General features: G+C 44.7%; 1 protein-coding gene and 2 long non-coding RNA genes across 4 annotated transcripts; 2 read left to right on the forward strand and 1 right to left on the reverse strand.

Moving 5' to 3' along the window:
* Positions 1 to 3,298: 3,298 nt before the first annotated feature.
* Positions 3,299 to 8,511, reverse strand: LOC115941738 (uncharacterized). Of its 2 annotated transcripts, XR_004076466.2 has the most exons (4): positions 7,741 to 8,511; positions 7,390 to 7,657; positions 4,135 to 4,293; positions 3,299 to 3,741 (listed from the first exon to the last, which is right to left on the reverse strand). It is a non-coding gene; the product is annotated as an uncharacterized LOC115941738 (long non-coding RNA). The 2 variants fall into 2 exon arrangements; XR_004076465.2 differs by having other exon boundaries at positions 7,390 to 8,510.
* A 431-nt stretch (positions 8,512 to 8,942) lies between these two features.
* Positions 8,943 to 90,732, forward strand: PPP1R14C (protein phosphatase 1 regulatory inhibitor subunit 14C). The gene is made up of 4 exons (XM_081829150.1): positions 8,943 to 9,438; positions 63,756 to 63,839; positions 65,394 to 65,426; positions 89,138 to 90,732. The coding sequence occupies exons 1-4, from the start codon at positions 9,127 to 9,129 to the stop codon at positions 89,210 to 89,212; spliced, it is 504 nt and encodes a 167-aa protein (XP_081685276.1). The 5' UTR covers positions 8,943 to 9,126; the 3' UTR covers positions 89,213 to 90,732.
* On the forward strand, positions 84,063 to 86,539 carry LOC145722875 (uncharacterized). Its single transcript, XR_014147452.1, has 2 exons — positions 84,063 to 86,221; positions 86,435 to 86,539. It is a non-coding gene; the product is annotated as an uncharacterized LOC145722875 (long non-coding RNA).
* Positions 90,733 to 144,179: the final 53,447 nt, after the last annotated feature.

Raw genomic sequence — 144,179 nt, forward strand, 5'->3', positions numbered from 1 at the left:
ATTTTTAATTTTTTGAGGCATCTCCATACTGTTTTCCACAGTGGCTGCACCAGTTTGCATTCACACCAACAGTGCATGAGGGTTCCTATTTCTCCACATCCTCATCAACACTTACTATTTCTTGTCTTTCTGATATTGTCATTTTAACAGGTGGGAGGTGATATGTCATGGTTTTGATTTGCATTTCCCTGGATTAATGATGTTGAGCATCTTTTTAAATACCAGTTGGCTATCTGGAGTGTCTTCTTTGGAAAAATGTTCAGATTCTCTGCCCATTTTTTAAATTGGATTTTTTTTCTTTTGCCCTTGAGTTGTATGAGCTCTTTATATATTTGGGATATTAGCCCCTTGTCAGTTACATGATTTATGTATATTTTCTCTCACTCAGCAGGTCGCTTTTTCATTTTGTTGATGATTTCCTTTGTTGTGCAGAATCTTTGTAGTTTGATACGGTCCCACTTATTTACTTTTGCTTTTGCTGTCAGATTAAAAACAACAACAACAACAACAACAAATCACCAAGACTGATGATATCAAGAAGTTTACTGCCTATATTTTCTTCTAGGAGTTTTATAGTGTCACGTCTTACATTCAAGTCTTTAATTCATTTTGAGTTAATTTTTATGTATATAAGATACTGGTCTAGTTTCATCCTTTTGCATGTGGCTGTCCAGTTTTCCCAGCACCATTTATTGACGAGAGCATGCTTTCCTCCTTGCGTATTCTTGGCTATTTTGTCATAAATGAATTGGCCACATATAGTGGCTTTATTTCTGGGCTCTCTATTCTGTTCCATGGATCTATGTGTCTGTTTTTATGCCAGTACCATACTGTTTTAATTGCTTATAGCTTTGGACTCAGCTCGGTTTTTTTTTTTTTAAAGATATTTTTTTAATTTATTCATTTATTTGAGAGAGTGAGAGAGAGAGCACATGAGAGGGGGGAGGGTCAGAGGGAGAAGCAGACTCCCTGCCGAGCAGGGAACCCGATGCGGGACTCGATCCCGGGACTCCAGGATCATGACCTGAGCCGAAGGCAGTCGCTTAACCAACTGAGCCACCCAGGCGCCCCTCAGCTCGGTTTTTATCAAAGTTTTCCGAGGAGGAAATAAAAACTAGTGTCTCATTCTAACTAGAGGACAGTGCCCAATTATTATTGCTATTATTATAGCTATTAAAGTTTATAAGCTGTTTGTAATTACAAAATGGCTCAGGGCTTTGCGGGGCGTGGTTCCCGACCTGGTGCCAGAGGGCGAACGGTTTGTTTCTGGTCCATGCTGAGGTAAGTGCAAAACTCAAGAATTGGTGTCTCAAAAGTTTTAGAGACATTTGACATTGTCATAGGACCAGTGGGATAGCCTGGGGTCAGAGGGCAGGGATCAGACTCGCTTGGTGTGTTGAAGGCGGCTCAAGCTACAGATCAGCTGGTGCCTCAGGATCACACCTCTTCCCACAATGCCCTGGGAAAAAACAAAATTGGTGCTGCCCCACAGATGGCCTAAGCTGGTGGTGGCCTTCTGACCAATCCTAATTTTATAGCTTGAAAACAACAGCTGGGGGAGACTGTGATCAGCTGATGGTGGAGTCTTGATAGGAGTAGAGTTGCAATGACAATTTGATTTTACACCTGATGCCTCAGCCATATCTCATAACAGCCTCCAACCAACCAGGTGCTCAAAAGCCGAGACTAAATGCTGGAGGAAGAGGTGACTCAAGATCCAGCTCAAGTGTAGGGTCTTGGGAGGTCTGGGTGACAACCGTTTCCTTTGCTTACTATGGAAACCTAGTAAGAATCCTCAGAGTGTCTCTGTAGAGGGGAGAAGTGTGACTTCCTATGATTTATAGAACAGCCAGCATCAGACAGGGCCTATACTGAGGAGTGATGAGATCTGCATTTTTGTGTATTTATATTGGATGATCAAGAAAAAAATGTGTTGAGCCAGAAGTGGAGATGGTTTCACTCATGTATTGCTTTGGGGCACCCACCATGTTGTAAGCACTGTTGTTGGTCCTGAGAATACAGACTCCACTCGGTCACATACTTGTCTTCAGGGAGGGTAACTATTATCTGGTGGGAGGGACAGATGACCCAAAAGACTCCTTCCATCATCATATAATATATACTGCTATGTAAAACATACATAATATATAAAATATAATATCTTATATAATTATATATATAATTTTTCAAGTGGTCATAAGAGCGAGGAAGAGAAAGAAAGAGAGCAAAGGGACAGAGGTTCAGAGAGAAGGCCTGTCTGAGGAGGTGACATTTGAGCAGAGACTTGATCACAGAAAGACTTGATGGGCGATGTGATAGATAGATGGTGGCCAAGGGGCAGACATGAGAGTGAGACCTTGCTAGGAAATTGGCAAGAGCTTAGTTAGGGAGGTGACTAACCCCAGCTGGGAGTGTGAAGGGTTAGGCTGGCGCCATGGGGAACTGGGAGGTGAGGTTGTAGGCACAGACAAAAGTAGACAGGAGTGTTCCATATTTGGGAATCCCAGGCTATGTAAGGTGATGGGCAGAGTGAGGTGTGTGAGCCTGGGGGTGCAGTGGGGAGTATTTGAACACATGCTGGAAAAGAAAGCAAGAGAAGCCTTAGGGGCAATGTGAAGTTGTTTGGACTGTAGCGTGAAGAGAACGGGGAATATGGAGGGAATTTTAAGTATATGATATGATATGATCACATTTGCTTTTAGAAAGCTCTCTGTGGGAGCAATAGAAAGAATGGGTGGAAGGCAGGGTGTGGAGGCAAGCGAGGAGACCACAGAAGAAACCCAGATGAGAGTGTGTGGACAGAGAGGAGAGGAGAGGGCAGATAAGACCCAGACAAGCATGGGATCATTAGGGTTTGCTTATTGATGGATTAGACACAGTGGATAAGACCAAGAATTTCTAAGTGTAACAAGAAGTGAATGGTGTTACACAGTCCTGCCAGAAGGCAAACTGGAAGTGAAGCAGGTTCAGCTTGGAAGATGGTGCTTTGGTTTGAATTTGTTAATTTGGGGATGACTACAAGACATCCAGGTGCAGGTCCCAACTGAGTAAGCAGTTGGAGATACATGCTTACCTTCCTTTATTTGGCTTTGCCAATGGGGACAATAACTGAATCACGCTCTAGGGTTGGTGGCAACAGGATGCCTATGGAGATGATTTCCCACTGCTTGCTTCACATCCCTGAAGTGAAGATGTGCCTGTGGCCATAATTTCCTGGGGACATTGTTGGAACAACAGTGAGTCAGTCCCCTCCGCCATGTTTATGGCATGTTATGTTCACACACAACAGCGGGCACTATTTTACTGTTTTAGGTGCTTTATTTCCAGTGACTCATTTTCCCTCAGAACAACCTGTTAGACAAGCACTGCTGATTGTTCTCTAGATGGAGACATGAGAAGGCACAGAGAGGTGAAGACACTTGCCAAGGTCACACAGCGCCTATGTCGCAGAGGCCAGATTCAACCCAGGCAGCTGGGCTGCAGGGCTTAGGCTGGTAACCACCACAACATACTTGTCGGCAAACTGGACACTCTACCAATCCCTGGTGTCCTCTCTGATCTTTACCCTCGAGGCCCTTCACCATTCCCTGAGGGAGGAGCATGGAGGTCCAGCAAAAGGTATATCTTTATGTCCAGAATATTTTTCCTCTTTAGTTCTTTCGTGGCATCTTCAAGAGGATCACACACATGCCCGAGGTCCGCCATTTTGGGCCAAAGTTGTTTACCAGAACACTTGATAACCTAATAATGACAGAAAGAGAGTGCCAGGGGAATAAATAACCAGCCCCGAGTGTGCCATGAAGGCTAAGGAGAGCCAGGATCTATTCTCGTAGGGACAGCTTTGGCTGACAGCAGTGCTTTCCCAGCTCTGGGCTGCAACCCTTCAGTGGGTTGGGAAATCTGTTTCGTCACTTGTAACCAGCATTCCTTCCAAATAATGCAACGGAAGAGAATAGGACGTGTAGGGGGTGTATTACATGTAATATGCGCAAGTTATGTGTGTGGATATATGTTTGGGTCATGACATAAATGTACTTCTTATTGAATGTTTGGAAAATGCTGAGCTAGAGCACTTTTTACTGTGCGGTCCACGGCCAAAACCATACTCACTGTACGACTATAGCCCCCCCTTACCTGTGGTTTCAGTTACCCATGGTCAACTGTGCTCCAGAAGTGGACGAGCCTCCTTCTGACATGTCAGAAGGTCAAGAGCCGCCGAATGAATGCTACGTCATTCCCCTCGTGTCATCTCATCACGCAGGCATTTTATCATCTTGAATCATCACAAGAAGGCTGCGTGCAGGACAAATAAGGTATTTTGAGACAGAGATGCCACATTCACACAACTTTTTTTATAGTACATTGTTATGATTGTCCTATTTCATTATTAGTTATTGTTGCTAATCTCTTACTATGCCCAATTTATAAATTAAACTTAATCATAAGTATGTGTGTATAGAAAAAAACATAGTAAATATAGGTGTTGGTATGATCTACGGTTTCAGGTGAGAATGTATCCCCTGTGGAGAAGGGGGGACTGCTGTATCTTCTTCTCTAATGAACTGATACAGGCGTTCGTCTGTGTACTTTAACTCTACACATATGTGCATAGTGCATTGGCACTAAATGTGGTATTCCTGCAGACCTGAAGCTTGGCCCAGAAACCTGCTCTAGCTCATGATTTGGGGAGTTGGTGGCAGGTAGATGGCAAGTTGTCAAAATGGAAGCTTTAGCAGGAGACAAAATCCCCTGGAAAGAGTGTGAATGAGCAAAGAGAAGAGGGTAGAATCTGGGGAACCATTTACCTTTAAGGCAAGGATACTGGAAAAGGAGCTCAGAAGACCTGGACAAAGAGGTGGGAGGGAAACCAGGAGGGTGTTGGCATGGGAGCCAAGAGAGGAGAGAGTCCGAAAAGCAAGGAGAGGTTCAAGATTGTCAAATGTGGCAAGAGGTCAAGTGAGGTAAGACCTGGAAGGCTCACATTGAATTGAGCAACATGGAGTTCCCTGGTGACATTGGTTGGTGCCTTCAGTCCAGTGGTGGCCGCTCTACTGTGGGGGGAACTGAATGGTGACCAGGGAAGACAGACATGGGGCGGGGGGTGGGGATGGGCAGCCCTTCCAAAATGTTTGGCAATGAAATGGGGAGGGCAAGAAGCTGCTGGCCAGACGGGGGATAACGGGTTCCTCCAGAGACAAATTTGGCCCTAGTGTTACAGAAAGACAAAATCTTCACAAGCTAGGCTTATAGGAAGGTGCGGGACATTTAGCCTCTGTTAGAAGGGATGAAGTGAAACTATGGATTCCCACCGCCTACCCCCATCCTCTCTGAACAGACGAGTAAGAATTTCTGGCAATTGTGAAGACAAAATTTTAGAACGGTGACAATGACCGCTGATGTTCTGGTTATTTATATGAGTAATGGCTAAGTTTATTTTGGGATTATGATTCCAAATTGTAATGCACAATGCAATCAAAATCCCAGTTAGGAGGAGGAAAAGAAAAAGAGGATGAAATGGTAGCCAAAAGAAAAATGACATTGATAGGTTATCAACATTAGTGCTATCACTGCATAAGGAATAATGAACTAATGGACTGTATTCTGAAAACAGAAAATGCCGTGGGTAACTGATAGAATCCAATGGGACAGATCAAATTTCTTCTACTTTCATGATGAAAACCAGACTTGAAATTACTTTTGATTTGTCTCTTGGCTTTACCACATGTTTGAGGGAATTTGGATGTAGGCACCTTATCACTGACATTTACTAGTCAAGATAAGAATTTTCTGTTCAGGTTTGTGGGCCATGGGGACTGCCATTATCACAGCCTCCAGGTGGATTACCAGGTGTTGCATAATTATTGTGACATCTAGTCTGTAAGGAGTAAGGAAATTTGCATCTGAGTATAAATATTTGTATTTAATCTTTGTTTCCCTGGGGGGGTGGTGAAGAAAGCTGGGACCCCTGATAAAGGCACCTTATTTAACAAACGGTGGGCATAGAGATAGTTTTCAGAGATGAAGGAACTATATATAATTCCTAAAATAAACTTTCTCCAAACCAGAGAGCAATTTAAGAAAATGCAAAGCTATGAAGAAAGGATATTGGCGAATCTTCCTTAGGTTGCTTTCACAGCAGTGAGTAATTGCCTTAAGGTAAAAGCTCATCTCTTGTGTTCTAGAAAATTCTCAGACCATTCAAGTCACTAAAAACCATTCATTGTTTTTGATTAACCAGCATGTGAAGAATCTTGTCTAAATGGGTTAGAAATGAAAGTGTTTGCCTTGAACAAAAACGTATAGTCTCGAAGATGAGAAATATTGCTGGTTTTGCTCAATTTAGTCATCTATGTAAAGGGTCTCTGGCGTGAGAATAAACCCCTCATTCCCAAATATTTTGAAACATGGAATTAAGTGTGTGTGTGTGTGTGTGTGTATGTATATGTGTCTGGCCTGAGAATAATCCCCTTATTCCCAAATATTTTGAAACATGGAATTAAAGTGTGTGTGTGTCTGTGTGTGTCTGTGTGGTGGGGAGTTCCCTTCAAGTGTACATCATGTCCTGGGTGGAGCAAATGGATTTACAGGAAGAGGAACTTTCATGTTAGTTCAACTCCTAATTGTAAGTCAAGGTGACTCATTTGGGCAACGAAGGTCAAGGTATGTGAGGAAAGAGATGGACTCCTCACTGGCTATTTTTTCATAAGTGAAGATGCTTAAAACCCTAAGTTTCTTCTTGAATGTCTCTTATTACCTGTCATTTTTGAAGTTGTAAGTGAAAGCTGAGTTTTAAGCACAAAGGAAAAAAGGATCCTACACAGTGAAAAAAAAAATTGACACAAGAATTTCTCAGAAAGAACTTAGTGAATTTTTATAAACTCTTTGAAGTTGTTCTTGAATGACTGAATTCATTGTCCAAAGACTCAAAGGAGTTGGAATTGGTTGGAATTTTCCACTCTTTGCCATACTCCTGGATCAGAGGCACAATTTTTCAAAATATTGGTAGAGCCAGGTCCTAGTGCCAGAATGAGGGAGACATTTTATGTAGTTTCTCCTTCATTAACTATAATTTTAGCTGTTTTTGTTTTGACTGAAATTCTCCTGGTTGGTTCTGTTGGTTAAAGTTGGGGCTAGCTAACTTGGACCAGTGCCAGATATCTGGAGACAGGCAAGCTTATTCTGGCATTGATCACCACCTCCTTCCATCCTCTTCCTCCTGGCCAACAGAGGTACTCACCCTCTTGGCTACGTGTTCAGGGTTTAGAACAACCTCTGATGCCCCAGGCAGTTTGAGGGTGGCGGTGATGTGGAAAACAGTCATCAATCTCTAGGGGCCAATCATGGTAGTTCTATGTCCTTTGTCTGTGAAAAGTTGGGTGGGGAACCTACCTTGAGGACAGTTGGCCTCTTCCATGGGGTAGAGAGGTTTCAGCCTTGACCCCCCTCTAATTGTGATGACTCCAGCCATCCCATTTCACACAATCCCCCACTAGATCCTTTACTTTCACTCTTCAGGGCTTGCCCTGATGATGAGCTTCAGGTATGGAACTCCTTGGGAAAATCCCTTCTCAGGCTCTTGGTGAAAACCTCAAAGGGACGGAACAAAGCTGATCATAAATCTGGGTAGAGCAGACCTGCACACTGGTTGATTGCAGAGCTGGAAAAGCCAGGGAGAAAGTTGTTGGTTACTTCTTTTATTTCCCTTTACAGCTGTTGGTCTAAAACCCCACACAGGGATACCTTAGAAAATGTTCAGAAGAAATCAACTTTATCTACTTTCCTTCTGAGAAACTTTTTTGAGTAGCTGCTGGTAAACCTCACCAGCTTTTTCAAGAAGTTCACAAAAGCCACTTAATGTGTTGAAGCATCTTTGTGGTTTCTTTCGGTTGCCTGAACAGAAATGTAATGTTAGGTACAAGAGACGTATAGTAGCGTCTCCCTATAATTTTACACACATCCACATGCAGTTCTCTGTTTATAATTTCCCTCCCCATCTCTTTGCCCTAAACCTTTATAATAAGCTCATTCATTTGTAACTCTACTTGGCTGCCTGATGTTTGTAGAGTAGAATTAGTGCAATTGCTTTCCCCAGTAAAAAGAGGTAGCTTGGCAGTGGTATTGAGAGAGAGGAAAGCTGACTAGCCAGGGAATGCAATACTAGAAATGTAAGCCCAGTAAACAGCACTGACTCCTTTAGAGAAATGTTTGCTGTCTGGGTGTCCCCAGCCTCTTAGCCAAGCGATGGATCAAGCCTGCAGCCCTTTAGATACAAAGATATATGAATGCTCTGCCTGCGAATAAACAGACACTTTGTAAGGAGAGAAAAACTGGTCTGAAGAGAATTTCTCAGGCGCTTTGATTGTCTGATTGCACAAACATCGCCTCGTCAATTTTTCTCACAATCTAAGAGAGGAAGTGGCATGAATAGGAATGTGTTTGGAGCTGGAGGGTGGGGACAGGAGGGAGAGAGACGCTTCCCCGCCATCCGAAGAGGCGGGAGGGCAAAGAAAACCTTCAAGAGGAACCTGCGACGCGGTCCCTCCCGGCGTCCCTCTCCGGGCGGTCCCCTGCCCCCCGGGGCAGCGCCGGGGAGCGGAGGGGGGGCGCCCAGGCCGCTGGAGGCTGCGGGTTTCGTGCGCTTCGGCACTGCTGGGGGCGAAAGGCGCAATCCCGCGGCTCCGGGAGGAGAGGCCACGGTCACCCGCGCGGAGGACCATCTCTGGCACCAGACCCAAGCCGGTCCTCTCCGGTGTCTACGCACAGCGGCCGCGCGTACCCACGCGCACACATTCCCGCCTCCGCGCGCAACTCCCACGCCCCGGGCCCTGTGCCCGCGAGGCGCCAGACCCGCCTCCCCCGGCAGGACCTAGAGGGTCCTCGGCGGCGTCTTTAAGGCCGCCGTCCCCGCCCCTCCCTCTTCCCGCCCTCCCCCGCCCGTCCTCCTCCGTGTCGCCGAGGCTCCTCCCGACCTCCCCACGAGCCGGGCTGCCGGGCGTGCGCGGCGCGCGGAGCAGGTGCGGCCGAGCCCCTCGCATGCCGCTGCCGGGCCGGAGGTGCTAGCGGCGCCCGGCGCGCTCCGCCCGCCCCTCCTCCGGGCCGCACTTGGGCTCTGGCGCGCGCGGGGACATGTCGGTGGCGACGGGCAGCAGCGAGGCGGCCGGTGGGGCCGGCGGCGGCGGCGCGCGGGTTTTCTTCCAGAGTCCCCGGGGCGGCGCCGGCGGCAGCCCGGGCTCGAGCAGTGGCTCAGGCTCCTCCCGGGAGGACTCGGCGCCCGTGGCCACGGCGGCCGCGGCGGGGCAGGTTCAGCAGCAGCAGCAGCAGCAGCGGCGCCACCAGCAGGGAAAAGTGACAGTGAAATACGATCGCAAGGAGCTTCGGAAGCGGCTGGTGCTGGAGGAGTGGATCGTGGAGCAGCTGGGTCAGCTGTACGGCTGCGAGGTACCTGAGTGCGGGGCCGGGAGGGTCGGGGGCCTCCCTCGCCCCACTGTGCCCACACCGGAATTCTCCAGGGCTCCAGCTCTCGGGTGCGCACCGCCCTGTCTCCTGGGGACCCAGCGCTGGGAGCGAGGCGCAGGGCGTTCTCTCTCCGGGGTGCCCTCTGGCGCCGGGGCGCCACAGTTGGGACGCCCCTGCCTGGGTCCAGATGCCGGGTGCCCGCAGAGCTGCGGGCCCCCTTGTTGGCAGTGGGGAGCGTTGGGTTTTGCTAAGCACCTTGCTTTTCTCGGAGCCCGGGGCGCCTCTAGGCTCCAGCTGCAGCTACCCTCAGAAGGGCTCACCCCAGCTGCGCCTAACCCAACAAGAACAGTACTCACTGCTGAGATCCTGGCAATCCCGATTTCTGTGGAGGGGGAGCAGGGAAGGGACCTGAAAGCTGCTTAACGGAGAGGAGAGGTTCTGGGGATCCCAGAGGACCCCTCGGTTCCTGAAATTCTACATCAAAATCAGGAGATGAACGCTTTCCCTTTTGCAGCGAGCCCCGACGCGCGTCCCCATAATTCATCCTTGCATTTACCCAAGCTTTACACGTTGGGCTTTGTTGAAGCAGCTTTTTTCCCCTCGCCCTGGTCGAGCTCGGTTACTCCCGTTGATGGGCGCAGGGTGAGAGCCTTTGGCAACCTGGAAGGGTGCCTGGGTGGAAGGACGGTAGCTCTGCGGGTGGTGTGCGGGATGCCCGGAATCCGCCAGCTTCCCCTCCGCGGCGACCCCTGTGACTTCCCACGGTTCAGGGGCCAAGGTTCATACACAAGTCCGACGGACGCGTAGATGCTTGATGTTAGGAGAAATATTTGGAATAAACTGTAACAAACGTCTGCTAGAAAAATGACTGAAGCCAAAATGATTCCCCATGAGAGTCTTTAATAACAGCGATTCTGAATGAAGTATTGTACTTCTCTTAAGGGCGTGGAGTTTGGGAAGGGTGGGAGAATGGAGGGGATTAATAATTAAGGATTCGGCTTCTAAGTTAAAGCAGGTTTGTGTCCATACAGCTGTTAGCGCTGTTCAGCAAAAATGAAAGCCAGATGAACTCATTGGCTTTTCTCCTGGTTTGGGGTATTCTGTTTTTCACACATTTTATGGCCTATTGTGAACACATCCTTTCCTTAACATTCTCATGGTAGGAGGCAACAGCATCCTCATTAGGGACTACTGATGAATGATTAGAATATAATGAAGCTTGACTATATGACTAATAGGCTTGTAAAAATATATTGTTTCCCCAGCCTGGCTCTTACGAAAAGCCATTTTAATTGCATAAATAAAAACCGGCCAACATAGGAAGTGTTTCTGGGATTTCTTTCTTTCTTTCTTTCTTTTTTTTTTTTTTTTTGTAGGAAGTTGGCAAAACTCTTTCAAGAAACACTGTATTTGATTTAGATGGGATTACTGTTGGGTGGATGGATGTGCTCAGTCTTGCCTCTGTAGCATCCAATTAATTTTCATTTATTTCATACTGACCTTTATACTCCATTTTGGATTTGGAGAAGATTTAATAGAAAAACTACTGTTGAAATTAAGAGTGCTTTAGCAGTGCTCCTTTTATGGGAGGCTAAGTAGGTGTAGTTGGGGAAACTAGAGAGTTCTGGCCCCTCAGCAGGTTGGCAAATCAAAAAATTTAAACATTCTTCAGAATGATTGGGGAAAAATGGTGGATTGGATGTTCACTGTATTGAACATGTAGGTTAGATACATATTTTAAAGGGTAAACATCACCTTGAATCTTTTCCTGGTACATCTCTTCTCCTATTTTAGACCTTCTGGCATACAGCAAACTGGAGATTTGAGAGAGGGCTTTATGCTGCCAGCATGTCATTACAATGTGGCAAGTGTTTCTCTTTAAGTTGTTTGCTCTGTCATTTTAGGTTTAAGGAATATTGGTCATTGAGAAGGTTGTTGGCAGTTTGTAATTACCAAGCTGATGACCATCTTCCTTTAATGACAAAAAGCATGTGGACTCATAAATAGGCATATAAAGAATTGTTGCCTTCCATCTATTTCTCCACCGGTGGGGCTCTATTTTTAGCTTAGCTTCTCTGGTCTGTAGCCTTTCCTTGCTGATGTCTTCAAGTATGTCAGCCCCTGCTTTCTTAACCGAGAAGGACTAATTGCTCTGAATCTCATGAATATAGAGGGTGGGGAATGTTCCTTTTACACTTAAAATTGGTAATGTTGTCAAATTTTTACTGCATGCAATTGACACAGAAAGCGAATTTGCCAGACTTCAAACTGGCCGGGGGGCTGAGCTTTCTGCCAAATTGGGGGAGATGATGAACACATATTTAATTTCAGAAGAACTTATATCAGGCCAGTCAGCAGTTGGATGACTTGTCCTTTTCGGAATAGAAAATAGTGATCTTTTGGAGAGGCATAGAGCATGATATTTAAAATTAGGAGTGGGAAAGAAGAAATACACAGAATAACTTCCTGGCTGTGGTCTTGTCTTGAAGTTTGCAGTGGCCAGTCAATTTTGTATGGAGAATAACCTGAAGACAGCATCTGTGGAGTGCTTATTAGGTGCTGTTCTCGGCACTTTATATGGACTAATTGATTTAGTCTTTACAACAGCCCTATGAAGAGGGTGCTGTTGTCTGTTTTACAGATGAAGAAACTGAGACCCAGAGTAAGAGGCTTTCCCAAGCTCGAAGAGCTGGTGAAGGGCAGGGCATGGGGATGGGAGTATGAACCGCGGCCGTGTGGCTCTGAGCCCACATGCTAATCACCGGGCCCTGCCTCTTAAGTTTGCAGGGGCCCATGCAAGAGAACAGATGGAGGCCCTCAGAGCATAGATCTGAATATTTAAAAATAATGCATTTGTAATGAGCATGATATAAAATTTATTCTGTCTACCTCCCTTGACAATGATATCTCCATAGTGGCGTGGAAGGCTAGGTTTGAATTTTGAATTCTCAGACTTCCCAGAGCTCACAGCTGGAATGCAGCTGGAGAATCCCCTGGCCTCGCGCCTGCTTTCTTTTCTTCCCACCCACAGTACAGTCTCACCTGGTGAAGAGCTTTGTGTCTGCTCGCATACCCAATCTCTGTCTACTCTGTCTACCCTTCATCATACCTTTGGCTCAGACCAGTGGCAAAGGCCCCCTTGGGAGGACAGATCCGGGAGGAGCCTGTTCATGCACTGGAAATGGCTTGGTATTGGATCAGGAAACTCTGGGGATCTGCAGCAGAGCCTAAAACCAGACAGAGGGACAGCGGTTCCAGGTAGGTGGGTCCAGTTGGTCCTAGGAGCTCTGCAGGAAGATGGGTGTGGGAGGATTAGGGCCCAGGACCATGGCCCTTCTTACCCAGTCTAAGGGCAGTATTGCTGCACGCCACATCAAACAGCCTTTTGGATATAGAGATAAGTGTTTTTTATAAATTCTAAAATGCTTAGTTATAGTTATTTTCCATTTCATCTTCTTGTACAGATAGTTAAATTTTCAGCTAAGGATTTGGTTATAATGGAACTGTTAGGATGGATCTGTATCCTCATTTAAGAATTTCTGTTTTGAGACATTTTCATATCTCATCCAGACCCAGACAGTTTTTAAGAGCGTTTGAAATCTGGCATCGAGTCTCCTTTGACAAGTATTGCAAGATGGCTTACTGGATAAGTCATATCATTTTTTCTCATCTTGCCTAGTATCAAGATAACATCTGTACTTCCAGTTTTGCAGTTTGATTTGTTTTGATGGTGACACTAGGGAGAAATACCCTTTAGATTGCTGCCTGACACACGGACACATGGATGTATGAAAGACACATGGATTCACAAAGCACCACTTAATATTACCATGTATGCTAGAGAAAAAAATGACAAGGGTAGTGTAAAATATGACTTTATTAATGTTTAAATACAATGTTCTATTTCCTTTTCCAGAATTGCTGGTTGTGACCCTCTAAATTGATTTCAGGGGGCCCTGGGTGGCTCAGTCAGTTAAGTGTCCGACTCTTGATTTTGGCTCAGGTCATGATCTCAGGGTTGTGAGAGTGAGCCCCACATCTGGCCCAGTGCAGACAGGGCGTGGAGCCTGCTTAAGATTCTCTCTCTTTGTTTAATTAATTAATTAATTAAAAAATATATAGATTCCATAACATTTTTGGACAGTGGCATGCAGTTTTAAAAATACTCCTCCAGCAGCACCTCAGTGGCTCAGTCAGTTAAGCATTTGACTCTTGATTTCAGTTCAGGTCATGATCTCAGGGTTGCGAGATCAAGCCCCGAGTTGGGCTCCATGCTCAGCGGGGAGTCTGTTTGAGATTCTCTCTCTCCCTCTGCCCTTCCCCCCTCTCTGTCTCTCTAGAATAAATAAATAAATCTTAAAAAATTCTCCTCCAGAAAGGGAAAAGCCTAAACATATGTGATAGAATTACCTGGTGTTTATTAAATGATCTCTGTGCATCAGGTATGATTCGTATAGTCCTAGTAACAATTTCTGATATTCTCAATTTGTCAGTATAGAAAGTGAGTCATGGAGATGCCAGAAAGTTGCCCCAGGGCCCACAGCTGAAATGTGGCAGCGCAGGGCCATGTCCAGGAATTGTGATGCAGCCCCTTGCACCGACTGCTTCTCGAGGCAGGACAGCTCCAGGCACCTTCCGTGAACTTGTGTGTGTTGTGTACTCCCCAGAAGTGGCTGTTGGAGCCTCTGAGTTGGCTGATCATGCCTGTAGGGGGAAATACCACCACCGGGAAGCTGTTCTTATACCTGGATCAAGCTTCTAGCTTTAAGTTCAGGTCCTTGTTTTGTATATAGATTCCCACTCTAACAACATCACATTTCCCTGTTTTGCTGCTTTCTTAGTACCTGAGCCAGAAGGTAGAAGCTATTGCTTAGAACTTGGTTTGTGGATCATTTGGTGAATCTCCATGTGTTTGGGTATTGGAGAATGAATAGGCTTTTTAAAAGAACTGCTTTTTTTTTTTTTTAAACCTCCATAAACTCAATCTGTAAAATATTAAGGAATAAATTAAACGTGTTAGAAGTCTACGAATAAAAGAATTCTCAATTGCCAAGGGAAGAAAAGTGCTTCACACGTTTCCCTTTGGAACAGTAGTTAGGGAAATTTGGGGTGGAGGCGGTGGTTAAGAGAGTAAGTGTTCCGTGGCTAGAAGAACCTGAAGTCACCTCGTGGCCCCAGCATTCAGTAGTCGTGAGAGTGTAGGCAATTTCCGTAACCTCTCTGAGCCTCACCTTCCGCTATATTTAAGGGGATCACCCTGGCCTCTTTGCAGGGTTGTCGTGAGAACCGGATGGGAAAGACGTGGAACGTAGCATCTGGAACCCAGTAGGTACAGTCACTGTTGTACCTTGAACCACAACCAGCCACTAACTACTGCTGATTCTCTGTGATGTGGGCAGAGGACAGGAAGGAAGAGAAAACAAGGCATTTGCATCTATTCGGTGGTAGAATTTGGAGGAGATGAGTGGATACTTTGAGGTCAGGGATATCGGTATGTGTTTGAACTTGAACGTGGGCAAATCGTCTCTATATCATTCCCCTTTCTTCTAGAATCTTCCTTATTCTGGAAGTTCCTGTGGATTTTCATGTATGTATGGAGAAATTAGACTTCAATCTGCGTGAATTTTCTTTGTGTATGTCCTACTGTGGGAGAGCACAGTTCTTCAACCATTAGGCATTTATTTGAATGAATGAAAAAGAGTCAGTCATCAGAAGCCATATTTTAGCACTGAGTGAGTTGGTGGCGTTTCTTTATTAGAGTCACAGCTAGGGAAAAAAAAAAAACAGATTTATGGTTTTGTTACAGTAATCCATATCCCACTTTTGCATTATTACTGTTTTATTTCAGCGTTGTTGAAAAGTACACTTACCTTCATTGGCTTATCTGCTCCAAACAGGTGTTTACAAATCGTGGTTGCAGTGCATTGATTTTTCAGCTTAGATCGAGAGAATTCTTTTGAGAATCTGATGTTCCCGGTGTCTCCCGCCCACCCTCTTTTCCTCTGCTTCTGCTGTGCCCCTGACATACTAGTTCTGCCTGCATTCTCGCCTCGGACTCATGCTTTTGCTTCCAGGGTCTTGTGCTTTTCTCCCAGCTCTGAAACGACCTGGCTGCACCTGGCTGCACCTGGCTGCACCTTGCCTCATTGACAACCCTCTTCGGAGGAGTCTCTCTTTCCAGATGAGGGAAGAGCAAGGTCTGCATTGTTTTTTCCCATGTGGTGCGTGCACCTTGCGCACTATCTCATTTTGCGGTTTACTCCCTAGTCTTCCCAGGCCGTACTTGGCTATTTCATGGCTTGAATTTCAAACCGTCCTCCGTCTTTTCAAGGCAAATCTTCCATGCTCTTTCCTTCCCTGCAGCCCAGTTCCTCGGCCTCCTCCTGCGCCAGCCAGTGCGGCCGCCCGTCCGGGGGCCTCTTCCCTTCATCGTCCTCCTGCCTTGGATGGGTTGGCAGCCGGGCTCCCTGCTAGAAACAGCAACCATCACCGGCCACGAAAAATGCTTCCCTTCCCCAGTCCTGGATCCCCTCTGGTTGCCACTCTTACTATCTACTTTTCTTGATCTTTCTCCAGACACTGTTTATCCACCACAGCTGCCCCGAGGACCTTGCTGTTTCTCAATCCAGGGGGACTGTGTGAGGCTTTATTTGCCTTGGCCCTCCTGCCGCGTTAGACGCCCTTGGCCACTCCCCCGGGGAAGCCTTTGGCTTCTGAGGCAGCCCCTCCAGGTCTCCCACGCTTCTCTAGCTACTCTTCCAGCCCCCCTTCTGGGTTTTCTTTCTCTGCCCATCTCTTTGATCTGATGTTGCACAGGGTCTGTCTTTGGGCCCCTGCTCTGCCTTCTGTGTTGTTGTTTTTTTTTTTTCCCCGCTCTCGCACGCTCCTTCTGGGTGATACGAATATTCCCGTGGCTTCAGTTGCTGGCCATATGCTGACAACTCTTCAATCTGTATTTTTAGCCCAGATCTGTTTTCTGAGGACCAGACATATTCAGAGAGTTTTGAAATGGATAACTCCACTTAGACGCTCCATGGGAGCCTCGTGGGTAACTGGCCTGCAAATGGAGTTTACCTTCCTCTGCAGACCTCCTCCTCTTCCTCCCTTCCCTCGTGAGTGAATGGCAGCTGCTGCGATCCACGGATGTCCCAGCCACAGATACTGCAGGCATCCTCTCTCTTGCCTCTGACCTCCACATCACACCCGGCAGCCTCAGAGTCTTGTCGACACTCGCTCCTTACAGCTCTGCAACCCGGTGCCTTGACTTCTCGCTGCCACCGCATTCATGCGACACCTTTAACATTTCTCACCGACGGATGCTTCCATCTCAGTTCTCTGCAGTTACTACTGCCCCGAGCCCTGGTATGGCCGCCAGCAGCAGCCCCCTGCTTGTCCGCTAATACAGCTCCCCGCAGAGGGCCAGGGGACTTGTACGTTTTGTCTCCCACAGTCAAACTTTACGATAACTTTAGGAGGGGGGGGGTGGTGATGTTCTCTTCATTTCTTCATTTTGTAGCGGAAGAAACCGCGACCAGAGAAGCCGTGACCTGTCCCCGTCTCAGGTCATGCTGACCCCAGAGGCACATAGCTGCAGTGCTGCCCCACAGCTCGATTTACTGAGTTCCTACTGCATACCCCAACCTTGCAGTGACTCTGCAAGAAACTGAGGTGCGGGGAGCCTGAGCAACAGGCCCCGGTCAGAGGCCACGTCCCTCTCAATGGCAGAGTCAGGAGCAGACACCTGTCTCAGGTTCCTGGGCTGGGACCTCCCCCTCTGAGCCCTCCCCTCCAACTGCCCCTCACTGTGGTGATTCAAAGTGTTTTCTGAAATCCAGGCTGGATCCTGTTATTTCCCACGGCCTTCCTGACAAAGCATGAGACCTTAGGCTGCAGCCAGGGCTCAGGGGCTTACCCTGCCCGCCTCTGTAGCCTCATCTCTTGCCCCTGTCCCCCACCCCTGAATGCAGGGCAGACAGGACCCCTTCAAGCTTGCTTCTCTCTCTGCCAGACCATCTCTCCTTACCTCTCCTACCTTACTTGTCCACCTGTTTCCTGTTCTTCAGGCTCACCCTTGGGGTATCTCCTCTAGGAAGCTTCTCTGACACGTCCTCCCTGGCGGGCTGGCTGACAGGCCTCCGCTGGCTTGTGCTTACTCACCCCTTTCTTGGAACACTTCGTGTAATCCTGTCTTGCAGCTTCGTGAGGGCAGGGTCTTGTGGCCCCTGCAGCCCCAGTGTCTCTCACACACCTGGGTGCCCTGAGGTGTCCAGCACCTGGCCGCCAAGTGAGTGTGACCGAAACTGGCCCTCCAGACCATCTTCTGGAACTGTGCATTTCAGAAAGACAAACCCCAAATTAACTGCACTAATGTAATTCGGCTCTGCCTGGGTTATAAGTCTACTTTTTCATTGTTGACTCAAAGTTTCGGTTCTCTCCCCTGCTTGTGAATTATATCTGTGCTGTCCTTTGAACCTGTGAATGGAAAGGAAGTGGCAAAGGAATAAAACACAGAGGTAGGGGGATGAGAGTCTTCCAAGGAAGTAATCACAGGTTACTGCCATTCTTCTCTCTAATTTTAATTTTTCAGTATGTACAAGAATCCTATTTTATTTGCACAGTCATTGTTCATTTCTCTGAGAGTAGCTGTGCTTGCTGGGCGAAGAAGGGGTGAGTGCTTTTCCATCAGCAGATAAGATTCAGAGCAACGGGCTCACACAAGTCTTAATAGAACAGGGAATGTGAGCCAAGATTCCTGCCTCTCCTTCAAAGTTTGGGTCAGTAAAGTCTAACCAGGTTTTTCTGAGTCAGGACTGGTGCTCGGGAAATCTGTTTCACGGTGTAAAACCTTAGAAAAAAGAAGAGACCAGAGTGCAGATTCGTCTCTAACACATGACTTTATGGTTGAGGAAAAAATGATCAAAGAAGGGCTTTTCCTTTTTTGAAGAATCCTTAGGGCAGGAAGTAACTTGGGAGTATTGACTCATTCATTCGTTCCAACAGATATTTGCAAAGATGCGGAAAGGGGAATAGGAAGCCTTCATCCTTGAAAATTGGGTAAGAGGAAAAGAACAAGAAAGGAACCCTTTCTGTTACAAGAGAATGGAGGTGTCCATATGACTGAAAGCCCTTTGCGGGCAGAGACTATGTCCTGTTCCCAGCTGTCTTAGTGTATCCAGTACGTTTATTTACTGCATAGTGGCTCTGTGCTTCTCCCTTTACTCAAAGCCTGTTTTCAGGGAAGGATATGATAAATTCGTTCACTTTATAGTGTAAATGACTAAACACACTTTAATTATCTTTCATTTTAGTAGGAAGTAAGGTTTTAAGTAAGAGAAAGTAATCTCTTACTAGCCAGCCGAACTTCAGGAATCAATGAACCAGGACAGGATATCTTATTTGTGGGCTCCGGGTCCTTGTTGGCATCTGTGAAATCTATGGAATCAAAGCATGTCCATTGTTCCCAGGATGTTATGCGAAGGACCTTGGGCTGCTGCTTAATAAGCTTGATGACCTTGGCAAGTCATATTCATGATAGACTTCTGTTTTCAGGTTTTCTTTCCTTACCTGAAAAAATGGGGCTGGTCTAGGGTTTTTAAGCTCTACCTTTTAGAGCTTCTATGATAAAGGTGCCCTACACTGCAGAAAATGGGATTTATTAAAGAGAGGGTGATACTTAAAGCGGTTATTGAAGTGTCTTTCTCTCTTAAGGCAAACCTGAGACAAGCATTAGGCTAGTTCACCAAAGGATCATCTAATTGCAGAGCTAATTCCAGTAGCTAAAGTGAGAGTGTATCCATCCTTCCCTTGGCATGATCTCTTGTGTGACGTGGCTTGGATAGGAAGAATCAGATTGAGAAGCCTTTTAAAAACACCCTCTTTCCCTCCTCCAGCACTTCCTACTATTGACTTCTAAGTTAAATTTGAAATCTTGACGCTGCAGACATCATAGGTACCCTACCTGCCTTTTAAAGAAAAATTTAATTGGGTTAACCTTTAAGAAGAGCTGGTGTATTTGACTTAAAAATTTTTAATGTGTAACTTATAATATTGTCTGTTGGGGGGCTTTTCCTGTTCCTATTATTTGTCCTTTACCTTGGCAACTCATAATTGACTAATAGTGGTATTTATTTTTAACTTGTGTTGAGATAAAAAATGAGCATCTGAGAGGGAGAATAGTAGCAGCTTTAGGAAATAAAATTTTTAAAAGGTGAAGGGTACAAAGTAGCCTAAATAAGAGGCTGAATAAATCTGTATAAACAAATTCATTTTCACTGGGGAATTTCTTCCTAGAATGTCATTTTATAGTTCGTTTTAGAATGAGCATGACATGATAGAAAAAATAAATTAAGATTTTTCATGGACACTTCTGGTCGGAAGTGGAAAGCAGTATTTTTTGCTCTTAATAATATTTGTTTATTTTGTATGATGATAGAATCCATAAAGCACCAACAGATAATCCCATTCAATTCACACAAAGACTCTGTGATAGAAGTAGTTACCTCATTTTCAAAAAAGATTTATTTATTTGAAAGAGAGAGAGAGAGAGAGAGAGCATGCATACGGAGGGGAGGGGCAGAGGGAGAGAACCTCAAGCAAACTCCCCTCCGAGTGCAGACTCAATTCTACAATCCTGAGATTATGACCTGAGCCAAAATCAAGAGTCAGACGCCTAACTGACTGAGCCACCCACGTGCCCCAGTAGCTACCTCATTTTTAAAACAACAGAACTGAGGCTTAAGGGCACCTGGGTGGGCTCAGGTCATGATCTCAAGGTCCTGGGATCGAGCCCCGCCTCCACCCTCGTGCTCGGAGGGGAGTCTGTTTGTCCCTCTGCCCCTCCTCCCCCTTGTGCTCTCTCTCTCTCTCTCTTTCAAATAAATAAATTAAATCTTAAAAAAAAAAGTTAAAACAACGGAACTGAGGCTGAGAGAGGCTTAGTTCCATCCCTGAGTTTAAATTGCCAACAGGAAAAAGAGGAAGACTCACACTTGGAAACAGTGACCATGTGGGTCACCTCCCTCACCCTGGTCATTTCCAACTATTCTAGAATGTTTGCCCCATACACCGGGCAAAGCTCCTCTGCTTAGTTATTTGATAGATTTTCAAATATGCTTCATCTTAGTTGAACAGTTTACAGGTTTCCATTCTATGTTTGCCATTTATTAGATGAACCATCAACAGGATTCAATGATTTCTTTAGAAAAATTCAAATCCATCAGTACTCAAGTATATATCCTAGGAAGTGTACTACTTATTTCTTGGATTGTCAAGTCTGCATGACCAGTTAATATTGGAGCCCTTACACTCTCTAGCTGTCCACACAGATGGAGTTTTGAGGTGAAAAGTTAGAAACTCACTTTAAATAAAACATTGGTTGCAGAGTGGGTATTTTATCCTACCTGTTTGAAAGCATCAGCTGTTCCTGTCACATGATAGAAGTAAAGAAATGATGCTTCTAAATAAAACGTACAAATGCCTTAACAACTTCTTTTGCTTCTGCTAAAGGATATTTTTGTCCTGAGCTGCTTGCTGAATCATCTGTTAATATCTTTTATATTTTATATGTCAGTAGTATAACAGATGTAGATGCTCCGTTCATTTCTGCAAATGTTAAAAGAATCAAACCTGTTTCAAGCCCAATAGGCAAGGTGTTGAGCTTTCAGATTGGTAAAGATGATTTTTCTGTTTAGCTCTTATGAGCCAGTACTCAACATAACAGTGCTAAGTGGTCAACTGGTTTTTCTTCTGTTGGTGTGGCAGCTCTCTGACAAGTCAAGAGAAAATGAGTCATTGATTTGGTGCTAAAACATGACTATGCTTGCCATAATGAAAAGAGCCTACAAATATTACAACTGAAAAAAAATAACATGTACTATCTCTGGTAGACAAGTGCCTTTTGTTAAGCTAGAATATTCCATTTCTTCATCAAACCCCAGATGGCTCAGCCTTCAGTAATCTTCTGCCAGAAGCAGTTTATATGGATGGATGTTTAAATGAAAAACGTGTGTGTTCAGGTAAATAGGACATCATCTAAACTAGCCTGAGACTTTAGAAGTGTTTAGCTGCCAGTCGTTTCTCAAACCTCTAGGATATTCGCATGTTAAACTTCAGAGAGGGAGAGTGGGCTGCGTTTTATATGTGAAATACCCCAAGTTTGAGTTAACTCATTGCTCTAAAGAAGAAGAAAATGAGGAACTGGTCTGTTCATCATTGACACCTTACTGTAAATTGCCTCGCATAAAGCAGTTTAAGACAGTGAAGGAGGGCGAAGAATGAGATACAGAGAATGTATAAAACATTTAGTGAAGTGTAGATTCTCAAGTCAGCCATTATGATGAAGCCACTGGCCCACCCCACCTCTGCAGGTGTGAGGCGGGGGCTCTGAGCAGGTCTGGTGGGCGTGGCGTGGACCAGCCTTCTCAAGGAATTCAGGCTGTCTTTTTCCCTCTGGCCCCACTTTACAAAATCACAACAAATGGAAAAGTTCCTAGATATGGCTTCCTGCTGGTGGTAGGAAGTAAGTTGTCTCATTTCAGAGATTCCTTATTGGTTTAGACCTTGGGTTCCTTTTAAATGCTTAATGCCTGGCCTGGGTGGTTCAGTCGGTTACGCGTCTGCCTTAGGCTCGGGTCATGATCCCAGAGTCCTGGGATCGAGCCCCGCATCGGTCTCCCTGCTCAGCAAGGAGCCTGCTTCTCCCTTTCCCACTCCGCCTGCTTGTATTCCCTCTCTCGCTGTCTCTCTCTCTCTGTCAAATAAATAAATAAAATCCTAAAAAAAAAATAAACAGATGCTTAATGCCTGGCCTGGTGCGGGGCGTCGCATTATAAGGAGTAGGCTTGGTCTGCCCAGAAGGATGAGGCAGGATCCCTGCACCTGCCTTTACTCACAGCGTGGTTATAAGTCGTCATCCTTGGCTTCCTTTAATTTCCCCTTTTAAATGATATAGCCCTCTCAGGGATCTTTTGAGGATTAATAATGTTAAAAAATCATCCCAGGAAAAGCCCATGATATTTATTCAAGTACCACTAGCAACGTCTATGCTTTTTTTGCCATGATCGATTCATCCTTGTTGCTACAAATATTCAAGGTAAAGGTACATTCTTTGGCCAAAAAGAGAACACAGGCTTTTGGAGCTTTTATTTAGAATTTTTTTTTTTTTGAGGGTTTGAAAATTTTGGTCACACACCTGGTTTTATGAATATGGAATAACCTTGGCAGTGTCTCAGAATGAAAAATTTTGTTGGGCTGCTTCAAGAGAATTACCTTTTCGGTTCAAGAGAATTATTGCATGTGAGTTAAGTGATAATATATCTATTATCATATAACATTCATTCTGGATAAAAATATTTTTCCTAGGGTATCTTTCATATGTGCCTAGGAAAAGGGCTGCAAAGATGTGTAATAAATATTAATAGTGTTTTTAGTGTCATTATGGGTGATTTTTATTTTGCTTACATTTTGTCCAATGAATGCATTCCCTTACGTGAGAAATCTAAGGTTATTTTAAAAAAGAGGTGGGCGTGGATATGCCTATTGTCACTGCTAAGGAAAGGGCTCCCTGCCTTCAAGGACACCAGCTCTCCTATCACAGGGCTTTACAATGTTAAGAGCAGCTTTCCTGGGGCTTTGCCTTCTCCTCGTTTGAGGCAGCCAGGAGGTTTTTGTTTTTAATTGCAGATAATTAAGGAAAAATTAAGCTAGCAATTTTGTTCATATTTTCGATTCTTTACCTTTGCCGACTAAGTGCTGATAACACTTTGGGAAATCAGGGTGTCCTTATCTTTTTGGGTACAGAAACAGCATGATCAAGGAGAGTGCAGGTCCACGTGCATTTTCTGTTGCACTTGGTCTTATAGACTCCACTCATTTCCAGTTACTTCCCCGCCTTCAGTGAGGTTGCTTCCTACATTTGTAATGTAGTTAGATTGCTTTGTCACATTCTACATCCCTTCTGGGATCCCCCAATCTCCTAAATGATTTTTTTTTTTTAATGTGCATACAAAAGGCTTACTCTCTGTGCTGTAAAGTTCTGTGGGTTTTGACAAATGCAGAGGGTCATGTGTACTTTCACAATATCACATAGAATAATATCATCACCTTAAAAACATCTCCTGTGAGTCATCCATTCAGCTCTTTCTGTTTCTTTCCAGGCCCCTGAGAACCACTAATCTTTTTAGCATTGCCATAGTTTTGCCTTTTCTGGAACGGCATAGAATTGGAACCAGATTGTATGTAGCCTTTTCAGACTGGCTTCTTTTGCTTAGCCATAGGCATTTAATATTCATCTATGTCTTTTTGTGACTTGGTAGCTCAGCTCTTTTTATAACTCAATAATATCCCATTGTATGAGTGTACCACAGTTTATTTGTCCATCCGGCTGTTGGAGGACATCTTGGTTGCTTCAGGTTTGGGGCAATTATAAATAAACCTGATATAAACGTTTGCAGGCAGGCTCTTATGTGGATATAAGCTTCAAATCAGTTGAGTAAATATGCCAGACGTAGTAGTTTTAGATGCTGAGGGTCCAGGTGCCAGGGATCCTGCAGTGAGCCAAAGAGGCCAAGTCCCTGTGCTCTAAACCCAAGTACAATGAGCAAGCCAAAGTGGGTTCAGCTCGGGAGAGGTGCTGTGAAAGAAATAGAACAGGCCACTGGGATAAAGGGTGAATGACTGTGGCCTGTTTGGTGGGACCACGGAAGGGCCTCTCCGGGCAAGTTGTCACACGTGAACCTGGACCTACATAATGAAAGATGACGTCAGCAGTGCAAAGGCCCTGGAAGACACGTGCCACTCAGGTTTGCTCATTTGAGTTGCCATCCAATATTCCACGTGTGAGTACATCCCACTTCTTTTTCATCTGTTCTAGAAGCCTTTGATGGGCAGTTGAGAGGTTTCCAGTTTGGGACTATTCTGAATCGAGGTGCTGTGAACATTATTGCACATGTCTTTTGGTGAACATATGTCTGCGTTTCTGCCGGGTTATATGCAATGTGGTGAGATTCCTGGCTTAGTGGGTGTGCATATGTTCGGCTTTGCTGCATATTTCCAGATGATTGTATATGGCAGCCAAGAGTAATTATACTGACTTACATTCCCACCGCAGTATAGGAGAAAGCCAGTTGTTTCACATCCTTGTCAACACTTGGTGCTTTCTCTTTTTCATTTTCACTCTTAGGTATACCATCACCTTGTGGTTTTAGTTTGCATTTACCCGAGGACTTAGAAAGTTCAGCCCCTTTTCATATGCTTATCGATACTTTGGGGATCCTCTTTGTGAAGTGCCTGTTCAAATCTTTTGCCACTAAAAAGTAAAACGTTGAGTCAGGTGGTCTGTCTTACTGATTTTTATGTATCCTGGCTACTAATCTTTATACATCCTAGATATCAGTCCTTGGTCAGAAATACGTGTTGTTTGAGTATTTTCTCCCACCTTGTGAGCTGCCTTTTTCACTCTTGTAATGTTAAGTGTCTTTTTGATGAATAGAAGTTCTTAATATTAATATTGTTCAATTTACCAGTTTTTTGCTTTATAGTCAGGGCACTTTGTATCCTGTTTGAGAAATCTTTGCTCCAAGGTCATGAAGATGTTATTTTTTGGACGCTTCACTGTTTTACTTTTTATATTTAGATCTGTAATCTATCTGAAATTGATTTTTATGGTGTAAGGTAGGGATCAAGATTCATTTTTTCCTCCTCCAGTTGACCCTGTACCATTCATTGGAGATCATTCTCTCCCCAATGCACTATAGTCACAAGTCAGGGGACCTCGTCTGTGTGGGTCTATTATAGATTCTGGTGAGTGTGTTTTCATGTTGGGTTGGGCCTTCCCGTCTTGCTCACAATACTCCCATTTTCATTTCCTGGCACAATGGCCCATGCACTCAGTTGGTAAATGGTTAGTAAATATCAACTGTTCAAGGGGCAGGTCTGAACTTGCCTTTAGACAAGAGTGTTTAAAATCCCTAGTCTCAGGCTCTAAGAAAAGATACTCAGATTTCATTTTAGAAAAGACTTTACTTGACTAGTTAATTATATTTCTTCAACATGCCCCAATATGGTTTTGGATGCATCCTGCTGATGAAAGGCCTAGGGAAGGTCGGTTAACTTCAGACTATCCAGTCTGTAGTACTGTATCTATTCAACCATCCAGCCAGCCACCCAATAAATATTTGTTATGGGCCTACTATGTGCCAGGCATAAAGGAAAGCTATTAAATAATGGGATTCTTTCCAGAGTTTCTGTTTTTACTTTTAGGATATTTGTTGTTTCTTTCTTTACAAGTTGAATACTCAGTACAAGAAGGGCAATTTTTGGAATTTTCTTCTATTTCTAGGATAGCTTATTCTATTATAGTTATTTAAAAATTTTTTGTGTGTGACAGTCTGGGTAAAGAGGTGATGGGCCTATGTAGTAGACTTTTTATGTTGCTCTCAGAATATTTTAAAACAAATAGAACCTACAAAAGGAAAGAGATTAGTTTTTTAAAAAGTGCATTATTTATTTTTAAAAAGCACCTTATTAGTGAATTCAGTGAGCAGTTAAATACTTTTCTTATTTTCAGAATTTAGTGCCAGCCCAAAGACCACATCCCGTGAAATGGAGACATGCGTTTGCAGGAGGATGGCATTGTGCCCAGAAGGGGCCAGTCAGTGTCCTTACATCAGATTGCACTACGAATGGGTGGCATGCTGAGGGCTGTTTTCGCTCTGCTACCTGTCCATCAGGGGACCTGTCAGTTGATGGCTTCTCCGCAGCCGCCATCTTGCTCAGTTATGGTAGCGCCCTGGTTCATGTCATAGGACCTCTCGGCTCCTAGCCTCCCCCCAGGGATGTGCATGAGGAGTGGTAGGGTGGGCAGATGGTCGAAGCTGGGCCCAGCCCTTGGCATTAGCTGCTGGCAGGTGGGGATGTCTGTGCCAGCTTGTTCGCCCACCGTTGCCTGTATCTGATGGTTTCCAGTTCTACCCGATCAGAGCCCTTTGGGGATGCTGGAAGAGACAGCCGGGGAGCCAGGCCATGGCTGGCTCGGCCCTCTGCCTCAGGCAAAGCAAAGAGACTGGCAAGAGAACAGGGTGTCTGGGCCATCGACTGTCACTTACGTGACGGAACTTTTGTTCGCTTTCGGATTAGTTAACGTCAGCTCTGTTTAGTTTTTCGTTTGTCTCCTTGAGTGTCTTATATATTTAGTGAAACCTCAGCTATCCAGAGGTCACTAATTCTGTAACCTCAACCATTTGGAACGCAGCGAAGAACCTGGGAGAAAGCCGATGGGGGACTTCGAGAACCTGAGGAGCTGCCCCGGAGTTTATGTTCTTTATTTATTAGAGAGAGCGTCTTGGGCTGGGGAGAGCACATTGACTCTTACTTGAGCCACAGTTCTAACAAGCTTGGCCTCCTGACTTCTTAGTTCACAGTGATGTAGAAGCAGCACACCAGGCTGCTTGCTCTAAGAACTGGGAGAAAGTCTACAAGTGACAGCTGACAGCCTGACAGTAAGGGGGTTGACAGAGAATCTATAAAAAGCTCAGAAGATTGGAGCCATCTCACAGAAGACAGAAAGAGCTCTGTGCATGCCAGTGGCCTGGAGGGTCGTGTAGCACCATAGAACGTCTGCTCAACAGGGCTGACCTGAGTCATTAAGAAAATGTTAATTCTGTTGCTAACATTAGAGAGGTTTTCAGAAGAAGAGTCCCAGTGTTGGTTATCTGAAATAATTTGCTTATAGAGAACCATTGTTTCCCTCAGGGTAGTAAATATTTTTTTCTTTCTCCCTCTGTCTTCCTTCTCTCTTCCTCTCTCTCCCCCTTCCTTTCTCCCTCTTCTTGCTTTCTTTCCTGCCGTTCTCTCCCCATCCTCTCCCCACTCTCCCTTACCCACCCCCAATCCCCCCACCCCTTCCTCCCCCCCTCCCCCGCAACTGCTTTCCCTCCCCTCCCCCACCCCTGCCCAACACAGTGCAGTTTCCCATTTGTCTCTGAAGGACACAGATATCCAGTGGGTTGCTGGTAAATGTTCAACAACTGGTTCTCAGGAAACAAACCAACCAACCCTGATTTATATAGCATTTGTACTCCTCCATGGTTGATCTCAGGCTACCATTGTGAAGTCACTGAGTGTGGAGCAGGAACGAGTATTTCCTCCACCCAGATCCAGTAGATGTGAGTACCCTCCAGAGTGTAGACAGGAGTGAAATGTAATGACATCATTAAAAAGTGATAAATTTTGAGCATTTATTAACTTTATTTTACTTGTAACTAACTTACTGGTATGTTTATATAATTTAATTTTTAATGACTGTGCTTAAGAGCTGGCTCATAAAATTCCTGCAAGGTTAACAGTTGTCTCTTATGAGCTGTGAGCCTCTCCAGCACGTACCCAGCCCCTCCTAGTTGAGGGAGACTATGCGGGCTTACACGAGCATAACAATGATCTAACTGCCTCTCGAAGAGAATCCCAGAAGCTTGTAGTTAAGAGAGACCCCTCACCTATTCTGACCTCGCCACCTGCCACTTTAATTCTATCTGCAGCCTGATGAAAGGAAAGTCCCAGGCTCCTGCTGCTCGTATTTCTCATGTCCCAGGACAGAATCCACCGCTGACCTGCACGTTTGAAGGTGGAGGGACACGGGTTCCTCCGGCCCCAAACCAGGACTGGAATTTGGTCTCTTTCTCCTGTTGCTCTCCAACTTCCTTCTCATGAAAACAACCCGAGTCCTGATTTCATAATTTAGCACAAGACATGTTTTATTTGTGGGGATTAACTTAATGACCACCATGTCATTGAGTAAAATCAGCAAATGTTTATTTGCGCTTGTTATGTGGTAGTTGTTCAGTAGCCCCGATTTTTTGATGAAGAATTTATTTTACTGATCCATCATGCATCTATAAAGGATATTTATTATACAGAGTTTATTATATATTTATTCATAGGTGTGTGTATATATATATAAAACCTATATGCGTATATATATATATATATATGTATACACACACACACATACTCATTATATGGTATTTCTGACATTCAGAACTAATAATTCAAATTACTACAGATAGGAAGTGTTTGATTATCTTGGGCCAGTGAGACCAGACAGCTTTCTAGAAGATCTTTCTAACCCTGGGACATTGGTGCCTTTATGACACGGTGGAGCTCTTTTGTAAAGCTGGATTTTAGTGTGTGTTTGTTAATGCGGCAGACCACACTAGGCTTACTGTAGGAGGTCCTGTGGTGTGGTGGGAAGGACACGGCCTGCCGAGCAAGGCAGACCTGAATCTAAAGCCCAGCTCTGCTGCTTACCAGCTGGTGATTCTTCTTCCTTTGGACTATTGAGAGTTGGTGTTATGGATATTTCTTCTTTCCTTAAGAAGCCTTGGTTTATTATGGGCCTCAAAATAGAAGCTCCTTAGTCTGAAGATAAAGTTCTTTGGAAATCGTATCTGACATCTCTCCTGGTGGGCACAGCTCTGTAACAGGAAGCAGTGGGTGTGTGGGTGCTGCGTGTAATGGGGGGGAGATGGGCTCCTGGCAAGGAATGTGAGCGTGGTAATTTGAGAGGACAGTCAGGCCACTCCATGTCCCTAAGAGGCCAGATTCATCCAGATTCATCACATGGCCAGACGTGGGCACAAGGTTATGTTCTCACATCCCACGCTTGGGTATCTCTTTGTTCTAGCGTCAGCCATATTGCTCTCTGTGTCACTCAATCAAATCATCTCAAGGCCAAACTGGCACTTGCTATGGCTTCCTTCTTTTTATTGATAGTGTGGTGAATAACCCCAAAAGACCTGGGTTTTGTTTGTTTTTGAAGTAATTTTAGATTTACAGAAGAGTTGCAGAGGTACTGATGAGTTTTCCCATTTCCCTGTCACCTGTCTACTTCTAATGTTAACATCTTATCATGTACATTTATCAAAACCAAGAAGTCAACACTGGTATAATACTATTAGCTAAACTATAGTCTTTATTCAGATCGCCCTGTTTTTTGTTTTGTTTTTTTTTTCGCTAATGTCCTTTTTCTCTAGCAGGACCTAATGAAGGATATCACATCTCATCTAGTGGAGTTTGTCTTTGGCTCCCCTCATGTCCCACCCACTCTGAGCCACCTAATCCAATCTCTTATACCCACATTTTGTTCTATTCTTGTGGAAGTGCCTGGACTTAGCCCCAGCCCTTTACTACTCACATGTGGACCCTGGCCTATTACTTTTGGATTCCTATCCCCAGATTCTCTACCTTCTTGGGAGCTGTCCAGAACTGCCAGGGGAACCATCAGAAAATGGACTCCTATGAGGTAGCTCAGATCTCTCCCTGACTGAAAGCTGAGCTTCCACAGCCTCTTTTCTAACCCTTCCAACATGATTTTGTACCACCTTCCAGATTCAGCTTCAGCCCTCTTATGCAGATGGGGAGGTTTCTTGGCAGCCTCCCAAACATTGCTCCCTATCTCACAATTGCCAAGGCTCGAGTCCTGCTGTGTGAAGGAACTGTGCTCTCCTTTCATGCTTTATCTTACTCAGTCTTTAGGACAGTACCTATGAGGGAGACCAATTAGAAACTGAGGCACGGGAAGAGTAACTGGCCATGGTCACACAGCCAGTATGTAGTTGAACAAGGATTTGGACTGAGACAGTCTGACTATAGACCTTAGGTTCTTAAGCAGTCCAGTCCCTCATCTCAAATTCAAGATGGCCCCATGAGTTTTGCTCATGCCATTCCACATTCCTTCACCAAACCCTTCCGTATTTTCAGTGAGGATCCTACTCATCCTCCAAAGCCAATTGAAATCTCATTTCCATGATTTATTTTTTTCATTTTAGGCTGAAATCAATCTGCTTACCCAGCACTTCTTAATATTTATAAATCAATTAGAATAAATGCTTTATCTCTCAGCTGACACTTTCCATATGCTTCCTGTGGGTGTGATTTCTTATGGGTGGGCATCTAATCTTCCCAATTTCACTGTAAGCTCCTAGAGGGTAGGAACTTTGGTTTATTCATTTTTATTTTATTATTACTATTTTTTTAACCTTTATTTTTTTTAAATTAACATATGTACTGTTGGTTTCAGAGGTACAGGTCTGTGATTCATCAGTCTTACATAATACCTAGTGCTCATTACATCACATGTCTTCCTTAATGCCCATCACCTGGTTACCCCATCCCCCCACCCCCACCCCTCCAGCACCCTGTTTGTTTCCTATGATTAAGAGTCTTGCTCTCTGATTTCATCTTGTTTTTTCTTTCCCTCCCTTCCCCTATGATCCTCTGTTTTGTTTCTTAAATTCTACATATCAGTGAGATCATATGATAATTGTCTTTCTCTGACTGACTTATTTCGCTTAGAATAATACCCTCTAGTTCCATCCATGTCATTGCAAATGGCAAGATTTCATTTTTTGATGGCTGAGTAGTATTCCATTGTATATATATACCACATCTTCTTTATCCGTTCATCTGTTGATGGACATCTGGGCTCTTTCCATAGTTTGGCTATTGTGGACATTGCTGCTATAAACATTGGGGTGCAGGTGCCCCTTCGGATCACTACATGTGTATCTTTGGGGTAAATACCCCCTAGTGCAATTGCTAGGTCGTAGGGTAGCTCTATTTTCAACTTTTTGAGGAAGCTCCCTACTGTTTTCCAAGGAACTTTGGTTTATAATATATTGTGTCCTCCAAAGAGTCCAGCATATAGTCTCTGTTGAATAAATGTGTTTTAAGTAAGTGTGATTTCCTGGAATATCATTTGATAATAAATAGTGAAGAGAGTCTCATTCTATTTGAAACATATTATTAATGGCTTGAACTTTGCTTATGGAGCTGCTATGGCACTGAATCACTCTCGACCAAATAAAACCCAAACCAACAATAATAATGGGCGCGAAGTGTTTATTAGGTTCTGGGCTCAATTCTAAAGGCTTTCCCACATTAACTCTTCATCGTCTTAACAAACATCTGAGATGGGTATTTTCACCAGTCCCGTTTTAAAAGGGTAGAGACCAGGCAAGGAGAGATCCAGTAACTCACTGAGAGGCACAGAGGAGCTGGTGGGGCAGGAAGGATTGTCCCCAGTGGGCTGGGTGCCCTGGATCTACTTCAGTGGGGTCACAGTGCATACAGAACTCACCTCTTGTTTTTGTGAGGTCAGAGGCTCATTTACTAAGACTACAGAACTTTGATATGCTGAGTGTCTTTTTTGAAAAAAGTGAGTTCATTACCAGTGTGAACCTTTATAAATCTTTAACTCCTTGATCTTTACGACTGCTTAGTAATTTCCTTTGTAAAATATTACTTTACCAATTAAAAGCCCCAGTAAAGGCAAGCTCCCAAGTGTGGAGCGTTTCTAAATGCAAGAAAGTTGTTCTGACATTTTCTGGGTGCTGATTTGGTCCCCCCAGGACAGGGGGGTAGGGCATTATCAGAACTCCTACTTTGTGTGCTTTCTCCGTTCTAATGCTTAATCATTTTCCAGCATCTAACTGTGTGTTATTGGGTAACCATAACACATGGCTTTTCACTCTGCTAAGTTTAAAGCTGGTGTTTTTCTTAGAATCAGTTAAAATAAAACCTGGATGTCGTACCCCTGGCTTGTTTTGGGAAATGCAGTTTAACCACAAGCCAACCTATGGTATTTTTAACTGATGTTCGGTTTGCTGGTCGTAATTGCTCCAGTGGGTCCCAAACATTCCAAGGTTCTCTCGCTGGCAACAGGATCCCCAAACCTGCCACACCGAAGTCATAAGTTACTCTACTAAAGAAGAACTCAAAACTCTACTGTGGGTATTTAGAATGCTGGCCTGACATGGCCTGTGCTTTTTTTGTTGTTGTTGTTTTTCGTTTCTTGTAGGTTTATCCTTTGACTGATTACCTGGTTTTGGGGGGAAAGGACTTCTCGTGCTAGCAGTGAACAGGAGGGACCCTGCCAGGCTCTGGTAGGTGAGGGGGTGGGGGAGGGTTGGGGATGGAGCCCATGCAATGGTTGCAGCCGCCCTATTGTCTAATCTGGGCAGGACAGACTGGAGCGATGCCAGCTTGGCAGAGCAGAGTTACCAAGCCAGGGATTGCTCCTAAAAACTAAGCTTGAGGCAGGATACCCTTGGTACAATTTGTGTCTGGCTCCTTCCTCTTGTCTTGTTTCCTGCTTCCTGGCTTATCATTCAGTTTAAATTGACCTTTCCCCTTGATTGTAGGTCTTGGTGCCAAAGGGATGACAGAAAAGCAACATCCTATTTCTATCTGTGCAGTCTTTTTTTTTTTTTTTTAAGATTTTATTTATTTATCCGAGAGAGAGAGAGAGAGAGAGAGCATAACAGGGAGGGGGTAGAGGGAGAGGGAGAAACAGACTCCCCACTGAGGAGGGAACCCGATGCGGGGCTCGATCCCAGGACCCTGGGATCATGACCTGAGCCGAAGGCAGACGTTTAACTGACTGAGCCACCCAGGCACCCCTATCTGTGCAATCTTATTTAAAATACCAAATAAGTAATTGGGCTCAGTAATTGTGGCAACTTCCTTAGTTTGTTTGAAAGACTTGTTCTTGGTCTAATTCATAATCTGTTTCTTTCTATGATATTTTGGTGGATCAGTGGATTCATGTCTTGGAGCCAGCAGAGTTTTATGATCATCTTCAACTAGTTCCCATTCAGACACACTCTTTTATTTCATAGAAATGAGATTTTCTCTTAAGCTGTTATTGGGAGTGAAGCCCATGGAAGGGCAGGCCCCTGTCATTGCCACAGAGGTCTGTCTAGCAGAGGACTGGAAGGAGGGGCTGAATCAGGAGAATCTTGTGCTGTGGAAGACCCTGTGGGCCAGGAGGTGGGCTTCATACTGACGGATGAGGCCACCCAGGGAAGTGGGAAGCCAGAGCGCTAGGAACAGCCAGTTATTTAAGGCAGTCCCACCAGGCAAGTAACCCACCTTTGTCTTCTGTGTCCGCTAGCCTTTGCCTTCTGGCTTCCTGTGATCCTGACTCCATGTCCTGTTTGCTGCCTTCTCTGTACTCAAAATTCTAATGTCCGTGTTACCCAGCCTGCAAACTTGGACCTACTTCTCAACAGATCTCTCGCTGGGTGGTTTTGTGCTAGAAGTTTCCGACACCGCATTGCCCTCCAGACACCAGTAAGCCAGTCTTAACACTCAGCGGAAAGAATGCAGGCCTTTCCCCGATGCTGTGTGCCGACCAGAATGGGAATGAGCTTCTGCTTCAAGAGACGCATCTTGACAGTTCTGGAAAAACTAAGTTACACCGCTTCTCTCTCTACCTGTTGTTGTTGTTTCTGTGAAGCAATCTGGGGCGAAGAGATGGAAAATGAAATGCTAAATTGGGCCTATATATGGGTCTTACTTAATGGCACCTTTAGGCCAGGTTTATATTGGGAAGGGAACTATCTTGGTAGATAAGAAGCGAGAATTCTTGCCAGTGTGACCGAGGACTGGCCTCTGTCTGTTGACGGCAAAGAGTGTAAACACAGGGTCATGTGTGGAGTGTCCCAGGGCGATGGAGCTTTTGTGAAGATGGAATCGTTTCATACCTAGGCTTGCTTTCTCTTCTCCTTTTTGTGGGCTCCTGTCCCTCTCTTCCCGGGAGGGGGAGCTAGAGAGTGGGTGGGGGGAGCTACCTTAATGGGGCTGATCGGACCTGCATCAGAACTCCAGGGGCCCGCCTGTCCAGTGACTCTCCCAGTGAGGAGATGGGGACAGACCTCACCACCAAGGCCCCATCTCCAGCCATGAAGATGGGCTTCTCTTTGCGGTCTATGTTTTCCCTCTTTTCTGTGTAGTTGTCCAGTTGCTCATCGGTTTAATGTTTTACCTTGCTCGTGAACATGCTTTCCCCCACAACTGAGTGCTGTGATCATCATCTCCTGGAGGGCTTTGTGTGTGTGTCTTCTGGCCCCTGGGATGGCCCCTCACCACAACAGCAGGACTATGGGGCTTTTGTGCAGAGGCTTTGTGCCCTCCTTGTCTATCTGCATCCTGTGATCAGGGGCAGATGCCACATTGGAAAGGCTTACAGCGACCCATCTCGGGCCCACCTGGGAGCCTTGTGGGGAAACCAGGATGGTCTGCCTGATAACCCAGCTCATGTAGGAGGCTGGAGGAAATGCCACGTGTGGGCAGGGGATTGTGTTGGGGTCACAGGGTCAACGGGAGCCCTATATGGGATGATGGAGAGGGGCAGGACCAGCTCAAGGATCTCTGGAGACTCTGGGCTATTACTGGAGGAGAAAGGAGTTACAGCAGGTGGAGATTTGTTACTCTCCTAATATGCATGAGCAACCCTTTTAGTTCACTCCTTCAACTTAAGTCAGTATGATTGATTTATAGGCCTGCTGGAAGCATCTCAGCCAAAGAGATGACTGTATGTCTAACCTAAGCATAGTAATAGAGGCATCACCTTGATTGCTTTGTTTCCTCTTTTGTTTTTTTGGAATCATTAAAGACAGAATTATACCTGGCTTTCAAAATTATCATGGTGATACAAAATACTGTGTCCAGAAATACTGCAGAGGATCTTTATGCCATTGGTTATCGTGGGATTACATGGAAGTGACGTAGCTACTAGTGGTTTGTCTCAAACCCTGACCCATACTCTCTGATATGTGGATTTTCAAATCTCACAGGTGACTCATTTATTCATTCATGGAGAAGGAGAAAAATGAGATCCTCTTAGAGGTACCTCTTGGATGACTGGCTCCAAATGTGGATGCTGCAGGCAAAGCGAGCTCTCCAGGGAAAGTCAGCCAGCTGTACTTGTTAGCTTTCTAGAGTCTTCCTGTTACTATGAGTGCAGTCCTTTTCAAAGCTCTGTTCTGTTTCCTAAAATACCCTCCCAATCCACTTCCTCTTGAGAGGAAGAGAGGCCTGTGGTGTCTGCCTGTCCTGAGAGTAGAGCCAGTGAGGGGAGGCATGAGGAGAGACCCAGGGAGGAGGGACTGCCTGCCCGGAGGCCTTCATCCTCACAGTGAGGAGGATGGACTGCCCAGGTGCGGAGAGTCCCAGTAAGTGTCTAGACCTGGCGGCCTGGCCACAGGGGTCTGTCTTTTTAAATGGAAACTAACTCTGCAGATTTACCCTTTGTTAGACTCTGAATCTGAAATATTTGTCTCATGTTAAATCTTGTTGCTTTTCAGAGTGATACAAATAATTGGCACTATCCATGATGGCTCTTATATCCGTGAGATGAAACGACCTTATTATTATTTTTAGAACAGGCGTGATGAAACCTAAGAATAAGGCCAGGCATAGTGTGTGAGGAAGACGAGGGTTTGAGTCACATACTGATTGTGTGATCTTGGGGAAATTACTTGGCCTCTCTGTTCTTTGGTTTCTCCGTCTGTCGAATTGGGGGTAACGAGATGTTGTGAGAATGAACCGAGGTGTTCTATGTAATAAAGCATTTATCACAGTGTCTCGTAGATAGTAAGCACTCAGGAAATGTTAGCTGTTATTAGAGTTGAGGCAAAGGAGTACAGACTGAAGCAGACCTGGGCTGCCCCTCTAGCCGCATTACTGTGGGCTTATAGTGGAACCTGCCCAAGTCTCAGTTTCTTCATCTGTAAAATGGGCATTTTAGTTCTGCCTCCATGAAAGGGTGGTCACGAGAGCTACACCTGGTTGTGTCTGGGGAAAGCGCTTTAACGAAACGCAAGCCCTTTGGGGTGTAAGGCGTAGTGTAGTTTTATATCTTATCCAGTGCTGCATACGGTACTCTACACTTGCAGATAAATCTCGCGAGCTCCTGAGTTTGCCTTTGGTTGTTTTCTCTGCTCTAAATGTTGTCCCAGCCACACAAGCCCTTCTTGGAATAGTTGTTTTGAGTGTGTGTCTTGAGGACCTCCCTGGGGTCCCTTCGGTGGGTGACATAGGCAGAGCAGTCTGTGTAAGCTCCTCGAGATGAGTGACACCAGGACGATTTTGCGGAGGTTTAGGACCGTCACCACCAGTGTGGCTGGGCTGGGGGTGCGCGGAGTGGGCAAACCACAGGTCTGAATTTGAAGGAAGCCTGGGCGCAGAGCCGTTTGGAGCGATGCGTTTCTACTGCTGAACAGTGATCCTGGACCACATCCGCAGGTGTAAGAGGGGCTCTTTGTGAAACAGGAGGGGACAGGGCCAGTCTGCATCGTCACTAGGAAAATTCATCAGTGTCCACATTCTTGTCACCGTGCATCTGAAATAAGGACAGAATGTCAAAGTTGAGGTTGATCTGGGTGAAAGGGAGGTAGAAAAACTATAGCTTCTCCCTTAGGAGCTAATGGTCAGATTTAAATTTAGTAGTAAGTGATATATATACGTGTGTGTGTGTGTGTGTGTGTGTGCGCGTATTAGGTGAAATCAAGTGGCTGTGTCTTCAGAATTGCAATTTTTTTAATTAAATTTTTTTTTTAGAGAGACAGAGAGTGTATGCGGGGTGGGGAGGGGCAGAGGGAGAGAGAGAATCTGAAGCAGGCTCCATGACCAGGGCGGCCCCGATGTGGGACTCGATCTCACGACCCCAAGATCATGACCTGAGCTGAAATCAAGAGTTAGATGCTTAACCGACTGAGCCACCCAGGCGCCCCCAGAATTGCAATCTTTATTCCCTCTATCTTCATCTGTTTGCCAGGAAGTGGCTGGCTGCTTCCGGCAAGGCTGGCATTTTAGGAGAGATTCTGGATGTGCATTGCCCAGCCTGCCATGCACCCGAGCTCCTCCTTGGTAGCAACTATTCGGGGCTTTTTCAGGGAGGGGGGGTTGCTGGGGGACCTTTTTCTTCCTTTCTGCTCTGAGATTCAGGTTGTCCTGAGAGGAGACCCTTTACTAGTATGGGAGAACATTTTACAAATCTCGTCGTGAATATTTAACTGTGAATGAACATTGTTCTTTTCTGTCGCCCTAGCTCTTTCCTTCTCCTCCGTTTCCTGTTTCCCCAGGTAGCCCACTTCCCAAGTTACAGAATGGTTTCTTGCACATAATGGTTTTCTTGCTTATCCCTTAATTAGGAAAAATGTCACATATGAGCCTAGTTGTCTTGTTTCTAGATATAATAAGATGCTTTGTCCTTCGCCTTAATGGTAGCATGCCGGGGAGCTGAGCCACTGAGGTTTGCTTGGAGTCTGTGTGAACCATCTTTCTGACAAACAGAGCACGCTTTGAGTGTATCTTTGTTAAGATCTTTCATTAATGTGACTTGATTTATTTTTGATTTGGAGCTATGACAGGTTTTCTTTTTCATTGCTTCTCTAATTTGAGACTTGAAATAAAATTACTTTATGCAGTAAATGGTTGGCAATATGTTTATCCCTCTCTTCTTCTTCTCCCATAGCAGTTGCTAGATAAAGTGGGAAATAGGATGCCGGGGTAGAATATGAATTAGTTTTTTGGAAGTGCTAAGTCTGATATGGGTTGTACAGCTAACTAGCCCAGGTGCAAATGATACTAAAGAACAAGAAAACTTAGTGTTGTTATTTGACTGATTTCAGCCACTGTCACCAAATTGGTTGGCGTGTTTTGGTCTTTAGGTTATGGTTGGCAACGGAAAAATCTTAATATAATGGCCAAGAGTGCACACTCTCTGTCCAGACCTGCTGGGTTTGAATCTGGCTCTATCAATTCCAAGCTGTGTACCTTGCTCCAACTATAAAGTGGAAATAACACGCCTACCTTATAGGGTCATGGTGATGAGTAAATGAGATGATACGGTATGTGTAAATACCTGTCACCAAGTAAGCACAATATAATTGTAGAAATCCATAAATACCCACTTAAAGCATAAATATTCTGCTGGTTTGTGGATTATAGCTTTCATGATTACTGTGGTAACAGACTTTTCACTTTTGAAAGGGAGTGATTTTTTTTTTTTTTTTTTAATATGAGTTGTCTTGAACTATTAGCAAGCTACTGTGGCTAATGTTAGTTATAAATTTCAGTTGAGTTTTCTACAGTACAGTTAGCCCTAAAATTATAAAAAGGAAAATGAGTTGGTGAAAATGGGTTTATAAATTCAGCTTTACCTTTCTACCTTGACGGAAAAGAAATAGAATGGAAAATAAAATTTTGTATTTTGTCTTAGGAATTCAGGCAAGTTCAATGTTCAGAAAAGTGCTTTCCAATGTCATGGTATAGGGTCATTACAAACCTGCTGGCTAACATTTGAGTGTGGGCTTATACCTGAGTCGTCAAACTGGGGAATTTCTTGAAATGAGTAAGTAAAACACAGAAAAGTTTCATTGGTTTATGCAAAATTCATATTGATGCAAACATTTATAAGCCTTTTAATTTAACTTTATTTATTTATTTTTTTAAAGATTTTATTTATTTGAGAGAGAGAATGAGAGAGAGAGAGAGAGCACATGAGAGGGGGGAGGGTCAGAGGGAGAAGCAGACTCCCTGTTGAGCAGGGAGCCCGATGCGGGACTCGATCCCAGGATTCCAGGATCATGACCTGAGCCGAAGGCAGTTGCTTAACCAACTGAGCCACCCAGGCGCCCTTAACTTTATTTTTTAAGCCTATTTATCTTAAACATCTTAGAAAAGGTGAAGAGAGATGTGCTATGGTGTAATGCACACTTTTTGACTCTTTACATATTTCTCTTGTTTTGAGTGGTCCCTTTTGATGTCAGGTGAGAGATTCTTCAGGCCTTTGAAGAAGATTAGTTGTCAAAATTTGATGAGCTAAATCGGGCAGGTTAAATATAATGTTCTTCTCTGATCTAGATGGACTCAGAAGTTAATATCTGGGCTCTCCAGGAACTAATTTGCAGGTGTGGTCACACGTCGGAGTGTAGTAAATGCTGAACCTGGTGAACACGTGTCCCATTAGCATGTGGCATGCGATGCTCAGTGTTTGGCCTGTTGTGCTGTTGAGCTGAGGTGGCTCTTCCACGGAGCTGACTCCCTCACTGACGCCGCCTCTTGCTCACGGGCAAGTCTGACTTCTGTCCCATGAGCACCTTCTGTCACCTTCTGCTGAATATGGACGCCTGGCCCTTTGTCCCCTGCCCGCGCCTCGTTCCCTTTGCGACCACAGGGTGTGATTCCTAGCTTGCGTTTGGGCGACATCACCTTTACCCCTGTGTTGAGCTTCTTTCTGCCGAAGACGTGGATAAGAGACCCCGTTCTGTGTGGGAGCCCTCGTTCGCAGGGCAGGTCTATTTTCTCCAGGAGAAAGAAGGGCCTCTGAGGAGCAGCTGTGGCCCTGGTTTCCTCACTGTTGTGTCTCGGGGCACACACAGTGACTGGCACGGGGCAGGCACCCAGAGGGTTTGTGGGTGAGTTAATGGACGGGTGAATTTGTGTCTTTGAGCAGACCAAAGCTGGGCACACGTGGCCCAGCAGAGAGACGCCTGAGCAGGAAGTCACGCTCCTGACTCCCCCACCAGGGGTGGGCATGGCCGGTGCCCCTTTCATACGCTGGATTCCTTGGCTGGGCTCTCCACTACCATGCCGCCTGCGGTTGGGTCTCGGCTGTCACCCTGTGCTGCAGGCCTTTCCCCCTTTCCATTCCAGCTTATTATCACCCCCTCCTAATTGCTAATGTATGTGTTCTTAACTCCCCTGCCTCTCGGTTTAGCTGGGGTGTTAACTTAACTTCTGTCTTTTTTTTTTAAGATTTTATTTATTTATTTGACAGAGAGAGACACAGTGAGAGAGGGAACACAGCAGGGGGAGTGGGAGAGGGAGAAGCAGGCTTCCCGCCAAGCAGGGAGCCCGATGCAGGGCTCGAGCCCAGGACCCTGGGATCATGACCTGAGCCGAAGGCAGACGCGCAACGACTGAGCCACCCAGGCGCCCCTTCCTCTCTTTTTTTAAAATTTAACTTCCTTCTGTGTCTCTGCCTAGGAAATGACAGCAGTGGTGCCGCCTGTCGCAAGGGGCTCCGGGGGGTGCAGGGAGTGACTGCGTGGGAAGCATGTGGCAAGGGCCTGCGGTAGCCCGTTCTGATCCCCAGTCACCCACACTGTCCCGCGCACACGCACAGCTGCCCCTCCTGAGGCCCAGGCCATCTCTCCTGTGCTCTTGGCCCTGCCAGCCACCTCATGCTTTCCTGACTTTGTTCAGCTTGCCAGGGAGACCCTCCTCACAGCATCCATCGGAATCTTCTAGCAACAGTCCACCGTCTCCCTAGCACCCCGCTCAGTGTCGGTCAAAGAACACACACTGACAACCGCTTGTTGGTTGGCAGACGTTGAGGTTCTGGCCTCGCCCCCTACCGGGGCCTCCAGGCTCCACCGTCTGAGGCCGCTGCTGCACGGTGGTTCAGCAGCCTCCTGCGGGGGTAGGAACCGAATGAGCATTTATAATTCCAGCAGCCGGGGACAAGGCAGCTCGCTGTGTCAGTCAGGATAGGCTAGGTTGCGCTGCAGTCAGGAGCAACCCCAAATTTCACCGGCTAAAATAATGACATCTTATTTCCCACTCAAGCTGTGTAGCCAGTGTTGACCTGATGTGGGGGTTCCGCTCCTCACTGTCACTCAGGGACCCAGGCCCATGAGGCTGCCTCTAGAAACATGCTTCTGTAATTACCAAGCCAGGGCAAGGGCCCTGAGAGGCACCCACGGCTCCTAAAGCTTCCACCAGGAAGGGCACCCATCGCTCCCACGTGCTCTTCACTGGCCAAAGTGAGTCTCACTCCACATCTAACCTTAGAGGCAGAGCACAGACCTACCCTGTGCCTGAAGGAGCCACTAGAGGACTTGTGACCAGAGAGAGATTTTGCTGATAAAGGGAGTGTTGCCTAATTATTACTGTCACTCTTCAAAAGGATTGCCATGCCTCATCTCCAGCCTCATTCAAAATAATTACTTAGAGAGAAAAGGCATGAGTCCCAGGAAGCTTCACAAATGGAGTTTTCCTTCAGGATGGTCTTCCAGTTTTCCTTCAGGATGGTCTTCCAAAGCTCTCAGGAACAATGAACTCATCCACGTTGAAGGAAATAACTATGTGTCTGAAGAGAAAATGTCCTAGGTAATCTAGAGCTGGGCCTCCAAGGAGAGTGATTTACATGAAAAGCCCCTCAGTTCACTCAATTATTTTATTGGGATTTTGCTGAGACCCTTTGTGTGATCAGGGTTTTTATGGCCTTTAATCCTGACTCATATGTGGGCTGCCATTGTGCAGATAAGCTCCTGTTAGATAATCATCGGCGGAAGCATAAATAAGCCTCTGGGGACTGGCCCTTCTGTGCTCAGCACTGAGCTGGGAGCTGGGGTTCTGTGGTTCTGTGGTAGAGTGGCTAATAGACAAAATGATGGCAGCTTGAGAGAAGGAGAAGCAAAGGGAAGTGTGCCAGAGGATAAGGGAAGGAGATAGCAGGTAGGGGAGGGCCTCCCCCAGAAGATTCTAGAAGGCTGAGAAATCAGCTCGCCTGAGGTAAAGAGGAGGGGCGTGGTCAGGAGATGGTTCTAGGCCATAGGGCAGCAGAAGCTGGAGACCTGGAGGGGTCGTACCGTGAGAACTTCGTGGGCCAAGTCGGGGAGTCAGAATTTTAAGTTTGGTTAGAAGCCATTGAAGCAGAGAAATGAGGTGGTCAGATTTGAATTTATTTTATTTTTTTACTATTACAAAAGTGTATCGAACAAAAAAGTTCAATATGAAAATGTACACAACCTGATTTTTATAGAAAAAACAGGATGGGGGGGACACGCAGAAACAGTGGATTTCACTGGTGAACATGGCCATCATCTGCGCTCCATCCAAGGCTATTTCCTCCCATCTCTATCATTCCCACATTGTTCGGTTGCCTCATCTCCACACGTTCATCCGTCAAAAGATCCATAAAGGGACCAAATCCCCTCAATATTCCTTGGCCACATCTGCCACCATTTAATTGTGACCATAACTTCTTGCCCATACATTTTTTTCATCTCAGGAGAGGAGTTTTGCTTATTGTATCTGCTTGGCGAGCTCAAAGATGCCTTCAAACAAAATGCCTTGAATTTTTAAATTTAACTTATGCTTGATTTGTTCATTATTTTTTACATGTGTTACTTCTTGGTATGATTTACATTTCCACAACTAATTACTCTCGGCAGTATTTCTGTTTTAAACCTCAAGTTCTGTTTTACACTGAATACCCACATTTAAATCTGATCATTTCCAGTATTTTTTTTTTTTTCACTCACACAGAAAATTTAGCAACGTGAGAAAACTGAAGTAGAATATTATACTCGAATGTGGATTCAGTCACAGCAGAGAGAGAGATCTGTTTATTCTCGGGGCTTGTTTGTTTCATTAGGTGATTGCTACAATTCGTTGTCTTGTCAAAATTTAACTTTATACATATGGATTTAGAGCATTAAGGGTTTCTAATTTAGAACAGATTAATCTACTTCTGGTTTTGTTGGTTTTATGGTGAGATAATCTATTTATTCAAATCTGTCTTCCTTTGGTAATAGCTTAATCAGAAGGCCACACAAATGTTTATACACACATTCGGGGCGCCTGGGTGGCTCAGTTGGTTAAGCGACTGCCTTCGGCTCAGGTCATGATCCTGGAGTCCCGGGATCGAGTCCCGCATCGGGCTCCCTGCTCGGCAGGGAGTCTGCTTCTCCCTCTGACCCTCCTCCCTCTCATGCTCTCTGTATCTCATTCTCTCTGTCTCAAATAAATAAATAAAATCTTAAAAAAAAAAATGTTTATACACACATTCTGAAACTGTGAGTTTTGTTCCTAAATGACTGAAGGCAGATTAGAATTTTGAAAAGCCTCCATGTGTGCTGCAAGTGCCAAAGGTCAAGAGAGAGTGAAGAGGTGGGGGGGACCAAGGTGTTAGTGGTGGGGATGGGGTGGGGTGCGCCGACGGGGTGCTCTTTGGAGGTAGGATGGACAGGACTTGCCAATGGATGGGTGTGATGTCCAGCAGGAAGGCAACGGTGGTCATTTGCTCAGGGCCTGCTGTCCTGGGGGGCAGTGCACCTGGGAGATGGGTGATTGGTGATGAACAGAACAAAGGGAGCTACCTTCTTATGGGATATTTAAATTACCCTTTGTTTGCTCACGAAATTCCCGCTCCTTTTGAGTTCGTTTTTCTGGATATAACTGAAATCAATCCTTGAGGGTCTGTGCAATCCCTTTTCTCCAAAAGTGCCAGATGAAGAGCGGTACATTTAAAGGGCTTTGTGTTTACTCCCCATCCTCCTATATTTCTTTCTGTTGACACAGTGCCCACTCAGGCAGTGGTCATAATGCAATAGAGAAGATTTGCAGTGTTCTTTGATGACTTAATTGACATCCTCATCCCATTTTTCATGGTCACAGTTATTGGATTTGAGGGGGACTCTGGTCTCTTGATTGGATAAGGAAGACACCTGGGTGTCCCTGATTGAATTTGGCAACAGTTCTAGTCTCCTTGTGGAGGCTTAGGAAAATCCCCAAGTCTCATCTGCAATATATTACCAAACCATCTTGTATGTTGGAGGGATTTCTGGTGATGGCCAAGCTCATCATGTTGATATTGATTGTTTTAGCTTCTCTTGCAGTGAGAACATTTTCTGACTTCACATTCTAGGCTACTCGCATTTGGAACCTTTGAAACCTTCCTTCAGACTAATATTGAATGTTTTATTTTCCCCACATACCTCTGGATAGAGTTTGAAAGCCACAGACACCTTAACATCGACAGCCACAGCTTGGAATCTTAATTCTGGCTGGTTCTCCACTGACTCTTTGAATTGAATCACACAGATCTGTTCTGGGTTGTAGTCCCCCACTCTCCCGGACAAGAACACGTCCGTCCAGGAAGCTACAGGAAGGTGAAGGCCAAGAGAGTCACTGTTCAGCAAGGCTCTTAGCCGGCCCTTAGTTTCCCATTTCACTTGCAGGTTAAAGAGGGAAGAAAGATGGTTTTGGTTCAAACCACCGTTAGATCAAGCTGTGTGACCCGGGACAAATCCTATAACCTCTCAAAGTCCTCATGTCCTCATCCGTCATAATAGCACCTGCTACAAGGGTTGAGAAGAACAGTAATTAAACTCTTGATTATAAAAGTTATTGACACAGCACCTAGTACGGTGGTACTAATAAGTATGAGCTATTATTATTTTGAAAAGAAGAAAAAAAGAGGACTGTCTTACCCAATTGGTACCTCTTGATCAGACTTAGGGCCTTACTTTGTGATAATTTGTGTTTCACACAGGTTTCTTAAAGACAATGTACACATTGGCTCTAAGTCACTCATTCATAGCTGATTTATGGTTCAAGACTTTGTCTTTTTATTATTAATCAATGGACATAATAGTCTCTGTTCTGGGGCTGATTTACTAATTCTTGGAGGGTGTAGGTCAGGTGGTTACTAAGCAATTGTCGGGACAGAGTCCAGTAACCCTGGACAACTGCATAATAAACCTTATATTTTGAGCTCTGCAAACAAAGGCATTGCTCAGATATGATAAGGAATTTGGATCAAGACTAATCTTTTCTCTGGCCTGGGTCTGCTGTTGACTTCCTCAGACTCATCATAGCTCTCGTTGGTGAAGGACTTACTATAAGGCAGGTACTGTGTTAGGCACAGGACATACTATTTAAACCTTAGGACAGCCCAGTGAGGAAAGTTCTATTCTTATTTATTCCCATTTTATGGATGAGGAAATAGAGGTGTATAGAGGTTTAGGTCACACAGTGAGTGATTGGCAGAGCTGGGACCAAACCCCTGGTCTGCTTGGCTTCAAGTCTGTGTTCTTGAAGTACTGTTCCCGCTCGAAGGCAAAAGTGATGTTGGATTTGCATATTCCCTCGAGAGCAAATATTTAATGGGGGGACAGCCATGTGCAAGGAGGTGCCTGAGGCCCACTGAAAAGGACCCATTTACATATTGTCCCCAGTGCTGCTGGGACTTCATCTTGGAGGAAAAAAGAGAGCTGGCCAGACTTTCTTTTGTGCAGATTCTGGCTTGTGCCTCTCTCCTGAAAGATGTATTCACTCACTCACTCACTCTTACCCCTCTGCCCGGACACACCGTAAATTCGCGACGACCAGCTAGAGGCAGGCCCCGCACATGCACTGCGTTTGCCCAGGCTGGCTGCTCTCCAGTTCTCCCAGAGGGCAGCTGCCTTCCTCGGCACCTTGTTCGCAGGCCTCACCTCGGCTTTCTGGTTTCCCACTGAGAAAATGGGGACAGTCGGAGGGCGCTCCCAGTGCCCCGCTGGCTCGCGTGCCCACACACATTGCTCACTTCCTAGCACGGCCGATGAGCTGTATGAGGCCCCAGAAAGAGACCCTCCCTTCTGCAGTGGACTCCACCCTTCTGGCCTACTCAGGGATATTGTTCCGGTAATTTCCCCTCACTTTCCTGCTTCGTTTCGTTCCCCGTAGAGTATAAACATGCTATTCTTTCTTCATCCTTAAAAAAAAAAAACAAAAAACTAAAATCCTTTCTTGACCCCACTTCCTCCTTTTAGTTAGCAACCTTGTCCTTTTCTTCAAAACAACTCGAGAAAGTTTTCTGCACAGTGCACCACCCCCCAACCTTTTGCAGGGGATACATTCCCAGACCTCTCGTGGATGTCTGCAGTGGTTCCCAGCACCAAGCCCTGTACATACTTCGTTTTTGCCCCATACGTGCTTACCTGTGATAAAGTTTAATTCATAAATTAGACATTGTATCAGGTTAGCAACAATAACTAATAATGAAATAGAATGGTTACAACAAAATACTGTAATAAAACTTCTGTGAAGGTGGTCTGTCTCTCTCTCTCTCTCTCACGATATCTTCATTGCACGGTACTCACCCTGCTTCTTGTGATGAGTGAGCCGATTCGATGCCTGCATGATGAGATGAGGGGAGGGGAATGACGTAAGCATTGTGACGTAGCACTAGGCTGCTCTTGACCTTCTGCTTGGTCAGAAGGAGGGTCATCTGCTTCCAGACCGCCGTTGACCACAGGTATTTGAAATTGCAGATGGTGGGTGGGATGACTGCATTCTTGAACACCAAACCCGGTCCTAGTCTCCCATTGTGTCTTGAATTGACTCTGGATTTCCGCCCCAGCCCTGCTCCGAAGCTGCTTTGTTAGGTAACCGTGACTTCTGTGTTGCTCAACCCAATGGCCCAGGCTCGGTCCTTGTCTTACTTTCAGACTTTGACACAGTTGATCTCATTCCCTCCTCCTTAAGGCACGTTCCTCTTCTGGCTTCCCAGGCATCAAACTCTTTCCTGTTCCGTTGCTGGCTCTCACACTTCTAATTTTACCCACCGGAGGCCTCAGGGATTAGCCCTCGGACCCCTGTGTACACTGCAGCCTTATTACAATAGCCAAGATATGGAAGCAGTGCGTGTCCATCAAAAAATAAGTGGATAAAGAAGATGTGGTATTTATATACAATGGAATATTACTTGGCCACAAAAAAGAATGAAATCTTGCCATTTGCCATGGACCCAGAGGGTATTATGCTAAGTGAAGTAAGTCAGAAAAAGACAAATACCCTGGGATTTCATTTATATGTGCAATCTAAAAAACAAGACAAATGAACAATAATGTAAAACAAAAGAGACTCATAGATACAGAGAACAATCCAGTGGTTGCTGGAACAGCGTGGGGCTGGGGAGGGGGCAGATGAACAAAATAGGAGAAGGAACAAAAGGTACAAACTTCCAGTTATAAAATAAATAAGGTACAGGGATACAATGTCGAGTATATAGAAATATAGTTGGTAATATGTAACAACTTTGTATGGTGAGGAATGGTCGCTACATTTACCATGGAGATCACTTTGTAATGTATATACATGTTGAGTCGCTGTGTTCTACACCTGAAACTAATACAATATTGTACATCAACTACACTTCAGTAAAAAAAAAAAATTAAAAATTAAAAAAATCGCTTGGTGGGGCGCCTGGGTGGCTCAGTCGGTTAAGCGTCTGCCTTCGGCTCAGGTCATGATCCCAGGGTCCTGGGATCGAGCCCCGCATTGGCCTCCCTGCTCGGCAGGAAGCCTGCTTCTCCCTCTCCCGCACCCCCTGCTTGTGTTCCCTCTCTCGCTGTCTCTCTCTCTGTCAAATAAATAAATAAAATCTTTAAAAAAAAATTGCTTGGTGGTAGATATTTGCTATTCTTTGGCATCTCAGTGAGTAAAGGGGGAAGACTACTCGTTTAAGTACTTATGCATGTTGAATACAGTTATTGACAAATTTAAAGGTGAGATGGGGCCAGTTCATAAATATAATAACTGATCCAAGAGGCTGTCTGTGTCATTGTCTCTCGATCAATGAAGGCAAGAGTTATGAAAAGAATATATGTCTACTTTCCCTCACATTTTCTTTACTTACACAGCTAAAGCCGTTGCTATTTATAGCCAGCCTTTCTTACATAAACCTGCACCACCATTTTATCTCTAATTCTGGGCCAGTTTCAAGAGGAAATTAAGTATTCATGCAGTTATAGGAATTCCTCTTTTTCTTAACCTCAATATTCTAGAAAATGTGTCTAAAGGTAGTTCTGGGCCTAAGTATTTTATTTTGGTGAGAGCTTCCATTTATTCACTCAATAAAAATTCACTGTGCATATATGTGGGCCAGATAGGTATGAGTGTTACAAAATAAACAAAATATAGTCCCTGCCCTCAAGGAGCTCTTAATGTGCTATTGGAGAAAACAGATATATGTCTTGATGGGTTTTAGGGTTTTAATGTGCTAGGGATCATGATGAAATTTAATGTGCCAGTGACTACAGAGCTGTGGGAGGCCAGAGGACGGGAGGTCCAGGTCCTAATAGTGTCAGGTCATGGACAGTGGCCAGCCCGAATGACCTTCACCCCATCTCCTGATGTGCACTGGATACCGAGGATAGAAGGCCTGAGATCCTTCAGCCTGGTCCCTGTCTGGGCTGACGAAACCATCTCCGTGAGTAGAGGGATGGGATTCTCCTGGTCTGTGTTATAAAGGCGGACTGAGAACAGTAGTCCTGGTAGACCTTCAGTTTCTAAAGAAGAGTGCCGCCAAGGCTTTCCAAAGGGCATCATCACAATATACTGTCATTATGCCTGCCGAACTCCTAGCTGGGCTGCTTGGAACAGCCTAGAGGTTGGCAAGGATTTATGGTCATTCCGGGTAACTGGACAATCATAAATCTTCCACCGTGCTTGCCTTCATAACAACTGAATTAGCTTGCTAGTGCAAAGAGCCATTGGGACTCAGAATAAATCATGCAGTCAGTCACTCAATAGATAATTATGGAGTACCCACTAGGTGTGAGGCATTTTGTTTCCTCTCTCATTGATGTCAAAAGTTAGCAGAGTAGCAGGGCATCGGATTCTTGAATCTAATTTCTGTTCCAAGGACTTTTTTGGTTTGTTTTTTTGTTTTTTGTTTTTAATTTGCAAGGTTGTTTTGAGGATGTCATCTTCAATCCTAATTATTCTCTCCCAGAAGAAACTAAATAAGGATTTGGGGAAAGATTTGTCCATGTCACACCTCTTTCTGGGAATAAAAACATAGATCAGCATAGGCATTTACACCTTTGTTATTTGCCACTGCTTTTTTCCTTTGAAAAATAGATCTGTAGTTCAATCAGTCCGTTTGTGGAAATCAAAAATAAAGCATGGCATCCCTTTCTTTCTGTGCATCTGCCATTAAATGAGTGTCTATTCCAGTAGCAAAAGTGACAGATGCAGATGAGGTAACAGCTTGCTGTCTTCTTAGTTGAAGCTTACTTTGCGATGGATCAGAGTAACAGAATTGGCGTTTTTAGAATGACTGGAATTGTATTTTGTGCTACTTGCCTGGGATCAAAGGTGAACCTCTCTCACAATCAGGGCTGACAGCATTTTGGAAGACAGATGAGAGTTTCTAGGTATAAGGAAGGTCTGGATGCTCTTTCTTTCCCTCCCCGCCCCTTCACATAAATATAACCTCTCACCTGCCACAGACCAAGGCTCAAAACTTCAGCCTCAGGGGGCCACTCAAATCTCAATCCAGTGTTTACAAGATTGTCTCCTGAACTCGCTTTCCTCAGGCCTCATAGAGGTGAAGGATGAGGGAGTATTTTCTTGGGGAGGAAAAAGTCAGAAGAGCCCAGTGTAAGAGGCTCAGCTCTGGCCCGTTGAATTCAGGTGAAGACGGACCTTCCAGTTGCTGGTGTTTGTCTAGGAAGTCATGCCGTGTGCCTCCTTCCATCAGCAGTCACTCCCAGAAGGGCCACACCAGTGGATCTCTGGCTCCAGGGGGCACTCGGCTCGTGTGGGGAAGGCACTAAGTGTTTGAACGGAACTGAATGTTCACTGCTTGCCTGGGATCTGGCCGATTAGGGAGATGGGTGCAGGTGGCCCCAGAGTTTAAAGGGTTGTTTTATAGGATTGGCGAATTGCTGATTTCAGACTGTTATGGGATGTCCGCTGGTGGGTATCCAAGTGGTTGAAGCGTTGCTTTCCAGTGTGGAAACAATCTGGTTCTGACGTCTGTCCCCCTGTTGCCACAGGCTGCGAGGAGGAGAGCTGGCTTCGGGCTTTTGTGCGTGCCCTGGCTACCCGGTTTCAGGAAACGTCCCTCCGCGGGGCCAGGGGGCTGCTCCTTGCTGAGAGCTGTGTGGGGGGCGCGGTTCCCCTGCCCGAGCTTTGTTTCCCTCGGCATTCTCCCCCATCTCGCCTCATCCTGTGTTTAAGACCTGCACAATGACAAATGCCGCGGAAGATGGGTTTTGGGGACTCGTTTTCAAAATGGAGCCGCCAGCAGGAGCTGAGGGACTCTCGAGGGCCCAGCAGTGCCGTCTGTTCACAGAGGGTCTAGGAGAAGCAGAGATGAGCAGTGGCCTTGGGCAGGGCTCGGTCCTTGGGGGGCCCCTGATTTAGTCAGGATGGAGAGGCCGCTTCGCGCTTGTGTGTCTGAGCTTTGCTTCCACAGCCAAACGACGTTCCACGGTGTTCTTTTGTGTAGCTGCCATTTGCCTTTGTCTTGCCCTGCAAACGGCAGGTGGGGGTCTCCTGTCTTGTTGACCGTGGAATCCTCAGCACCCAGCCTGTAATGGTAGAATGAAGGTTCTAGACGGGGAGTGGAGATCAGCGACCGTATGTGAGGAGTGGCTCTTCCTTTTTGTTGTCACTCTCTGTCGTGGGGTGTCTTCCCTTTCTGCAAAGACGCTCAGCGCCTTCTGAAGCAGTGGTTTGCCGACTAATTGGTTTGTGAATCCTCTGTGGCCCCTGTCAACCTGTGTAGACTCTGAGCTCCTCCTTACGTGCTGGGGTCCAGTGGCTCTGAGGGAGGATGGTGCCCAGGGATCTGCATTTTCATAGGGGCCTCTGAGGCAGGTGTTCTGTGAGTCAGGACTTGAGAAAGAGCACTTCCTGCTTCTAGCCGCCGAGTGCTCTGGAAGTAGGCTCTTCAGGTGGGGAGTCAACAATCGAGGAAGGAACTCTGACTCATTCCCACTGCTTTGATCACACACCTGGAATTTTCCACACCTTTGATTTCTTTTGTACCACCCCATCGAGTCCCGTGGGGACACTTTACCATTCTCTTCAAGTACCCTCTAAATATTCAGTGGCATGGCTGAAACCAGTTGACATTTAAAAAACTGAGTACTTTTATAGGAGAGCAGTAACAACAACAACAAAATTACTAGATGTACCATTAAAAATCAGTTAAGTTTCCCAAGTACCAGATCTTAAATAAATTCTATTGTAGCCCTGGGAGACTGGACTATATCACAGCCACTTCTCAAGGAGTCGGGGTCCTAATTACTTGCTTCTGTAGAACAATTGGCCTTTTCTCCCCCTCCCTTATAGTCTTGACTCCTTCCCTGTCCAAGACTTAGGTTTATCCTTGGCACCCTGGGGTCGATCTGTCCAGCTCCCATTCCCAGTCTGGGGAACACTCCTTTCCCACTGTTGACTGACAGGTAGTGTAGACTAGTACAGACACTGGGTCCCTTGCCCAGACCCGGCTGCCTGTCCCTTTGGATCATATCCTCCGGTGTGGATGTGGGCTTTTCTGTGACAGGCCCAGGGAATAGCAGTACTTACATCAACCATCTCCACCATGTTTGTAACGTGTGAGGCTCAGGTCTCCAGCTGGGGGGTTAGCATGTTCTCTGGAAATGGTTAGTCATATCCCAAACTTGCCCTAGAACCCCGAGTCCATTCGTGTGTATTTCACAAAGGGTGTGTTCCATGGAAACTTGGAATCACCTGCTGGGTTCCAGATTGGTGAGTGCCTTGGCTATTTCTGATGTGTTGGAGTGCCCAAAGCCCGCCGTGACAGGGAGGCCATCCCCGGCGGGCCCTCTGGCTGCTGTCCAGCCCTCCGGAAAGGGCTCTGCCATTCTCGTGCTGCTCCCAAAGTCACTGAAATCAGCAGGGACAAATCTTTTGCTCAGCATGGCTGCATCCTGAAAGGCATAGAACACGTGTTGGCATAAAGCCATGCAGATTGGGGTCAGGGTGTCTGAGTTTGAAACTAAGCCCTCAGTCCCTGAGTCAAGATACTCAAACATTTCTGTGAAATCGCAGTGAGGATCGTACCTAACTCAGTGAACTGTTCGATCTTTAATTCAAAAAATGATTATCAAGGGCTTCCTATGTGCCCGGCACTGTGCAAGGCACTGCTCTAGGGACGTACAGTTTAGGGAGGGATAACACCAAATGTAAAATTTTACCTGTGTGGTACATGCAACAAAGAAGTCTGTGGCCTTAGGAATACAGTTTCAGGGGTTAGGAGGTTGACCTTGTCCCAAGTGAGACCAGGGAAGTTTCCCCTTAGGAAGTGACTGTTGACTTCAGATAATGAGAAGAGCATACCACACATGCATGTGCAAAGGCCCTGTGGAGGCCTAGGTGGGGAGCATGTTGAGGGATCGGGGATGGGGCGGAGCAGGGGGTGGGGCCTGGCACCCAGCACGTCTTGTAGGCTGTGCTAGGAATTTTGGTTTTAAGTTTGATGGGAAGCCACCGAAAGGTCCTCAGCAGGGCAGTGACAGGGCAGTGACAGATTTGTGTTCTGAAAGTTGCTACCCTGGCTACAGAGAGGTGACTTTGAGCGAAGTCAGTTGTGCCCAGTGTGCCCAGGGACCTGCCCTCTGATCCCAGTGTGGCTCTTGGAGCAAGACTCCATGTGAGGAAGGTAATGAAAGAACTTCTGGCAAATTTTGCTCCTCAGGCAGAATGTCCCGAGGGGTGGCCCTGAGCTCTCACCTGTACCCTAGAAGGTACCTGAGCTTCCGGAAAGTACCCCCATACACCCCCTCGGCATCCCTTCCCCTCCCCCTTCTTCCACTGTTGTTAAATCTAGTATTAGTCTGGTGTATTTATTACAACAGATGAGCCAGTATTGATATATATATATCAATATATGATATTTTGGTGGGCAGCAAAGCAAGGTTTATTGAGCGATAGCAAAGGGATAGTACAAAGCTCCCAAGGAGGGAGGGGATCCGAGGGGATTGCCGCCGGAGTTTCTAAGTCTAGGGGTTTTTATGGGTTCATTGGCAGGCTGTTTGAATCTGATTAACCCTCCCTGCACCTGTCACCCAATCAGGTTTTTGTCACCTATCTATCATATGGGAAAGGGTGGAGGGCTCCTTCCAGGGCGGGTGCAAAATCTTTTTAAGGGTGGTTTCCTCTTAGGGTGTGTGTGTGTGGGGGGGGGAACCTCTTGTTCCTGCCTGCCTTCCACTTAAAAAGGATTTTGATACATTTTTATCATGCCAAACTCCAGAGTTTTCATTAGGGTTCACTCTGTGTTTTGTACTTTCTATGGACTTGACACTAACGACATTTTTCCACCATTACAATGTCATACAATCTCACTGCCCTTAATTGCCCTGTGCCCCACCTGGTCACCCCTCCTTTCCCCCAAGCCTTTGGCAACCACTGATCTTTCCACTGTCTCCATAGTTTTGCATTTTTCCAGAACGTCATATGGTTGGAATCCTATGGTATGTAGCCTTTTCCGGTTGGCTTCTTTCACTTAGCAATAGGTATAATAAGGTTCCTCCATGTCTTTTTGTGGCTTGAGAGCTCATTTCACCCATAGTCTTCCGCAAGTGGGCCTTGCCTGCTGGTCTGTGCCTGGAGGTCTCCAGATGGGAATAGCAATTTCTTTTCAGTGCCTGGCATCGCTTCCAAAAGGCAGCTCCACATCATCTTCTCAGTCTTCCTCTTCTGTGTACCTGTCAACCCCGAACACAGGTAGCCATAGCAGATTTAGGAGCTTTCTCAAGATAGGAGATGGGAAAATGTTCAGATTCAGTATTCTGTGTTCCTGAAATCCAACACCCTGGCCCCCCGGATTCCCATTGGAATGATTCAGTCACGCGCAGTGTGGTGACAGGATTGATAGTGTGGGAGGACTGCCATCTAAGAACTGAGCTGGAACAGGCATGTGCCTTTGTGACACCCTGGGTCTGAAGTGTTTCCAGCCTGAAGAGCTCTGCTTGGCCTTTAAGCAGTTTTTCTAAAAACGTAGGAATGGATCACCTTCTATCCAAAGACAGTCTCGGCTGTATTACTAAATGGAGGAGAAGCAGGACATAGCCAAGTGTGACTTCTTAAGAGACAGGCTGCATGCCCAATGCCTCTTGCTCTCCGTGGGTGACACCAGCCCTCTCTTCTGGAACAGCCCTTTATTCTCTCCCCGTGTCCTTAGCGGCTGCCCGCAGCCCCATAGCAACTTGAGCTCATTGCCCAGCTGTCTTGTCCACATTCTTGACCTGCCTGATCCCTCCTGTCTTCTGCTTGATGTGCCTCTGAATGTGTGTGCCCACCAGCTCCCTCAGGACTGGCCTGAGGGCTTGCACGCGGTGCTCCTGGTGATGCAGGTGCTGCTGGGGGGCGGGGGAGCTGGGGACCTAGAGGGGTCCCACTGCTGTGAATCAGTGCAGGGAGCATGAGGATGGTGGCCGTCTATTCAATGCAACCAGAACCTTCGGGACATCCATTCTGCCATGGCTAAGAAGGCTGTCCTCGCCATCTCTAAGAACTGCCTTAGCTCTCCCTTATTGTCAGCTACCTTCTTAGGATACCAACTTCTGCTTTTTTTCTTGTCACTTTGGCATTGTTCATGACCAGCTGTGCATGTTTAGCATTCATCCGTAGAAACGCAAACTGTTAAAAAAAAAAAAAAAGAAAGAAAGAAACGCAAAGTGTTATTGTTTCCAGAAAGCTCTGCCTCTGGGGATTTTTGCTTACATTTCTCCCTCCACCCTTGTAATCCTTGTGGTTTTGAATAAGTTGGTGATGTGTTAGGTCTTTACATGCAATTTTCAGGCCTAAGGAGTGAAAGATGCCCCGGAAGAGACATTTACATTAAATTTTTTTAAAAGAGGGATCAGCTGATCAGAAGTGCTCAGAAACCTTAGCCACGTCTGAGGTCGTGTTACTGATCCTTGAGTTGATGCGATGAGCCCTGGCACCATCGCGCTGGCTTTTTCTATTCGGCCCCATTTTACAGGTGTGGGAAAGAAGGGTCAGGAGGGTGAGCTACCTCGCTCCAGCTCGCACAGGTTGTAAGTGGCAGGAATGCAATTGAACCTGGGTCTGTCTCTCTCCAACCTCCCTTGCCAGAGATGATCACTTGTGAAAATGAATCGCTACATGTCAGGTTTTAGGAGGGGCAGAGATTTGGGGGTGGTGGAGGCCTGCCCGCATAGCCCTTCAGCGGAGGAACAATTGACACGGGGTGGGGGGCAGGGCGGGGAATGGGGTTCAGATCTGGGAAGGCACCTCCCTGGCTGGGCTCGGTGCTGTCCTGCTGCTTTCCCACACAGCTCCTTTCGTTAGCATCTCAGTGGCCACCCCTGACCTCTCAGCCCGGGCACCCCCTCACCTAAATGCTGGCCCTCAACACCCGAGTCTGCGTCCCAGCGGCTCCCACCCACGATTGTGCCCACCTGCTGCTGCTTGATAGGCGTGTCCTTGACACCTGCACCTAGCGGAATGCTCTAGCTCCCCAGCCTCGGGAATGGCGGGAGCTGCATGTATGCGGTCTGCTCTTTGAGGTCTGGAGTAGCCATGACCCAGGTAAGAAGAGAATGTATATTGTGCTACTGTCGCCTGGTCTAAGGCACGTTGTCTCTTACCAGGTGATTTCTGCCACCTTCTACGTGACTCTGTTCACCCCCATTCCTCGCACAGCCCAGGGTGATCCTTTCTAAGAGGTGAATCAGATCACGCCACCACTCTGCTCAAACTCGGCTTTTCTCTCACTCAGGGGACAAGTCAGTCTTTACAGGGTCCCCACCCCAAGCCCACTAGAGTGACCCCCGACTCCTTGCAGCTTCTCAGATACACCTGGGCACTTGCTTGTCCCCCTCGACGTCTTCCTCCAGACATCTGACCTGGCTTCCCTCACTCTCTTCAAGGTCTTCTATTCAGATATTTCTCTCACCCTAGGTAAAATTCTAGCCTTGCTATTCCCTGTCCCTCTCCTCTGCCTATTTTTTCTCTAAAGTATTTATCACCATTTGCTATGTGGTATGTGGTCCTTACGTGCTTATTGTCTGTCTTCCCCTACCAGGGTTTGATCTCCACAAGAACAGGTATTTTTGTCACTTGTCTGTTCTTTCTCTCTGGCATCTAGAAAGTGCTTGGCAGGTAGTAGGTATGCAGTCAGTAGATGTCACATGGATCTGCCTGGTGCTCTTAGCGTTTGCTGTAGATGTGCCTAGTTCTAGAATAATCTCATGAGACCAGTAACGTGAATCTTCCTATCTATGAGTTGGTATTCATTTTCTATTTTTGATGGTTAGGACAGCAGCTGTGCCCTGGGCTGCTCTGACATGAGACGGTGTGGCAAGTAATTTGCTCAGTGATAATAGCAAGATAATACCAAATCAAGCAAGTGAACTCTCGACAAATTAAAACATAGTTTATGGTGTTTATAAAATAATGTCAGTGTTGCTCACCCTTATCACACCATGTTTTCTTGCCCGAGAGGAATGGGGTGATGCTCTGTGTGGGGTGCTAGGTGGATGAGGGTCGTGACAGTGCCTGGGTGCTCTGGGTGCTCCAGAGATGAACTTCAGCTGTGGGGTGTGTGGGATAAAGGGAGGTACAGACTTGCTCTTCTGCGCAGCAAGAATAGCATCCTCTGTGGACATTATCTTAACCATCCCTTTACCATAGGATAAAGTTTGGTTAGGCTGTTTCATTTTTTTTTTTTTAAGAGAAGAGTTTGGGAGATATTACTGTTTGGCTTGGAGCCAGCTTCAACCCTTGAAGCTTATTTAAATTTTAAAATAAGTGGGTATTAGGGAAAGACTGGTAACATGGGATCACACCATTTACCAAGGGTGTTGGAGCTGGGATGACCTACACGTGTTTCCCCCATTTTGGTTCCACGGGAGGCCATCCTCTTCCAGCCCCTCTGAATGCCTGGCCACCCAGGCAGGTGTGAGGTGGTCCCCAAGCCCGTGTTACCCATTAGGCTCGGCTCCATTCTTTCTGCTCAGCTTCCCAGCTTTTGAGGCCCCATGTGCTTTGTTCTTCACTTCCTGGCCTCCCAGGTTCCCTCCTTGGGCTTCATTTGAGAGTATGCCCTCCAGCCTGCACCATCTACCACCACAGATGCCTTTCCTAGTTTATTTCATTGTTTTGCTGGAACACTTCTTCCCCAGATGGGAGGCCAGTCTATTAAGATGTAAAACGTGATGTGTCTTGAAATGTCTGTGGTGTTTCTCCAACTCTTCGTTGGCAGTTTGTGGGCAGGGAGGCATCCAGTTTGGAAATCATTTCCCTACGGGATTTTGGAATTACTGCTCCCTTGCCTGATGACGCAGATTCTCTCCCTGCCCCTGTGTGACCTGTTTCCTTTCTGAAAGCTTCCAGGATCTCCTCTTTGTCCCCAATGTCTTGAAATTCCACAGCGATGTGCCGAAGGGCAGGCTAGGCTCCTTTTTTAAGTGGAAAAGATTTCTTGCAGTTTCCAGGGCTGATTTAAACATGTAATATTATAATATTTAAATCTGTGCCACTTAAAACCAAGCATAACTCTTGATGCTTATGGTTTTTCCAGTTATAAAATCAAATCGAAATTGCAAATTAGCCAGAAAGCACCCAGCGGATGGAATTCAAGCACACAACATGAATTTAGTGTGATGGCTAAGTCACTCCTTTCGAGGTTAGGAAGGAGGCCCAGCCCTGCCCCTGCACGTCCTGTAAGAGATGTCTTCTGGCTTCACCTGGTGGGCATAAGTCACCAAGGTATGAATCTAACAGGTACTATATCTATTTGGTATTACTCATTAGCCCATGACAGTTAAAGGAATTCTGCCTGATGCCCACGTGTAGACACAGAGTCGAGTTAAAGGTTAAAGGATGCCCATCCAGACGATTCTTAGAATAAATATGCTTGCTTACAGAAATTTTTGGGATTGTCATTAAAATGAAAACATGGAATGTAAATCTTTTCATAGGGAACCCACAGAATCCCTCAACTTCAGCTCCCCTCTGTTCTTCCTAAGCCAGTGTCCCCTGCGCACTTACAGCAGGGGGAGTGCTCAGAAGTGCTGGCTGTGGGAATGGGCCCTTGCCCACCCCTGCCCCCCGTGTGTCCTGCCCCGCGTGTATCCGTCCGGGGCTGCCAGGGTCACAGGTTCTGATCATGTCCCGCCCCGCGTGTGTCCGTCCGTGGCTGCCAGGGTCACAGGCTCTGATCGTGTCCCGCCCCGCGTGTGTCCGTCCGGGGCTGCCAGGGTCACAGGCTCTGATCACAGCCCTATTGGAGCTGTGGACTTGCTGAGAACCATGAGCCTCTGGCACATTCAGGGAGCCATTAGGCTGTGGGTCACAGAGCTGGAAAACAACAATCCATGTTCAAGCTGTTTTATCTCAAGCATTCCTGCCCCTATCGCTGCTGTGGAGAGAAGTGAGCATTTGTATATATATATTTTTTAATACAAACACACTTGACAGGGTTCATGGTGTAAATTTTCTGGCAAGTTAGAAGTGTATGTGCATGTGGTATGTGAGTGTGTGCACACATGTGAGTGTGTGTGCACATGAGAGTGCGTGAGCATGTGAGTGCATGCATGTGAGAGTGTGTGAGCATGTGAGTGTGTGCATGTGAGAGAGTGTGTGCACATGTGAGAGAGTGTGTGAGCTTGTGAGACTATGGGTGTGGGTGTATGTGAGTGTGTGCATGTGAGTGTGTGCATATGTGAGTGAGTGCATGAGTGTAGGTGCACGAGTGTGCGTGTGAGTGTGTGTATGCACATGGGACGCATATATGTATGTGTGCGAGTGTGTGCACACATGAGAGTGTGTGCACGTGCGTGAGGGTGTGTGTGTTTCCACAGGCTGGCCGTGCTTCGGGAGACCGTGTGGGTGGCCCGAGTGCATCCTCATCCCCGGGCCTGTTGTGTGCTCTCAGCCGAGGCGGCCGCCTCCAGGCTACAGCTTCTGCCTGCACAGGGCTGGGCCTGCAGTGTGTCCCTTTATGGTGGCGCCATGGGGGTCCTGCGGCTCCCACATCTGCTCACGGGCTGGGAGCTGGGGGGAGAGGGTATTGCAAATGGCTTATCTCTGAACTGCTTGTTGGATTGTTAACTGCCCTCCAGGTCCCAGATGTGCTCCTTATTACTGCATTTTCCTCCAACACCTCTCGGGCTCGAAACCTGGATTTTCTCTTACCTTTTCCTTCTCCCTCATCTGCCACCCAGCTCAGCTCCAAATGCCATCTGTTTTCCCTCCCTGTTAATCGTGGTTTAAGATCTTTTTGTTCTTGCCACAACTCATTCAAGCCCGGTTGGCTCACGCTGGGCTGAGTGTGTGTTTCTCAGCAGCCTCCTCATCTCCTCCCCTCCTCCCCTTTGCCCTCAGCCCTGCAGCTGGGTGGGCTCCCCTTGAGGCATTTCCCACCCTTGCTCTGGAGCCCTCCATGGACTAGCCTCTGCAGGATGAGGAAAAAACTGCAGCCTGCAGGGTGATGGATTTTGTTTGTCCTTTACAGGATTTTAAGGAATTGTTAACCAACTTTTAAAATATTGTGATAGTTTTATATTAAAAATCTGTATTTTCAACTTCTCCTGAAAAGTTAGAAAATCTGGAGGCACTAAGCACACGTTCCTAAAAGGAAGGTCACAATTGGCAGGAATGGAGTGTTCTTTGCTGTCTTTCTTCAGGGCATGTTTTCTCCAGTTTGCCATGCTCCCCACTACTCCTTATAGCGCCCCCAGGCTACCTTAGTGCTCATTTCTGTTACCTGTCTGCTTGCCATCAGGCATTAAAATTGGCAGCACAGAGCTGGGTGACTTCCAGGCCAAGGACCTCTTTACAAGCCATGTTTACAACTCACATTGTATTTTTGTCTCCTGTGTACCATTTTGCCTTTTGTGGGTGATCTCCCTCCCCCTCTAATCCTGTCCAAATCCTGCCACTCCTCAAAGCTAGCTTATGCATTCCTTGGTGAAACCCTCCCAGGCAGCCCTCGGTGGAAGGTTTCCCTCTCCTTAATTTCTCAAGCACTTGGGGTTTGTCTTTCTCTTTTGGTGCCATGTTATTTTGTTTTGAGCTTAGACTGACAGTCCCACCTGGGCAGAGTCTCACAATGCTGGACCCACAATGCCTTGCATATAGTGGATTCTCAACAGATGTATGACCAGGAAGATGCATGGTCATGATCAAGGGGCTTGTTCTGTGGGTACCAACAGGAAGGCCTCTGACTAAAAGGGAGGTATGTTAGCTGGTGACTTAGCCCAGGGATCCTTAAGAGATGATTTCACTTACTGTCACCAGAACCACTATTTCACTTGGAAAAGGGACCCTGAAGATATTATTTCACTTACTGTCACCATTACCACTGATCTATTTTTAATGTGGGGAAATCCTCAAACGCAACTAAACTCTGGGACATCAGAGTGAGCTGTAGCTGTGGTTACTCCTTTGTCAACGGTGTGATCTATCACTAAAGTTATTTATTCAGTGACACTGCGCCATACATTTAAAAGCGCTAAAGAGTACTTCAATCAAATGTAGAATATTTCTGCACTCCTCATTAGATATTTTAAATACCAAATATACATAGGATTCTCTACTTGATACTAGATCAGTCTTTGCTCCCCAGGACTCTCCCATGTGTACCTCCATGACTCATGTCTCTATGTCATTGTGCCCCATGGTTTGGTTTTGGCATCACCGACCTTCAGAACACACCCTTGCTCCACCCTCCTGGCATGCATGCTGAGCTCGGACTCCTAGCTATTGACAGATCAGGGTGGGGGTAATGAGAAGCATCATAGGTTGGTAGAAAGTGTGCATGCCCAATAATTGTTATAATTACTCAGTTGGTGAAGACAGTTCGCACCAGGAAAGCCAAGCCTAGGTTCTCCCTGCCACATACCCTTGGTAATGGTAGTGACCTTGTGATGCGGGGCATTTTCTTTACTCTGTCAAGCTCCTTTGAGAGGGAAGGAGGCTTTGCTTCCCAATGTCTGGGCCAGGGGGTAAGTGGGCTCTAGGGCAGTCCTGTCCAATGGAATGAAAGGGTCTACATCTGTGCAGGAGCCACAGGCCACATGTGGCCCCTGGGCACTAAAATGTGGCTGATGTGACTGAGGAACTGAATTTTTAATTGTATTTCATTTAGTGAATTGTAATGAAAATACCACATGTGGTTGCCATATTGGACAGCCCAGATCTCGAGGGTTGGAGAAAATGGGCCAAATGTAGCATCTGAGGAAGAGCTGAGTGCATTCCTAATGAGAGTATTGCAGATGCCTCCCGCGTGGGTGGGACTCTGTGTTGCTGCACAAGTGAGGGCCCATTTGACCGAATTTGGCAGGGCATCAAAGCTGGATAATGTTTGCAGGGAAACGCATTGCTGTACTGTTCTGAGGAGAGCATTATTTACTTATTCTTTCATTTCCTTTAAGAATAGCAGACATTGGGCTTCCCTTAGCTGTGACTCCTTGAGCAGGTTCTATATCCTGCTTCCTGTGCTCGAGGACATTGAACCTTAACTTAAATACAGACTTTGTGTTCACACCTAATATTAATGCCAAACCCACACGACTGTTTTGGGGAAGGAGTGGAGAAACTGAGGAGGATTCTGTGTAGATCGTTAGATAGAAATCTGTGGGCTTATTTCTTTCACTTAGCTTTTCTTGGGTAGAATCAGCTGAAACTGGCTGTGGGTATTTTGGCCTTATATGGTAGTTTTTAAAGCTACACTGTGCTGTGGATGTAACCGAAATAATCTCTAACCACATTTACCAGAACATACCCCAGTGTGCGCTGGGCTCTGCTCCGAGGGGCCGATGGCCATTGGTTCGGCATTCATTGGCCTGGGGAGGTTCCCTGTGGGCTCCGCCCACACTGGGGCTCCCCAGCTGTGGCCTGTGTTTGTGGACTGCTGGCTGTTTCAGAATCTAGTGAGATTCTCTGTTGATGTTTCAGGACCCACCTGTCCTTTCACTGTGGAAAGTCTAATAGACCCTTGAGAGCTGTACTACCATCTGTAGCTTCCTAAATGACTCCTTTCAGCCGGGATTTCACATACACACAAAAATAGGAAGTGGGGCACGGGCAGCTCAGAGTGACAGAGCGCCAGCATGGTGGGGGCGGGGGGGAATGTGGTGGCGGACAGGGAGGCTGATAGCCATGGATGGAGGGAAGCAGCATGCACATCCAGTGTGCTCTTTCCCAGCGTCCTGACCACAGAGTGCAGCCTTGGGATCCTCCCAGCATCCTCAGCCTGGATAGAGGCCACATCTGTACCTACCTCCATTTCCAGCCCCTCTCCCCTTCTGGAAGGATGGGTGAGGGGTATGGTGGAAAGTTCCAAACTTCTATTCATGGTTTGGTCTTTCTTGTGACCAGCCCCCATCCAGGAGCCCACCAAGAGTCACCTCATTAGGACTCAAGATGTTCCTACCAGCCAGGAAATTCTAAGGGATTTAAGAGCTCTATGTCAGGAACTGAGATCAGACACTAAATGTTAGAACAAATGTTGGCACCCCCATTCATAAGGGTTTTAGGAGCTCTGTGCCAGGAACCAGGGGTCGAGACCAGTATATACATTTATCATTTCACAGCAGTGTATCATATTCCTTAGTTTCCTCCAAACGCTTGGGTCCTCTTTTGTATTGGAATAGAAAAAAAAAGAATGGTTGAGCACTATTAGTAAATGCATTTTACTAGAAAGGAGATACTCAGGAAGTGAGGCTTGCTCTTGAAGACCAGGTGATGCAGCCAGCACCAGGTGGCTAAGCCCAGATGTCCTTCATAAAGGTCTCTCTCTAGCTTCTGCAGAAACATCCCTGTGACAGGGAGGAGCTGGGGAGGAGGTGACTCCTACTGGGAAGGTGACACGCAAAATTGCAGCACTTTCCTAAATGCGATTATATTTCAGTGTTCTCAGAATGGCGCAGATCAGACAATAGAAATAAGAGGTAGCAAAGACCTACTCTGGGGTGGAAGTACAGATTCCAAATTGGGGACGTCTTTCACCACATTCCAGCTGGACTTTCTTGCCCTCTGTTCTGGATTGGATGTCTTTGGTTGCAGGAATATTACACTTCACTCACGTTGGCTGAAATAGGAATAGGGATTTACTTAAAGGTAGGTGGGCTTCAGAGGTGGTTTGACTCAGTGACTCAGTGACTTGTCCAGGACGCTGAGTTCTTCTTTCTCCTTGCTCTGCCCACCATGAATCAGGATCACTCCCTTTGTAGTTGCAGGATGGCTGCCAGTAATTTATGGCTAAGAGCTTCCCCTTTCCACTTTCAGTTTAGAAGGAGCGAGCAGGGATGCTTCTTGTGGAAAGAGCATCTTTTCCCAGCACCCCCTCGGGTCTCCGTTGGATTTCCTGGGCTCTCTGGAGTCAGTAGGTGGAGCTGGGTGATCCTGACCCAAGCACCATGCCTCAGAAATCTGCGGAATCAGGTTCCCCCAGACCCAGAGCTGCGAAGGGAGATGCGGATCTGGAATAAAGATCAGGTAGCCACCAAGCAAAGGGTAGATGTTGGGTAAGAAGCTGCAACTCTCACTGCTCTTTCTGTAATCTGCTGAGTCCCATGCTAGCCTCATAATTGTAGTTTTCTACCAGAACGTCGGAAGTTGTCATCTTTGAAATATTACTTTCTACTGCTTCGTGACTCTTAAATCTTCTTTGCTCCCTCTCCCCTCTCCCTTCCTTTTCCCCCTCTTCTTTCCTCTTACCCCCTCCCTCCTTTTCTTCCGTTTTCTTCTGGCTTCTCCTTTCTCCCCTCTTTCTCTTTCTCCTACTTCCTCCCCTTCTCCTCCTTTCCCTCCTCTACCTTTTGGTCTCTCCTCCCCCCCAGTTGTTGACCTCCACCCTTCATTAATGATCTAGTTATTTATTTAAGTTAACTAAATTGGTTTGGTGCAATGTAGTTGCTCACTAAATAGAATGCCTTTCTATTTGCTCCCCCCAGGAAGAAGAAATGCCAGAAGTAGAAATTGACATTGATGATCTTCTTGATGCAGACAGTGAAGAAGAGAGAGCTTTAAAATTACGGGTAAGCAGCTTTCAAAATCTAGAACTTGCCAGTCTTGGATGCTTGAATTGGCTTGAGTCTCCAGAACCTGGCATACACTGATCCTGCCCTAGGGCGGTGTTAGCTCCAGGACTTGAGCAACGGCAGTTTGCTGAGAGGAAAGCAGTGGGGTGCTAGGTATCCGTCCCCCTGCACTGCGTCTCTGATGGTAAAGCAGGCCTTGAATCTACCGGGTCAGTTCTCAAACCACCTACCAGGTATGCGCTTCCGTAACTACCTCTTCTTGGAGAAAGAGCCGGTTCTGCTTCCAGAAATTCATTTGCCAGGAAAGGAAGAGATGCTCCACAGTTATGTGAGAGGAAGAGATGCTGAGCCAGACCCAGAGTACCCAAACCCAGGACTCTGGTCTCACGGTTGTGGATTATTGTCACCCATGGAATCAGTTTCTAGAGAAGATCGTTTACAATCTAATAAAAGACATATTATTAGAGTATGCTCACCTGGTAGCCTTCTAGTACACCAGTGGATGTTGAACTGTCTCCTGTTTCCTCAGTCCAGAGCAAATCGACATTTATTTCCTTTCTCACAGGAGGTCAAATCTATCATTTTAAAATTTGCATTTGGGAGTTTCTAAAACCAATTAGCTTCTGACCTGTCATTGTTCTTAATATTCACTGATAATTACTGTTAACGGCTGTTGGTCATCAACAATGGCAAGTCATCTCTAAGGGCAATTAAAGGGCACATTTTATTTTATTTTATTTTATTTTAAAGATTTTATTTATTTATTCATGAGAGACAGAGAGAGAGAGAGAGGCAGAGGGAGAAGCAGGCTCCCAAGGAGCAGGGAGCCCGATGCGGGACTCGATCCCGGGACTCCAGGATCATGACCTGAGCCGAAGGCAGACGCTTAACCATCTGAGCCACCCAGGCGCCCCTAAAGGGCACATTTTAATGTATTAATGTGTTCAATGTGTTAATGATTACTTGTGTCCCTCATGTGGTGAACAGTCTCAGCTTAATGATTATTTCTTGTTTGTAAATTTAGTTGGGACATGATAGCATCTAGTTACAAAAGTTAAAAAACAATAAAGCAGGCACCAGATCTGTACAAAATGTAATGACATATAAAAGGTTTTTTAAAATTGAGAACTTCAAAGGGGCTTTAGCTACTTAGGCCATCCGCTTTGGTTTCCAGGTGGGGACACTGAGGCCTGCAGAGGTGTGACAAGGTGGTTTGTGGTTGAATTGCAGCCAGGCCCCTGGCTTTCCATGTCAGGGGTGATTATTACCATTTCCCACAGGCTGTCTCAACTTAAGCATATGCAGTTTATTATTAAGCAGTTGGTAGGCCAAAGGGAAGGCGCACGTGTGTTCTGAATTCGTGCCTAGGAAGGTACAACTTTTGATATCTTCAAGATGACCCAACGGGTGCTGAAATAAAGTGCGATTCTAGATTGTTGATATGAAATCTGGATTTACCATGTGTAGAATAACACCATGAAGATAAAATGATTTTTAATTGATACTGAATTTTCAAATAATCAAACTTACCTTCTGTGTATTTCATTCTAGGAAGCTCTTGTAGACTGCTACAAACCAACAGAGGTAAAGAAATCGCTTTTCCTAAATGCCGTGTTTGAATTCATTTTTATTAAACCAATTTGTGTATTTTTAAAGCCAAACAACAATACATGGTTTGGTTAGTGATTATTATCCATAAGTGAAATGCATGCTTGACTACTATTAACTTCCTTAAATGAATGCCCAAGCATACCTGGTTCAGGAAGACTTAAAACTAATGGAATTGGGTGTGTTGCTTGTCTTTTTTTTTTTAATTCTTTATTTAAATTCAATTTAGTTAACATATACTGTATTACTAGTTTCAGGGGTAGAATTTAGTGATTCATCAGTTGCATATGACACCCATTTCATCAAGTGCCCTCCTTAATGACCATCACCCAATTATCCCTAAAAGCCAAATTCAAAGGTAATTGTGAGAGGGTTTGGACTCATTTCAGTAAAAGTGTTAGATTTATAACTGGAGAATACATTCTTTTAGTATATAGATATGCATTTTTAAGAAGCTTAAAGTGGAATCTGTCATTCAGAAGAATTGTCTTTATTGGAAGAAGAAATTTTATGCTTTGTTTGTGTATTTATCATCAAGTGGATAAATATTAGTATAAAAAACAGTGGGTATTAGTTTGATTAGACCAAAGCATTTAAGGTATATTCCAAAGAGTGAAAGCATGGTGTAGAAATTAAGGATTTGATCAGTCATGAAAAGATTGGTAAAGGAAGTCCTTTTCATTTGTTCCTGTGATAAATCAGAGAAATTAGAAGATCCATCAGATGTTTTTTGCAACATCAAAGCAATGGTGGTAGGACTTCTGATTTTTTGAAGTGATATAATTACAAAGTGAGAGGAAAGCATACTTCCACAAGAGTGTGTAAGATTAAAATGACTAGGGTGTTTTGTGATCATTTGGCTTGAGACCAATTACTTATTTGAGCCTTATTCTTATAGTCTCCAGTGTTCCTTTATGCTGATTGTGTCTTGCAGTCATAGAGATTTTTAATTCTAATTTTAAAATTATAAAGTTATTAAATATATTTTTTAATTAATGTAGTATATACTCATAGTTTTGAAAGCCAAAAATACAACTAGGCTTATAAAGGAAAAGTAACATTGCCTTTCCTATTCTTCAGTCCCTCTTCCTAAAGGTATATATTTTATATTTATATTTTATATTCAAATAGTTTTATACATCAATACTTTTGGCTGTTTTCCTACTATTTACTCTTGTATTCCTAAATATGCAATTGCTATTTATTTTTTTCATTTATTGGCTTAAAGGGAAATATGATAGCTCTCTCACTCTCCACATAATTCATTTCCCTTTATCCCCTTAATAAAGTTATTGACCAGAATTTTGTTGAATCAATGGTCAAGGTTTATAGTATTATTATTTAAACAGATATTTTTCACTGCTAAGCCAAACAGTGAAATATGACCATGTCTCCTTTTCTGTATAGCTCTTTGTTTTTCCTGGAATTGATAGTTTCTTGTCTTTTATTTTTGTCTAGTACCTATTGCTATTTTTTGTTGAACTCTCCAATATCTTTGTTAAACATGTAGTATCTTTTCTGTATATTCAAACCTGTCATTACTATGCCCCCACCCCAGGCTTTCCTCCTGGTGCCCCTATGCAACAATCTGGAGAAGTTATTCTCTGGGTCTATTGAGTAGCTACTGTAATAAGATTTTTGTTCACTGTTGTCCTGTTAGATACTTTGTTTCTTAAGTCCCAATCTTCCTCATTTTTGTGGGAGTACATCCTCCAGTAGCTTTTTGGGAAAAGATGCATAGAAGGTAAATGTTTTGAATCTTTTTAAGAATGAAAATGTATCTTGATTAATAGTTTTGATGATATAGAATTCTGGGATAAAATTTATTATTAAAACTCAATTTTAAGGCATTATCCTATTTTGTCATTTCTCATATTAAAAAGTCTGATGCCACTTCCATTCTCAGAGCTTTGTATGTGACCTATTTTTCCCCCCTCAATTAACTTTAGGATTATCGCCACACTTTGAAATTTTACAGTGATATGCCTCAGTGTGGGTCCTTTTTTTATCATGTGCTGGGTACTTTGCAAACTCTTTTAGTCTGAAGATATATGTCTTTCAATTCTTAAAAAAATATTATTTATTTATTATGATTTTTTATCAGTTCCTTCCTCAGTGTTCTATAATATTGGCTCTCCTGTTACTTAGATGTTACATCTTTTAGATGGAGCCTCTGATTTCTTATCTTTTTCCTTTTGTTGTCCCTCTCCTTGATATTTTGTTCTGCTTACTGAAAGATTTCTGACTTTATTTTCTAGCCCTTTTATTGATATTTTAAAATTTCATCTGTTTTTTTTTTAATAGTTAAGAGCACCTTCTTGTTCTCTGTTCACTATTTTGCTTTACTATTTCTTCTTGTTTCATGGACACATTTTATAATTTTTTTTCTCTTTGAGGATATTAATCAAATGTTTAATTTCTGTTTTTATTTTTAAGATTTTTCTGCTCTCTGCATTGTCTCTGTTTTCTCTGAATCTCACTTTTTTTCTTTCTGTTTTCATCTGTCTTTGCTGATTTTTTGGCAGTGTGTCCATGAGTGTTAGGAGCCAGTAAACTGATTGAATCTGTGTAACGTGAGCACATCTTGTCTATTGGTGGGTCTCACCATGGATGACCAGGTTGCAAATCAAATTTTTTTTTTAGTGGTGTGTGTGTGTGTGTGTGTGTGTGTGTGTGTGTGTGTGTGTGTAGGAAGTGGTCCCCACTCAAAATGTTGCTATTTGGACATCTTTTTACGAAAAGATTTGGGTTTTGTTTTTGTTTTCTTAAGAGTTTGACTATCTAAACTTCTTGAGGAGTTAATAGTTTGATTAGAGGCTTTCTGGAAACAAGGACAAGATGGAGGCAAGAGACCTCACCATTAGGTTTTTTGGGAAAAGAACCTATTTATAGTTATCTGGGGGAATTAATATAAGAGTTAAATTAATTAGGGGTGCCTGGGTGGCTCAGTTGGTTCAACATCTGCCTTTAGCTCAGGTCATGATTTCAGGGTCCTGGGATCGAGCCCTGTGTTGGGCTCTCTGCTAGGCGGGGAGTCTGCTTCTCCCTCTCCCTCTGTGCTCTCCCCATCTCTCTCAAATAAATATATAAAATATTTTCAAAAAAGAGTTAAATTAGTTAGATATTTAGAGACTTATATTGTTGTGAAAGGTTAAACAAGAATAGTAAAATAGTCAAGAAAGGTGATAGATTGTATCACTGAATTCACATGTGATGTGGGGGTAGGAGGGTTGCTGCTGAGAGTAGATCCAGACGGGTAGGTGTAGACATGCCATTTACTCACTTAATCATTCCCTTCTTCTTCGCTTCTCCTCCTAGTGGGACAGTTCATGTTCTGGTATTTAGGTAAGAAAGGTTCGACTTTCATGAGCCCTATTCTCTTCCAGTTGTTTCAGTATCTAGGAAGCAAAACATTCATACTTGTTAACAGCCATGCAGTTGAATGAAAATGGTGAGTCTTGCTTCCCCCAGAACAAAAGTATTCCTCATCTGGTTTTTATAAGGAGTTTTAAAAGATGAAAGATGTAATATTTGAATACTCTTTGGAGTTCCAAAGGAAGAAAGAAGGAAAGGTGTTTACATGTGAACATCTCTGTGTTCTTTAGCTCATGGTTTCTAGAAATGGAAATGGTGAAAAATGCTAAGGAATTTCAGTCAAGTTCATTCATCCATTAAAGGGGTCATTTCAGAAAAGGTTGGCAGTGGGTTATGATGATAAAAATTATAGCTTATTATTTTCCCAAAGCTCTAGAGTTCGCATCACTGTAACAAGCACTATCTTATTTAATCCTCACAATCGTGACTTGAAGAAGAAGGTTAGGTTATCTTGTCTATGATCTCACAGCAGTAAGCAAAGGGAGGACTCAACCGCAAGTTTCAGAACATCTCATCTTGTGCTCATTCTTTCCCCCTGCCTGGCTTCCTAAGCTACTTGACTTAGAAAGACATTTAGGACATTAAAGGACTTTGTCCTATCTCAAATAAGTGCCTACCAATTAACAATGTTCTTTTTAGAGTAGTCCTCTCTGAAGGTGCTATTTTTTGATCAAAGGATTTTGCATACAATTTTATGTCACTTTGAAGTTACAAATGTAAAGAAGACGTCTTTGCTGAATCAGGGACATTTATTTATAGTCTTGCTGAGGTGGGGGTGGGTGATGGGAAGAGTGGACTTTAAGACAAGAGTCTTTTTTTAAAAAATTTATTTATTTATTTGAGAGAGAGAAAGAGAGAGTGCACATGCGAGTGGGGAAGGGGGAGAGGGAGAAAAATCCTCAAGCAGACTCCCTGATGAGCATGGAACCCCACCCAGGGCTTGATCCCAGGACCTTGAGATCATGACATGAGTCAAAATCAAGAGTCAGATGCTCAACTGACTGAGCCACCCAGGCACCGTCTAAGACAAGAATTTTATGTGAGCACCAGCACTACGTATGTGTGACTTTCAGCGATTTTCTCAACCTCTCTGCGCCTCCATTTCCTCCTCTATAAAATGGAGGTAATAACCACCTCTCCAGGTTTTAGTAACAATTGTTTGCACTGATAATTTTAGAGATAGTAATAACAATAATAATAGCTAAATAATTACTAAGCACATGTCAGGGACCGATCTAAGTATATCACATATATTAACTTATTTCTTCTTCACAAAAAAACTGTGAGGTTGACACTATTGTTATCAGGAATTTGAGACATTGAAGGGCTATGTCATTTGTCTAAGGTGATATAATTAATAATTGGACAAGTCAGGATATGCACAAAAGCACATAGCATAAAGCTTGACACATGCTAGTCGAATCTGGTTCTATATAAGGTAGTACTTCTCCATTCCATATTAAATATGCAAAATGCCCCAGTTTGCCAATGATGATATTCTTGAATTATTCAATTTGAAGAGTGCACTTTAAAGAACTTGCTAATTTCACAGAAGTGAATGTTTTTTTGTGTTGTCAGATGATTTGGGTCCATGGTTTCATTTTATGTGGGACCCTGGCTAATCAGAAAAGAACTTGTATTTTCTTATTTTGATTCAGATTCCTAGCTGTGGACTCCTGATGCGCAAGTCTTTTCTGACTTGGACCTTTCAAAACATAGCAATATAATTGTGGTCACCACACTAATGTATTTGTGGTTGATTAGGAAGAATGGTGTTTTAATTTTTTCCCCTTGAGTAAATGACATTTCTGATGTAGCTGATATTAAAATAGAGCTGATGTAAATGTAGAAAAATAATGTTTCTATATAATGCAAGAAGAAAAGGAGTAATTTAATTTTGGCTAATATTTGGATTTGAATGATCAGGAGTGGCAGCCTGGTGGACATTACAGAAATCTGAGGTGAGGTGTTGGAGCCAGCTAGCCAGGCTAGGGAGAAGCTTCTTTTCCTATTTCTCATTATTACTTTGCATGGTTTTCAAATCTTAGGGTCACATAGGAGCACTCCCATTGTACTGATATGGTGGACAGAAAATGCATTTAATATGGGCTTGAGGGCATCTGTCTTACCATCTGTTAGGGGAGTTGTCAGTCTGGTCAATGGACTCATAGAAATCACTTTTTATAGTTGATGATGGCTGTGCCATTGTTCTCTGATAAACATCATATTTTTTTCCTGTGCATTTAGCAATCAGAGCCTGTAGGTTGATATGCATCAGGGTTTTATGCAGGATGACTAAATCTGTGAGTAGGTGGTGAGAGGCATTTCTGGATCCCAGTAATGTGTCGGGTCACAGAAATGTCACGGACACACAATGGTGCAGGAAATGGATGTCTGATCGTGGTTTGCAATAGAAATTGACCAGTGGTTTTGGAAAGGCAGGATTGCTCTGTTCTCCCCGTGATGATGGTAGGAAGGCAGGATCTCCTTCTTTCGCCATGCTGTCATGGTGACTGCATCTCACTTTTCTGACCGACTTTTGTGGGGGCCATTGTTAACTCATCCTGCTCACATCAGTCTCGCTCCATTTAGCATTTTAACCTGTCCTGCAAAATATTGTTCAGCTATGTATACATGGAAGTAATGGTAGTGCTCAGAGCTCCTGTTCTGAGCTGATTGCAGTGGAGAGAAAAGATAGACTGGGTATTTATAACATGGAAAGCCTGCGTGTGTGACTAGAGGAGACATGGCTTGGCATTTTGCTCTCTTCTCTCTATTCATTTGCTCAAGAAATGTTTATTGAACATCTTTATGCCTATAACGAATCTAGGGACTTAGATAAAGCAGTGAACCGGGCGTCCATTGAAAAAACAGTCTTTCCTAAGTTCACAATTAACTATGGTGAGAATTAAGTGCTCAAAGGTTATTAAAATAGGAATAAAAGGACAGAAATGCCAGGATGTCTGCTTATCCCATGGTTTTCCAAGTTAGTTACCAAATTGCCTAATTGGAATGTGATTTGAGTGGATCCATGGTTGCTAGGGAAAGACAAGGAAGTAGCCATTTCACTCCGTTTAAATGGCTCAGAATGACTCCATGCAGAGGAACCTTTTTTCTTCTCGGGTCTCATGGGGTTTCCTCAAAAAAGACTGCAATGTGGGGCTGGGATGAGAAAGAGAGCTTGAATGCTGGATTAATGAGTTGAAATACACTCGTTGGAATCTGTCACCTTCAGAACAAGGTTTCGGAAGAGTCAGAGCATTGGGAGCTTCCAAAGAAAGCCTGCAATCAATGAAAATGACATTCTAGTGGCTGTAGCTGCTGGCTAGGAAAACCTTATTATGTTTTAGCGTAATTAGGCAGGTAAGTAATGAAGGACTGGGATTTATTAACCAGAAACAAGAGTAACTTTACCAAGTAGCAAAAGGATTTTGGTCCCCGTACGCCAGTTGCTCACACACTTTCCTTAGGGCTCTTTATGCACCAGGCCTCCTCTGCCCAGGGACAAAGAGCCAGGAGGGGCTTGAGCTAGCATTTGGACCCATATTTGCGTCCGCATCTCTGCTCTGTCTACTTCTTACTGCCTTTCTCTGAATTCTTACTAGGTCAGCACGAGCACCCGTTTGGAATATTTATAAATCTGGTTAAGATTGTCTTCCTTGAGGAAATCAACCCAGAAGGGTTAGGTAAGCTTGCCAAAGACATGCAGTCATAGAGCAAAACTCTGCATTTCTCTTTTGGTCTTTATTTGGCACACTTTGCAGAGTTAGGGAACAGTCCACAGGCCCATCCTCATTTCCAACACCAATGTAAGCTTAGGGGTCACCAAGACCATACTCATTTGATAATTTGCTAGAAGGACCCACGGCACTCACTGAGCATTTCTATATCCATAATTTCATTTTATTACAGTCAAAGGCTACAGATGAAAATCAGCCAAGGGAAGGATACATGGGACAGAGTCCAGGAAAGTTCCAAACACAGAGCCTCCAGCTGTCCTGTCTTGGTGGAGTCCTGGACAGTGTTGATTGTCTCAGCTATGATGGACGACGCTGTATACAGAGTCTTGCCAACCAGGGAACCTCACCTGAGCCTCGATGCCCAGAGTTTTTACCGGGACTACGTCACATAGACATGGTTGACTGCCCATGTGGCTGACTTCAGTTGCCAGTCCCTCGGTATATTGAGCTGATATCACATGACCCAAAGCCCCCCAACTAAATCACACCATTAGACTCTCTAGGGTGGCCCAAGGCCCCCCCGGGTAAACAAAGATACTTCAATCAGGCAAGACATTCCAAGGGCTTAGAGCTCGCCTCCCAGGAACTGAGGGCAAAGACTAGACCTCTTTTGGGGCAAGGTGAAATTCTTTACTACACACTCTTAGAAGCAGGACCACCACGAGAAGAGTGATAACGATGACAACAATAACCATGACATAAGGAAAGAAGAGGTAGATGCCATTATGGGAAGAGCCACACAGGTCTGGCTTTGGATGCTTTTCCCCCCCAGTAATTAATGATGGTTATTTTTTAAAAACACATGATAGAAGAGGTACAGGCTTTAAAGGACAGTGGACCTTTAAGTGGCTGGCATTTTTGAATGATTGATTGTGATTTTATGGCCTTTTCTTCTTTCATTAAATTCAGAATGAATGATCATGTTTTAAAAGCTGATCAACCCTAATTATAAACAGTTCCACATTCTCTTCTTGGGTTTCGACTTAATCTGACAGAAGAAAGAACGCGATTTAAAGGCGATTTGACACATGGCTTTTGGATTTCTAGATCTTTAGCAAAGGGAGCCATAATCAAAAACAAATCTCACAGCTTGTAAATTCAGTAAGATTTCATTTCAACAAGATTTAGGTATTTGTAGCAAATAATATTCTCCCTCATTGATAATGGGGCCCTTGATAAAATTATTTTAGTTTTTCGTAGTGATTATAAAGTTAGAGATCATAATTTTGCTGGATTTACTCCACTGATGATTTACTGTGGTGGGTTTGTTTGTGTGGGTTTTATTTTACATTGTCTGCATAGCAAGTGTATGGGTTCTGAGAAGCCAATTATTAGTAAGTGAAGGAAGAATTGAATGCTGGTGAGGTTTTATATGGGGAGGGCAGGTGAACGGTTCTGCTGCATACAAATAAAGGTTAGAATCTGGGTACAAAATAATTAGTCTAAGAGCAGTGGTCTCTAAAATAGATTAATGGGACTGCTTTCACCAGCACAACAAATTAATCTCTAAAGGCAAATAGTCAAGAAAATAAATGGACAAAACAGTGTCAAGTGGCTTTAAGTTAAAGGAAGGAAAGAAGAAAACAACCAGGGTGCAGTTAAGAAGACCTTCCGGAATTTCTGTTGGCAGCAGGGATTATAATGACGGCAGGCACAAACCCTCACCCGTAACAGATTCATAAACCTCTTTTCAGATAATGAAAAATAGGATCCGTTCTGGCGTGCACTGTAAGCAAATGAACCTCCCTAAAGATAAACAACACTCCCCCCATCCTCTAAAAAAGAGGGGGAAAATTAAATATTCATTGGTGAGTGATATTGGTGTTTGTGGTGCTGAGATGCCGAGGATGGCAGGGAGCAAATTCTGGCTGGGGGCACCGGGCCGGAGACACTCCAGAACTGTTTGTCAGTGCTGACTCACTGCCTGCCTACTTGGCCTTCCGTGTGACCTGGATATGCAAGCTGAACAAAATTTACAGTGTGATTTTTAAATGCTTAGCTGGTTCTTCGGGCGAGCACATTTTGCCATTTGGAACGGTTCTCAGGTTTGCCATGCATTTAAAAGAGGCAAGTACTACCCTTCCATCACCCTTGCCTATTTAACTTCAGCGGATTTGGAAATTCTTCTTTCCCTCCCCCTGATCATGCTTTGCCTGATCCCCACATCTTCTGATGCATGTCAGGCTTTTGGGAAGTGTCGGGTAGCTCTGTAAAAGTTGTGTCGGTTGACTTGGTTTTGCTGTCATTGGGCAGTGAGACTCAGCACCTGGAGCAGATGGCCCCTGTGAATATGCATTTTAAGGAAGTGACTGGTACATTGACTGGGGTGACAAAGAGGGGACAGTACATGGGGGAGTCACTGAGCCACGTGGATCCCAGCCTTCAGAATCTTCACCTGCTGTCTCTCTCTTCACTTCACCCTGGACTCTGCATCAGGGGTGGATGATATTTTTTGGAAAAGCAGGTTGAGCATTCAGAGTTCCGCTGGACACCCTTTATGGGAGCTCGCATGATCTACACAATTATTGTGATTGGCAACACCACGCATTGAGCAACAGTTTTAAGCATATCCTTCAAAAAGTCCTTTTGTGGGGAACTACTTCTAATTAAAGGGCTACCACATAATATCCATTTGTCTTTTTAAATGACTCTAAATGCTTGAAAGAATCATGTAAGTGTGGTTTAATTATGCACAAAGCAGTGATTTGCAAGATACTGTGGTTTCTCCTTTTCCTGCTTTCCAGTGGAGCCATCTTTGTTAAAGCATCACAGTACATCAATGAATGTAACAGATGAATCACTTTGAGTGACAAGGGGAAGGTCCCAGACGCCTGGCCGTGGTGATAATTACAGAATGAGTGTCCATCTGCTGCCTCTGGCCCCGGCCGGGGCAGGCAGAAGGGGGTGGAAGCTGAAAGCCACAGGGCCCAGGAGGGATGGGGGGATGAGAGCTTAGAGCAGAACGTGCCGCTGGGACTCCATGCCCCATGACAGTGCCACACGGCAGAAACTCCAGAGCGAGGACGAACCTTCTGTTTTCACGGCTGCTGCCAGATCCCTTCAGAAACATGGTTTGGCTTTTCTCAGAAGTCTCATAAATCAGGTGGCTGCGTGTTATATAGAGTCAGGTTTACGAGGTCACTGGAACTGTTTCTTTTCTTTCTGTTGTTTCTTTGAGCTCTCTGTACATGTGTGCATGTGTGTGTGTGTGTGAACCCGTGTGTGCACACAAGCATCCTAGGCTCCACTCTTCCCCAAATGCCTCTCATCTTGCGTAACTCCCCCAGGTTGGCTAGTTTTCCAGTGCTTAAACGAGAACCAACGAGAACCTTTAGAACCTTTCTCCATAGTAGCTGGGGCCAATAGATACTTTGTACAATCCCCCCAACACACACACACACACAGAATTAGTACACAGATTCTAGAGTCTCCTCTCTCTACTCCTTCACTTAACTGCCACAGTTGTGTGATTTAATTAGTCCACGCATGTATTTCTTTACTTGGTAAAGCTTTGCCGAGCACCTCTTGTATATTACACACCATGCTAGGAAAAGAGGAATGGGGCTCTTCCAGCTAAGCTGGAGTGACAGATATGCACGTGGATTATCTTACATGCTTTATAGCTATGTAAGTAATGTTTTGCAGATTTTCTTCAGCTTGCTTGTATTGCCCAATATTAGATTTCTGAGATTTGGGCTCATGCTGATATAGGAGGCTCTAGTTAATTCGTTTTCATTGCTGTATAGCATTCCGATATATTAATGTACTTATCCATTCTTCTGCTGACATTCATTTAGGCTGTGTCCATTTTTTTGTTATTATGAATAATGATGTGATAAAAACTCCTGATCTGCTGACTCATGTACAAAATCTCTCCAAGGAATATACCGAGAAATGAAATTGCTCTTAAATGTTGGCACGAGTTTGCATGCCCACCAGCAGGATTTGAGAATTCTCTTTTAACCTCATCATTCTCATACATGGTATTTCCAAACGGTAAATTTTTTGCCAATCTGATGAGATCTCACTGTTTTAACATACCTTTTCCTGACTGCTTGCTAGTAAGATTGAACACGTTTTTTTCTCCATGTGCTTATTGGTTGTTCATGTTTCCTTCTTTGGGGATTTCCATTTCAAATCCTTTGTCTACTTTCAACTTGTTTGTGTTTTTCTTATTGATTTTTAAGAGTTGTTTATATATTGTGGATGACAATCCTTTGACCTTTATGTAGGTTGCAAATATATTTCACAAACCGTGGAGCTTATTTTGCTTGTGTTCTCTTTTGTGTACAGAAGTTTTACATTTTAATTGAAATCAGTTTTATCCGTGACATCCTTTATGGCTTATGCTTTTAAAAGATGTGTGCCTAAGAAAGATTGAACTACTCCAGTGTCTTAAAGACAGTCTACTTGGGGCGCCTGGGTGGCTCAGTTGGTTGAGTGTCTGACTCTTGATTTCGGCTAAGGTCATGATCTCAGGGTCAGGCTCTGTGCTGGGCATGGAGCCTGCTTAAGATTCTCTCTCTCCCTCTCCTTCTGCCCCTCCCCCCACAGCTTGAACTCTCTCTTTAAAAAAAAATAATCTTCTTATATATTGTTCTAAAACTTTTCACTTTTATTTTTTATGCTCAGATATTTAAACCATCTTGAACTTATTTTTGTGTATGGTGTGAAATAAAGATCTAATTTTACATTTGCTGTATTGTTCCAGTACCATTTATTATGCAATCAGTCCATCCTTAGCTGCACTGATAACTAATCATCTTGTGTTATATATCCAATTTTCCTAATATGCAGAACTGGCTGTTTGTCTATCACTGCACACTGTCACAGGGATTTGATTTATTTTATTTTATTTTATTTTAAATAGTTTATTTATTTATTTGAGAGAGAGAGAGAAAGAGTATGAGCGGGGGTGGAGGGTGGAGGGACAGAGGGAGAAGCAGGCTCCCCACTGAGCAGGGAGCCTGACGCAGGGCTCCATCCCAGGACCCCGGGATCACAACCTGAGCTGATGCTTAACCAACTGAGCCACCCAGGTGCCCCTAGCCAGGGATTTATAATCGGTTCTTAGCCAGGGCCAGGTGAACCCACGATTTTCTTATTTGAAGTATCTTCACTATTCTTCAATATTTATATTTTGATTGGAACTGCATTAAACTTATAGATTAATTTGGAGGTGAATGAGATCTATATGATGGTTTGTTCAGGACACAGTAATAAAAACTGTGAATTCCTCAGGGTAAGGGACAGGTTTGAAGAAGGGGTTGGTAACAGTGAGTTTGGTTTTGGTCATTTTGAGACCGATGTGCCCATGGAACATCCCTGTGGAGACCTCTGGGAGCCACAGGAAATGCAAGCCTGGATCTCAAGGGAGAAGACAGAGAGGAGGCCTGAGAGTATGAGGAAAATGGCTGACTGAGAGACAGTGCCTTGAGGAGGCTGGAAAACAAGCTTTGGAGAATGCCCACATTCCATCAGCAGGTCAGGGGGCAGAAGTAAATGGCCAACAAAGGGGAATGAGGGGAGAAAGTCAGAAACTTACAAAGAGAATGTAGAGGAGAGTGGGCAAGCTCTGAAAAGAAAAAAAGGAAGGAAGGAAGAAGGAAGAAAGAGAAAGAAAGAAAAGGAAGAAGGAAGGAAGGAAGGAAGGAAGGGGGGAGGGGAGGAGAAGGAAGGAGAAGGAAGGAAAAGAAAAGAAAAGAAGAAAGTAATATCTTATCACTATACACACCCACTAGAATGGCTAAAACTAAAAAGACTGACACCACCAAGTGTTAGCAAGGATGTGGACCAGCTAGAACTCTCATATCCTGCTGGTAGGAATGCAAAATGGTACAACCACTTTAGAAAACTGTTTGGGGCTTTCATAAAAAATTAAACATACAATATACAACTCTGCCATGGCCCTGCTAGATATTTACCCAAAGGAAAGAAAAAATATGACCACACAAATACTTGCACATGTATCTTCATAGTAGCTTTAGTCACCATGGTCAAACACTTGAAACAACCTAAATGCCCATCGGCAGGTGAATGGATAAACATGTTGTGATACATCCTTACAATGGAATACTAGTCAGCAATATAAAAGACCAAACAACTGATACAACAATATTGGTGAATCTCAGAAACATTAAGCGGAGTGAAATAAGCCAGGCAAAAAGAGTACATGATGAATAATTCCAGTTACATAAAATGCAACCTGTAGTGACAGAAAACTGGGCTCAGACAGAGGGAGAATGAGCTATAAAGGGAGATGAGAATTTTGGGGAGCAATGGAAATGATCTGACCTTTAAATAGAAGCGATTTTGTGTTACTGCAATTTATAAGAAATATATATATTTGGTCATTCAGATTACCGAAATATATTTCTCTGATGCATTTACTTCTCATTCACAGTTCCTGACTCACAGTTCCCCAAACCCACAGTATTTCCTGAGCCATAAGAGCAACGGGAACATCTTCTGTTATAATATTTGGGCTCTTGTCCTCAGTTTCTGAAAAGCTTCGGAGCCATAAAGGTGAAATGGGTGACTTGTTATTTGTAACAAGCCCCTTTCTACCACAACCGGATTTATGTTAATGAAGTGATCTTTGCAAAGCACCTAAGGATGGAGGCTGGTGGCCAGGGGAGCCAACCATAACTATAAGGCTCAAACTTTCAGTTTCACCCCCTGATTTCCAGAGATGGAAGAGGGACTAGAGCTCAAACCGATGGCCAGTGAGTTCATCAATCATGCCTAGTAATGAAGCCTCTGTGAAAACTTTAAAAGGATGGTTAAGAGAGCTTCCATGTTGGGGAACCAGAATGCATCCATGTACTACTGTGCTGGGCTCCAAGCTCCATGAGAACAGAAGTTCTTTTGCTCAGGACCTTACCCTATGTGTTTCTTATCTGGCTATTGATTCATATCCTTTAATATCCTTTGTAATATATTGGTAATCTAGTGAGTAAATGGGTTTTCCTGAGTTCTGTGAGCAGTTCTAGCAAATTAAATCCAAGGAGGGGGTCGTGGGAACCTCCAAGTTCTAGGCAGTCTGTCCGAAGCACAGGTAACAACCTAGACTTGGGATTGGCGTCTGAGATGGAGGGCTGTCTAGTGGGACTGAAACCTTTACCTGTGGACTCTGATGCTCTCACCAGGTAGATAGTGTCTGAAGTGAGTTGAATTCTTGGACACCCTGCTGGTATCAGAATTGCTTGTGGATGTGGGGAAGCCTTCACACACACACACACACACACACACACACACTGGAATTGGGTCCAGGAACTCTCTCACATTTATTGTTTATAAATTATTCCTCAATAAAGTTGATAACTGAAAGCAAGCAAGTAAGCAGGAAAGAAAACAAAGGAAGGAAGGGAGGAAGGAAGAGGGGGAGAGAGAAAGTTGTCCTTAGCAGTGTCAGATGACGAAAGCTTAGCAGGGGCAGGAGCTGTGGGGGGCCCTGAGGAGTCAGAGCTGACTGGGCAGAATCCGGGTCTCAGTGGGCAGAAAGTCAACACTCCAGCTTCCCTGTCTTCTTCCTTTTCTCCTTCTCTCTTTCTCTCCTTTTTGCTCCATCCTCTTCCTCTTTCTTCTTTTCTAATTTATAAGTTAGCTAGAGTAGAAGGCAGCAACTTAGGGCTTCTGAGGTATTTATTCATTAGGAAGAGGCTTTGAGCAGAATGGAGGGAAGGTTTGTGCTCTGGAGAAAGATTTCCAGAGCTTACCTGTAAAACACAGTCCTTTACATATCTGGTCAGCCCTTCCCCATAGGTAAACATTAAAGGATTGCTGTGTTTATCATACATATTTCAAGTCATTTTAGTTTGGTTTGGAATTAGACCAAAATTACCCATCTTGGGTGCTTAATAAAAAAGATGTCCTCCCCTGGGCATCATGGCACAGAGAGAGGGAATTGTACCATCTGTTCCCAGGCGATGAGTCCAGGTTTCTTATGGCTTTATAGAAATGCAGGCAGTGAATCTTGGTCTGACCATTCAGTAGCTGTGTGACCGTGGGCAAACCTCTAAACTTCTCTGAGCCTACATTACAAGACAGTTACAATGATTAAATGAGACAGTACATGAAAATGCCCAGAGTGCTTGTCACATGGAGGGTGCCCAATAAGTATGAGTTGTGTCTGAACCCCAGACAGGAATTCAGCGCCCGTGAGAGCATGGCACTATGCCAAACAAAATAAAAAGGTACACACTGTGGAAAAGAGTCATCCCCAGGTGAGTTAATGGATGAAAAGGTGAATGCAGAGCATTCTCCGATACAGAAATAGTGCCCAGGACCGAGGTCAGGGGTAGGGGCCCAGGGTCATTTAGAAAGATGTTTATTAATTTTTTAAAAGGTTTTATTTATCTATTTGAGAGAGAGAGCGAGACAGCGCACGAGCAGGGGGAGGACAGGCAGAGGGAGAAGCAGGCTCCCCACTGAGCAGGGAGAGAGAGAGCGAGAAACATGTGCGTGGCTGGGGGCACCGACGCTTCTTCCAGGAAACACACGTGTTGCTCACAGCCTGACGTCACCCCCTGACCCGAGCACCTCTGTCTTGCTGGATGCCACTTCTCATCTGCCTCAATTGTCCAAGCGTTTCTACAGGGCTGTGTGTGGTGGTGTGTGTTTGTGTTGCGGGGGTGGGGGGAGATGGCCACATTTCCCTTAGTGCTCTTGATTAGAATTTGTCCAGACTGGAGCGATTCTTACCAGCATCGTCTCGATGACGACGAGGAAGAGGGCAGCAGGCACTTAACACGGCGCTCCCTGTGGTACAAGCAGCTTCCCAAGCCTCTCACAGCTGTCCGTTCATTAAATTGTTAAATACACCAACCTTGAGGGCTCTCAGGTTATGGTGAGGAAAACTAAGGCACAGAGAAAATAATGAGCCCTTAAGTGGTGTGCAGGGATTCGAACCCAGTCCCCTGGCTCCCGAGTCTGTCTCTTAGCCCTGTGGCCACACTGCTTCCTGCCCTGTGTGCAGAGAGCGACTCCCTCCACATAGGAATGAACCCATCTGAGATCTTTCCAGGCATTTGTTTCAAAGGGCCTGCTTAGGTTTGTAACCCGAGGTCTTTATCTTCTGTCTCTCTGCCTCTTGCGTCACCATAACGTTCACGGTCCTGGGGACATGGGGCCCCCATCTTACTAGAGGCCACTGTGTGAGGTGATCTGTCCAGCTGCAGTTTGGGGCCCTGCCCGGCTGAGCACAGCCTGACCCTCGGCAGCCCACAGGGGGGCTCTCTCAGAGTTGCAGACCTGGGATCTCGGGGAGCACAAGGAAGAGCATCTGGACAAGAGCCGCTGAGGTGGCCTAACAAAAAAGATGATGGGTCAGGGCAATGTCTGTTTGCCATTTTAAAATTCGGGCAGTTCGTTGAAATACTGTTTCAAACGTTAGGGAACCAGAATGGTTAGATCTTACAGACTAGTAGAGGGATGTTCAGCTAATAAAAGGGGTACCTTTAAGGAGTGAGGGGGAGGGAGAGAAGGAGGAGGGAGAGGAAGCTGGGCCGTCACTCCAGAGCAGTGGTTCTGGATTCTAGACTCCTTGTATTGACACAGAGCTTCTCATCTTTCAAAGTCTCTTGGAATTATGACCTTCTTTTAGCCTGTCATCCACTGGGAGAGGCAGAGTGGGAGAGGCAGGGACAGTCCCAGGCCTGGGCTGGGCAAGGACAGTGCACACTGTCCAACTGCCCACGGGGCACTCATGTACACACTTAGCACTGTGGCTCGTGTCTTAACATCGACAGAGCCTATCTCTCTGTCTTCCTTCCCTGCTGGCCTGGGAGCCCCTGTTAGGCAGGGCCTCTCCCTTCCTCTGCATCCCAGAAAGTGGGGTAGAGTCTGGTGGGGGTGTGGTACCTAGTTATTGAGCTCAACTTGCTTCAAGAGACCTGGATTCAAATATTCACTTTGTGACCTTGGACAATGACTTAGAATGAACTAGAACACCCATTTTTCTCATCTGTAAAATGGAGATAATAAAACTACATTAGATTAAATATGGTAATAGGTATGAGTAGGCAACACAGAGAAGGCCTTCAGTAAATGCTAATTCCCTTTGTTTTCTTTAGATTGAGCACGACCAGAGCCAGCTCCCAATACAGAACCCACATCCACCAGGGAGTTTGCATCCATCCTCACCCATCCTTTTAGCTGGGGACTAAGGTCAAAAGAGACATGAATGCCCTTTTTTGAGTATCACAAAAGTTCATGTCCTTTGTGGTTAGGGAATCATTTTCTTGTGGAAATATTACATCTGGGGAACCACTTTGTTCATTCCTTCTTTTGGCGTGTTCTGTATGTGTATAAGTCACATGGCAGGAGGCCATATAAATGCAGTGGTAAAAGGTCTGCTTGAAGTTAGCCTGTTTCTTTATAAAGGCACACAGATCATTTATCAAGATAGACATATTCTGGGTCACAAAGCAAATCTCAAATTTTAAAAGATTCAAGTCATACAAAGTACGTTCTTTGAATAATGGAATTAAGTTAGAAATCAGTAACAGAAAGATGTCTAGAAAATCCCCAAATATTTGGAAACTAAATGACACATTCCTAAATAATTCCTGGGCCAAAGAAGGAATCAAATGTGAAATTAGGAACTATTTTGAAATGAATGAAGTGAAAACCCATTATATCAAAATTTGTGAGATGCAGCTAAAGCGGTGCTTAGAGGTGAATATATATAACACGAAATATCTATATTGGGAAATAGGTTTCAAATAAATGGCTTTAGAATCCACCTTAGGAACTAGGAAGAGAAGAACAAATTAAAATCAGAGTAAGATGAAGAAAGGAAATAATGAAGATGAAAGCAGAAATCAGTGAAATATAAACAGAAAATCAATAAAGAAAATCAGTGAAACAAAAGTTCATTCTCTGAAAAGAACCATATAATTGATAAACCTCCAGTCCAAGTGGAAATAAAGACAGGAGACAAGTTACCAGTGTCAGGAATGAGAGAGGTGACATCACTACAGTTTCTACAGATGTTATGAACCTCATGCCAATAAATTCAACAACGTGAAATAGACAAATGCCTTGAAAGACACAACCTGCCAGTACAAACAAAGCAAAACAAAACAAAAAAACTCCAGACCCAGATGGCTTCACAGGGGAATTTTTACCAGACATTTAAGGAAGAAATTATACCAACTCTGTACAAACTCTTCCAGAAACTTGAAAAGGAGGGAATACTTCCCAACTCATTCTATGAGGCCAGCACTACTCTGATACTAAAACCAGACAAAGACATCATAAAATAAGAAATGTAGACAACTATTCCACATGAGCATAGCTGCAAAATTTCTAAAGAAAATTTTGTCAAATTGAATGTAACAGTACACACACACACACACACACACACACACATATACACGGAAGGATCAAAATATCAAAAATCAATCAGTGTAAGTCACTGAGGAGGAAAAAACCCTTTCTATAATTATGTCAGTTGATGCAGAAAAAGCATTTGGCAAAATCCAATCTCTCTATTCCTGGTTAAAAATTCTCGCCAACTAGGTATAGAAGGGAAATTTCTAAACTCTAGAAAGAACATCTGCAAAAGGTAAATGTCTACAAAAAGCTGACAGAACTAACAAGTCAGTTCAGCAAGCTTGCAGGATATGAGGTAAATATATGAAAGTCTATGGCTGGCAACAATTGGAAATTGGAATAAAAATATGCCGCTTACAATAACAGCAACAATATTAAACACTTAGGAATAAATCTGACAAAAGATGTGCAATATCTTACACTGAGATCTATAAAATGTTGCTGAGAACATCCGTTGTTTTTTCCACAAATTGATTTACAGATTGCAGTCTCAACCAAAACCCCAGCAGGTTTTGTTGTTGTTGTTGTTGTTTTGTAGAAATTTACAAGTTGATTCTAAAATTCTTAAGGAGACTTAAAGGACCTAGAATAGCCAAAACAATATATTTTTTTTAAAGATCAACAAAGGTGGCAAACTAACATTACCTGATTTTAGGACTTGTAAACCTATACTTAGAAGACAGTCTGGTATTGCCAGAAAGCCAAACAAATAGATCAGGAATTCAGCCATTCCAATCTTAGGTGTTTACCCAAAAGAAATGGAAGCATGTTCCATACAAAGAGTTTTATATGAATATTTTAAGCAGCTTTGTTTATAATAGCCCCATACTGAAAACAACTCAAATTTCCATCAACAGGTGAATGGATAAACAAACTGTGGTACTCCGATATAACAAAATGCTACTCAGCAATAAAAAAAAGAAATGAGCTATTAATAAATCTCAAAATAGTTATGTTGAATGAAAGAAACTAAAAAAGTAGACGACTTCTTAACAGCACACTCTCTTGGGCTTTCCCCCCTTCTCATTGGTTTCTCCGTTTCAGTTTCCTTTGTTGGCCCCAGACCTTGCTTGCTAGGGGGCCTCTGGCCTTGGTCTTCAGCCTTTTTTTCCTCTCTATTTGCACTCTCCTCCAAGCTTATCCCATTAAGCCTTGTGATTCAAAGCGTTGCCACCTGCACAGTCCAATAAAATTTTCTGAAATGAGGGAAATATCCTATGGCCCCAGTGTCTACTGTGGTGGCCACTAGCCACGTGTGGCTACTGACTATTTGAAATGTGACTAGTATGAGTAAGGAGCTGAATTTTAAATTGTATTTATTTTAATTAATTTACATTTAAGTAGTCACACTGTATCATTTATATTATAGAATATAGAAATATATATTACATATATGTGGTTGGGGGCTACTGCATCTCTTAGCCTTGGTCTAGATCACTGTATTTACAACCTGTGGGTGGTAACCCATGAGCTGGCCTTGACCTTTAGTTTTTTTCAAAGTGAAATATCAAGGGATATCATATATAGTAAGAGTTATATTTTTTTCAAGAAACTTTTTTTTTCCGTCTTGTCTCTCTGTGGAGTAGGTTGCTGTAACTATGTATAGATCACATGTAGTTTTTTAGGTGTTTTGGTTTTTAGTGGAAAGCCGCTGATTTAGGCGCTAGTGAGGCCTAGGTTTATGACCTCAGCCATGAGCTAAGGAGCCAAGTCATGTTCAATTGTCTACCCGAGATCTCCCAAGTCTGTAAATCTGTTTTGTTTCCCCCTCTGGTTTTTCCTCATCTCAGCATAATGGTGACCTTAATCCCCCTTTTCCCTGTCCCCTCTTCCCGTTTTACTGGAGGCCTCCGTTCAGTCTAGCAACACAGTCTAGTGGCTCTGCCCCTGAAATAGATCCCACTTAATTTCCATTTTGATTTCCCTCACCTTTAAGGCCGGGCATCCCTTGCCTGGATCCCTGCCACAGCCCCAAACTGGCCGCTCTTTCATTCTTGTCTTTATACAACCCATTCTCCACACGGCAGTCAAAGGGGGCTTTGGAAAAGCCGAAATCAGATGATGTTGCTTCCCTCCTTGAAACCCTCCGGTGGCTTTCCATTGCCTAAAGAATACTCTCTCCGCGGCCATATTTCTGTGGCCAGCAAGGCCCTGGAAGCTGACCCTGGCACCCCCAGCATGGCACCCACCCCACTCATATTGGCCTTTCTGTGCCAGGAACACCCACTTCCTTGCTTGTTTCTCTGCAGGGCCTTTGCACACGTGCCATGACCGAGACCTCCAGACTTTCTCCGAGCTGGCCTCTCTTTGTTAATGCAGGTCTTTTTTTTTTTTTAAAGATTTTATTTATTTATCTGAGAGAGAGAGAATGAGAGACAGAGAGCACGAGAGGGAGGAGGGTCAGAGGGAGAAGCAGACTCCCCGCCGAGCAGGGAGCCCGATGCGGGACTCGATCCCGGGACTCCAGGATCATGACCTGAGCCGAAGGCAGTCGCTTAACCAACTGAGCCACCCAGGTGCCCGTTAATGCAGGTCTTACATCAGATGTCATTTCCTCAAAGGGGCAGCCTTTCTCTGACTCAATTAGTGTCCACAACCCAAGGCCGAGTGATCTATTTTGGAAGTAAATGAGCTATATTGTTATTTACATAGAGAATTTTTGAGTAATAGGAAAAAGAGCCATCAAAGTATTTTTGATTAGAGATTCTTGAATCTTCTTTGAGAATCATCTGTAATCATTAAAATCCTTCTGTGCAAGTTTCTATATGGGGAAAGAGTATTGGTCTTGCTATTTTTTTAACTTAGCGGAGTACCTCATTATGCAGATTTAATGAACACTTTAAAATATGTGTAATGCAGTATATTAACTTATAGACATAAATTAGTTAATGTAAAATTTTAAGAGTTTCACTGATGTTAATTTATTATAAGTACAAGTTATTTATTGAACTTTTTAGTCACTGAGATTAATGCACATCATGATTGATGTTTTGAGATAATTTGAATTTAAATTACCAAATTACTTTTGTCTTGAAGAAGAAAGGTCTGTAGTTTAGAGTATATTATTCCTTATGACGTTTAATCTTTATTTTTATAATGATCTTTATGAAAAATATAGAAATAGTGCAGAAGGATTACTAGTTATTAACTAAGTGATAGGATTTGTGATTCTTACCTTTGCTTAAAAAAAAAAAAAGGAGATCTACACTCAAATGCTGGAACTTTCTACAGGAGTCATTTGAGTAGTAGGTTCCAAAACAATGAAACTGAAACTGTATGTTTCACATTATATTGTCAAAACCACATAGCAAGGGGTATAGAAAAAGGAAATGCATTTAACTTTATAAAATGAAAACTGAATATAAGTGTGAAAATTTGGCATTATTTTATCCTAGAAAATTCTTTAAATTAGATAAAATAGTGTTCAGAAAGTTAAAACAGGGCCTCATTTTATTTCATATGTGTCCCATTCTGCCCAAGGTCAGAAATGGTGGTGATGAAAACGTTTTTGTCCTCTGAAGCCTTTCTGGATATGCTTTCCAAAGAGAATAATCAAAACTGCAGATTTATGCACAGAGATGTTAATTGTGGCATCGTTTCTAATTCTGTAAAGTCCGGAACCAACCACATATCCAATAATGGAGGAGTTAAGCAGATTGTAGAATATCTGTATAATAAAGGATTGTATAACCATTGAAGTTAATTTTTAGGAAGGCTATTTAGTGTTGTGGGAGAAAGCTTCTGACATAATGCTAAGTTAAAGAAAAGGACATATTTACTCAGTGTGATCTTAATTAGGTAAAAAACCATTTTCATAGGAGAAAATACATTAGTGGTTCATTCTGAGGGGTAATTGTTGTTGGCATTTTCTAAGTTGTCTAGAAAAAGCGTATATTACTTTGTAATAGCAAAAACATTACAAAAAAATTGGGGTGGCTAACAAAACACTAAATGTTTAAGCTTATTGTGTTTTGGAGCTGGAGAGTAGTTGTGGGGATCACTTGGCCTGGGAGCTCGTGACCAAGGGCTGTGATGGGCAGGGGAGATTGAGAGTGGTTTCTCAGAAGGCCAAATGGAGAGGAAGATTTCTTAGTGTTTTTGCTCTCAGTAAATTCCTGACATACCCACTGTCTGCCACTTGCTGATCAGAGTCTGGCTGTCCACTTTGTGACAAATATAAAAGAGGAAGACAAAGTAATTATTATCTAATAAATGTGACTGTTTAGGTAGCAAATATTTTAAAACAGAAGGCAACAATGAAAGATTCCTAATGGTATAACGTGGGGACTATTCTAGATTGTTCTTTAGTCTTTGGGTGTTCATCTATGACTAGGACGTGAAATCATTTTAGTGGATCTCCCTCTGCATTACCCTTTAAATGAAATTAGAATAGAAAATAGAGGGTGTATTCTATATATTAAGTATTCATTCTTTAGATTTTTATTTCAGGTATGTGTTTGTACTGAATGGTAAATGTAAAATGTGGTTGGCTTTTTTAAAAAACTGATTTGCCATCAAAAAAAGTCAAAAGACTTTTGAGGTCTAGATCAGTGGTTCTCAGAATGATCCTGGAGCCAGCAGCAGGTATCACCTGGGAACTGGTCAGAGGGGCACATTCTTAGGCCTCACCCCAGAACTTCTGAATCCTAGCCACTAGACCACCAGGGAACCACCCCAGAACTTCTGAATCAGAAATTCCTGGGCCCAGCACTCTGTGGTTTCCTAAGTCCCCCTGGTGATTCTGATGAGGACTTATATTTGAGAACCACTGGTCAAGCCTTGCTGTTCCACGCATGGTCCAGAGACTAACATGGGCATCACCTCGTGGCCAGTTAGAAATGCAGAATTTCTGGCCCCAACCTGGGCCTACTAAATCAGAATCCCCAAGCTCCCTGGGTGATGTGTATGCTCATATAAAAGGTTTATTAAAGATTGAGAAGGCTGATCTCAACCACATGTGCCTCCAGAGGCCATATAGATAATGTCACTGAGTGAAGGCAGCCTATGTTTCTCCCCCAAAGAGAGCAGCAGCGAGAAGGATTGATTGTGATATGGGGTTTAAGCACCCTTCATTTGTTTAAAAATGTCCTCTATTGAAGCCACGGGGGTTAACACCTCCAACCAAACTCATCAACTCAAGATAACTGTAATTGACCTTAATAACTTCAAGCAGATTTTAATCCCCAACTTTAGTAGAGTGAGCCTGTCATATTAACTTCTTCTGATCTCTTCTAGGAATTTATCCAGGAGCTGCTCTCTCGGATAAGAGGCATGAGGAAACTGAGCCCTCCACAGAAGAAGACTGTATAATTCTGGCACAGGATGGAACTCTCCCAGAGACGAAGAAGGGTCCTGGGATTTGGGCTTCATGAAGACATTTATTAAAGCATAGTTGCCCTTATGAGAAACTTTTTTTTGGGGGGGGGGTGTCTATTAGACATTTATTCAAGAATGTTCCTTTTTTGTTTTGGGAGGTTTTGTTAGTGTAATGTTTTAATAGCAAGAACATCACGACTCTGGTTTCAGCCCAACCAGGGGTTATCAAACCAGGCAGACATGCAGGAATGGGCTGATGCGGGCAGCATTTTCTTTGAGAAATCGCAGGTTTAGGACCTAACTATACAGGGATGATGGTTTTCTTACAACTAGTTTGGTAATACTTTTTCTTAAGTTGTACAATTGTCTCAGATGTCGAATTTCTCGTACATGTATATATCTACACACGACTAAGTTAAAATGTAGATGTGAGTTTTATTTCACATTGATGGAATAAACTTGTGGTTGTCCTTTAATTGGAGGTCACAGCACATGGGTTTTCAAGAGGCCACTAGATATTCTTCGTGTCGTGTGACTGCTGCTGACCTTCAGCATTCACTTTATGCACCAAAGTGAAAGAATTCAGTGTATCCGTTATTTTAATGAGCTACGCCACAAAAAGTTGAGTTGGTCAAGGGCTTAATTCATGGACTTTATATTATTTCATTAATTGGGATGCTTTGCCAGGTCATGTACTTCTTGCCTTGTTCGTGGTATTTTAAAGTTTTATGAACCCTTCATTTGAAGAACTATTTAGATTTCTAGAGAAATGCCCATGCGGAATGGTGTTTTGCGATGGAAAAAGGAAGCACTGTGTAGCAATTAACTCTCTGCTTTCAACCAAATACTGTGTATTCTTCTCTCTCCATGAAAGCAGGTCAGAAGGAAGTTAGCAAATCACGTATCTTCCTCCTTAGATGTAGATCTGGTCACTTCCGTGCCTGGGCAGCATTAGACCAGAGCGGGTGAACTGAGGGTTGAAGACTGTAGAGGTGAGAAAGCCTCACCTGCTTTCAAGAAAGTTGATACAGGAGCATTGGCCACTTTGGAAGGGTGGTGGAGATTGCATTTCTGGCTCCTCTCTATGGCATGTGCTGAGGATTCTGGCTCTTGGCCCCAATTACGCACCCCGATGTCCTTGCTTGGAGCTAGGCGTGGGGCGCCTGCCCCGCGCCTCCCGGTGATATATCAGCTCCTTGGAGAAGGATCAAAATTCAGACGGATGTGGGCTGGGTAAAAGGTCAGAGTAGAAACTCTTCCTTTCCCCAAGGAGGCCTCCACCGCCTCCGCACAGAAACCCCACCTACTGTAAGGCGTCTCTAGGCGGCCCTGTCAGAGGACAGGAGTCAGACATTTTATATCAAGGGTGCTCTGAACATATTTTATTTTTTAAAAGAACTATGTTTGTGAATTTTATGTATACTGGCAAGCTTTTGAAAATGTATTTAATTTTGTAATGTTTACCAATGATTTATTTACAAGCTATTTACTCAAATAAATGGAGCTGCTTACAACTCTGCTCACACCTTTGCATTGCAAGACATGTTCAAAGGAAAATTTTACTTTGTGAGATGTTCCCCAGACAGGGGTACCAAGCCCTTATATCTAGCTTTTCATTTCCCAGGTATTTTCAGGCGTTTGATCCTGGTTCTCTCCTGATGAGAGCAGAGTTGCTGGGACACATTCCTGGGTTGGGAAGGAAACCGAGAATGAGCTCTGTGTATTTGGTCCTGCCTGGCCATGTGCTCTTGGGCCTCTCTCCAGCCATGTGCTTTGCATTTAATTAAAACTCCCTTTTACCCATCTGATAGAAATTCTCAAGAAAATTTCAAATTAATCAGATATTCCAATTATGCGAGAATGCCATGCACCCTATAAACACACAAAAATACTGAATTTGCAGGATTTCCATTAGGCCTGACCAGCTCGGGTTATGGGCTGATGAAGCAAGAGGCCCTTTGATCTGGCCACATAACACACTCTCTTCCTTCCCTCACCAAGGGCCTGGCATCACCTGACTCCCCTGAGTGGGACCTCCTCCTTGATTCCCCATCTCTGCCCTCAACACACCCTCAATCACCAGGCTTTTTCCTCTGCTAATACCTCTCATATCTACCCCTTGTTAAATCTTGCCTTGATTTTGCAGCGATCTTGGGATTGGCTTTCCCATGTCCAGTCTTGCCTACCTCTTATCTGTTCTCCACCCAGTAGCTGGAATAATCTCTCTGAAAGACAGCTGAGATCACTCCATCCCCTACTTAAAACCCAAACCCCTTAAAAGGAATTAGTCCCTGCTTTTCCCGCTTCATCTTTTGGCCTTCCCCTAACATCCAGTCCTACTGAATAACTAGGGTTTCTGGAACATAGATATTTTCTCCTCTGAGGCTTTGCAAAAACTGTTGCCTCAGTCTGGAATACCCTCACCATGAACAGGCTCTATCTGGAAAGCTGGTCTACAGCCCTTCCTAAGTATGTCCAGAGCTTCTAGCATTTACCCCATCACAGCATGTACCCGCCATATTATTATTGTCTATTCACCTGTTTGTCTCTTCTTTTAGACTCTAGGATATTCCAAGATTGGGACCGAGTTCTATAAATCAAGCACCTACTCCTGAGCCTGGCCCATCAAAGGGATCAATACATGTTTGCCAACTGAATAAACATGATAAAGATTCTTCAAGAAAACTCAACTGTTTCCTTTCTGGTTCTTAGGCCTGAAGGTGCATTTGTATCATCTAGGAAGTTTTAACACAAGTCCTGGCCAATTTAATCAGAATTTGGAGGAGCAGACTTTAGGCACTTTTTTCACGCTCCCAGACTGAGCACCAGCTGGGCCGTTGGATCGTTCTCACGGAGGCTAGCACACAAGTCTGACCTCACTGACCTCAGCTCACCGTGTGGATGCTGTTACGGCAGGTGGAAGCTGTGGCATTAACACATTGACTATTTGTCATTTTTCTCTTCTGCTGGAGGGGAGTTACGGTCCAGCACTAGGGGAATGACTCCAAAGTACCTAACTTCTAGTTCAGTGCTCCACTTGAGCATTGAGATATCTAAGTTTAAAGTTGATCCATTTATAACAACTGTAATAATAGTCCCCACTTAGGTATCACCGTGCTGAGTGCTTACCTGCCTGATCTCATTTAATCCTGACATGAATCTTAAGAGGTAGATTGCATTATCCTCATTTTATAGAAGAGAAAATAAACTCAGATGCGGTCCCAGAGCTGATATTCAAACCCAGTGCTGTTGTCTGACTCTAAGCCCCTTGACCATTAGGCTTTCCTGCCCCTCAGAAGGGGTTGCTCTCAGTTCCCCCCCAGGAATGAAAGCCAGGAGCTGCTTCGAAAGTGAGCTGAGCCCCTGAGCTGAGAGGTGGGGCGTGGGAGGCTCTGTGGTTGGAGCGGGTCCTCGGCTCCCGATGGGTTCTCCCTCACTCCTGATAACAGGGGATCCCAGGCTTTGTGCTCCTGCCCACCCCCCGCCCCCTGCATTTCCAGACTCTTCTTGCCTTCTGCCCTGATGAAAAGCTCCTGGACTTGGCCTCGGAGCCTCAGCATGGAGTACCTCCTATCAGTTTCCAGAGGAGGCAAAATCGGGAGGAAGAACAGCTTGAGGAAGGTGTTTCTCAATTCCTGTAACACAGAAGATACCTAATTTTCATTTACTACCTAAAATCCCTATAAAAGATGGTGTGCCATGCAGAATCAGTTATCAACAATAGATGCGTACATGATTATGTTGGCTCTTTCCAAGAAGACACAGTGGTTTGGGAACATGAGCTGTTTGGGAGCCCTGGCCACCATGTCCCCAAGGGACACTGACCGAAGGGGCCACCACTGAGAGCAGCCCGTCTGGCCCAGGCGCTTGGCCCACCACTCGGAGAAGCAGGTGGGATAACATCTGGGAGATGTCCCCTTCCTGCTTCATGGCGCAGGCGAGGCTGCCAGAAGGGGCCAGAAATGTGCTCCATGGCTTAGTTATATGGTGGGCCCTGCTGCCGCCCAGCCTGCTGGGATCTGCCACTTTCGGCTAGTCTTCCAGTATTGCTCAGCCGGACTCCCGGGCCCTGAGCCAGCCTTTCATGTGACTAACAGCTTGGGGAAAGGCAGTCCCCACGGCTGATGGACACATCTCTATCCTCACATCATTTTTGCTTCTGAGTCAAAGATCCTGGGGATTCCCTCCACTTCTCAGGAACCTTCTCTGCGAGAGGGAGAGCCTCCTCCCAACCCCATTGTCTCCTCCTTTTCCCCTGTCTTTGGTCACTAGACTCAGGGCCCTCTAATGGCACAAAGGGCCTAAAAAGGCCTGGAGGGAAGTACTTTGGGGTGGGGGGACCCCTGGTCTGTGGTCTAAAAAACCAAAAGAATTCAATGTATTCAGTAACTGGAGCTTTGTGAAAAGCCAGTTTCAAGTTGGACACAGACAGAAATACCAGTAGTCTCCCCCATTGCTTTCCTCTTCTGGAATTTACTTTGAGCCTGCAGAGTTTTTACTAAGAATTAGTGCTATTTCCTTTGGGATTCAGGATATCCCTTACTGTGTGTTTGTAATTTGCCTGTGAAAAATTGGGTGGCTTCTCCTAGTCCTCTCTGAGTGAGACCTATCCAGACTTCATGGAGTTTCCTTCCACCCTTTCCGGACACCCTGCCGCAAATGTTTCACTTTCTCAGTGTCCTTATGCCATCGTGGTGTATCTTGGCTGGGGATGAATTGTTTTTATAAGACTGGATAGTTCACCACTTCTCTTGGCTCCATGGGTGTTCCCCCTACAACAGGGCAGATGGGCATTTCAACAGAATACTGATATTAAAGCAACTACCAATCAGGTCCTGGAAATCTGGTTTTCTAGTGCTTTCGTTGGATCCATTGGAGAAAGAAGACCAGATTTCTCTGGTACAGTTTTCCTTCATCTTCAGGATTTTCAAGTGACTCTGTGGGATGTCCTTCTTGGGGCTGACCTTGTTCTGGTAGATTCTAGAGGTAGATAGTCCTAGCAAGCATATGAGGGTAAAGAAAATTGCGCTTTTAACGTCATGGCTATGTAGACTTGATCTCATTTATATACATATTTTTACTTCAGTGTGGTCATTGTTGGGAGACAATTCTACACAGGTCTCTCATGTTTCTGCTGGCTTTAATTAATGTCAGTATTGGAAGATAGAAATACATTTCTCCCTCTGGAGCAAGGAGCAGGCAGGGCCTGAATAATATGAGTAGCACATTATTGCTTGTTGTTTTGAAGTTCCCAAATTCAACTCCAACAGCAGGTCTGTGACCATCACTTCTCTGTGTATCCCAGTCCGCCCAGTCATTTCTGAAACCAAAAATAGAAAATGAGCTCATGGAATATCTGGTGCTACCAGATTGGTTCCTGTCAGTTCGCAGGATGATTCATAGAAAGTGTAACCCAACACACCCTTCTGGGTCACACGTCGCTTGAGCCTAAGTGATTTACTATTTGGTTTTTCTATTGTTAGTAGCAAGAAATGCTCCCTTGTGGCTGATTGTATTCATAAAAGGGGACATTACTGACAAACCACCTTTCTGATCATTCATGGATAAGGAGATAAATAAGATAATTTATCTTTAAGAAATATTTTATAGCACTTAGCACAGAGCCTGACTCTTTTTAGCTATAATCCCAATGGGGCGGGGGCAGAGGGAGGGCAAAATGTACAATCTATAATGTAGGCTTGCCTCACTTTAACAGAATGTCCCAAAGCCCTAGAGACTTCCCTCTTTCTGAAATTAGTGATGAGTGAGAAGTTGAACAAAACCTCCTAAACTGTTTGGGAAAACAAAAATGCATAGTAGTTTTGTTTTGTTTTCCTTCTGAATCTTATTTTCTGTTGCAAACAAGTGTGCTGAGAACTCCCTGCCAATATCTTTAGGCTAAGTGTTCCTATAGCTACAGCTCATGTAGACTTTGGGCGTCCTCAAAACTTCTGAAACTTTGCAGGAGAGAGAGAGAGAGAACAGACAGAGACAGAACCACACACAGAGCAGCAGAGAGAGCCCCAGAAAGGAGAAGGACACAAAGTGGCAGAGAGACACGAACAGTTTGGGGAGGAGAGGGTCTGTGCTATCACTGGGTTCTCAAAATATCCATACTGAGAACTGGTGAAGAACCAGGGCCTGGAACTTTGGAGGTCGCCATGCAGGAAGCCAGGGTTGCCAGGAGTCCCAGAAGAGCTGGTGGTAAGGCCAGCCTCCCCTCCTTGGCCTCAGACCTCCCTGAACACATTTCCCAAACTCCTTCCTTCCCACCTCATACTCAGATGTTCTACTTTGCCAAATTCCTTCCATGGATGATAGATTCTCCCGGACGCACTGCCTCAGGAGCAAGTGATGGCCTGCCTGACAGAGAACACACTGGCTTGTTTAGGAGGTAGATTCCAGGTGCCTTTCCTCTTCTGCCTTCTGTGCTGAGTTCTGCCCAGGGGTTCCCATGATCACAAGCCTCTGGAGTAGATTCACCTCCAACACGCCCAGCTCCGCAGTCCGCTTCAGCTGCCAACACCGTTGCCCAACCAGCGCGTGCTGGCTACGAAAGGGCACCTGCAGAAAGATCTTTCCTCACCCTAACGCCCGCTCCCACTCCCAGCTGCCATCTTGTTTAGGTTATCAAACAAACACACTGAGACAGGCATGTGAATACTGGTGTACAGGGCAGAGCAATGGGTGGGAGAAAAGTCCATACTTTGTCATCTTGTCCCTGGGGGAAAAAAAAGAGGAAAAGAAGGTAAGAACAAGAGCTTCTTCCTTGACAAACCACTTCTTTTGAGCATTCTTTTGTTGTTTCATAGGTGTTCAAAGAAAGAAGCTATTGTGTTATATTGGGGCTGGGAATTTAAATCCCATAAAATATTTTATACCTTCTAGGAGGAAGGAAGCTCTTAACTGTTTGTTTTGCTCGTGTCTTATCATGGGTCTCATTTAATCCAAAGCACTGGTCCGTGATTTATGATCTTTGTATGGCGGAAATACTAAAGATACTTCTTAATGCCATGACGCACATCAGTTGCACACGTCGTGTGAGCAGCAGAAATGACCCCTGCCTGAGTACTTGCTCACCCTTCCACCACCTGAGATTCAGATCCACCCATATTGTGGACCAGACAAAGCCATATTTCTAATGAGCTCCAGAGCCTGAAGGCAGAAACCCTGAAAGAGATGGAATTCCCATTTTGTTGCCAACAATAAATACCAAACTCAATGTTCATTCGGTGATGACTGTCCAGAGAAAAACAAGCAGACATGAAGGGGCTTTAAAATCCTAACCAATAATCAATCCAATGTCTCCTGCAGATACTAATTTCATTACTAAAGGGCTCATAATTTTTGTGTTGTCAGTTTTAGTGAAAAGTCCTTGAAGGTTATTCATTGGTCATTGGGAAAGTCAATGTTAATGTCTGCCGTGGATTAGGAAAGGATGTTTTATGACTAACTTTTCAGATGCTTGTATTGAATTGCCTGAGATTGGAAGTTTCATTGGGTTCCACCCAAGGCTCCATAAAAGCTCTTAAATTACCTGCAGTTGTCAGAGCGAATTGTCTCCTCAAGAAGGTGGATGAAGCTGGCCCACTATACTGCATATCAGGTTTTTTAAATAATGCCATGGCTCCCTCTGTCCTCCTCCTAAATGGTGGCCCTGAGGCTAAGCTCTGTGCCCTGGATTTCAAAAGAAAGAATCTTCTGGGAAAAAGCTTAGGTTAGTAGAGTTGGTGGACTCAGCAGGCACCAGTCGGTGAGCTTTCAGCAGCCACGGGAGGCCTCTTGCCCAACCCTCCTTCGTCTCGAATCCTGCAATCCCCCCAGCATGTCAGTGCTGGAGACCCCACGATCAGACACCCATTCTCCCCCACGTTAACCTGTGCATACCCCTGGTAGGAGCCTTAAACTGTAATCATGTTTGCTCTCATCCAATTCCTTATTGGGGGGAGGGTCTGGGTGTGTGAGGTTGTTGAGGGCTAAAGGTGGGGAATGCGGACACCACCAATGGCCATTTGAATGTCATTTGAACTTCAGTTATCTCCTACAGCAACCCTGTGATGTGAGCAGCATAATGTCCCATTTACACTTAGAAGCCAAGCGGAAAGAAGGTCAAACTCTTTGCCAAAAGACTGAGCAGGATAGGCATATAAACTGATACCATACCTTAGGAGGGCAACTTAGAAATATTTATTAAAATATAAAATGTTAATACTTTTTAATTCAATAGTTATACTTTTAAAAATGTACCTAATACTTGTATAGATACATGTGTAAAGTTTCTTTATTAGTGTTTTTTGGAATAGAGAAAAATGGAAACCAACTCACGCCTACCGATAAACATCATGTAGGTTTTCGAAGAAAGATACACCAACATGGTGTTGGTTGCCAAGAGAGAAAAGGAAACAGGGTAGGATTTAATGTAATCCCACTTTTTAAAAACAGTGTATACAGGGGAGCCTGGGTGGCTCAGTCGTTAAGCATCTGCCTTCGGCTCAGGTCATGATCCCAGGGTCCTGGGATCGAGCCCCGCATTGGGCTCCTTGCTTGGTGGGAAGCCTGCTTCTCCCTCTCCCACTCCCCCTGCTTGTGTTCCCTCTCTTGCTGCCTCTCTCTCTGTCAAATAAATAAATAAAATCTTTAAAAAAAAATTTAAAAATGAAAACTATATATACATATGATTATATACATTTTAAAAAGTGGAAGAATATTTTGTCATCAATTGTTACCTTGGGGTAAGAATATCTTGGGGTAGGTGTTGGGGAGACCACTTACCATCGATTACATTTCTGTAGTAGGAGTATTTTCTTTCTTTTTTTAAAGATTTATTTATTTATTAGAGAGAGAGCGAGAGCATGCAGTGGGGAGGAGCAGAGGGAGAGAGAGTCTTAAGCAGACTCCAAGCTGAGCATGGAGCCCGACGAGGGGCTTCATCCCACAACCCGTGAGATCATGACCTGAGCTGAAACCAAGAGTCGGATGATTAACCGACTAAGCTGCCCAGGTGCCCCACGTTTGAGTATTTTCTGATGAGACCACATTCACTTTTAGTGAGGAAACAAAGTTTGAGTAAGACACGTTTGTGCAAAGTGCCTCACCGAGGGCCTCTGTGAGCCTCACACCTGTGTCCATGGCCAGCCGAGTGTGGTTTGCACGCCTGGCCTGTGTGCTTGGGCCTGGGTGACTGCACAGAGCGTCTGGAAGGTTCCAACAGGCCCTGGCAGAGAAGGTTTAGCCAGTGGCATTTGCCCTCTGAGAGAAGAGGCTGATGGTCAATTGGAACCCAGTTTCCCGATCCCCGAAGTGTGCCTGTGGGCAATGTGAGAAAACAAGACAAAAATAGCATCCAGCTCCAGCAGGAAGGGTTAGCGCAGACCCTGAGAGTGCAGAGGCTGAACCTATATCCCTAGAGACATGGTGAAGAATTGGGGAGAGGGGGAGGGGTTTGTTTTTTTCTCCAGAAAAGCAGGGGTGGCTGGAGCGCATGCAAGATGGCCCTTCTACTGTTCATCCTGGGTAACTCCATGCAGCGGGCATCCAGCCTCTGCATGCTCTGCCTGTCCAGCTCCACCACTATGTGCTCGTTGTGCAGAGAAACCCTGTCCCAGCTTAAGCTCTCACTGAGATTCCAAGTGAGATGGTTATGCGGGCTAGGGAAGTAGGGGCCATCCTGTCTTTTGACTCCCATCTTGTGATATAGGCCTCCCCAAACAAAGTATGGGCATCTCTCCATCTTCAAAATAAAAAAATAGCAAAACTCAGCATAGACCGAGGTAGGTCCTGGGTGCTGGATTAAGCGGTCTGTGATTCTGGTTTGTTGATCGGAATGTATCGTTCACACAATGCAAATATCGCAGAGAAAGGCCTAGCTCAGGAAAAGACCCAAGGGGCCGTGAGACAGAAAATGGCAAGGGAGTAGGTGAGGAAGGGTACAGTCTTCATCGTGATTTTCCTGTGGGCATCAGGTTGATAGAGTGAGAAGGACATTTGGATCTGTCACAACCCAGCCTGGTGTCCTAGGGCAAGTGATTCTGCCCGGGGCGTAGAAAGGAGCAAATGAGCGATTAATGCAAAAAGGTCCAGCACTGGACAAACAGCTGTAGAAACAAGGTAGTATGTTCGTCAGATTGGAAGCCCGAGTAGCCGCAAAGATGTGGTACTACCCCTCCCTCACTCAACAGCGTTGGGCTTAGAATCAGGCCTGCACGCTGCTGACTCTCCATGTGATTTTTGGTGCTGCCTTTGGTGCCCGCCCCTTGCTTGCTTTATATAGAAATTAGGAAAATAACAGGATTAGATTTTACACGTATATCAGCCTGTTACATAAAAAGCGCCTTATTACTATTCTGTAATTAGGAAGACACTGCATGTAGCTACTCAGAATACTTTGCTTGCTCATTTTCAGTTTGAAAAATAATGATCACTACCCTTAAGACGCTTGCTCTTCCTCCTCTGTTTTCTTTCTTGGTCAGTTCCCGTGGTTCATCTGATTCTGCTAAGCCACAAGTGTGGAAGCCAGAGGAAGGTCAGGGCCGTTGATGGTGCATCATAAGGCATCAAGGTCATATGGAGGAGGTGTCTTTAGAAGTAAGTCTGGAACGCCTGAGCTTTTTCAAGCTCTCGAATTCGGTAGTTAGACGCTTAGAGGACCTGAAAGAATTCATCTTTTGGTCATTGTTGTCTGTGGATTAGACTTTCTACTTTTTAATATTGAAATGTATTTGTAGTTTTCTCCCTCTTGGGGTCATATTTGTCCAGTGTAGGGAGGTGGCAGTTGAGCAAGAATCCTCGATCCAATAGCCATCCCAGTGGGCCAAATTACAGGTGGGAAATGGCCTTCATATCCGAGGTTCAAAGAAGGAGAGATTCATCTAACAAGGCATACCTGGTTTTCCCAGCATTTCTCCAGGCCAGTGTTTCTTAAATGAAGGACAAGTTTATGGAAGATCATCTTTAATTAAAACCTGCAGTCAGTCCCTCGAGGGCTTTGTGCTGTGTTCACCTCTTAAATTATATACTCCAATTAGCAAGCAGAGCCCTCCCTCTGGCTTCGAGGTTTTATTCACAGGTCTTGCCTCTCTCTCTGGCAGCTAGTCTCTGGAAGCGTCATCTGGAGGATTTCTTCTTGCTGCCTCAGCTTGCATTCTTTTCTCTCCCAGGGAGCCGTGGCTGTGAGCCAGGGAAGGGCAGAGCCTGCTCTCTCTTAACTCCCCACCCCCTGCTCATCACCACCCCACTGGCCAGCACTCCTGCCTCTCCCTTGAATTGGTCTCCACCTGTCCATAGTTTTTTAATGAAGATGTTGACCAGCATTTCCTGCTGTTTCCAGAAAGATGCAATGTTCCCTTTTTTAGACAGAAAGTCCAAGGCATAAACAGATTTCTGGGAGAAGAGGTAGAGGAACTTCCTTAATCAAGCATGGAACCTGCTGACTTTTCTTCCTAAAATCAGAAAAATCCAGTTGATTTCTAAAATCTTCATCACTCAATAAATTCATCATTGAAAAAGGAACCGGAAAATGTGGAGTTTCTTTCATGTGACCCACATATTAACCCTAAAAGACTTTGGCTTCCTGGAATATCTATTAGGAAGATCAACAGTAATTTTTTCTTAAAAGATCACTATAATAAACTATTTCTGGTGTCCAGAAAAATCTAGGCAATGATATTGGAATACCGATCTCTGTTTATAGCAGGCTATCATCTATTTATCTACTTGTCATTCTAGATAAAATCGAAGCCCTGGCTGACACATTCCTTTCCCTTTGTAGAGGCAGCTATTAACCTGGATTTGATCTTTACCCTTCCCATGTATGTCTTTATATTTTTACTACTTATGTAAGTTCCATAAATGATACCACCTTAAAACTTCATATAAATAGTATCATATTCCATTTCTCTATCTGCAACATGCTTTTTTACATGTGAGAATTTCCTGTTTTAATGCTCATGGCCACTTCATTTATTCTAAGGGAGGTGTCCATTTGCTCATGGATGTAGGCCAGCTCTGACTTATAGTGATTAAAAGCAATGCTATGGGGCGTCTGGGTGGCTCAGACGGTTAAGTGTCAGACTCTTGATTTTGGCTCAGGTCATGATCTCAGGGTCCTGAGATTGAGCCCCTCATGGGGCTCCCCACTCAGCTTGGGGTCTGCTGGAGATTCTCTCTATTCCTCTCCCTCTGTCCCTCCCACTGCTTGCATGCATGCTTTCTCTAAACACACAAATAAATAAAATATTTAAAAAAAAAAAATAAAAACAATGCTATGATGGGCTTGTCACAGGCAGGGATCTATATGTGTGACAATGTCCACAGGTGAGTTTTAAGATGACCAGACAAGTTTGAAAAACTCCAGAGCAAACTTTTTCTGGGAAGGGCTAGATCCTATGTATTTTAAGCTTTGTGGGCCACAGAGCTTTTGACAGGTTCTGCCACTTCATCTCTCCCCACCGCCACTTTCTGCACAACCCTGTAAAAATGTAAAAGCAATTTTCAACTCGACGGCCATCCATACTATGCCAGCTGGATTTGGCCACCTTGGTGGCATAATGTCCAGCCCCGGTCTGGGGACTGCTGGGAATGAGGCTATCCATGCCTCTAAACTTACTAGATGTCATCAAATGCTCAAGGTAATTTTGGAGAAGCACAAAATGTGGCATCTCCCCTTTCTGCCTGATTCCCTCCCTCCCTCCGTCCCTCCCTCCCTTACTTCCAACATGCTGTTTGTACAAACATTGATCATTTCTTTATACTATGGAACTTCTTGCTTGAGCCCAGATGTTTATCGATTACATTTGATGAATTCTATAGAATTCTAGAATTCTAGAACGAGGCTTATCCTACTTCCAGAAACCGGGGTGTGGCCTGGGCAGGGGTGCAGCGTGGGAACTGTCTCCTGCCTCTAGGAGGTGGAGCTCCAGAACAGATGTTGTCATGCAGACAATGGGATAGATAGTGCTCATTGGACACATAGCCATAAACGTGCTTGAACTCTCTGGCATACTTAATGGTGCATACTGATTAAGGCTTTTGGTTTTTATGACTATGTAGGGGGAAGAGCATATGGGGAATGGAGGTAATCCTGGAAGACAAAGAAAATATTAACACAGAACAGTCTTGAAAATATAAAAGTATGACAAGTCTTGAGGGGGTGAGTATGAGATCAATATTTATGATGAATATGTATGGTAAGGAGCTTTGAGAAAACGAGGAAATCCCAGGCTGTGGGCAGTGGGGTGTTGAACAAGCTCACGCCAGTCACACTGGACACTTTTTTTTTTGAGAGAGAGAGAGAGAGCATGCTCAGGTGAGCATGTGGGGGAGAGGAGGGGCAGAGGGAGAGGGAAAGAGAATCTTAAGCAGGGTCCACACCCAGCAGAGAGGCTGACACGGGGCTCGATCTCATGGCCCTGAGATCATGACCTGAGCTGAAACCAAGAGTCAGCCTAACTGACTGAGCCACCCAGGCGCTCCCCCCCACCCCACTGGACACTTTTAAAATTATAATTACAATATTAGAGGAATGTTGGCTCTGTTGGATCAGAGAAGAAAGCGTTTTGCTCTCAGAGACAGTCTGTTGGCCTGGATGAAACCTGGCAGCCTGGAAGACCAGGGAAAGGCTAAATGGCCCTGTGGCCTACAGATGCTGTGTCATCTGGCTTTGTGAAGGATGTGGGAAGAGAAGGGCGTGGGGTGGAGGCTTTGGGAAGACTCCGATGATGACTGCTGAGCTCTCTGCTTCGTACGGGGCCCGGAGGAAAGGGCAAGTCACCAGAGGTGACCAGAGGAGCTCTGCAAAACCAGCAGTTTGGACTCCGTGTTGTGTAGACAGGGAGAAAACTGGAGCGAGTCCCAGACACAGCCAGGAGAGGTGCTGTTGGGCGGATCTGCAGCGGGCTTGTCCACACTCTTGCATCCTGCCCCTCTGCGTGCCTGCACAGGACGCTGGCCCCCGCAGTCCGCACTCCCCACCCTCTCCTGCCCTTTCTCCGTCTGCTGACGCCCGGAGAGGCCCCAGTTAGTGGCACCCCTCCCAGGTGACGGCATGCCTCTTGTGCAGAGGGCACACGTGTGTCTCTGGAGGCCCATTTCCTGCTCTGGGGTAGGTCAGGTGGTTCCCTCCCCACCTCTCAAATCACACGGTGGCCTGCTCAGCGGGGCTTAGAGACGCCCGACACAGGCTCTGTGTAGCCTAGGACAGGAGCTGGCCAGGTGCCCTGGCCGGGGGGGTGGGTAGAGGGGTGGCGGGGGAGAGGGGGGCCGAGGAGCCGCCACATTGCCCCTTCGCTGCCCTGGTCACGGGTCTTCTAAGACATTGCCTGACTGATGGGACATCGCTCCTTCCTCCGAGCTCGCAGGTCCTGTGTCCCCCTGTCCTCCCCAGGCCACCGCAAGGACAGCCCCGGTGGCAGCATATTGATTCCCTCCCTGAACTGACTCACGGTGACCTCAGGCCTGCGCCGTGTCTGATCATCCCGGCTGAAGCCAAGCACCCTCGTTTTGTTGTCCCACTTTGAGGCCAGTGATGCGAAGGCTGAACGAGAAGAAATAGTTACCTAGTGTCTGTAAGAAATATGCCCTTGGAATTTAATCGCTATGATATCGGTGTGGCATTTTAGTGTTTAAAACATGTTTTCATCTGGGTCATTGAATACGTGTGGGTGAGGCAAGTGTGACTTTTCAAAAGAAAATTTTTTATCGTCATTTTATAGATGAGGAATTTAAAGCTTGAAGAGAATTTCTGAAGAGAATTTTAGGCCTTCCCAGAAATTTCTGAAGTTCCCAGAGCTCCAGATCTTCAACCCTTAATCCTGTGATTCTCAAATATTGTCTCAGTCAGGGTTCTTCAGAGAAACAGAACCAATAGGATACATGCACACACACACACACACACATACACATGTGCATATATGTGTATACACAAGTGTGTGTGTGTGTGTCTGTATAATTTATTCTTTTTTTTAGCTTTTTTTATTGTTATGTTAATCACCATACATTACATCATTAGTTTTAGATGTGTATAATTTATTCTTTTAAGGAATGTATTTATGTGGTTGTAGAGGTTGGCAAGACCTCTACAAAACCTGGTGGACAGACCACCAGGCAGGCAACTCAAGTACCAGTTAGCACTGTAGTTTCCAAGCAGAGCCTCTCTTCTCTGAGAAACTTCAGTTTTTGCTCTAAGCATCTTGAATGGATGGATCGAATGGATCTGATTGGATGAGGTGCATCCGCATCATCAAGATTGATCTTCTTTATCTACCATCAACTGATGGTAAATGTGAACTGCATCTACAAAATACCTCCTCAGGAATTCCTAGATTAGCGTTTGATTAGATACCTGGGTACTATTGCTAGTCAATTTGATACATAAAACTAACCATCACGACCATATTGTAGAAATCCTCGTAGTAGGTCTCAGTTTTGTGGTGGGCAGAACTAAGACTTAATACCGTGGGATGAAAATGAAACCGATAGATGATGTCTCCCTTCTAGGCAAGGTCTGCTTCAAGTTCAGCTTGGGATCCCTCACACCCAGAATAGTACCTGGCCACGGTGGGCCATCAGTAAATTTGTGTTGAAGGAATATGTTTCCCCCCACCTTGTTATCTCGGAGAGTCAGATCATGGAATTAACCATAACATGTAAAACCGATGGCTTCCAGGTCTTTCTAGCTGTAAGAGGTGTGCTCTGGAGCCTGACTGCCAGGGACTAAGGCATGGCATTCCCACTTGCGAGCTGTGCCACCTTAGGCAAGTAACTGAACCTCTCTGTGACCATTTTCCTCATTTGAAAAATGGGGGTGATCATTGCATCTATTACATAGGGCTCTTGTGCAAATTAAATGAATTAATGCATGTGAAGGGCTTAACTCAGTGCCTCCCACATGGAACTACCCAATAAATATTAGCTATGAGTCCTATTATTATTTACACATCAACCCTAAATTCTTTTGCTTTGAGCCCCATGCTCTTTGCCTGTAGGAAGTACAGGGTTCTACAGATTCTTCTTCCTCAAGCATTTCCTAGATTCCTAGGTTCCTACTGCTCGCTATGCAGATCAGAAGCAGTATAATATTTAAATAATTGATAAAATATTACCTTATGGAAGAGAATGCCCCCAAATCAAAACAATCAAAAGTAGCCTAGCATATTAGTTTGCTACTGCCGTAGCAAAGTACCACAAACTGGGTGGCTTAAATAGAAATTTCTTCTCTCTTAGTTCATTAGGCCAGAAGTCCAAGATCAAGGTGTTGGCAGGGTTGGTTTGTCCTGGGGGCTGTGGAGGAGAATCTTTCCTAGCTTCTGGTAGCCTCAGGTGTTCCTTTGGATTGTAGGTAGCTGTCTCCTACCTGCATCTTCACATTGTCATTGTCTTCTTTCCATGTGTGTCTATCTCTGTGTCCAAATTTCCCCTTCTTATAAGAAAACCAGTCATATGGGATTAGGACCCCACCCTAATGACTTTATCACACCTTGGTCATCTGCAAACATTCTATTTCAAAATAAGGTCATGTTCACGGGTACAGGGGGTTAGGATTTCAGTGTCTTTTAAGGCGGGACACAGTTCAAACCATAATACCCAACTCTCATACTGGGCTTATTGAATTATAAGCTGTGCTTATGCTCTGGCCCTGAGACGGCGCTCTTTAGCTGATAAATAAAGAGCTAATTCCAAAGTACATCATGGAATATGCCCAGCGGCTCTAGCCAGAGTGATGTTGGGGGGCCACTGTGCTGTTATTTTAACATTCACTGTGGTTATAGTTTAGCATCTTTTAAAATAGCTTATCTTTATATCTTTAGCTCATTTAGTTGGTGGTATAATGCTGAAGGATGGGTTGGAACGAAAATTAGAAACAAAAAGCTATGACGAAGGGCGGGCACCATGGTACACTATGCTATTAGCTTCAGAAGAAAGAGAGCTCGCGGAAATAATCAGAGATGATGCTAGATAATTTTTTAAAGCATTACTACACGGTTGTTGATTTACATGCTGTGAGAAGTTATTTCTCCTGCTTAACATTTAGTCCCATGTAAGAATTAGTTTTGGTTATTCAAGGCCTTCGGGCTGAATTTCTCCCATGTAATGTTATTGCCCTGTGTGTGCGTGTGTGTGTAACGCTGTGTACTCTCCCACCCCTTTCACGAGGATCACCTAATTGATACAGGTATCATATCACAAGAGATCACCCTGAAGCGTAGGGAAGGTGGTTGTCCCCACTTTACAGGTGCAGTAACTGAGATACAGAGTAGTGAGAGGCAGGATCTGAAGGGAGATCCCAGCCCGGACTCACTCCACCGCCGCATGCGGAAGGTTGTGATAGGTGATAGGAACACACCACTGAGTTCAGACTAACAAGGAACTAAAGTCTCTAAAGCTCTTGAGAAAGACAGAAACATTCCTACTCGTGGAAAAAGATGAAGTTGCCCCTTGTTGATTCATTCCCCTGAATACTGTTTCTCCTTAAAGTGGAAATCAAATGCTTGATCATGGATTGTCTCGAGGTCTCATCCTTTCAAAAGTGATTGGCTGAAAGTCAATTGCCTGATTGAAGTCAGTCTTGTTGTGAACTGAAGATCTGGCTGGACGGGGCCAATCGCTCAAGCCAATGCGTTCATCACCTGTTGGGAATATTTCCTGGTCCAGCAGGTCCAGGTGTTCCATGGCCTTGCACACATATCTGTCCATCTTGTCATCATCTTCCTTCAGACAAGAGAGCCGCTTTCCCTTCCCTCTGCACCTGTCTGGAGGGAACCATGCAGTGCTCGGGCTTGAGATGCTCTTGGGCACAGAGAGAGTTGCTGGTCAGCCAGGAATCGGAAGCAGGGCGGTGCAGAGCAAATCCAGTCAAGAGCCTGTCACATGCTGGGAAGTCTGCTGGGTGCTGGAGTTCACCGGTGAAGGACCATAATGGCCACTATTTTCTGAGGACCTACTGTGTACCACCACACCACTAAGCACTTCCCACATATTACGTCATTTAATCCTTATGGCGTTCCTGTGAGGCTGGTAGGATTTGTTGTGATCTCTTTTCACAAATAAAACTGAGCCTCAGCATTGTTAAAAAACTTGCCCTCAGCGTTGTTAGAAAACTATCCAGCTAAAAGTAGGAGAGCCAGGACATTGATCTAATCGGTGTGCCTTCAGAACAATGCCTCAACCGCACTGTGAAAACACTAAGGGGCTTGTAGTCTAGTGGGAGAGACAGGCAAGCCAACAGCATTATTCCAGGACAAGGGCTGTGATGAGGGCTACGGGGACAGAGAGAAAAGACCCTGAACGAGGTCTTGGGGGGAATCATGGAAGCATGTCCTGCGTTGGGTTTCTAGCTGTCTGTCCTCATGGTACCCTGTGATGGTTAATTTTATGGGTCAACGTGACTGGGCCAAGTACTGCTCAGATATTAGGTCAAACATCATTCTGGGTGTTTCTGCAAAGGGGTTTTTAGATGGGGTTAACATTTAAATTGGTAGACTAAGTAAAGCAGATTGCCCTCTCTAGGGTGGGTGGGCCTCACCCAATCAATTAAAGGCCTGAACAGAACAAAAAAGGCTAACCCTCCCCAAGTAAGGAAAAATTCCTCCTGCCTGACTGCCTTTGAACTGGGACTTTGGATCTTTTTCTGCCTTTTGGATGAGAACTGAAACTCTGGCTCTTCCTGGATCTCTAGCCTGCTGGCCTTTGGGCAGGAGCTACACCATTGGCTGTCCTGTTCTCAGGCTTTCAGACTTGGACTGGAATGAAACTGTTGGCTCTCAAGAGCCTCTAGCTTGCTGACTCACTCTACCGATCTTAAGACTCATCCACATTCGCAATCATGTGAACCAATTACTTATAATAAATCTCTTTATATACATACACACACACACACACACCCCTTTTATTGCCTATTGGTTCTGTTTCTTTGGAGAACCCTGAATACACACTCTGTCACACCACATCTCGGCATCTCATGACTGCCTGTTTAACTGTGTCTCTTCACCAGGCCACAAACCCTGGGAGGGCAGGGACAAGGTCTACTTGTTCATTGCCATATCCTTAGCACCTGGTGTGGTATACGTAGGGTAAATACTCGCAGGATGCCTGTTGATTGACTGACAGAATGAATGAGATGCGGGGACCCCAAAGATGAGTGGGAATAAGCCAGGAGAAGGTATAGGAGGTGGAGGGATTAGACGCTGGAGAAGGATGTTCTAGTAGAGGGAATAGGACAACTCAAGTGTCCAGCTGAGAAAGGGTAACCTAAGTCTCAGACATCAGTGATTGGAGGTGTCAGTGAGAGGCAGGAGGGGTGAAGCTGGAGAGTCAGGTCACAATGAGCTTCACATGCATGTCACATCATTTGGACTTTATCCAAATGGGGAACCACTGAAGAATTTGAGGGTTTGGAATTTATCTTGTGCTACGACCTTGCCTGAGGTATTAACTCCATCTGGACCTGGGTTTTGTTGTGGTTGGTTTTGTTTGTTTCTTTGTGTCATTTGACAAATGAGGGAAACATCTGCCTGGACTGACTATGAGAACCCCATGGGAAGTGCCGTGCTGGATAAGGGGAGGCACGCTGGAAATCTGAAGGGGGCTGGTGGGCAGACCCCGTGTGCCTGTGGGGATGGGGCCCACCTCGCCTTTGGCACATGAATACAACTCTGAGGCATCCTTCTGCTCTCAAGAGCAACTATCAGCAACATGTGATGAAAGAGTCTCCAGTGGCATCAGAGAGTTAAGATGTCTTCCTGGAGTACCCAACATCAAGGGAATAATTTCTGTCTTCGGAATGTCTAGATGAATAAATGATGTCTAGGAAGAGTCCCTGGGGAAGAATCACAATAGCATGAGCAATCGTCTCTGTGTTAAAAACAAGGGCCTTTGAGTTCCAAGTTAAAAAATCTTGGACCCATTTAAGACTCATGTGTCTTCATGTGCCGGTTGGTATTTATCCACGCTCATACTATATGCAGGTCAGGTCACCTGCCGACAAGACCTTTTCATCGGTCACATGTACTCCTGGGTATGGGAATATGTGGAGGATAAGTAGATTAAATAAATATTGCAAAGCCTTCCAAACCCCAGTTTGCTCCCAGGGGACGTATTCTATTTTTCTGAGCTTACTAGCAGAAGAGAGGCAGATTGATTTTCCTAGCAGTATGGTGGACAGAAAAGGATGGATAGGGTTTTGGTTTTGGTCCTGGGATGATAGAATGATAACCAATGCTTTAAAAATGCCAGTGGCTTGCACAGCCTTAGCTGATGGGGATTCCAAAGAGCACGCTGGGTTTTTCTAATTTGGGGGCCTCCTTGGGAACTTGGACTCTGTTTTTACACTTCTGTGGGCCTCAAAAGAATCCAGCATGACTCATATAATCTGAATGTGCGTACCATCTAGGATGGAAATGGTACCAAGTGAAGACAGAAAAGTATTGTCTAGCCTAAGGGCAAAGGTTTTTTTTAAGCATACTTATTTATTTTTTAAAGTAAGCTCGCCACTCAATATGGGGCTCAAATTCACAACCCAGAGGTCAAGAGTTGCATATTCTTCAGACTGAGCCAGCCAGGTGCAAAGTGTTCTTTCCTTTCCCTTTTTCACTGGCTTTCTTGTGTATTACTTTCCTTTTCTTCCTGCCTTTCTTGTCCTCTCTTTACTCTTAAACCGGTCCCCCCATCTTCCTTGAGCTCCTATTGCTGTTGTTCTCATTTCAGGACAGCAAGGGTGAGGGCCCTGCGAATAAGCAGATGTATCATGAAGTAGCGGCTACTCGTAAATCAAGTTTATCCATCCCCTTGTCCAGCGACTGCCACATGCTCAGGGAATAGTCCCTTGTTTCCAGTGGCCGGTTGGTGACAGTGACTGACTATGACAAAGATTGAGCGCAAAACTGTGAGTGTGGCCCCCAAGTGCTGTAGGAATTCAGAGACAGTAGAGATGAATGAGAAAGCCAATTTTGGTGGGCAAGGAGGCCCACTCAAGGTGTTGGGGATTAAAATGAGCAAAGACAGTGAGGTGAGGAATCATGAGAAGACCAAGCCGGCTGGAGTGGAAGGGGGTAAGCCCCAGCAGGTGCACAAGCAGAGAACGAAGCAGGCCTAGCAGCAGCTGATAGTAGTCTTACGTGGAGGGGGTGTGCAACCCCACTTCTGAAGCCTATCCAACTCTTGCTCTGTCTTTTCTGCTCCTCCATAACTGTATGTAGATCTCCTGTTATAACACTAACTGGTTGCATCGTAAGGTACCATCTGTCATTATTTTTCCGCGTATCCAAATGTAGTTATCACCCATGAGGTCCTGAAAGGAAGGGCTACCAGAGTGATCTGTGGCACAGAGGAGGTGCTCAGTACAGATGGATTACCGTCTATACTCTCACGGCTATAGACAGTATGTAGGCTGGGCCCCCAGAAGTGACTCTCAGGAGAGCAGGAGTGCAGGACAGAGCCACTAAGGGAAGTTCAGGAATCTGGGGCTCGGCAAACCACTGTAGCAAATGCAAGGCTCCAGGTCCTATCCCTTAGTCATACTCCAAGGATCAGGAAGTAGCCATTGCAAATACTGGTTCCAGAAACCTTGATCCTGGGACCAGAAGCTACCATCCAACCTGTTGGCTGCAAAACCAAACAATGCCTGTGGGCCCTGCTTCCCCCCTACCCCTACCTCACTTAACTCAGGTCTTTCTTTAAGGCTGCATGAGTGCATTGAGTGAATTCCAATCCCTTAGGAAGCCCTAGTTGCAAAGGGTCTGAGAAATTCTGCTTATAATCTGTTCAAAATGACTCTAATATATGAAAGTCCTTAGAAAAATGTTGGAATAAGGGAGCTACCAAATGACCATTTCTACTTCACTAAGTATCCGAATATCCCTTTGTCCAGTATATGCTGTTAAAGCTCAATGCTGGGAGCTGGCAAGAGGGAATATTCTCATCAGCTTCCTATTTGAAGCCTGTGTGATTTAATAGATCTACCTAGAAAGATCCAAACTCTTACTCTGTCCCCTGTTCCCAATTTGTGCTCAAGGCAACTACAGTTTGGAGAAATGACTTGCTAAACCAGTGTGAGGCAAGTCCCACGATGACTTCTGACAATGGCCACTTTTATGGGCCAGAGACAGAATCAGATGGGCCAAAGGCAGCCCATTCATCTCTCTCTCTCTTCAAATCTTGTTCCCAGACCCCTCGCCAAGACTGGATGGCTGATGATAGCTCTCAGTAAAGCTGAGAGTTCTCATACTTTAAACATATTTTTTAAATTTAAATTCAATTTAGTTAGCATATAGTGTATTATTAGTTTCAGCGTTAGAATATAGTGATTCATCAGTTGCATATAACACCCAGTGCTCATTACATCAAGTGCCCTCCTTAATGCCCATCACCCAGTTACCCCATCCCCCCCATCCACCTCCCCTCCAGCAACCCTCAGTTTGTTTCCTATAGTTAAGAGTCTCTTATGGTTTACCTCCCTCTCTGATTTTACCTTAGGTTATTTTTCCTTCCCTTCCCCTATATTCATCTGTTTTGTTTCTTAAATTCCACATGAGTGAAATCATATGATATTTGTCTTTCTCTGACTGACTTATTTCGTTTAGCATAATACTCTCTAGTTCCAACCATGTCGTTGCAAATGGCAAGATTCCATTCTTTCTGACAGCTGAGTAATATTCTATTGTGTATATATACCACCTCTTCTTTATCCATTCATCTGTCGATGGACATCTGGGCTCTTTCCATAGTTCGGCTATCGTGGACATTGCTGCTATTAACATTAGGGTGCACGTGCCCCTTCGGATCACCATGTTTGTATCTTTTGGATAAATGCCTAGTAGTGCAATTGCTGGGTCGTAGGGTAGCTCTATTTTCAACTTTTTGAGGAACCTCCATACTGGTTTCCAGAGTGGCTGCACTAATTTACATTCCCACCAACAGTGTAAGAGGTTTCCCCTTTCTCCGCATCCTCACCAACATTTGTTGTTTCCTGACTTCTTAATTTTAGCCCTTCTGACTGACGTGAGGTGGTATCTCACTGTGGTTTTGATTTGTATTTCCCTGATGCCGAGTGATGTTGAGCATTTTTTCATGTGTCTGTTGGCCATTTGGACGTCTTCTTTGGAGAAAGAAGTTCTCAAACTTTCAAGAGGGTTTCTGGAAGCCTGCATTTAATGGGATTTTTAAGTGTGGCTGAGTCATACTTCACCATCCTCTGCTTCCATACCTAGCTCCAGGGCCAGGTAGGTTTCGAGTTTAGACATATTCCCGAGGGAGGGCAGCTCCACCCACGTGGTGGAAGACTTCTTGAGGCTGGATTCCAACTGCAGGATTCATGGAGGTGATGTCTGCCTGCCACAACAGAGCACCTGCCGCTAAGTTAACCCATTTGCATAGCACAGCATAGTGCTGTCCCAGTCCCAGAACAACATGGCTCCTTCTTTCTGATGATAAAGGTATTCAATGCTTTTCTTAGAACATGGAAAATATGTCTAATAGGAAAAAAGAGAAAACTAATTTATAATTGTACCACCCAGTAACATTTGGGCGTTTTTTTCCTCAGAGCCATGGGATTGTAAAAACAATCCAACGAGACACATGTACATATATCTGAGTGGGGTCTTCATCGTGTGAATGCGGATCTTTCCTCTTGTAGAGACATTACCAGGCAGACATCACCACTTACCCTTGCGATAGTTGTCACTCTGAGAAAATTCTTTTTTTACAGCTAACTGAAAAAAGCTGGTATAGTTATAGCCCATATTTTTAGGCGATCGCCCATGGTGATAGATAACATTTGGCCCTCACTCTCTAGGAGACACGAAGAAAGGCCCACAGTCTTCTCCAGTTAACTGAGAAGCTGCTTGGTAGAGTTGTCAAGGGGCTGACTGGTGTCTGGCAGGTGCGAGGAAGTGCCTTGAATGAACAAGGGCTTTTTTGTTCTCCCCAAAGTGTGTGGACAAAGGCTGTGCTGAATGGGCAGCATCGCCGTAACTCCCTTGACATATGTCCTGACTCTGCTAGCCCGTGGCAAGTTAGCATATGGCTTTCCTTCTCTTTCCCCGGGGGAAAACAGCAGGCTGGGGCATGTCTGCTAGCCGGCAGACCTCGGTCTGGAAAAAAGAGTGTCTGGCATCGCTGCCCATAAATACCCTTCCGAGGGCTCCCAGTGGGTCTGGCCTAGCTTGACCCCATTGTGGGTGAGAGGGAAGGCCAATGCTGGCTGATTCCTAGGCTGAGCAACCCACCCTGGCAGCAGCCGAGGTTTGGGTTTGGGTTTGGGTTTGGGTGGAGGTTAAATTTAGCCTCACACATCTCTGGCGTCCCACTTGGGTGACTCAAAAGGGTAAATCGGTCCTAAGAGGATTCTCTCAAGGGGAAAGCCAGATCCGTTTTCTCTCCTTGGGCCGGACAGTCTGCAGAGACATGAAAGGTTTGAAATGCACTGGCCTCTCAGATCTTCCGGGCGGATGGGCACCGGCTGGGCTGGGCTGGTGGCAAAAGCAGCATCTCAGCGCTTTCTAGTCCCCTGGTCTCTCCACTTGGATCCCCACCTCCATTCTGCGCTTTTCCCTTTCATTGCTGACACCTCAGAAGCCTCCAGGAAACGTGGCCCGGAGAAGTGAACGCAGAAGGAAAGCAGGGAGAGAAGAGGGAGGCGTTAAGATCCGAGGTTTTCAGGTCAGATTAGTGTGTGAGTTTCAGCCTTTTCTGAAGCGAAGCTATGGGGCAGACGCACAACCTTCCATCTGTTCTGGTGATAAGCCAGTCTTATGTTGATGGCTGGACCTTGGCAGAGAACACGTGGATATGACAACGTTGTTTCCCCGCCCCACTCAATAGCAAGCAAACTGAAAGCACTTTCCACCCAAAATCAACCAGTGAAAGAGAGGGTGTGATATTGTGATTTATAATAAAAGTTATATATTTGGGTCCCTGTTTCTGGCACAGAGCTCCTAAAACCCTTGAAAGCTCCTAAGTGATGAGAGCAATAAGGGCCTCTCTTGTTTTATTGATGATGTCTCTTTTGGAAAGCATCCCCCACCCCTCCGAAGGTAACCACAGGGATGGGGGCTGGTGGCCAGAGGAGCCAGCGGTGGGATTAGAGGGTCAGAACTTTCAGTCCTGCCCGCTAACCTCGGGGATGGGAGAGGGGCTCAAGGTTGAATCAATCATCAATGGCCAATAATTTAATTGATCAACTCTATGTAATGAAGCTCCTATAAAAACCTAAAGGACAGAGTTTGGAGAGCTTCCAGACTGGTGAACACAAGAAGATGCTGGGAGGGTGCCCCGGAGAGAGCATGAAAGGTCTGCCCTTTTCCCCTTACCTTGCCCTATGCCTCTCTTCCATCTGCTATTCCCGAGTTACATTCTTTATAATAAACCATTCATCTACTAAGTAAAATGTTTCTCTGAGTTTTGTGAGCCACTCTAGCAAATCAGTGGAATCCGAGGAGGGGGTCATTGGAAGCTCCAATCCATAGTTGGGAAATTTGAAGTACAGGTAACTACCTGGGCTGCAATTGGCATTTGAAGTGTGTGGGGGGGTGGGCTGGAGGGCCATGTTGTGGACTGAGTGCTTAACCTGTGGGATCAGATGCTATCTTTGGGTAGATAGTGTCAGGCTTGGGTTGAATTGTATAAGACGCAGCTGTTGTGGGAGAGTTATTTGTCCATGGGGAGTCCCTGTGCCCACCCCCACACCTTAAAATTGGGTGCAGAATCTTGGAAGGCTAACAACTATGTTTGTGGTGAAATAATTTCAGCACTTCCCAATCTTTTCTGCATCGTGGCATGAAGAGGAAAAGATATTTAATGGCACACCGGAGCAAACAGGATGAGCAGAAGGCGAGGCCACCAGGAGATGAGGCCTGTAACCCACCCAGACAATACCAGGGGAACATTCTGAATTCCATGAGCCCAGTCAGCTGTGTTATCTGACGCTATCAGAGGGAGGTTCATTATGGAGTAGATTGAAATTCTTCTAGAGATTGATGTTCACATGATTGATTCCTCCCTCCCTTACTTCCCTTTGCCCCTCTTTGATTGATTGATTGATTGATTGATTGATTCTTTCCATCATTAATCAAAATCTGTCTTCAGGGAATCTCAGGAAAAAGGCCCATTAAGCAACCACAAGGTGGTGTAAAAATGTATAAAGAGAATGGTCAGGGTATGTTGAAACATGTTTCTAAATCAGTTTCTTTCAAGCATGTGTTTTATATTAGAATAACCTGGAGTCTTTATAGATGTAGCTTCTGACCTTGTTCTCAGATTCCTGGATGGAGATCAAGGATCTGTACTCACCACACCCCCAGGAAGTCCTCAGTTCATGCTTCGGGAAACCTGCTCAAACAGTGTCACCCACTGTCTTTCCTCCCTTTATTGACGGAATTTCAGGATGCTCAGAGTCACACTGTATTTCTAGGGATCATTTGACGTTTACCTTTAACCCTCTTCTGTCCAGGCCTGCGTTCTTGTTGTTCAACACCAAGTATTTTCAACACCAAACATTTCTAACCTTTCTGTTTCTGAAACAGCCCCCAATGTCAAGCCAGAACTTCAAGCGTGAAAGGGTTTTCGGGCTTTGGTGTCGCTGCTCTCCAGGACCGTTTGAAGGGTCTGGGCTGTTCCAAGGGGCGGGGGCAGATGCACTGATTGGTGTTGTCTGCACCTGGTCTGCTCTAGCTCTTGAACTGGTTTTCTGAAAACAAGCTATGAGCTTTGTGTGCATGAAGAACGTGACCGCATAGTGTAAAAAAAAAAAAAAAAAACAACTCTTTGAACTTGACCAATACCATGGGAAAAAGCTGGATGAAGAAAACAAGGGCATGATTTGGGCCATCCCAGGGGGCCTGCAGCCTTCCAGCTGGGTCAGGGGACACCTGCCCACTTACTTGTCCTGGAGGCCTGGCAGACACTTGCAGGCATGTCCAGAACCTTAAGTTCTTTACCTTCATTAAATAGTAGGATGACCATCTCACTGATGTTCATCCAGACACTGTGGAGAGTGAAGAGGGTGCTGTTAGCGACCCTGGAAAAACATACACGCGACTATACTGGACACCCAACCGAATGCCTGCTTCCTTAAGAGGAGGAACTGGAGATTGTCAGTGTAAACTGATGTCAACCCTGTGGTTTCAGCCAGTTTGATCGTAGAAGTCTGGCCGACCTGTCCTTCCCAGCCTGGGACAATGAGGCGCAGCTGCAAGCTGTGTGACCTTGGGAGACCCGCTGGCCTTTGTGGACTCATCTTCTTCTGTCAAAGGAGCTGAGCCCTCACCTGGGGCCAGTTCTGCACCAACTTGTGAAGGGTGCACCTCTGGCTATTGTTACTCATTTCAAAACTCCTTTCAATATACAAACCAACTCAAATAAATACAATTTATTTCTACATGTCACTCTCCTCGAGCACATCGTAAATCCCTTTCCCGGAGGCTGGGAGCCTGGAGCGTCCATCTAGCGTAACACCTTGCATAGCCGGGGGAATGCTGTGCAAGTGAGTTATAGCAACTGAATTGAGCTCATTAAGTTCTGGCAATAGTCACGAGGCTAAAAGAAGCTCTTTCTTAATGGTGGCAGGAGCCTGGGATCCCTTCAGTTTAGAGTGATAAGAATTTTTCTGAGTTTCCTTCTGCTGCCATCTGAGACAGCACCTGCTATAGAAGGAGGGGTGGGATGCCGCAAACCCACCAGACAGCACATGAGTCCCTTGGAGGGGTTTCCCGAGCCCTGGAGACAGACAGCCCATCAGCCCTAGAACGCGGAGAGAAGAGGCTTTAGGTATGTTGTTCGCTAATGAGTTGAGAAGATTCAGTGTTTATTTAGGACCATCCTTTCAAAGAGAAGGGGGCATTATGGGGATGAAAGGTAGAGCCCAGGGCTTAGAGTCAATGGTATTGTAACAAGTTGCATGGTGACAGGCGGTGAGGACATGGTGGTGAGCACAGCATAACGCATTGCTCCGTCGTACACCCAGAGCTAATGTAACATTGTGTGTCAACTGTATTTCAATAAAATAATAATAAAATGAGATAAATAGAATTAATTAAAAAAAACCAGGAGTGGGTAATCTGGCCCGCGAGCAGAATCCGGCCTGATGTCTGTTTCTGTAGGGTCCTGAAGCTAAGCATCGTTTTTCCCTTTTCAAATGGAAATTTCAGTACCCACAAATAAAGTTTTATTGGAACACGGCCACGCCCATTTGTCCACGTGTTGTCTCTGCGGCTTTCTGCTCTGCCGCGCAGCAGTTGCCAAGAGCCCCCGAGACCCTTTGCCGCTTGGTGCGCTGTAAATTGGAGCGATGCTGTTGTAACTCAGTGGCCTTTGGGGTGACACCCCTTCTGTCACAGTAGGCCATTTCATTTTATTTTTTATGAACAACTACTCCAAAGACCTCAAAGTACAGAACACAGGAGAGGAGGCGAGTAAATCTGAAGCACTAGGCTCCAACTCAGTAGTTGCTGAGGATGATTTTGCCGACAGTTGTAGACCAAAGAACCGCACATTTTACCTTGGCTCTTTCGATTTTTAAACCCAGGCTCTCCGGGGGGTTGGCGATTGCGAGGGGGTGGAATTTGGCTATACAACTGCATCCGATTCACCTAATAGTTGTTTTCAAATACTGATTTGGTGTTCCAAAATAACTCTCCTAGCTATTTTTCTCGAAATCCACTTTTGTTAATGGACAATTTTCTCTCTTTTATGTAATAAATATATATATTATATATAGATATGATATGCATAGCTATATATATTTATATACAAATATTTTTATTTATAGTTATATAACAAGGATACATGATATCCTTGATTTTGCCCCTTGTCCCACAAAACCTAAAGTATGTACTCCTTGGCCCTTTACAGAAAAAGTCTGCCTACCATAGCTCACAAAGTTCCTGTCTATCCCTAGAAAAGTTCAGAATCCTGGAGTTCATTGGCTTTGTGGCTGAGCCCAGCTGTGCTCCAGGCTGATCTTTCCCGAGTTCCCAGGTGTACCCTGGACTGCAGCCACTCCAGTGATGTGCCCCGTTCCCTTTCGCTTCCCTGCCCAGGTAGGGGCTGCTTTCTGGGACCCCAGTGTCCTGTCCCATGATGACTGCTAGGGCAGGGAGGGCACCTTTTCCCTGGCTTTATGTTTCCATGAGAGTAACAAAGAACAGCTTATACCCGTTGAACACTTACCGGGTACCAGGGACCGTTCCAGCTACTTTGCTTGTAGTATCTAATTTAATCTGTCAACCCCCTGAGGTATATATTATTACCATCTCTATCTTACAGATCACAAAACCGAGACTCAGAGAAGGTAAGCAAGCTGTCAAGGTCACACAGGCAAAAAGTGGCAAACCCCAGGCTTGGAGTTCAAGCGGCTTGGCTCCTGCATCCATGTGCTGACTGCTTTGCCAAAGGGCCTCTCTGGAAACATGTCTGACCTCTCGCAACCTTTCTCTGACCCTGCATGGAGGCCACAGTCATGACCTGAATGGGGGTCACAGCCAGTGGGCCACCGTTGGGTGGGGCCACCCCATTAAATGCCTTCAGGTCTGGGAGATTCAGTGTCCTCTCCTTGTTGTTAGTGTTGGGTCAGGTGGCCAGCTCTGCTGTTCCCAAATATCCACCCCACTGTCTACGTTTGGATGGAAGGCTGGGGTGTATTGGCAACCCACTCCCTCTGTTTTTCTTTTTTTTGTGTTAAATTTAAAGAGAATTTGGGGAGACAGTACAGAGAGGTCCATATATTCTGCATCCTTTTATTATTAACATCTTACATTAGTATGGTAGATTGGTTACAACTAAGGAGCCAAAATCGATACATTTTTATTAACTAAACTCCATAGTTTACTTAGATTCCCTTAGCTTTTACCTAATGTCCCTTTTCTCTTCCCCAATTCCACCCAAGATACCATATTGCAGGGCTTTTTTTTTTTTTTTTTGGTCACTTCTCCTTGGGCTCCTCTTGGCTGTGGTGGTTTTTCAGATTTTCCTTGCTGTGATGACCTTGACAGTTTTGAGGAGGACTGGTTAGGTATTTTGTGGAAAGTCCCTCAACTGGAATTTTTCTGAAGTTTTTCTCATAATTAAACTGGGGTTATGGGTTTTGGGGAGGAAGGCCACTGAGGCAAAGGGTTTTTCTCATCTTATCACATCAAGGGCATTTGCTATCAACATGATTTATGACTGTTGATCTTGACCTTGATCACCTGGCTGAGGTATGTTTTTCAAGTTTCTCCACCATAAAGTTACTCTTTTTTTGGCATGCTTTTTCACCATAGGTGTAGAGCCATGTTCTCCAATTGGCTTTCTCAGCAATAAAGCTGAGATTTTGACCTCCATTGGTCTATCTATGTCTTCTTTCTCAATCGATTCCATACTTGAGAAGGGAAAAAAATAAATGATTGTTAAATGTTGAACCCCTAAGGCCTCAGTAGTATCCATCTGGCAAAATATGGTTCATCTAAGATTTGCCAAGCATCACCTCCTCTTTGAAGCCTTCCCTGATCTCACCAGGCAGAGTCGATGTGTCCTAGTTGTTACCACAACCTCCACCTACTTCTCCCTCATCGGCCTTCTCACTTGGCTGTCATGATTCATTCTCCCTGCTCTCTCCTCCACAGGATTATCAGCCTCTCAAGGGCACTGGCCATGTTTATAAATCTCTAATGTCCTTGCAACCTGACTTAGAATCTGGAATTTAGAAGATACTTAGTAAACGTTTGTAGAATGAAGAACCATTCACTCCTAATCAGTGAAGGTGACTTCTTTAGGATGGAGACTTAATGGGACTCCTTTTGGTGATGGTTGGAGGAAGGCAGCCCTAAGGACCAGCTCCATTCTCTTTACAGCTCCTTGGGAAGGAGGCAGAGCTGCCTGGGTGGTGCTCCTGGAATAACTCTTGAGTCCAGGACCCATGTGCAATTAAGACTGAGAACTTCACCAATATTTACAGTTGTTATTGAATGAATAGCAGGAAGAAGGCAGTCTTCCCTGAATCCTAGAGTTCCTGTTTGTTGAGCCTTTTAAAAAAGTCTCAAAAAAGGAGTGTAGTCTTAGAAACTGATAAGTAGTAAACACAATAATAGCTATCATTGTTGAGCAAATATGATAAGCACCATGCTAGATGTTTCATATTTGTCATATTTAATTCTTGCAACTCTGCAAGGTAGATCATTGCCAAAGGTCATATGACTAGAGACCCGGAGAGGTAAAACAACTTGCTCAAGATCATAAATCTGTGAAGGTCTGGACCTCAGCCGTGGGTCTAATTCAAGTTCATCCTATTCCTACTGATTCTGCACTGATTTCCATCTTAACTTTCTGCTTTTCTTCATTTTCTGCTTCTGTAATTAGCTGAGTCTAAGAAACTGATGTGAGAAAGGACACAGTATTGGCCAACAGAACACAGCAGATGGACCAAGGTTCTGTTCTTTTTTCAAAAATAAGATTCCATTTTTGTCATCTTGCCCTAAAGAATGCTGACTCTAAACTATTTTTGAACATTTTACCTGAATCTTCACTAATAAGGCTTTCTGTGCTTTCTTGATTTTAATATGCATATTTTCCTACATTTTAACATCCTTTAAAATTAGAAAGTCTCTGACAATTGCATTCAACCTGGATTGAAATGAAGCTTCTTAACAGGGGATCTGCAGATAGTTCTATTTACAGTTGTCTCAGTTGGGGGTCCTACCTGCTTGGGTTCAAATTCTCCAGAGAATATTTTTTTTCCCTACCTTCACTCAGTGCAAGTTGAGACTTGTGAGTCTTCTGCTGCTCCTTTTTGTGTCATGGATTTATTTTCATTTACTCCTACGCTGAAGGCATAGCCTTTGGTAGACCAGCTTTATTTGGAGAGTCTCCCAATATTGGCCATTTTTTTTCTTTCTTATTGTTATATAAAACAAAAATGTATCTTACATAATCAGTGGTATTTTAGATCCGATAAAATACAGTGTTTATTGAGGCCTGATGTTAGTTTCAAGCAGTGTGGTAACCAGTCTTCATGATGCCCCTCCCTGTCCCCTGTGATTCTTGCCTCCTGATAGTTATGCCCTTAGGAGTCCCCCTCCACATTGAATAAAGCTGACCTGTGCAACCAGTTGGACCTTATGGAAATGACAGAGTGTGACTTTCAATGCTAGGCCATAAACGAACTGGCTGCTTCTGTCTTGTTTTCTTTTTTTTTTTTTTAAAGATTTATTTATTTATTTATTTATTTATTTATTTATTTGACACAGAGAGAGAGCAAGAGAGGGAACACAAGCAGGGGGAATGGGAGAGGGAGAAGCAGGTTTCCCGCTGAGCAGGGAACCCGATGCGGGGCTGGATCCCAGGACCCTGGGATCATGACCTGAGCCAAAGGCAGATGCTTAATGACTGAGCCACCCAGGCACCCCCTGTCTTGTTTTCTTTTGGATGACCCATTTTGGAAGAAGCCAGCTGCCATGTTGTGAGGACTCAAGCAGTCCCATGGAGAGGTCAGTGCAAGCAGTTAGGATCTACAGGTCAACCAGGTCTAACTCATTAGGCTTTGTGAGTGAGCCAACTTGAAAGCAGATCCTCCAGCCCCAATCAAGACTTCAGATGACCACAGCCATGGCTAACATCTTGACTGCAACCTCGTGAAAGACCCTGAGCCAGAACCACCTAGCCAAGTCACAGTCACAGAACTGTGATTCACAGAAGCTGTGAGACTGTAAGTATGTATTGTCTTAAATCACCAAATTTTGGTGTGTAATTTACTATATAGCCATGACAACTAACACAAAAGCTAGACAAATATATTTTGAAACAAAAAGTTTTACTTGTCTTTTCAAAAGTAGTTTTCAGTTCCTTGTTTTCTAATGATTCCTTTCCACATTGATGAAGGAATTTCTATTATTTTCAGGAAAATTGAGATCTGAAGAAATATGAATATTTGCTATGTCTAATGTAAAGGCAAAGACTTGCAAGTAATATCATGCTTTATGTGTGCTTCAGATTTTATAGTTTTATTGAGAGGTTTTTCTAATAATGATGTAAATAGGAATAGAATACATGTTACTTTTTTGAATGGGGAAGTATTGGTAGGATTACTTTTAATCCAGGAGGAATACATTGCTTGTTAAAATGTCCTTAATTATCCTAAAATGAGGGGACACCAGCGAAAGAGCTATGTTAGGTTACTCATAAGTATTAAAGAGACCTGATTGCTAGTCAAAGCTATGTGTTTGGGTATAGCACTGTACTTTGGGTTTGCTGAAACTTACATTTTAATGAATATTTAATTAATATACCCTTTGGAGAGATTCTTGGTTTTTGGTGTAGCCTTTGAGAAAAGCCAACTTGTGCTGCCTTGTGCCCTATACCTGTACAAAATCTATTGAAATAGATTAATGTTATTTTCCTCATTGGTATTCCAATGGATTGTTTTAACCTGCATTTTGGTTTTAACCTGCATTGTTAGTGTCAATTGTTATACAAATCCAGTAGTTCCTAAACTTTGTTTCTCATCAGAATTACCCGTGGAGTTTATTTTGTTTTTTAAGATATAGATGCTGGACTTCATGCCTGATTTCCTAAATTAGAATCACCAAAAGTGAGACTTGGCTACCTATTTTTTTAGTTAACAAACTCTCCAGTTGATTCTTTCAGATTTATTCCAACATACAGTGCATTAAAACCCACTAGGTTCGCTTCCTGCCCATCCATTTCCGTCTTCCACCTCAGTCTCCAAGTCTGCAGGGAAGAGAAGATGCAGAGGAGTATTTGCTAGAAGAAATCTTGGAGATCATCTGGTCCATACTCTCCCATTTTTCAGATTTTCCTCAAACCTGTACTTCATGAGAGTGGTGAAGTGACTTGCTTTCTTGGGAGTTTTAGTTATTCTATTAGTATTATGACAACATAGTTGGAATTTTAAAAGTTAGTAAAAACAAATACAGCAACACTGATTGCTATTATCTCCATTCTAGGGGAGAGATGCCATTTATGTTTTAGACAGCAAAACTGTCCAAAGTCTTCTCATCTTGCAAGTGATTCCATGATGGTTTTCTTGAGGAGACTTTTCTAGTGGTGAATATAAGTAGGAATGAACATGTATATTTAAATTTAGATTAGGTAAAGAATATAAATCTAATTTTTATATTGGATTAAAATATTTTTAATCCAGAAGAAAATACAATAGGTGACCAGGTGTAAGAGGCTTAGATAAAAAACCCAAGCTTTTTCTGCATTACAGGTAGCAGGATTTCTGGGTTAGGGTCTCACAACCTGAAAGAGAGGAGGTAATTGGTAGGAACTTAAAGGAGAAGTCCACAGGATCCCTATGAATGTCAGCAGGAAAGAGCCATAAATGGAAGGAATGCCCATGAGAAAGTCTGTGTGGCAAAGGTGGCTGGGGAAATTCAGGACTGAGATGTCTAATACTCAATTTTATGTCATGTGAATTGTTCTACAATTCTCCCTCCATTATCCCAACCATCACTAAACTGTGTCATACACACAGTAATCTTGTGTTGATGGTGCTTTGGGGGAATAAATGAAGAGGGAGAGCATAGGGTGAAGTGATGTTGCTTGAGGATGGAAAATTCAGTGGAAAAGGTAGAGGAGGGAGGAAGGAAGGGAGGGAGGGAGAGAGAGAGAGAGAACACCAAGAGGAATGTAATCCTTCTGAGACTCCCAGGAGACTGGGCTTCATCATGAATGCGGAATGGGTTTGAGCTATTTTGCTTGGATGTTAAAGGAAAGGGTGACCCCCCCTCCCCTCGAAGACAGACTTGGGAACTGATCTCTCAAGCAGACACTTAGATTGCATCGTAAGTTTCTTATCAGATAGGAGAATTTATATCATGTCACAAGCATTCCTGACACATAGAAACCTTGGGTCTTGATGGGCATTCCCCCCCAGAGGCTGAGACTTCCCTCTTTCTCATATGTATCCAGCTGTTCTTCAGACACTGTTTCAGTGCTCCCCAAAGAATAAAGTCACAAGTGCTCCATCAAAAGGAAGACAGGTTCACAATAGCTGGGACCAAATGCTTAATTTAGCCCTCGGGAAAGGGCTAGAGTTGTCAAGGGAGAGCTGTGAGACCCCCCCACCCCTGGCTTTTCCCAGCTTTTGTATTCTGTGATTCTTAGGAAGAGAGGGGCTAAACCCTGGTTTTGTGCAGTGATGAATAAAATGGTCTGGCTGGCTGTCAGCTGGGAGAGAACTTCCAAGGAATTGGCTCAATTTGCATGTGTAATGTGTTCATATATGCTGTCTGCATATAGATTGTATAATATCCATGACATACAGAGAAGGACTTTGAGTTCCCAAGAAAGAGAGAAGCTTGGAAATAAATATTTCTAGGGTAGCACGAATAAGGATAGAGATTCTGGTCTCACCCATGGGGTGATCTCCACTGCCAGAGGACATTTTGGGAGCCAGGGAGGCACACATGAAGACAAAGGAAGTCATTCCCACAGTCAGGGCCCCAACCTGAAGCTCAGAGAAGGAGGGGGGTTGCTTGGCAACAGCAGAGCCTTCCTGTCTTTCCAGTCACCCCTGTGGAGAGCACGATAAGATGTCTCCTTTTTTTTTTTTTTCTTTCTTCCCTGGACTTTCATTGTTCACTTGATTTCATCTGAAATTGTTGGGAATCCAATGTGATTTGTTTGAGGCTTCATAGGAATGCCGGTGGGATCTTTCTTCATGGAGAACCTGAGCCCCGAGGAGCTGAGTCTCATGTCCCGGAAGCTTTCAGTTGCACTTACAGGTTTGCCAATTCCTACTGTGGACAAAATGGGATGACAAAAGCTCACGGCTAGGAGAAGGGAGGTGACATGGTCCTGAAAGCCAGCAGAAACAGCAGATAATGGATCTCCTAATGTATATGATTATTCCTGATGTTTTAGAGAATCAGGCATTGGCTTCCAGGCCTAGACTCACCCCTGACTATCACTTTGCTCCTGCCCTTTCACTCCCAGCCTCTGTAGGACGGGAGTTCCTACCTGCTCCTGGTGTACTGCTGAGATTTGGTGCAAGAGCGAAAGAAAACTCACTGGGTTATAACAGCTCTTGAGGACCAGACGATCGCTTAAAAAACAATTGTATATATCTTTATAGGTACCCACATTGAGTTTTTCACATATTAGGTCCTCAAAAAATATTCATCTTGTTGAGTAATAAAAAGCACCTATAGGACGGTGGCACTGCCCGGTACCTGCCTTTCCAACTACATTGTGCCATTTTGCTTGGATAGTAAAGCTAAGGGTGACCCCCCAAGGGAAAGACTTGGAATGTAGTAATTGACTTGGACTGTACTCTTTGGATTGCATCATACAACATTTTCTACGAAGTGGAAGACGAGATCATAGCATGTGCAGTCGTGTAGATGAAGGGGTCTAGATAGGCACTCACCCATTCTTGCAGGTGGAATATTGGAGTACTCAAGGGTCAAATGGGGTCCAATGCTCCCAGTTGCTCCAAGTGTTATGGAAAAGGGAGTTCATTGTGCTTTCTTAAGATTATTTTATGGGAAAGAGATGTTCTTCGTTTCCTTGAAGCGTTCAGATTTGGGCCTCAGGAGAAGGGCAGAGCTTTCCTGGGGAGAGAGGAGATGCTGCTGACTGCTGGGCATTTGCTGCCAAGATGGGAGCCAACGAAGGGCAAGAGGTCCCATCAGAAGCATCTGACTTGGAACTGAGTGAGTCGGTGGGATTGGATGGGAGACCCTATGCCGTTGGGGTGGAGGGGATATTTGCATTAAGCCTTCTAGTTTATATTCCTAGTAGTGTGACCCAGCAACTTTTAAAAATGTCTCTCTTTTTCTCTTGTTTTAAATTATAACGTTTTTCTCTTACAAGATCCAAACCATAACAAACAAACAAAAAAAGTGAGCATTTATCCTTTACCTGTGCCTCTGGTTTCTGAGTCTTATGAAATCTGCCCTTACATGAACCTAGAGGAGAAGCAAAGGTGCCATTTGCTTCCTCCCCAGACTGGACCAGCCTCATTCCAGGACCTACACATCCCAGAATGCCCAGGCAGGGTCAGAGGTTAGCCAGAGGCAATTGAGCCAGATCCTCATCTTTGTTCATGCTGATGAGAATAGAGCATTTCTCTGGTGTGTTGTTTTCTTTTCTTTTAAGTTGGTGGTGGCTGTAAATTTTACATTTTGGAAATGGCTTTTCTAGGAATTTTTTTCTGGTCATTCTACATCTTGAGCTTCAGGAAAACTTATGTAATAATGACTTATGTAAAGCACACTTCTCTGGTATTTTCTCCTAAAGACTGACAGCACCAAGTCTAAATTTATGAAAGCTAAAGCTTACAAAGAATTAACTCATCTCTTTACAAAAACTAAAAATTGATCCTTTAAAATTGCCACAGAACATTCTGGTTCTTTTCCAGAGAAAAAGAAAGTCACTATGTGGAAGGTCACTGTTTAGTCTGGTAATCTATTGGAATGGTGGTGTCATTTCTAAATGTGTAGGGGGGGTAGCAGGTGCATAATCAGGCAGGGAAGGGATTTAGAGGTGAGACTTTGGGAAGATAGCTGAGTCTCAAATAAATACTCAAATCATAATTTTATTATTTCTTTTTTTTTAAAGATTTTGTTTATTTATTTGATAGAGAGAGATAGCGAGAGCAGGAACACAAGCAGGGGGAGTGGGAGAGGGAGAAGCAGGCTTCCCGCGGAGCAGGGAGCCTGATGCGGGGCTCGATCCCAGGACCCTGGGATCATGACCTGAGCCGAAGGCAGACGCTTAACGACTGAGCCACCCAGGCACCCCAATTTTATTATTTCTATAACTTATTTTATTTTATTCTTTCCAGGTTCATTGAAGAATAATTGACAAATCAAATCGGACTATATTTTAAGTGTATAATGTGATGATTTGATACATGTCTGCATTGTGAAAGGGTCCCCCCATCGAATTAACACATCCATCACCTCACATATTCACCTTTTATTTTTTAAAAAGATTTAATTTTTTGGTGAGAACACCTAAGTTCTACTTTCTTAGCAGATTTCAATTATACAATGCAGTGTTCTTAATTCTAGCCACTGTGTTAAACATGAGCTCCTCCAATTTTATCCCATGTTATTATTGAAAGTTTGTACCCTTTGACCAACCTTTTCTTACTTCCCCCAGCCTACAGTCCTTCACAACCACTTTTCTACTCTCTGTTTCTAGGAGTTCCACTTTTTTCACCTTTTTTTTTTTTTCCTGATTCCACATGTAAGTGATACCGTGCAATATTCATCTTTGTCTGGCTAATTTTACTTAGCATAATATGCTCTAGGTTTATCCATGTTGTTGCAAATGGCAGGATTTCCTTCTTTCTATAGATTGAATAATATCACATTGTGTATATATACCATATTTTCCTTTATCCATTCATCTGTCGACAGATGCTTCTTAAATTGTTTTTATACCTTGGCTTGGGAATAGCCCCGCAGTGAACGTGGTAGTATAGATATCTCTTTGAGATAATGATTTCGTTTCCTTTGCATATGGATCCAAAAGTGGGATTGCTGGATCATATGGTAGTTCTATTTTTAAGTTCTTGAGGAACCTCCATTCTGTTTTCCAGAGTGGCCGCACCAGTTTGCATTCCTGCCAACAGTGTACAAGGCACTCCCTTTTCTCCATATCTTCACCAGCATTTATTTCTTATCTTTTTGACAATAAACATGCTAACAAGTATAAAGTGATAGCTCATTGTGATTTTGATTTGCATTTCCTCAATGATTAGTGATTTTTGAATATCTTTTCATGTACCTGTTGTATACCATTTGTATATCTTCTTTGGAAAAATGTCTGTTAAGGTCCTTTGCCAATTTTTCAGTTGGGATATATATATATATATATTTGCTTTTGAGTTGTATGAGCTTTTTGTATGTAATATTTTGGATATTAACCCTTATTGGATATGTGGTTTGCAAATATTTTCTCTCATTCCATAGGTTGACTTTCCATTTTGTTGATGGTTTCCTTTACTGTGCAGACTTTTTAATTTGATGTAGTCCCACTTGTCTATTTTTGCTTTTAATTTTTTTCTTTGTTTTTGGTATCAGATTCAAGAAGCCATTGCCAAGGGCGCCTGGGTGGCTCAGTTGGTTAAGCGACTGCCTTCGGCTCAGGTCATGATCCTGGAGTCCCGGGATCGAGACCCACATCGGGCTTCTTGCTCAGCGGGGAGTCTGCTTCTCCCTCTGCCCTTCCCCCGCCTCATGCTCTCTCTCTAATCAATCAATAAATAAATCTTAAAAAAAAAAAAAGAAGCCATTGCCAAGACCCTTTATGTTTGCTTCTAATAATTGGTTTCAGATTTACATTCGAGTTGTAATCCACTTTGAATTGACTTGTTGTATGGTCTAAGAGTCCATTTTCATTCTTTTGCATGTGTGTATCTAGTTTTCTCAACACTATTTATTGAAGAGACTATCTTTTCCCTACTGTATATTGTCAGCTCCTTTGTCAAAAATCAATTCATCATCTATGCATGGGTTTATTTCTTGGTTTGTTTTTATGCCAATACCATACTTGTTTTGATTACTATAGCTTTTTTTAAAGATTTTATTTATTTATTTATTTATTTATTTATTTATTTATTTAACAGAGAGAGAGAGAGCACAAGAGGGAGAAGAAGCAGGATCTCCACTGAGCAGGGAGCCCGACGTGGAGCTTGATCCTAGGATCCCGAGATCATGACCTGAGCCAAAAGCAGGTGCTTAACGGACTCAGCCACCCAGGCGCCCCATGTTTTGATGACTATAGCTTTGTAGTATAGCTTGAAATCAGGAAGTATGATGCCTCCAGCTCTGTTCTTCTTTTTCGATTGCTTTGGCTATTTGGAATCTTTTGAGGTTCCTTATGAATTTCAGGATTGTTTTTTCTATTTTTGTGGAAAATGCCACCGGGATTTTGAAAGGTATTGCATTGAATCTTTAGATCCCTTTGGTTAGTATGGGCATTTTAACAATATTAAAGCCTGAGTTCTTGTTAGATTACATGAAATCCTGTTTGCCAAAGTGCAAAATTTAGATCTAGGGCTCTGTTTCCCAAACTGCGACTGAAGCACCAAGAGGTGCCTCAAAACTCAGAGCACCACAAGATATTTTAAAATTTTGAGGGAAGCCAGGGATATCTGTCAGACACCGAGTGAATGACTAGGTCAAGGTAGCTCACAGTTTCAACATTAGGTCATGCTTTATTTCTGTTGGAGACAGCATATTTTTACAAAACTGGATTTTTGGTAGTTGCTGTAATAAAAGGCAAGTATTACATGAAAATCAGAGTGAAGCGGGAAATGACAGGGGCGGTCTCTGCCCTGGTTCAAGGTTTGAGAAGTTGTGCAGTGCCCAGTAGGCATAAATATCCAGTAGTGAGCTTGTGGGGTTATTTAAGAACGAAACAAATATATTATTTTTTTCTTTCCATTTGTAGATTATTTTCCCCAAAGACTACTCAAATATGAAGACTTAGGTATTTATTAAGGTTTTTGTACCTAACAACTAAATACCCGGAGCTACTCGGTATTTATTTTAGCCAAGGGATGCTGTGAAAAAGTTACTGAGGGACCGTTGAACAGAGACTGTGGTCTACGAAGCCACTTCTGTCAAAAAGTGGCTTCCCTGGGGCACCTGGGTGGCTCAGTTGTTTAAGCGACTGCCTTCGGCTCAGGTCATGATCTGGAGTCCCACGATCGAGTCCCGCATCGGGCTCCCTGCTCGGCAGGGAGTCTGCTTCTCCCTCTGACCCTCCCCCCTCTCATGTGCTCTCTCTCTCTCTCTCATTCTCTCTCTCAAATAAATAAATAAAATCTTTTAAAAAAAAAAAAGTGGCTTCCCTGAAGGAGGAGGGGATAAATACCCCTTGGCTTCCTCCTCTGCGATTCTTTAGATTCAGCCTTCCTGGCTCAGAACAGGGAGTGAACAGCAGGTAGTAGATCTAGAGGGGACTAGATCCGTGATGGACTGCACAGCCTGTATGTACCGAATCGCATGATCTGCCTTTCAGTGGGGCCCTGATGAAGCCTTACGTGTGCACTGCTCCCTCTTCCTCTCCCAGCTGTAAACGTCCTCCCCCGCCCCACGCAGGTTCCACTTTTCCCATCAAGCTTACTTGCCTCCTTCGAAGTGCTTGCTTAGCATGTCTGATCTGAGCCCAAAGATTTTATCAAGCATAAATGAAGCATTATCATTTTAACATAATCATATGTTAATCATATGTTAATAATTGGTCATATTTATTCATTCATGAAGGAGCTACCTGAGGACCATCTGAGATATGAAAATGAGAGACACAATGTCTGCTGGGGTGGCCTGTCTGGGAGAGCTGAGTGGCCCCGGCTTGTTGATGCCTCTCTGCACTAGTTCCTTCCCAAGTGGGTGTAGGTTTTAGTCATGCGACGTGTTTGGCCAATGGATCAATAGCAAATGTGACACAAGGAGAGGGTTAAAAAAGGCTGGCACATTGGGTCCTGCCTTGTCTTGCTGCTGGAAACTTCCACGACCATGTGGACAAGTCTGGGTCGATCTGGAGGGAGGAGTGGTCCCAATTATCCCAACCATCCCAGCCGAGGCCCCAGAAATACCAGAGAAGCCATCAGAGACCCTCCAGCACAGCCAAGTCAGCCCGGACCAGACAGCCTCCCCCGGGGAATGTTAGGACTGGTTTCCAGATCTGGGGAGGACGTGGATGTGTGTGTCGCCCGGGTCACAGAGCACAGTGACTGCTCTGTGAGCACAGGTGCTGGGCACATGCATGCAGAGCAGGGGCGTGGAGGTGGCCTGCGGGCAACAGGCAAGGACAGGCAGAGGTGGTGGGAGACCTGAAGGGGTGGCTACCAGCGAAGTAGAAAAGCAGGAGGGGTGCCAGTGGAGGAGCTGGGGTGCAAGGTGAAGCTGGGCGGAACATGGAGTCTGAGGGCCTTGCGGGGATCATTCTGCCCCCGGAGGTGGGGGGGGCATCTGGGTGGCCAGCTGTCTCCAAAGTCCTCGGGGCTTCCGACAGCCACTGAATGCAGACGGGGACACGCAAACCCTCCTACGGGAAACTGCAGGGAAAGAGTTGTCCACGGGTTGCTTTCCGAAACGTTTGCTTTTAGTTTTCAGGGTTGTATGACTTGACCATTTCTCACCTTTTGTGGACTCACGCTTTTGGTGGGAGGGCAGATCTGTTGATAGACATCATCTTTGTGAACAAGTCTGGGGCTATAAGAAAAAAATGTCTTGGGGGCCAGCAAGGACATATTTGTCTGCTCCAGAGCACCCCGGAGCTACGTCATTTGCGTTGTCGGCCCTACCATTCTCCTGGGCCCTGCCAGAGATTTAACGGGGCTTGAAATTAGAGTTAACTTTATGTTGCCAGTTTATTAAGCTTCTCTCTCTCTCTGTCTCTCCTCTCTCTCTGTGTGTGTTTTTGCAGTCCCTCAGAAGCACTAGAAAACACAGGCTTCAGGGGAGTGTCTTTTTCTCCAGCTTCTCTTGATACCAGTGATCACAAAGAAGTCACACAACACTCTCTGCACTTCTTGGAGCAGAGACCTGGGCCCAATGGCCAACAGGGACAGGGTCACAGTGATGGAACTGTCCTCGTTCAGCTGTCATACCGAGAATGTCACACACCAGGCCTGGGAAAAAAGTCTTCACTCACGCTAAATATCGCTTTTGCTGGCGTCTTTCTTGACCCCTTCTGTCATAATTCAACACAATTCGCACTGTTACTGTTGTGTGAAAGAAAACAATTTTTCTTTTTCTCACAGAGATTCTAAAGAGAGTAATTTCTGAGTGTTCCCCTGACATGTTATAAGAAGGCACATTTTGATATGACTGTGCTTTTCTTTGTTAAATCCACATTCTGTTTGTTTGTTTGTTTGTTTTTTAAATCCAAGTTTTCTGCTTACTGGGCAGCAGACTGGGAGTCTGAGAAGAAATTACCGGGATCTTGCAGGGATGGGGAAGGACTGTGTTAGACCAAATTTTCATATCAGTTGCAAATGTCTGGTCCAGATATTTCTAATAGAGGATAGCAGAGCTCCAGCACCTTAGGAGCAAAAATGCATTTGTCAGGGACTCTGCTGGGTTCGTTGATGACTGCTAGACAATTTAGCCTCCCTGAATGAAAGTAGTAACTGGCACAGAGTGCTGACTCTACCATTCCCACCATACTCGCTCTGGCCTTCTCCCTCATGGGAAGTGTTCATACTCTGCTGAGGGAATCTGGATCCTCAGAAATATCCCCAGGCACCATGCAAGAGCCACAACCTAGGCTTTGGATCCCAAGCCTCTCAAAAGTTTGACACGTGTATCTGTTATCTGTCGCCACATAACAAATTATCCTAAAACCTTGTGGCTTCACACAACATCTATTATCTCACAAAGTTTCTGTAGGTCAGGAATCTCAGAGTGCTCAGCTGGGTGGTTCTGGCTCGGGGTCTCCTCGAAGGTTGCAATCAAGATGGCGGCCAGGGTTGGCATGGGGCTGAAGATCTGACTGCCAGTTGGTTCCCTCCTTTGACTGTTGGTGAGAGGCAGCAAGCACAGGGTTTTGATACTGAAAGAAAGCCTTCTAAGCTGAGGAGTCCTTCTGTAGGTCCTGTCAAGGGCCAGCATAGGGCTCAGCATGGGAGATCCAAGCAAAGAGGAGAGTTGACTGGTGAGTTGGCCCAGGGTGTGGGCAGGGGCCAATACAGTCCCAAGGGAAGAGGAGTTGAACTTGGTTTGGACAATTCTGAAGAGCAGAGCTGCTGCCTTCCCGGGCACAGAGAGCTCTCATTTATAAGAACGAACACACACCCGGGCAAGAGGTTTGGCAATCTGACGGAGATGATGTCAAGTAAGATGAAAGGCCATCCGCAGCCGAGATGAGAGCTGAGAGTGACCTACTTCTCTACCACTCACAGCTGATTATGGGACAGAGTGAGGCTGAACTGTTCGCAAATCCTGCCAGAAAGAGCATTCAATGAAAATTCCTCATGAGCAAAGGAGCTGGATGAAACGGTTGCTTTTAGGTTTCTGGGGACGCCAGCATGTCCTGATTTTCAGGTACCAGCCATTCAGCTGTGTGCCCTGGAGTAACATTACAGGCAAGCACCAGTCGAAAATGTTAGGGTGCGGGGCGCCTGGGTGGCTCAGTCGTTAAGCGTCTGCCTTCGGCTCAGGTCGTGGTCCCAGGGTCCTGGGATCGAGCCCCACATCGGGCTCCCTGCTCCGCGGGAAGCCTGCTTCTCCCTCTCCCACTCCCCCTGCTTGTGTTCCCTCTCTCGCTGTGTCTCTCTCTGTCAAATAAATAAATAAAATCTTTAAAAAAAAAAAATGTGAGGGTGATTCCAGTGTGGAGTTTAAGGATGATTCCCTTCCAATGACACCATCTTACAAGTAAGAAACCAAGGTTCTAGGAGGTTGGCTGACATCCCCAAGGCCACTGAGTTATGTATGAGGGGCCACGTCTGCTACTAGACATCCTGGCTTCTGACCTGTAGGGCGGTGTTGTCTGCATTACACCCTGGAGAGAGTCAGACAAGGTTTATGTGACAAGGAGCGGCCTCATCTCAGGATACCCCGTGAAAGCACAGGGCTCCCCCGCTCAGAGCTGTGTTGCGTCCAAAAGCATGCTTTCATCAGCAGACCTGAGGGCAAGGACATGGAAAGGGATTGTTTCGGCTGCTAATGGATTTCCCCAGCACAGGCCCCGCGACACCCCAAGCCTTACTCACACGTGATATGCGTTCCGGTAGAAGCCTGCTAACACTGACCAACGCTTCTGAAGGAATACTTGATTCGTGCAAAAAGCCTTTGGCTCAGGGCATCTAGCAGCTTTGTGTGGCTGTCCTGGATTCTTGGAAACTAGCCGTCCTGTGACCTCCAGGGGTCTGAGAGCCCACGCACACTTCTCCGTTCCCCGTGGGCAATCCCAGCTCACCCAGACGGACACTGTTGCTGCCAGGCTAACCCGTGTTTTTACGTCCCCAGGTCTTAGAAGCCTTCACATGGGTGAGGCAGGGACTCCAGGCTATTCCCTGCTGAGGCCCAGTTGACGGCCATCACCAACATGTTAGTGTCAGCTTTTCAGAGCCTCAGTAAGATGCATTCATGTCAGATCAGCCTTGACAGTGAATCCTATGAATCAGTGACTTGCTTTTTGAAGGCTGAGCTGGGAGACCAGAGACTGTATAGAACCAGGCACTTAGAAAATGAGCTGTTCACAAGCAGCCCTTGCTTTTCGGTGTTGTTTATGTGTCAGGGCCCTGGGTAGTTCGACAAGGAGGGCAAGAGGACGGTACATGCCATCCCGGGCTCGATGGGCCCTGTGGGGGTATCCGCAGGGTACTGATGGCTTTAGATGTTGGTATTCACCCCTAGATCCTGGCCATGATTCACTTCTCACCCTCCAGCTGACATCCCTTACAAGACAGTTATGGAGATTATCTTTACCTGTGTGGTCTTGATTTTGTGTCCCTGCGCCGCCCCCTCCCCCCGACCACACGGGAGGAGAAACTCCATGCATCTCATCTATTGCCCCTTCGGCTCCACAACTTGTCCCCCTCTTCCCCATGCAGCTGTGACAGCCGAAGCACTGGGGGCTGCTCCTGGGCAGCACAAACCAGGGGCTCCAGCAGCTCTGGGGTCAAAGATCAAAGCCAGCCACAACGAGTTTATTGCAAGCGAGAGTCCGAGTTTCACTCTGACCTGGGGAAAACCAGCAGGACTCAAGCAGCTAGGAAGTGTTGCAGACTGCATTTCCAAGGGTGACAGTTCCGTCTGATTGGACAGGCAGGCCTGTGCTAAATTTAGCGTGTTGCTTTATTGGTGTTGGGCAGTAATATCCCGGGGATGCAAGGCGCTAAGCGCCGTCTCCAGCAGCGCGGTGGAAACAATAGAAGCCGTGAAGCTCATTTGGCCCCGGGGAACAGGCAGAGCTGGGGGGGCTGTGAGGAAGCAGGTCTCTGAGCTGGGCCTGATGGGGCAGGTCAGCTGGAGCCCGCCCCACCCCGCCGGAGGGCAGGGGGGTGGGGGGACAACTTTCTCCTTCACTGCGCCACGTGTGATATATTTCACCTCTATTTCGGAGATTCCTATCACAGTGGATTTTGGCTTACACAATTAAAAAATAAATCTCTCTTTCCAAAATTAGACAAACCAGACTGAGTAAATAAGTGTCAAGTATTCCCAGAACAAGACACCCTACCGAGAGGCTCAGCACCCAGGTAGTCCCCAGGCCGGCAGCCTGATTTTACAAAGTTGTATTGGAACCCGACTGCACACATTAGTTTATGGATTATCTGTGGCTATTTTCAAGCTACGAGGAGGAGCTGAACACTTGTAATGGAGACCCAGTGGTGTGCAAAGCCTAAAACATTTACTATTTGGCCTTGTAAAGGAAGTTTTCTGGGCACCTGGGTGGCTCAGTGGGTTAAGCGTCTGCCTTCAGTTCAGGTCATGATCCCAGAGTCCTGGGATCAAGTCCCGCATCGGGCTCCCTGCTCAGCGGGAAGCTTGCTTCTCCCTCTGCCTTCCACTCCCCCTGCTTGTGCTCTCTCTTCCTTTGACAAATAAATAAATAAAATCTTTAAAAAAAAAAGAAAAGAAAACAAAATGCATCGTCTCATGTAATTAGATCCACTTTTCTTTACCGACCATTAGTAACTAGTAAACTGTCAACTCCTGGGGGACAAGGGGTCAGGCTGCTTCTGACACTTTTTTCCCTGGGCGAGGTGGGGCCATCTATCTGACTTGCTAACATTTCTTCCCAGGCCTTGCTCTGGGTGGGTTTTCCCTGGGCTGGATCCAGTCTTGGTCCCTGTGCTGCTAAAGACGCACATTCCTGGATCTTCCCCAGATGAGCAGAATCAGAGTCTGTTGTGATCATCACTAATGCACACAGGGGGTTGTATTTATGCTACAATTTTTGACAATTTTATTTGCCTTCTGAACTCCAAGCAGGTAGGTGCATTTTACCTTTTCCAGAAAATCAAAGCCTTTCCCTGTCATCACCAGGGTGTACTTGTTTTGTATTCTGAGAAGGGAAAAAAAAATTATTGACTTTTAAAATGGTTTTAAAAATCATAATTGGATCTCCCTTCCACCTGCTTGTTTGTACAGTTTAGCACAGAAGGGGTTTAATTCCTTCTTCAGAACTTGCTGGAAGTTTGAGGTACAAAACTCCCAATTCTGTGGCTAACTAAAGAGAAGATGTTAAAGTTACGTAGCCCGTTTCCATCCAAAGGCACATGGGCAGAGTTTTAATTTTCCTCACCACAGAAGCCAAGGACTGAAGAAATGGAGTCAGAAACAAAGGACCTTTAGGTGGTGACATTGACCCTGATGAGGCTGGGGGTTGGTGGGGAAGGCCAGGCCAGCTCTACCCTCTGTGTCTAGCAGCACCATTAGCATCTTCTTTAAATGCAAAGTGAGGGGCGCCTAGGTGGCTCAGTCGTTGAGCGTCTGCCTTTGGCTCAGGTCATGATCCCAGGGTCCTGGGATCGAGCTCCACATAGGCTCCCTGCTCAGTGGGGAGCCTGCTTTTCCCTCTGCCCCTCTCCCTGCTTGTGCTCTCTGTCTCTCTCTCTCAAATAAATAAAATCTTAAAAATATATATAAATAAATACAGTGACACGGAGCAGTGGAAAATAGAACTCTCCCTCTAGAGACGTGGCTATTTCTACATGAAATTTATGAATACAGTTATAGTTTTGTTTTCTTTTTAGGAAAGTATCTACCAGTTCAGAATCTACCAATCTGTCTTGAGGCAGATAAAGGAGTCGAGAGAAAGCTACTCCCTGCATTTGCTGTTTTTCAAGTGCCTGCAGTTTAAAATAATCAATATGCCAAAGTGACATATTTGGGGTGGCATATTCAGCTACCCTTCCCTTATTTTCATAAATCCTAACTTGGACATTTTTTTTCAGTCTTTAAAAAAAAAAAATGGGTCCCTTCATTGTTTTTCCTTGTCATTTTCACCTGCCCACTGTAATGTGGAAAATACTATTCCTAGGATTTCTTTCCTCTTCCTCCTCCTCCTTGTAAGATTTTTTCAAAGGGAACATAATGAATGTTAACTGGGCACTGGTGATTGATCATTTCTTCTGATAACACTCCCCTCCTCCTTCTCTCCCCATCCCATCCCCCACCCCCAGCGGCTGTCCCTCCCTCTCCCCATCCAAGAACTTGGGAGGATCCTTACCCCTTAGTTCACCCTTTCTGCTCTGATGTGCACTGTCTCTTCCATGTTGAATCCCAGGACTTAGATCCTTTTGTTTATGGACTCATGACTGCAGAAACCTCCACCTCGATAACCTGGGATATAGAGCCTTGAAATCATCTGACACTTCCTTTCCTGCTTTTTCAGATATAAACATCTAATAGCACAGCCTGCTGCCTTATGGGTTTATGAAACATGGGGATTTGCTCCCAAGATGGCTCTTTTCCCCTATACACGATGTCTACACCCCCCATCTCTGAATTAATAAAAAAGATGAGCCCAGATACAAAGAAAAGCTTGATTTAGGACTTCACAAATGAAGGGAATAATAAGGATTTTAAAGTGACAAACCATTTTTTGAATTTACAAATACATTTTTAAAAGATTTTATTTATTTATTTGACAGAGAGAGAGAGAGACAGAGAGCACAAGTAGGCAGAGTGGCAGGCAGAGGGAGAGGGAGAAGCAGGCTTCCCGCGGAGCAGGGAGCCTGACGCAGGGTTCGATCCCAGGACCCTGGGATCATGACCTGAGCCGAAGGCAGAGGCTTAACCGATTGAGTCACCCAGGAGCCCCTACAAATACATTTTTTAAAAGCCTTGTTGGATTAAAATGAAGGGAATCATTTAAATCACTTAATCTTAAAAAATTAAGATTTCTAGTCTCGTTCCAACTTTGACATATATCTCTGACATCTTAGGCAAGGCACACCCGCTCTGGCTTGGAGATTTCTTATCTGAGTGTGAAATGGCATCTAAACAGTTCTAGGGGCTGCATGGTCTAGTTGCTTATGAAAGCTTCTGACAAGGGAATACTGTACCAGGAGACTCTTCTTCCTCCTTGCCCCTGATGTAGAAGAACCCCTCCCTCTGAGTCAGAGTGAATCATTCCTTTTGCTTGGCTTTTCCTTCTGTGGAGATGGCACCTATCACATCATATTATAGCTAGCTGTTTGCCTGCCAGTTTTCCCAACCAAACAACAATCGAGTTCTCTTATTGGGTTGCAAGTCAGACAAAATCCGTATCAAGCAGACTTAGTTAATAAAGATAATTTATTTTTTTTTCAAAGATTTTATTTATTTGAGAGAGAGAGAGAGCAAACATGAGCTGGGTGAGGGGCCGGGGAGCAAGCATGAGCAGGGAGCTCCACGTGGGGCTCGATCCCGAGACTCCAGAATCATGACTTGAGCCGAAGGCAGAAGTTTAATGGACTGAGGCACCCAATAAAGATAATTTGTTGACCCATGTAACTGAAAGGTCCAATTGTGGGCCTGGCCTGAGGTCTGGCTGGCTTCAGGGCTCACATGATGTGACTTGGTCCTAATCTCTCTCTTTCCCTCTGCTCTGCTTCCATGATGTCAGCCCCATTCTCATGTGGTTCCAGTCAGAAGATTTTTTCCTTCCCTGTGAAAATCTCCTCCTGCCATATTGACTGTTTGGGTCAAGTGTCTATCCCTGAACCAATCGTCAAGGCCAAGATGATGAGAAATAGTAACCAGCAGAATTGACTCAGCGTTTCCTGCTTCCCGGGAGCTGGGGGTGGGGTCAGCTCCACCCACCCACCTGGCCGGGGACAGGGAGGCAGTGACTTCTCAAACATCAGGACGACAGAAGAACAGCAGGGGTAGAGGCCGCACTTGCCTTCACATGTAGCGAACACCTCCACTATAGCATTCACCACTGTGTGCTTTCTATAGAATTTTCTTATCTGCCCCCCCCCCTTAGAAAGTGAACACCTTGACTCCGGATGATTTATGGCTGCATTTCCAGGTCCTAGCATATGACAGGTGTTCAGTAGAGGTTGCTGGTGGTCAGTTACTTCAGATGCCTCTACAGTGGTCACTTTCCGATGATGGCGCTTCGCTGTTCCCAAGGTCTTTGGATTCCATGTCCAAGTAGAGCAGATGGAGGTCAGTGGCATTGAGATGGGGTAAGTGTGGGGAGCAGCAACTGTCTGGGGCTTTGGAGTTTGTCTCTCCTGGCCATGTTGAAAGCTTGGGGACTCCATTCATTTACCACTCAGGAACACTAGTGTGTTCCAGCATCGTGGGAGCTAAGTGACCCCTGAGTCTGGTTTTGGATATGACATTTGCCACAGAAGGACATGGGTGGGTATAAAAATAAAGCACCAACAGGCAGCCTGACTTCCTTCTCCCAGGGATAAAATTGCCTCGACTGAGCTTCTAACAGAAAAAGACAGGTGAAAGACAGAAGTGGAAATTAGCTCCCCCCCCACCCCTTTCTCAAGGTGCAACCTGGCATTTTGCTGGAGGCAGCTACTGCACAAAGATTTGTAGCAGTGACTGTGGAAGAGAAATGAAATGTCAGGGTTTCCTCCCCAGTGGGGCCTGCGTTAGGTCAGTGCAGATGGCATCCCTCACCATGCAGTGTGCTGAAAATGTATGTTAAAGGGTATTTTGTTGATTTAGCAAACTGTGGTAGGGGAACGTATGGAATGTGGGATAGCTAATAAGATGCTGTGTGAAAGTGTTAATTAATATGGATACTGCATTTGAAAAAAAAAAAAAAAACAAAAACCCAGAACTTGAAATAGCATGAACACACTGATCATAGCTCCATAACACATGTGTTCATTTTTAAATATTGAAAGAGGGTTTGGAGTAAAGTAAATAGAGTTTATAAGGTTGGAAGCCTTAGTTCGTAATTAGTTTTAAAGGATTTTTGCAGAATGGTCTTCTCTGGGTGAATGAGTAATGCATTTTCAGGAATTGAATTCTGCTCATCCTAGGCTGGTTGGATGTAACTAGTGTTTTTAGTCTAAAGTGTGGAGTGTGAGGAGAGAAAAGAAGGGAGGGAGGGAAAGATGGTTAAGGAAGCAGACAAAATAGTTTGGAAAACATTTTGTAAAATGTGAAGTACTAGGCAAATATTTGCTATTATTATACATAATAACTCATGCTGTACTACAAAATAGCATTTCTTTAGAATGAGGTAAGTCCTCCTGACTTTGTGTGAGATGGATTTGGGTTCCTATTCTTTTGAGCCTCTCTCATGGCTCTAAAACCCTCTCCTCTCTCTGAGAGACTTCCTTCTGTTGCTCAACTCTGTGGGGACCTTTCTCCCTCATACTTGTCTGCTTGCAGGATGGAGTTGTAAACCAGATAACCACATCCATTAAAACTGAATGTAAAGTACCTGGAGAAGGCTCTCCTACTGGCAGAGTTAAAAACTTTAGATCTTAACTTTTTTGGGGGGAGGCATCATTTTGGCTAGTAACTTTACTTAATAATAGTACAAATGTACTGAACATTTGGGGCTCACTTCTGGGATCCCAGATATGTTGGAGGTAGCGGAGGCTGTTGGACAAGTGACAGCCACACAAGAGACATGTTTAGGTATTTGAGCTCTTGGACCTAGTGCCACACTTGGTTGAAATTGAGCACCTATGTTGGCTAATTGAATTTAAATAAAAAATAAATTTAAAAAAAAGAGCCAAACAGTGTATTGGAATTCAACCAAATGAACATTGTATTCATCATTTGTAATTTTGTAAAGGGATTTTATGATTGAGTGCACTGTGATATATTTGACAAAGTTGAGGAAGTTGGCTGTAGGAGCTGGTCTGCCATGAATATGGACTATTCTATTTTGGGTATATTATATTGAGATGATGACAAGACATGGCTGTGGAATTATCCTATGGACAATTGGAGATTCAGGAGCAGAACTTGGGGGACAGGGAACAAGTAGGAATAAAGGTTGAGGGGTCAACTACAATTGAATGGCAGATAAAAATGAGCCTGAAGATCAGAGGATGGAGGGTTGAGCCCTGGGCAAATCCAGAGTTAGGGAGCAGGAGATGGAAAGTGTAAAATGCCACCTCTGACTTCCAGGATATTGCCATCTGGATGGAGGTACTAAATGTGTACAACTTGAAGGATTGGAGAGGGACGCATGACTATGAAAACCACCACATGGACAACAGGTGTTGGCGAGGATGCGGAGAAAGGGGAACCCTCTTACACTGTTGGTGGGAATGCAAATGGGTGCAGCCACTGTGGAGAATGGTATGGAGGTTCTTCAAAAAGTTAAAAATAGAACTACCATACAAGCTAGCAATTGCACTACAAAAACATAGATTCGAAGGGGTACATGCACCCCAATATTTATAGCAACATTATCAACAATAGCCAAACTATGGAGAAAGCCCAAATGTCCATTGACTAATGAATGGATAAAGAAGATGTGGTGGGCGCCTGGGTGGCTCAGTTGGTAAGCGACTGCCTTCGGCTCAGGTCATGATCCTGGAGTCCCGGGATCGAGTCCCACATCAGGCTCCCTGCTCAGCAGGGAGTCTGCCTCTCTCTCTGACCCTCCCCCCTCTCATGCTCTCTATCTCATTCTCTCTCTCAAATAAATAAATAAAATCTTTAAAAAAAAAAAAAAGAAGATGTGGTATGTATGTGTGTGTGTGTATATATATATAATGGAGTATTATTTAGTCATCAAAAAGAATGAAATCTTGCCATTTGCAATGACATGGATGGAGCTAGAGTGTGTTATACTAAGTGAAATAAGTTAGTCAGGGAAAGACAAATATATGATTTCACTCATGTGGAATTTAAGAAACAAAACAGATGAACATATGGGAAGAGGAGAGGAAAAAAAGGAGAGAGGGAAACAAACCCTAAGAGACTCGATGACAGAGAACAAACTGAGGATTGATGGAGGGAGGGAGGTGGGGAATGGGCTAGATTGGTGATGGGCATTAAAGAGGGCACTTGTTGCCATGAGCACTGGGTGTTATATGTAAGTGATGAATCATCGAATGCTACTCTTGAAGCCAATATTGCATTGTATGTTAACTAACTAAGATTTAAATAAAAATTAAGAAAATGGTTAAAACAAAAACAAAAACAAGGGGCGCCTGGGTGGCTCAGTTGGTTAAGCGACTGCCTTCGGCTCAGGTCATGATCCTGGAGTCCCTGGATCGAGTCCCGCATCGGGCTCCCTGCTCAGCAGGGAGTCTGCTCCTCCCTCTGACCCTCTTCCCTCTTGTGCTGTCTCTCATTCTCTCTCTCAAATAAATAAATAAAATCTTTAAAAACAAAAACAAAAAACAACAAAAAAACCACCACATGAAAATTTGGGCTCTCCAGACCTAAGAGCTTTGGGCAGGCAGGCAAGAAGAGATGTCATAAGATGGAGCTGATACAGAAGGCTTCTTGGGGAGGGTGGCAAGTTCTGCCCAAAAAAAGGTGGTTCTGGGGGCTCTGAGCCAACTGCAATACATTTGAGGAACCCTCTAGGCCAGAGTTATGCACAGAGAAATGTGGGAAGTCTGGTCAACCCAGTGGGGGAAGAACTCAGCCCCCCTGCTGCCTCCCTCAGCTCTCCCTCCCTCCCATCCAGGTTCACAAACCCTGCCTCTGCAACTTGGCCTCTGCTGCCCCTCCCTTCCCTAGAAGGACTTCCTCTTTCTCTTCTGCGGTTACACTTTCTGGAAGCCTCAAAAGAGCACCTTAGTTGACTTCCTTCCTCAAAACTCTAGTAACTTGTTTTTTTTTGTTTTGTTTTGTTTTACTGAGTGTTTGAAACTTTACATATATTTCCTTATTTTTTTTTTTCATTTATATGCATGGCCTGTTCCTCAATTAAAGTGTTTGTCACCTGCCTTAGAAGATTGTTGTAAGGACCAGGGACAATGCATATGTCGTTAACACAGAATAGGTGCTTAGTAAGAGCTGGCTGTTACTATCCATGGTAGTACTCATGCCCCTTGGGACCGGTGGCCATGTCTGGTGTCCTCTCCACCTCTAGCTAAGGGAAGGCACACAGTGAATGAATGGATGTTGATGCGAGGGTAGATGCTCCCAACTTTCAATTGGCTTCTTTTGTCCCTTGAGCAATTTTGTTCAACAGCTGGGACTGTAAGAGCTCATTTCTGGGTGGTTTCAAAGCTATTTGCCCATTTAATTTTTTTTAAAGAAATGGCTGGAGAAAAACCAACTCTCTTCACCTTTACTGATGAAGGACAAGTTGCTTTCGTTAAACATAACAGCTCAAAATCTTTCAAATGGACATGAGCACTGATGGCAGACCTGATCTCAGCAGACAAATGGGGAATTACTGGTTCAGGAAGAGGCTGCTCATCCAGAGCTTTAAATCCCTGGCTGTCCCTAGCGTGTGATCCATTAACATGGGGGGCGATGTTGTCAGTTCCTTCTGTTCTAGTTGGAGACTTCACCTCACATTTCAGAGCCCCTGCAGAATGAGGGGGAGGAGGAGAAGAAAGAGAGGGGGAGGAAAGAAGGACAGTGATGTGGTTTTTTCTTTTTTGGAGTGGCAAGTATGAAGCCCAGCCTTGATGATTTCCATGATAGTATTTTTTTTTAAGAGCCATTTTAAAAAAAGAGAGAGAGAGAACCATTTTTAGAACTTGAAGTGGTTTCAAGCCAGATCAGCCCTATTGTCTGTGATGTTGGCAGAGCAATAGAAGCTAGGAAAGTGTTTGTGTCCCTGGGGAGCATTTAGGTTTCCTCTTAATGGCATTCATTGTGTCTTGGCTTGTTGCAGCATTTGCTGGGAGGAGGTATGGAGATGTGGCTATTGGAATTTCTGGGTCACATCTCTTTTGTACACTGACCTTCACACTTTGGCTATTTTTAAGAATAGGATCTCCAGAACCAGAACAAATAATTCTGCTTATTTAATACGTATGAATATTTCACATCCATGTAATGAGTATATAAAGAGCGGTAAAGGGAAGATGGCATGGATTGGGCAAATTCCCACATCATGTAGCTCAAGCCCAAGGTGAAGCTATGAAATAGATCGTTTGTCTTCAGTGTCTGCC

Source organism: Leptonychotes weddellii, chromosome 8 (assembly GCF_054177405.1).
Source record: "Leptonychotes weddellii isolate Sample4059 chromosome 8, ASM5417740v2, whole genome shotgun sequence".
Lineage (NCBI taxonomy): Eukaryota > Metazoa > Chordata > Mammalia > Carnivora > Phocidae > Leptonychotes > Leptonychotes weddellii.

Bases quoted from the DNA above. Each gene is read 5' to 3' on its own strand.
- PPP1R14C (XM_081829150.1), top strand. From the start codon at position 9,127: ATGTCGGTGGCGACGGGCAGCAGCGAGGCGGCCGGTGGGGCCGGCGGC. The intron at 9,439-63,755 runs GTACCTGAGTGC...TGCTCCCCCCAG, and splicing joins GTCAGCTGTACGGCTGCGAG to GAAGAAGAAATGCCAGAAGT. The intron at 63,840-65,393 runs GTAAGCAGCTTT...ATTTCATTCTAG, and splicing joins AGAGAGCTTTAAAATTACGG to GAAGCTCTTGTAGACTGCTA.